Source organism: Sturnus vulgaris, chromosome 8 (assembly GCF_052056855.1).
Source record: "Sturnus vulgaris isolate bStuVul1 chromosome 8, bStuVul1.hap1, whole genome shotgun sequence".
In the NCBI taxonomy this organism is placed as follows: Eukaryota; Metazoa; Chordata; class Aves; order Passeriformes; family Sturnidae; genus Sturnus; species Sturnus vulgaris.
In genome coordinates, this window is record NC_142250.1 from 31,818,427 (window position 1) to 31,962,605 (window position 144,179).

Sequence of the window (144,179 nt, forward strand, 5' to 3'; positions counted from 1 at the left end):
AAATGGGATTTATGCCTTAAATCTGCATATAATTCTTGTGTGAAGCATCTGTAGTGCCTGGATTTGCCCCACTAGCTAGAGCCATTTCTGAAAAAGCAAAAACTGCTTTCTTCATGGAAGAATTTCCTTTAATAAAAACTAAAAAATTGTAGCCTGTAGTCCTGGGACTATTTATTATTCATAAAGCTATTCTTGTCCATATCTTCTCACATATGATGAAAGTCCCTAGAAGCTAAAAATCAAGAAACTGTGTGCAAATATTCACCAGCAGAGAATCATAAAACACAGCAAAGTTGAAGGGAAGAGGCTATGAACATGGTTCTCCCTTAATTTAGCTGAATGAAGCAAACAGACCTTTGGAAAATGAAAATGAAGAAATCAGATAATGAATAACTATAAAGGCTCATTAGAACTTAGACGTGCACCCCTCAAATATAATTACCTTTAATATGATTTCATCAAATGTCACTGAAGAGCTGGAAACTCATCATGATGAAACACTTTTCACCCTACAGTGAGGAGGTCTCATCGGGCTTTATAAATATTGACAATGACTGACTCTTCCTGCAGGGAAAATCTGCTGGCTGGAAAATGTGAATGTTTAATTTAATAGAGAGCCCAGGCAGCCTCACGGGGCTGGTGGAGGTCGAGCCCCTCTGGGCCCACTCAGCCCTGGTGTCCCAACACCTGCTCCAGGTCACCTCAAACCTCACACGTAGGGTGTTAACATTCATCACATCTGAATATCCAACCCTGGAACTTCCCTCCCCTAAAATGTTTAAACTTCACAAGGATTAACTAACCTGCCCTGGATCAGAATACCAGTTGTGGTGAGTTGGTGTGTGAAGCAGAGGAGCTGGAAGGATTTGTGACGGTGGAAAAGCTGTCCCTAAATATTTTGGGTGTGATTGGCTTTGTTTACACAAGAAAATAGAAGGAAAAATGGTATAAAACTTCATAGGTTTAAAAAAGTTACATAAAGACAGGATTGCATGACAAAGAAGAGACTCCATGTCATAGAATCCTGATTTTTCATAAGTTCTCTTTCCTTTTCAGAAAGGCAAAAATGCTTAAATAATGAAAATTTAGTACCTTTGATGTCATGCATAGAGGAATCCCCTCCCTCCCTTTGCAGAAATACTCTGCTGCTCAAGGGCTGGTTCCTGGATAAAGATGGGTGTTCTGAAGGGTTTTAAATACAGCAAATCACATTTTTCAATTTCATTGCTTCTGTGGTCTTACCCATTGTGGTGCATCCTGCTGTATTACAGAAAAAAAATCTCTTGTTGCCAAACTAAGCTTTTTTACTGCTTTCAGGGAAAGCTCTGTCTTCAGCTTAGTTTTTACAGTTCGTGGCTTCTTGATTGAGCACTGGCTGAATTATTTGAATTATTTGCAGTTTACTTTTCAACACCACAGGCCTGAATCCTCCCTGGACCCTGTGAGGAAGGTTGGTGCTATCAGTGGCTCTCAGTGACTGAGTCTCCCATCTCCAGGAGGGCCCTTCTCATCTCTTTCCTCCCCTGTGTGAAGGCTGATGATATTTTGCTCCTTGAGAGCCTGTGCTTCACACCTCCCTTTCCACATGCCAGGCACAGCCAGTCGAGGCTCCTTGCCATTGCACCTGTTCATTCCTGGCTTTTTAACCATCTGACACCAGGCCAGCTTTGCTCCTCTGTTGTGTTTTACTCGGGTAAAATGGCAAAAATCAAAGCATATGGGAAATTACAGGTGTAAAGAGGTATTCTATATTGAACTGCTTTCCCCTGGAAGATCCAAGGGAATCCTCTGTCCATGTACCACTGAGGGCTCATCTAGAACTCCTGTGGCTCTGAGAAGCTGTCACTGTCAGAAGCCCTAACACACCAGAAAATTTAGAGCCTTAAAAATAGAATTTCACATGAAAATATGCAGCAAGTTCACTGACAGCCAGAACTTTCTTCACTGCTTGGAGCCTTCTGGCTCATATTCCTCTTTTTCTGAATGCATTTAACACAGCTTCATGCTTTTACTCTCTGTGTTCCCTTGGACAGTGTCCATAAAGACACCAGGAAAAGCTCAGTCAAATATAAATGTCCAGTTGCAAAGCATACATTATATGTTTTGTTAAAGTAGGATTGAAAACAAAACTACAGAGCTCAGTTTATTAATATATTGTATCCACACCTACATATAAATACAAGAGTTCATATATCAATGTGATTATGTCTGTGCTCATGGACCCCTGCACATATGCAAAATTATCTATCACATTAAAACTACACAAGACTCACAAAAGCTTGAAACTCCGACAGAAAACAGAAAGAAATACAGCCAGTTTTGAGGGCATCTAACAATAAATAGTAACCTTTATTTTTCACTTACATAGCACAGAGCATACATCACATCTATGGACAAGACCTGCTATAGCTAATGGAAATATATCCATTAACAACAGTTAATTCTCCTTTCATTTCAGGGTTCTACAAAGCAAAATAAAATATGAAATAAAGCAGGCTTTATGCTAAGGGAAATGTGATTTTGAATTTGAATGCATTGATTAGGAAAGAATATTTTGCCCCATGTTTTGGGGTCATTAGTGTGGGAGATAATGCAGTGCAGTCCAGCAGAGTCTAAGTTTAGCAGTGATATTTCTCATGGAGCATGAAGCTAATTAGTCCCTCTGAAAATTCCTTCTCAGTCCCTCATGGATTTCTTTCTGAAAAACCTCAGAAAGTCAATACAGAAGTTCTTAATGCTATGCATCTCTAGTTGACTCTTTATTTTTCATTGTAGGACCAGGACAAGTGTGGCAGTCTTGAAGGTTGTTCACAGTTGGTACACTTAGAAATACACACACTTTTCTGGGCTTTAGTATTGCAACCATTAATAAAGAAAAAAAAGGGGGGTGGTTTGTCCTGATTTGATTTTCTGTTGCTAAAGCCAGTGCTGAAGAAAAGAGGGTGTGTAAGAACCCAGGATTTGCACCTTCAGGCCTGGGCTGCAGGCACCACAAGCACATGAGCCCTGGTGATAAACACACCATGGATTTCAGGGGATCCTCAGGGAAACCAACAGCTCCATTCACAAAAAAGGGAATGGTCGTGCACCAGAGTCCTGTTCTTTGCCGTTTCCTTCACTTGTGATTCTTCCCTTCCCCTGTTTGCCTTCTATCCCACCCTGCTTCCCATGTCCATCACTTACTTCTGCCACCTCAAAGGCTTTTGCAGAACAAGCATTATGGAGACGTTTCTGCCAAGGGCAGCCCAGACCAGGACTTACACTCCTGCTGTAAACTCCATTCCTCACAATGATTTCCTTTGCACTGACATGCTTTCCCTTCTTCTGAGCAGCTGCAAAAAATTACAGGCTCTGCAATCTCTGTGTATTGTTCCTTCTGAGTGGTAGGGATTTGTTGGAGCCAAGTTCCCTTCCATATGTGTAAACTGTTCTCCCCAGGAATACTCTTGCTAACTCTGCTCTAGCCAGCCACTGCCAGATTATTTCTAGGCATTAAAAAGATTTTCTTCAACCAAACACATTTAGGATTTTCTAATAGCAATTTAAACCTAATCTGAGAATGTCTGGAAGTGGAAAATGACTTCTACATGCTGGGGATAGTGTTCCATTACCAGTAATTTATTGTCTTTAAGAGCATCACTGGAACATTTATTGACACAACAAAACACAGACATTTCTGGTTTATTGTAAAATCTCATTGTGCTCAGCCATTTGTGACTAAGCACAGCACTACAATTTATACTCCCAGGCAGGGCTTCCTATTTTTCCAAGTGTGTTTAGACTCATATGAAGATTGTATGGTCCAAGGGACAAAAAAATCTCCTGTTGAAATCCAGTGTAAAACCACAGGCACTATTGGTGGAAGAAAATAAATTAAGATCTTTAGAAAGGAATTTGGCTGAAGAAATTTACTGCAGTTGTGTATGCTGGTATCTAAGGGATTATGGTTTGTTGAAGTAAAGGATCTCAGTCATTTTAGATTGTAAATCACGTTTCTCTGTGTTAAGAATTCAACAATCTCATCTAAGATATAAGCTTAGTATTTGTTTCTTCATTGGCTCTAGAACAGATATTTCAGAGAAATATAATTTCTAATTAAAAGTTATACAAAAAAGGCCTGTTGAAAAAGCTTTATTTTAATACTTAAATATTTATAACTATTGCTAAGACATTTTAGATCCAGTCCTGCAAAGTCATATCTTGAAGTCAGAGATTATACATGTGGGTAACTGTTAGGTATATTAGAGTACTAGAATAGAAATCCTCTTTGAATTTCGTCCATTAGCAGTGGGTGAGGGGGCGAGTCCATGGATGGTTCTGGGTGTCTGAGGAGATCCTGAGTGAGTCACACATGGCTGAGAGGTACAGCTCATGCACCCCACATTTCAATGATGTTCCACTGCATTACTCAGAACAATCTCAGAACTGAATTTTGCAAGGATTCAGAACTGTTCAATGCCAGTTTTAAACCTTCAGATATTTTAGAGGCTCTCGTGAATTTTTACTTTGAATATATTTATTTCGAATATATTTATTTCTTGGTATATGCCACCAATCAACTTGACTCAATCACCTACCAAAAGAAAAACCCATTGACTTCTTAGGTTTGTCTGGGATTGTTCCTCCTTGCAGAGGTAGGTAGGTGGCAGAAACCTCTTCTTTGCCTTCCCATCTTTCCTGTAAGACCAGGATATTTCATGGAAGCCTTGTCCTGTAAAACTAATGTGATTTTCTCCAGACCAGGCAGTTAACATTTCTCATTGACTGCACTTGTATCTAACATATTGCATAAAGGTCTGAAGAGATTTCATTTATGCCAGCAATATAAATAAGGCCATACAAAAGTTTTGTCCCCCAACTGATCTAGTACCTTTGTCCCTGCATTACAGTTGTTTGTTTTCTTTCATGCTCTGAATGTTTCTTTGTGCTCTTACCCCATATAATTATTTCATTAGGACCCATGAGGCTGCTGCATCAGCACAGCACATTCAGCCCAGGTGTTGCTAAAATTATAATCTATGGGAAGCAATCACAGTATTCAGCAGCCTGCAGGTCACACCTGCTCGGGGTGGTTGGCTTGTTTTTCATTATGAATTTTCCACAGGGTTTATTCCAGGATAATACATTTAGATGTAGGTCTGGCAGGCAATTCAAGGATTTTAGAGTGGATTCACTTTTCATGATGGATGGGATTTGCACTCAGATGTTAATTAAGTAAGGCAACTTTTTGAAGCTCCTTTCACTGATCCTTGTGTATTTAAGGGACTCTACTGTGACATCATAATACTTTAAAATGGCAGATGAACCTTGTTTCATTTTATTGACACTTAATTTGCCCTTTAAAAAGACAAAGTTACAGCTTGGTTTAACATTCTTAAAGCCAACTGCACTAAGACTGTGTTAAAGAACAAGGAATGACTCCACAAAAATTCCTAGGGTGAGTGGGTTGTGCACCATTACCTGAATAACTGATCTTAGACACACACATCCCTTCATGTACATATGCCTGTAAATACAAACTCATACTGTATTCTTATTGCTAAACATTTCTCTCAATAAAGGAGTTCACAGTTTGTGCCTGGAGGGGACTGTGTTTTCCTGCAGAGCCTACACCGGTTTCAAGAGATGTGTAAGCAGTCAATATAAACACAATTCACATGCAATGACTGAATTCCTCTGAGCTCCAGGGATAAGAAGGATTTTTTTTTCTCAGAGGCTTTTTAGTTTCAGACAGATTTCTGAAGAAAATAATTAGGTTTGTAAAACTGAGACTAGCATTTCTTCCCATTGATCACAGAGCTAAGAGTGGCCTCAGGGCTGTGTTCACTCCAGAAGGAAAACCAGCTTGGAAAGAACAGATACAACAAAGTATTATTTAGCCTAGTTATTTTCCAGATTTTTATGTGCTTGGCAGAGCCTCTTTTATTGTCCAATGAAACATGTCAGAGCCAGATCTCTCCATCACTAACCTGTGGTCAGTAATATCAGAGTACTCAGACAAAGTCTGCCATGGAAATGCTAAAAATAGCTTCCCTGGCCATCTTGCAGTGTGATAGTTCTCCTGGACAGCTCATGAGGACAGACACATGAAATCCTCAGCCCCATGCAGCTCTTGGTAGTGTTTGCTCTCAGGAATGAAAATATTCTGGGTACAAAAAAGCCAGCAGAGAAATGATGATGTTTTGGGGTGTGGGAGGGAGGAGCCTCTCCCTCCTCTCCTGTCTCCTGGTTCTTGAGGTTAAATTTTCAAGCAAGTCCAAAAGGTGAGGATATACCTGGCATGCCAGGAAAGCATTGCCACTGATGAACCATTCATGGTGGTTATCCTGTCATTACTTTGGCTACCATGTATATGTAGACAAATATTTCCCCATCTATACCTAAACACTCTTTTCATGCTGTAACTCGTTTAAGTATCCCAGGTGATGTGTTTTCTGCAGGGGTTTAGACAGGGAGCAGGGTTAAGTGGTTAAGTGGTGTTTTTCTACTCAAGCAATTCCCCAAGTCCAGAATTGTCAAATGCTTTTTTGTCTAACGTGGATAGCAAAACAGTTTAAAGAATTAATTTTAAAGACTTTTACTGTAGAATAGAATTTCTTAAATTTGAAATGCACTGAAAAATCGAGACCTTCATTGAAACCCTCACAATATTGTATTTTTTTATTTGTTTCCAATGTGAATTGTACCAAGCAAACCTGAAGAAACACCATCTCAGCTGCTACTACTATTTTGAGTCAAGATTATGTGTGAACAATATTTTAGAATAAGTGCCCTAACTTGAAAAACTTTGCTTTTTAACAGGTTATTTAGTGCACACAGAATGTCTATGCCATTATGTGTAAAATCCAGGATTTTATCCATGACACATATACACATGTATGGTCTTCCAAAGGCATCACAACAAAGCATTACCTATTTATATCTGTATTTTCATCTACTCTTCCACCACAGCTTTCCCACATCTCTAAGAACCTCCTGCATGGTTTCTTGGCAGATAGGGAAGTGTCTGCCCCATATTCTGACATTGAAATTAATGTTGTTGTTTCTATTCAAAGGAGGACAAGTAATATTTTGCTCCTTTTTAGCAGAGACACAGGAGCTATTCAGTCTCTCTTCTTGTCCCACATCCCCTTTTCTCCACCCTGAGCCTTTCCACTTTAAAAATTACCCCCTCGGAGAATGTCAAGCCTGGTTATCACACACAGCTGTTCAGCCAAATAAATGCTTAGCATTATTGATGAATTGGTCAGTGATTCTCTAAAAATCAAATTTTCTGCTTTTTTTCCTCTCTCCTCTGAACGTTACATGCCATAGTGAGTAGTTGTATATATAGAAATACACATTCACACATACACTTTCTGTGGGTTATAAATTCTGCAGATAAAAATATAATGCACACCCTCAGTGCCTGGAGAAGAGGAGATACATTATTCAGAGGAACTAACTACCACACAGCCTCACTGCAGAGTAATTAGCAGCATGACTGTCGGGCACAGAAGGGGAAAAAAGTCTGGAAAGAGCTACAAAGGATAAAAAAGCTGACTAAGTGTATTACTTGCTATTAGTAAAACATAAGCTTCCAGGTATGCCTTCCAACTTAAATTGTAAGAATTATTTATAGCAGGAATTTTCCCCAGCAGCAATAACTGCAAATGATTAATTCATACAGAAAGCTAAGTTAATTATGAAGTATTGCAAATTAAAACCCCAAGCACTAAAAAAAAAATGCAAATCTTAAAAAGAGACAGCTTTAAAAGGGATTACTTTTCCCAAAGAAGCCAGCAAGGTAGTGTTTTTCTCAGACTGGACTGTGAGAACCAGGAGTGTTTTTTTTTCTAAATTTCTACATTTAAGGAACCTGTAGGCAAATGAGCAAAATTCCACTTCTCCCTGGTGCTTGCAATGGGATCATAGAACGCTTTTGGTTGAAAAGGGTCTTAAAGAACATCTAATTCCAAAGTCTCTGCCATGGGCAGGGACACCTTCCACTTGACCAGGCTGCTTCAAACCCCATCCAACCCAGCCTCGAACACTCCCAGGGATGGGAAGTATTTATAAATCCTGAAAAATGTTATTTCTAAATAAATATTTGCTTTTGGAACTAATCTCAGAGTTCATTTATTTTAAAATTTTCTTATTAGAAGTTTATTTTACATTAATTTCTTATTACAATTAATAAAATGATCACATTATCACTGGGTCTAATAAGCATGTGTATATTTAAAGAAGTCAAAGCAAATAAAATGTGGAGACTTAGCAAAAGAGATGGAGCTGACCAGCATTTTTCAAAGCATGAAAGCATTATTGAGCATTTTTGCACCACTGTTCTGGTGAAACCTAAAATAACAACTTGAAGAAAAAAGTCCCTGGCTTTTCTACATTCTTTTCTGACCGATCTTAATTAAAAATTACAGAATAGTAGCAACTCAAAATCATCAACAGCTGATTTGGCTGTGGTCCTATTCCTTTTTTGTTTGTTCTTCAGTAGGCACAGAGATGACTGATTAAAGACAAATGGATATTAGTGAAGGAATCATCATTTTCCTGAGTACAGTCCACACCTGCAGAGCAGCAAACCTGGCAGCTCTGCCCTGCTCCCTGCCTGGGGATAACCACAATTCCATCAGCTAGATTGCTAAAGCAAGAGTATCCATGTACCAACAGAAATCTTGACATGCAAATTAATGTTTTTGAGTGCTTTTCTGTCTATGCTAATAGCACAGGAATGAGTCTGCGTTTATATTCCAGTATAATTTATCAAACAATCAATTAGCTGAAGGCAGAAGCCAGGACAGTAGGAAAGGGGAGTGATGTAAAACTCCAGCAAAGTGAGCAGATATTGTCAGAGTGTTGTAGCACCACAGCAAGAGACGGATGAGGAGGAAAAAAATGCCAGAAGAAAGGACTGAGAGAGGAGGCAGGAGGAAGGGAAGGTCCCCCCTGTCATGTCATTGATGCTGAGAGACAGAAACAAATTGCTTCTACAGTCATGTCCCTCTTCAGGAATGGTTAGAAAAACATCTTATTTCTCTCCACATCTGCTTTTTGACAGGTGACAAAACAACAGAATTGCTGTTGATTCACTCTCCTGTGAAGGGTTGGGAATAAAATATACCCAGGTCCACATTTTCCTGGTAAAATACTGCTATTGACATTCCGCTGACATGCATTCCATATTAATGCTGCTTCTGCTGCTGACCAGAGCTGGTGCCCCACTCCTCCTACCACAATCCATGCAAGTTGTCAACTAAATAATGTCATTTTTTTACTAAGTGCCTTCAGTATCTGACACTCAAAAGATGAAACATTTCTCCTCAGTTCAGTCCAGTCGATTGTATTTTTCTATTTCCTCTGAATACAGAAGTCCTGTTTTGGAAATTCAGCTTCCAACGTGAATGTGTCCAACTCCTGAAGCTGCTGGTTATGAAAGTTTAAAAACCCCAAACCAATTATAAGCTGTCATTCAAGAACAATATTTATCACTTGGGTGATACTTGTCATGTGCTGGCATAATAGGATCTGTGTAGGAATAATACATGGTGGACATGGCAAATAAAATCAAAGCTACCTGCATGCAAACAAAAGAGAGCTGAGCTGTCAGCAGAGCCTCTCCCGCTTTTCATTCTTTGTAGAAAAATCTGTGTATAGCAAATAACTCACTGTTCTGAAAACTTACTCCCATTCCCAAGATCTTTTAAACTTCACGCAGAGATGGGTTAAGACCTAAGAGAGCAATTTAGACCAGATACATTTATCTCCTATCACAACTGGCATTGGCAAAATTCCAGTGTAAATGTCTTTTGTTCTCAATCTGCGTGTCTAGAGCACAAAGGCTGCTGCCACAGAGGCACCAGCAGAAGTTTGAGCACTTTTCTAAGAAACCTGCATCAGCAGTGAAATCACATCACACCAAAGATGGAAACCACTAAACGGATTAAAATGCACTGCAGGCAATGTAGCTACAGAAATAAATGAGCTGCGTAGTGATGATGTCATTATGTTCAGCAGGACACTGGGATCTGGGGCTACTGAGCTCCTCAGGAGACTTCCCTCCCATTCAGTGGGTTTTTCCAAAAGTGAAGCAAAGAACAGTTCACAAAGTTCAGTATTTGGTGACTTTGTAAGAAAGTAGCGTTATGTGACATTGTCAAGATCTGCCAATGCAGGCGGGGGTCGTGATGGTTCATTTGATGTCAGGGATGCAAAACACACAGCAGGGGACAAATCAGTTTACACACAGCAATGCATTTTTATTGAATGCTAACAACTCAGCTGGGATAGAGGGGAGAGATAAAGGAAACAAAGTACAGAGAGTAAAAGAAGGGGAATGGGGTACCATGACAGCACAGTCCAGTGAGCACAACACACCTGCAAACAGTCCCTTGGCAAGCATCCACCTGGGCCAGGCCAGAAAACTCCTGTCCAAAGCCAACCAGGGTGGGGGTCCTCGGGGTCTTCTTGTTGTGAGGCAAAAATGAATGAAATTTCGGACTGTCTCTTACAGATATGAAAGACAAGTTTTACGAAAGTGGAAACCTTTTTGTTAGAATGTGTTTCTTGGCCAGTTCAATGTGGTTAATCTCTTTTTAAATATAAATTGAGAAGAAATTGATAAGACTGAGTCAAACACTTGGAATGCCATGAAGCGAAGAGAAGAGAAGAGAAGAGAAGAGAAGAGAAGAGAAGAGAAGAGAAGAGAAGAGAAGAGAAAAGGAAAATTGAGAGAAGACCTCATTGTGGTCTTTAACAACCTCATGAGGGGAAGCTGAGGGGCAAATACTGATCTCTTCCCTCTCATCATCAGTCACAGGACTCAAGGAAAGGCATGAAGCTGAGTTAAGGGAGGTTTAGGTTGGATATCTGGAGGAAGTTTTTCTCCAGTGGTTGGGCACTCAGGCTCCCCAGGACAGTGGGCACAGCACCAAGACTGCCTGAGCTCAAGAAATGCTTGGACAATGCTCTCGGGCACATGGTGCGATTCTTGGGGTGTCCTGCACTGGGCTGGGAGCTGGACTCGATGATCCTGGTGGGTCCCTTCCGATATTCTATGATCCTATGAGATTCCTCATTTTAGGCAGTTGTTCCTCGTGGCTCGCCAAAGACTGCAGTGATGTGTTCTGATGTCTGAGCAGCGACTTTTCCCCGCCCTGCCCCTGTTTTGGCACATCTCGGTGGGCACACAGAGGTTGTCTGGGCACGCAGAGATTCTGGCACATCCCCGCTGGGCACACAGAGGTTCTGGCACATCCCCCCGGGCACACAGAGATTCGCTGGGCTCACAGAGGTTCAGGCACATCCCACAGCCCGACCCGCCCCGGCTGTCCCGGAGCCTCCCTGCCTGGGGTGGGGGGACAGAGAGAGAGGAGGGCAGAGAGGGCAGAGGAGGGGAGTCCCCTCAGCGCTCCCCAGGCTCACACGGGGACAGAGGTGCCGCCCCCTCTCCTCTCCTCTCCTTTCCTTTCCTCTCCTCCTCCTGCCGCTCCTCCTCTCCCCGCTCCTGCCGAGCCTGGCAGCGAGCGCTGGCCGGGAGCGCAGCGCCGAGCGGGGCTGCAGGAGCGCGGTCCCCGTGCGTGTCCCCGTGTGTGTCCCCGCGGTCCCCGTGCGTGTCCCCGCGGTCCCCGTGTGCGTCCCTGCCCGTTTGTGTCCCTGCCCGTGTCCCTCCCGTGTCCCCGCCGGTCCCTCCCGTGTCTCTCCCGTGTCTCTCCCGTGTCCCTGCCCGTGTCCCCTTGTGTCCCTCCCGTGTCCCCGCCGGTCCCTGCCCGTGTGAGCGCAGCCGGGCCGGAGCATGGCTTGGGGCGAGCTGGGGCTGCTCCGCTGGCTGCGGGAGAGCCGCCAGTCCCGCAAACTCATCCTGCTCATCGTCTTCATCGCCCTGCTGCTGGACAACATGCTGCTCACCGTGGTCGGTAGGTTAAAATGGGCTTGGGCTTCTTTCCCTCTCCCCGTTCCTGCCGGGAATGATCTCCGGCGGCAGATGTGCTCCCTGAATGCCTGATTGATGCTCTCAAACTCAACGTTTTCAAATACTGATTAATTTATTTTTGTTTGTAACCATTAATTATATTCCAGGCATTGCGAACGCGCGACCGCGGACATCAAAGTCTTGCTTTATTTCCATGTTAATTGCAAGATAAGTAAGGAATAGTATAAAAAGGTCTTAATAACTCCTTTTTTCCCTCTTTTTCCTGCTAAACACCATTAATACTTCATAGAGCGACAGATAACAGTATTTTTAGCTCATCATCGTTTTTTCTCCTGTGGTCATGCAACTGAAACAACAGGCTAGATAACAATGGAGATGCCTGTTTCCTTGTGATAGGTCCTGTTTCCCCCCACATTGGTCTCAAAATGATAGGTTAATAAGAAAACTATCTAAAGTGACTTTTAAGAAAAGCACTTCCATCAGTTAGCTTAATAAAATAATACAAGTTTTGATCAAAGTCTAAGATCCAACTTTTAATGGCTTCAGTGGCACAGTGTCAAGATTCAGAAATCCACTCAAATGAAACAATTGAATATTTTTGACTGGTAGACTTAGAACTCATAATCAAATGTTTATATGAATTGAAAGAAAATGGTGAGGAGAAACCAGTGGCTCAGGAATGTGCACACGAACACACATGAATGCCCATGGTTCTCCTGGAAGTCACTCAATCTGTGCAGAGCCAGCTCTCAGGTGATGCTGCAGACTCAGACTCCTGAATTTCTTGTGCTTTCAGCTTAAAATTGATGCCACAAGGTAGACCTTGATTTAAAAAATATATTTTTGGAATTTGATTTCGGACTTTTTTCTTTATATTAATATACTTCCTTATAAAAATATTAATATTTAATAACTAGTTTATTAATATGTATCTTAGAAGCCCTAGAAATTATTATAGTTTACAGACTTGAAAGGCTGGGCGTTTTTAGGACTAAATGCAAGTTGGGAAGGGGTTATTCTGTCACTTGTATTAAAGTGCATGAACCTGACATCTGTTTTTACAAACTCTGAAATTCTAATGTCTGAGATACATATCAATGCAATTAAATTGCAACTAAGATACTAAAACATGTAAACATGGTTCCTTTTGGATGATCTTTTCAATGTAAATTTTAAAGTAATGAGACATGCAAATATCAACATATTAGTTTTGATTTCTTGATATGGTGTGTTACCTTTTTTCTTTCTTATGGCTGGCACCTATCAATATTTTTGTGCTTTATTTTAGGAATGTTTTTTATTCTATTTTTAAAATTTGGTTTAATAATCATTCCAATGCACTTCTCATTCATGCTTTTGCAGCCTAATAAAAAGACTTGTGCAGCCATGTGCAACAAAGAGGCTTCAGACATGGGTTTTGATACTTCGAATATTTTGCTTAATGATGTATGTATAGAAAACCTTTTGGAAATCTTATGAAAATTGGCATAAAATAAAGAATAATGTAAATGGAACTTTTTGTTTCAAGGTGCACTCCTGAGTTATGGGTGTGTTTTTTCCCATGAGCAATTTTCTCTTTCAGTTCTGTGTTTCTGCATGTGCCCTGTAGGAAAGCCTTGTATTTCCTGATCAATGGCAAAGCAAGCAAGACAACTTGGTGATTCCATTTACAAATAGCCTGATAGTAAGATGCCAATGTATTCTATTTGTTTTTCCAGTGCCAATAATTCCCAGTTACCTTTACAGCATCGAACACGAGAAAAATGCCACAGAAATCCAGACTACTAAGCCTAACCTACCCTCAGCAACGATGGACAATTTTCAGAGCATCTTCTCCTACTATGACAATTCCACCATGGTCACTGGGAATGAATCTGACCAGACACAGCCTGGAGAGCTGCACCAGACCCAGACTGAACAAATGGTTGTCACTGTGACTCCTTCCCCCTCTGACTGCCCCAAGGATGACAAGGAGCTGCTGAATGAAAATGTCCGTGTTGGTCTCTTGTTTGCTTCAAAGGCAACAGTGCAGCTGATGACCAACCCCTTCATAGGGCCCCTGACCAACAGGTATGTTATTGCTGCTGCCCCTTTCCCACTGATGGCTTAGCCCTGATTAGTATTTCAAACAGATTATTGTTAGTTCTCTCTTGGTCCTGGCTTACTCCCTTCTTGCTTTTTCTGGAGGAATGTTTTAGTGAAATACATTTGGTGAACACTTCTAAACACTTACACCCTTTCCAGTGATGATCAGCCATCAGTATCACACACTTTTCCCCCAGCTCCTGAGACCTTGGGTTTTTATAGAAACCTTTGCTGAGATGATGTTGAAATATCTCCCATATAGTCACAGGAGGCCAAAGGACACTGCAATGTCGTATTCACAAAGACTGTGAATTGTCAATATTCCTGTGACACCCACATTAGGTGAAGATGGTATTGGAGCTGTAGGCAGAGCTCAGATCCCTTCCCTGCTCTCACTGAGATGAGCAGCTCTTGGTGAGGTTTGGTGTGTGATGGTTTGGAGTTGTCTGAGGTGAGAATCAGTGGGAAATTTGTGTGGACTTCGGTGAAAAATGAACAAATGTCCAACTTTGCTGGTGCCATCACCAGGTTCAGTGGGTCCCACATTCCCATCAGTACATGACTCTGCCCAGCCTTCTAATTGCTCCTTCTAAATTCTTGCAAATATGTGATGTCTTGAACCAAATATGTTTAAATGGGACTTCACAGAAAATTTATTTGAGCCAGGATCAAGCTTATAAACACTGATATCAATGACTTAAATCTCCTCTCGAAATCCAGGTACTGATGATGTTTACATGAAGATTAAAACGTATATATAATATAATTTAAATTTTTGATGTTAATAATTAATTTCATTTTGTTGTTAGCATTTTGTGTAACTGCCCCCCACAAAAACAGCTTCAGTCCTTCCAAACAGACTATGAGATCAATCTCTGCAGGAAATGAACTCCAAACTGCATTTAGCCAGGTCACTGATCTGCATATTCCTTATGTAAGCTGTTTTCATAGAGAATTATTCCTTGCAGAAAATAACATGCAGCAGAAATTTGTACTTGTAGAACACTTTTGTTTAAGCAATGTCCATCATAGGTGACAATATTTAAGGCAACCAACACACTCCCATGCCAGATACTTCAGATTTTGAAGCCAAAACTACATATATATATATATATAGGGGGAGAGAGAGAGAGTCTGAGTGTTTCCTTTCAATCTAATAAAATGTATCCAGTATCCAGCTGAGGGCTAAGCAGCATTTGGACTCACAGTGTTATGTATTCAAAACCTGTGTTTGATCTGTGGAACTGATCTAACCACAAAAGCTTTAAATGAGAGAAACAGTTTCATTTCTCTCTCATTTCCCCTTATCACCAGTACATATCACCTACACAGATACAAGTACACCACCACAAAATTACTTTTGCACAAATATTGCTGCAAGTTGAGAAGGATTTTTCTTACCTGTATTGTTTAATGAGGATGTCATATCTCCTCTGCAGGTAAAGTAACATAACATCAAATAATGTTTTTATAATAGTTCTTTGGATGTGCTTCTAGATTTTCCTAACTGCCTAAACTGTTGCCCTATTGATATTTGCTTTTTTGCTGTTAGCACCACCATTTCCAGAGCCTGCCAAAACAGGAGGAAGGTCACACCTCTGCCCTGGAGCCAGCTCCTGGGACGTGCATGGTGCATCCCTGGGCTGGCAAGGAGGCAGGAGATGTTCTTGCAGCATCTCCCTTTCCTGTTAGGGGCACCAGTGTGAACTTTAGTGCTGGGAGCTGAGGTTTCCTCCTGGAAACATCCTACAGGTTTTTGCCTGGGGCAGGGTGTGTGACTGCAGGCACAGGGGCAGGTTTGCTCACATGCTCAATGAGTGTGAGAAGGAAAAACAAGGAGCTCATCATCCCATCATCCCACATGATAACTTCCCTCATACAGCTGAAGTCACTGCCTTAATGGCAAAATGGCCCTAAATTACATTTAGTGTTCATTGGTTTTCTTTCATGCATTATTTGTATCTTGGTACTGGTATCTGCCTTTCTCCTGAGAAATGTTTAGTAGGAAATATGAATTAACACATGTATCAATTAACTGTAGAAGTTATTGGATACCCTCTCCCTCTTAAGCTGACAATTTCTAATAACAATGTATATGATCAGCCAAAATTTATGATTGTATAAATTGAACAGAAAATATCTGGGTTATCAATAGTAAGACTCTACCACTGATAAGCTGTTTGTTTACTGTTAAGCTTTTCGCCTTAATTTTTTCTACAAAATTCCAGCAAAATATCAAAACTTAAGGAGAAATGGTTGCTTGTTTCAAGATCAGTGTCACAGTTTGTTAAGATGCCCAGTAAGTTTCCTTTTCAAATGAGTAGCACATTGTGGACAGTGATTTTTTTTTTCAATCACATACAGCTGTTCAAGAGTGGTTTAGAATTTTAGTCAAGTGCTGGTTTTCACCAGGCACTGGCTTTGAGTGCTTGGGTTTGTACAGCCAGTAACAGGATGTTCTACTCATACCAGTCTGTACAAATAATCATTATTTTTAAGTTTTCTGAAAGTTTTGGAAGCTTGTTTTCCCTTCTTTTGCAATTACTGAAGGTGTAGATTTTCCAAAACAAATTTCAGAATTGGTTTCATTCAAGGAGCATGTTCTGCAAAAAACATTTCTTATTTAAAGCCCAGCTCTTTTCATGGAACACCAGGCACACCTGGCTCAGAGAACAGGTTTGCAATTCCTGAAACAATGCAAGTTCCCTCTGCCCTATCAAAGTCCTAGCAGAGCAAACACCGGGGATGGCTTTGCCATAGGAAGTCAACAACACACTTCCCCCCCGTGGCACAGCTTCAGGGCAGAGCTGATAAGATTTCGTGGGTCAGAAGCACATTATGTTTTTCCTGGTAGTGAAATTTGTGAGAAACTATACACAAAGCACAGCATTTGACACGGGGCTCTTTGTGAGGAGGATGCTCTGGCAGGGGGAGAGTGAGGGCTCTGCCTAAAGCTGTCCAGTGAAGGGAGTGGGCAGGAGGATGTCCTTTATAACTAACTGGTTTATCCAAGTGCACTGGGATGGGTGCCCGGAGCAGCTGTGGCTGCCCCATCCCTTGATGTGCTCAAGGCCAGGTTGGATGGGGCTCTGAGCAACCTGGGACAGTGGAAAGTGTCCCTGTCCATAGCAGGGGGTTGGAAGGAGATGGGGGTCTAAGTTCCATTCCCACCCAAACCATTCTGTGATTGTCTGATTGACTCCACTGCTTTTTTCAAACTCTCACCAAGCTCTGGGCACCAGGCTGTGAGCCCACCAGAGCCAATCAATGCCTCTGCCCTCTGTGTCCCTTTCTTTTTTCCATCAGTCTGAAAAAAATTGTAGTTTTAGCCTTGTCCTTATTCATATCAGCCTCAAAACCCATTAAAAAACATTTAGCTATTTTCATCATCACCATAATTTTGACACCATCCTGGCTGCAGCTTTGAACTCCTTTGCACGGGAGCACAATGTGTTCATGCCCAAGACACACAGAAAGAAGCAAGCAGAGGAATAAATAACATTTTTAACTACATATTTACAGTTCAGTTCCTGTTTGAGCTTTTCTTTCAGGTTTTGGCAGGAGATTGAAGTGAGCAGTTCTGCAGGTCACCCTGTCCCTCTGACCACACTCCCTGTCCCTGCTGACCCTACAGGTTCTTTTGTAACTCCACACATATTCAATGGTTCACTGGCTCAGAACCTCAAGGAGCATATTTGTGCCATAAATCCTCCTCAGTCTTCACTGCCAGGGAAGAAGAGAGCCAGAGTGACAGCCAGGACAGAGCCAGCGAGAGGTGCTCACATGGAGCTGAGTAACAGCAAGGTTGGAATCAGTGGATTTGCAGCACTGTAATTGATAATTAGGCTCTAATAATCCACAGCTGCTCACCTGGTCAATGTAACCTTTATTGTGCTGTTGCACAGAACCAACAATCTGTTGTCTTATTCTAGAGTAATCTTGTTAATGGGTATAAATAATTTCCTGAGAGCCCTACAATCTGGAACCACAGTGGCTGAAGTGGAGTTCATTTGGGCATTCTCCATCAGTGGCAGCCTTTCCTTTCCTTCCTTCAAGTAGTGACTCAGACTTTTCCAGAGATCACAAATACTTGTAATAAGCACTTTTAGCTGCAAGTAGCCTTGGTGAGACATGTTGGACTCTGCTTCAGAATTGCTTGGAGGGTTTTGAAAGTGTCCAAGAAAATTATATGCTTGGCCATAGCAACAAGAAAAAATAAGAGTGAAGACAGGCTGTAATATTCTTTAGTGTTGCATTAATGCAGAGGAGCAAAATGCAGAGCTAATTGTGATGGAGGGTGCTATGTCATGGCTGAGGAAAAATTGCATATTCACTGTTTTCACATGGCAAGAACATGAATGGCCCAGGACCAAGGGACAGAATCCCCGAATTGGCTGTCACAGGAGGTGTCTCTACGTTTCATGATTATTTATGTTGTATAGTGCACTTGTTCAGCAAAACCTCCCAGTCTGGGCTCTCTAACATCTGTAGAACAGACCAGGCAATGCAGCTGCAGATCAGACATTTGTGGTAGCACAACTGCCAACTAATTAGTGCTGCTATTTCAGAAGGAGCAGGGTTTGCTAAGAGGCAGAGTTTGTTGAGATTGCCCAGGAAAGGACAATCTGCATTTCGAAGTAAATGTCAGCTGGATGTGGGTAAGACTGTCCCCTGAGAAAGCCCAACCACGGCTTCCAGAGGTTCAGCAAGCCCATGCAGGGGCAGCACTCCAGAACTGTGGGGGATGCTCTGGGCAATATTATCATTCCAGAGTATTATAAAGACTTGTTTAACTCCCACTCTCTGCTACGAGTCACTGTCCACCTTGCTGTGGCCCTGTTTGTCCAAGGAAAAGGAAGAATAATATCTACAACTGCAAAATTTAAGAACAATGCTTGAACAGCATTACACTGAGCATTAGAAGTGACTTCCAAAATGCTTGTGTTCTTTCTGCCTTCACCCACCAGAAAGTTCCCAGGTGTAGGAAGCCTATTGGAAGAGTTGAAATCTCTATATTCAGTATGATAGCACTGCTCTGTGTTTAACTCTTGAATGTTTATGGAAGATCTCACAGCTCATGTCCCTCATGTAATGATGGAAATGTGAATGTGGGAGCCAATTTGGATGGCGTTTCTCTTCGTGTAAATAACTGAATATTTCAATGTACTTGTACCAGAAGCAAATTGCTATCTCATAGGCCCTGTGTCAAGTCTATGAATTGCTTGATTTCTGTACTGAAAGCAGAATTCTCCCCCACAGTGCCCATCCCTGGCACGTCTGGGATGGATTTGACAGACCCAACCCTGCTTTACTTTACAATGGGAAAAGGCATAAGGACATTCACCTTCTGCTTTCATACCCCTGAAAAAGCTGATGATGCCCACCATCAGCAGTATCCATACCTGCGGGGTTTATTTTCTTTTTTTTTTTTTGTCTGTACTCCTATTACTACTTTCTTTAATTGAAAAACTCAAAATCAAAGCAATTATGATCAAACTCTCTGTGGCCTGTTCTACCTGAGCCCTCTGGGAAGTGCACACTTCAGCTTTGAGGCAGGAAAGAAGTTGGCAAGAGTTAATTTTTTTATTTCCTCATGTACATGGAAACACCAGTGGAGACCAGCATCCCATTGTGTAATACCTATTACAGACACAGCAAGGGAAGGGCTGGCTTGGAAAAAATCATTCACTTTAAATAAAGCAGACAAAAAAGTATTGCTCTTTCATATATAATGTATGAAGGTGCTGGGAGATTAAAGTTATTATCCTAAGGCCACAGGGGAAGTTTGTGACAGGGATTTTATTTGCTTTAGAGACACCAATTCAGGTAAGTGGCACATGAATAACCAAGCTCTTCTGGATATTTACAACACCCACTTACTGATTTCAACTAGGAGAATCTGTGCACTGTTTTTATCATATTTTAATGCAGTGATGATTTGAGGCAAAATACCACCTGAAAGCTTAATTCATTTCATTGACAAGAATGGGGCAAACAATGAACATTGAGCTCTGCACTTTAGGGAATTTTCCATTATTGAAGGTCTCTGATTGTATAAAAATATTAATACAAAAACAAAGCTCAGAATAATTATTTTGGTTTGCCTATGCCATGACTACTGTTATTGAAAGGGCCATTATTGACCCTTCCACTCTTTGATGGACCTGCTTTAGCCAATATTACCCATTTAAATGCACAGCACTGTCAAATAAATGGAAATTGAAATATTTTGAAAGTACTCCCCTGAAAAGCATGATCCATTGTTGAAGAATTTGGCCATTAAATAATGTCCTGGCAAATACAATTGAGATGCACAATGCTGCAAAAAAATGAAGCTGTGAACAAAGTGTGCTGGATAGAATATGCACACTGTCTTCAGAGCTACCTTGGTTTTGACTCTAGGGTAGATTTTTAATGGTGTGAAAAAAAAAAATGGTGTGATTTTTTTGTTGTTGTTGTTGAATTTTCAGTTTTATCTGCTCAAAAAATGTATTTGCTTCCCAGACAGGAAGTTCTTTATTTCCTGGAAACTAGAAAATACTTGGAGCAACCAGGCATTTCTACAGGCTGTTTGGAGTCCTAATGAGGAAATGGGCTGATGAAGAAAGCTTTGATCAGCTCCATTTCTACTCCTAAACCCATGGAAAGCAAAAGCATTATTCTCAGGCTCTTTGGGACTCTTCCAGTGCTCCTGAGGCAAAACTCCCAGAAAAGCTGATGACAAATTTTTCCAGTAAAAAAACCATTGGCTTGACTATGTCTCATTATAATCATTGTCTCCTGAGGATGGAAACAGATGAGCATTGAAACGTGACTGGGGTATTTAAAAGTTCAGTACACTCAGGGAAATCTTCCCTTGGCAAATCTTTGGCAACCTCTGGAGGCCCAGAGGGGTTTTATTGAGAACAATTGAGGCAGAATGAGAACAGGGCAATCAGGGCAGTCATGAAAAGGATTTCTTCCAGGGATTTCAGATACAAATTCTGCTGTGTCAGATGAAAAAGAATTTATAATGTGACAAATATGGCCATGTGGCCCACAATAAATAGTTCCAGGCTTACCAAGAAACTACATGTTGGGTTTTTGTGGTGTGTGAACTCATGGAAGACTAACTCAAAACCTCAGTGGGACGACCTCAGCAATGTGAATATTCCTTGTGTTTTCCAGAATAGGCTACCAGATTCCACTGTTTGCTGGCTTCTGCATCATGTTTGTTTCAACAATCAGTAAGTGTCCACATCTTATTTGGTCTGGCCCAGGCACAACTCTTAAATAAATGGTTCATAATGATTATCCCTAGGAATTCTTCTTGATGTATTTCCATGATGTATGGGGACTAATTTCTAAGGAAAATTTAAGGGAGTCAGCTCCATGTTGATGCTGGTACTGATGAGACTGAATGATGATGATTGCTCTCTGGGGAATGTGCTCTAAGGAATCACAACTCTTCATCCCACCTCAGCAGGTGCCTTAGCTGAATCTTTCGGGTTTTTCTGATCTGGAGCAGTGCTCAGACAGTTTTAAGTAGGCAGCCATGGGAGAGCTGTCTTGCAAGGCCCTGAACAAGCAGATATCATGGGGCTTTATCAGAAAGATTGTGAGGCTGCAGTGGCTCATGAGTAGAGTATGAGTCAACAGGATCACAGCGTTGCTAAACATCACTGTGGGATGTGCAAACAGGAGCACAGCCTGCAAGTCAGCTGAGATAATTTGCCTGCTCTAATAGCATTGATAAGGCTTCAGCTGCTGTTTTATGTTTGGTTTTGGCCTGACATTTAAAGCTGTGGCCCAGACAGAAAGAGTACAGAGAACATCAAGGTTCATTAGAAGCCTGTGACGATTGATGAAAGAACTGTTTTTGCCTCAGAAGGCAGATGTAAGATGTATTAGAGCCTATGACAAAAAAGGAAAGGGACAAACAGTTTTCCATGTCCACTGTACATAAAAGAAAGAATAATGAGAGATTTCCCAGAGGAGATATGGCTGCCCCATCCCTGGAAATGCTCAAGACCAGGCTGGACAGGGCTTGGAGCAACCTGGGATAGTGGAAAATGTCTCTGGCCATGGCAGGGGTTTGAGCCAGATGATCTTTAAGGTCTCTTCTAACCCAAAATTTTCTGTGATTCTATGATCTTAAAACTGGATCATCAGGGGGACTGAAGTACTAGAGACGACCTGGTCTTAGAGCCACCAACAACTCTGTGTTTTAGGACCATGTTAGATAAATTCTGGTTGGGATGTAGGTAAGAGTAGTGAGCCTAATCCATGGCAGAGGAGAGAACTGCTGATCTGATGAAATCCTTCTTTCCTCTATTTTTCTTGATTTTTAGGTGTCCAGGCAGTAGGGATTTTTGTAAAATGTGCTGAAAAGCCCCAAGATGTGCAATCCCACAGAGCAGGTGGGAGGAGTGCACGTGGATCCCACGTTTAGTTGGTGCATGGCACCTTCCTGCAGCTACAACCTTCCCAGCAAAATTCCTTAGGTGGCCAACAGATGGGAGCTGGAACAAAAGCTTTATAAACCCTCTGTAGATTTAATGACACTGACAATGCCATGGGCTCTACAAGCAGAGGTGTGGGTGGGTTTCTGGTATACTCCTATTTTCCAGTGCTGTGGATGGGGAACCCAGCCAGGCTGAGGGCAGCATCCAGGGGCTCTGTCCAAAAGGAGGGAATGGTTGAGGGTGAAGCCTGGGGTTAAATCTTTCAGGAAAAGAAAGATTGGCACATCCTCTGCTGCAGTTTCTCTGCTATTGGGAGGAGAAGGATCTTGCTGAAGGTTTTGAATGGGGGGACCTGGTTTCCCTGCACCTGCAGCCAGCTGTGCTCCACACATCTGGCACGGGGCTGGCAGCAGCAGGGGAAAACCTCTCCCCACCCACTCATTATTGGAGGAAACATTGGTGGGTGTGTGTTACATCCTGCCTTCTCCGAGTGCCTGGAGCTGCACACTGGGCAGCCTTAAATGAAGCAGCATAGAGAGGTGAGGCTGGGAAAAAAAAGTCTTATAACTCCTCCTGAGTGCAGCTGAACCAGAGCAGGTGTAATCAAATCCTAAGTAATTAGTTAAAACTGCTTGGGCTCTTGCATTCTGCGTTACCTGGAGGCTCAGACACCTGAGAGCAATTCAACACTGACACATCTAAATGCAATAAGAGAAAATAATGCAGTTAGCATTGAAAGTGGCACAAGTCACTGTAAACACTTGGCTAAATTGTAGGAAGTTTTTGTGATAGTTTCAAGAAATCTAACTTTTTAACCTAGTTAGAGTTAACCTAATTTTAAAAATTACTGCCGTTTTTTTTAGTGTTTTTTTCTTTTTTTCTCTGCAGTGTTTGCCTTCTCTGGAAGTTATGCACTACTATTCATTGCCAGGTCCCTTCAAGGAGTGGGTTCCTCATGTTCTTCTGTGGCAGGTAAGAGAAGAGATGATAGAGGAAAACACAGATCACTTTCAGTCCTTTTTAAAAATTGAATTTTGTCAGCATGCTCAATAATTAATACAAAAATATTCAATTGAATCAATTTCATATTTGGTTGGGTTTTTTTCTGTCTCTTTCATATAAAGTAGCTCAAAAGCAAATGTCTTTTAAGACTTCCTTGGTATTTGGGTTGCAGTAAGGTAGAGCACTAAATGAACTGCACTCTCCCTGGGATTTCTGCACCTGTGTCTTCAACATTTTAAATTCATTTTTAGCCATTTTAAAGGTCACCGGGAACTTATGTTGGTACAGTTAGAACAGCAGCTCTGTTACAGAAATTTCTGCTATAAAATATTGTTTTCAATGGCTTACCATGCTGGCTGCCAGTTTGGGCTCAGTATATCTGTGCCACATTTCCAAAAAAACTGTCTCATTTTTAAATGACTAGGTAAAATGGAGTATCGGTTTTTCAGCCCAAATTATTTCAGCATTCTTGAAGCTGAGGCTGAAGAAAACATGTTTTGTTCATGCTGAATATTTCAATCTTGGAAAAATTTCCTGCAATGGCAGGAACTGACATCGGTTAAGATTGCAAGTCAAGCTTTCCCAAGGGAAGACACGCCAGAATCAAAATTATTATTCAGCTGTAACTCAGCCCCTGTGCAAGGAGGCACCTTGAGCTACGGGCTCTTAGGTGAGCACAAGACTTTATATTTTTTCTCAGCCAATGTACATAAAAGAGCAGAAAAGGCCAAGGGACTATTTAGTCCACCCCCTTCCTGAAGGCAGGATCAACTTAATATCTGTCATTCCTCATGCACACTTGACAGGCAGGACCTCAGAAGCCTCCAGAACTGCCCCCAGCATCCAGCTCAGTGCTTAAGTACCTCTATGGTCAGGAAGGTTTTTTTTTTCCTGATGTCTCATCTAAAGGTTCTCTACTGCCATGTGAACTTATTTCTGCTTCCCATCCTTCAGAGAAAACAAAGAACAGTTTTTTTTATCTTCCTGGCTCTCTTTCATATTGCAAGGCTGTTATCACCTCTCACATCAGTTTTGTCCTCTCTGGTTTTAAATTGGAAGCCCTGCAGCTGTCCCTCAAGGATATTGTTGTGAGCCCTTGCTCACCCTCATTGCCATTCTCTGTAAGGTCTCCAGGCACCCCCAGATTTCTCCCTGTGCTGTACCAGAGCCAGACCCAGTTCTGGGAAGAAGCTCTGGCTCCTTACAGGGTCACCAGCAATGGGAGTCTCATCTGTATCCCCCAGGCAAAGGAAGTTTTGTGTACCATTGCTGCCAATCATTTACTCCCCTGCATTTCTGTGTGCAATCTTTCCTATCTGTGTGTACAATAACTTTGTGTTATTGTCTTTGCATTGTCCCCTCCTTTTTTTTCCAGAATATTTCCCCAAATCCCACATTCATTGAGAATTCTAATGCAGTTCTCTAATAGCTCTCCAGCTGTTCATGCAAACAATTTGATGTCATCTATTCTTTTCAATAAGCATGGTAATCCACACAGGACCTCTGCTCTTTTGATGTACATGATGGATGGTATTTACTGAATGATCAACCATGCAATGTATTGCTTTCCTTCTCTGTGTAGCTGGAGACCTTATTTACTGAGTTCTATGTAAATCTTGTTTTGAAAACAGAATTATTAATTTCTATAAGGACTCTTCTGCAGCATTTACGTCTGCAGTGTCTGAGTGTTCCACCAAAAGAAAAGCAAATTAGGCTTCATGTTTCCTTTTGTGAAATGAAGGTTCATAATCAAGTGCAGAAATAAGGCATGTGAATATAAAGGTCAAAAGGATCCTTCAATTTTTTGATGCTGAACTTGAAGTACTCATTTACAAAGCAATCAGTTCTGCATAATACTTTGTGTCCAGAGCGCTGTCCACAGTTGGAGCTAAGTGGTCACCAGACCTTTGTGCACTCAGAGTATAAATAAATGATGGTGAATACTTATCAAAGGCTTTGTTTCTCATTGGAAAGCATCATCTAAAAGCTCTGTGACAAAGAGATGAATAAAAAAAATCTAAAAAATAAGGGCACCACTAAATTACCTGACTAATACTGCACAATAGAACATGGACTTGGAGACCATGGACATTGCCAAAACCATTTTTGCTTGGAAGTTAATTCTATGGGGAGGGACTATATAAATATATATACACACACCCAAAACTACTTGGTCATTTCTGTATAATGTTTAGTAGGTGTGGCAAATGATGACCATAAACTGTATAGCACACAGATGCATAATTCTATGCTGTGCTTTTTTCTTTTCTTTTTTTTTCTTTTTTTTTTTGAATTGTAGGGATGGGTTTGCTTGCCACTGTTTATACGGATGATGAAGAGAGAGGCAACGCAATGGGAATTGCACTTGGAGGCCTGGCCATGGGAGTATTAGGTCAGTGAGTTGGAGGCTCTTCTGGCAGAAGAAATCATCCCCCAGCTATCCCAAAGCACATTCTTGGGACCTCTGGAAGCAGCAGAGGGGTCTCATTGGGTGTAATGGCATTGCAATCTCCAGACTGGATTTGTGGTGCATGTGAAGAACAGCTTTTCCCACAGCAGACATTCCCTATGTGGATACACGTGTCAAGCAGTAATCTCTGACACGTTTGGGTTTTGTTTACATTGCTGAGTGTTTTGGGGAATGAAGAATTATGGTTATTGCCATGATCAATGATCTTTGTGGGGATTTTCAGACTGCATTTTTGGTGTCTGTGTGGCAGTAGCGCAATGCCCGGATGCTCGCTGGAGGTTTGTTCAGAATCATCACAAGTGTGTCCTTTCCTTCCCTTGGCAGTGGGCCCCCCTTTTGGGAGTGTCATGTACGAGTTTGTGGGGAAGAGCTCTCCTTTCCTGGTGCTGGCAGCGCTGGCTCTGTTTGATGGAGGTCAGTAGATACCCAGTCAGTGTCACCCTGAAGCCCCTTTCCTGCTCCTGCCATCCATCCCCTCCCTGCAGGAGTGTCACAGCGTTGGTTTCTTTCCACAGCTGTTCAGTTACTCGTTCTGCAGCCCTCCAGAACACAGGCAGAAGTGAGTATTGAGGTAAAACACTGCAGGAATGGGTGTCACTTTGCCTTTCCTAATCCCAAACTTTTGTTTTGCAGAGTCAGAAGGGGACACCTTTACTGACACTTTTGAAGGACCCGTACATCATTATTGCAGCAGGTACCAGACCTTTTTTCCTTTTTTTTTCCTTCTATAAATGAGCCATTGATGGCATTCCTGGCGTCTTGGTATGCCATAAGCTGAGCTGCTTTAACAGCATTGTCTTTGCTGATTTACTTTACATAAAGATCAAAGAATGTGTTGGCAATACAGGATGAATGTACCAGTAGAAGCACAATAGACAGAAAAATTGAAATAAATGCATCTTTCCAACTGAGGCCACTAATGACTTGCAGGAGCCTGCTGAGGCAATGAGATGTGGCCAGGAAACTTCCTGTGAGGCAAGTGACTTGGGCCAGGGCTTTCAGAGTGAGGGATTGCCAGCACATCACAGGCAGGCACAGGGAATAACAGTGAACTTTTTTCTGTTTGAAGAAGGAGTGCGTTTGGTCTCTTGAGTGTGAATTGTATTTCAGAAAAGGTCTGAGTGGAGTGGTGAATGCTGTTTGGTATTACATGTATCATTTGTCTAATCAGCCTTTCTGTCTCAAGAGAAGTTTGCCTTTTTGCATTGCACATTGTTGTATGTTTATTCTGAAGTCTGTAAGGAAGCCTGGCCCTTTCTAATGTTGATAAAATACCTGGAAACAGATAATTATTTTCACAGTTCTGTTTTTTCATCCTAACTTGCTCATCCAACAGAGCAATTCTTCCAGGCATTTCTCTAAGTTTTCTGTTTCTTGCTATCTTAGGGAATTATCATAACCTTAATTCTGAGACTTGGTTGAGCTGTGACTTAAGTTATGCAAACCCTTTTTCTTGAGAAATTCTTGGAGCATGAAAAACCACTGAATAAAAGCATTTGAGGGAAAAGTATAGCAAAGACAATACTTGTCATAAGAGATCAGATTTGTCATTCAGCTGATTCAGTAACTTCTCTTACAGCAGTTAAAGCATATAAAGCATGAGAAAGTCCCTCTCATGAATTATCAATGAGATTAAGGGGAGCACCTGGGTCTCTGCTCCCAGGACAGAGGCTGCCCAGTGCTTTGACAGTACAGATGATGCTGATGTTTTCTAACCTCAGCCTCTCCTTGCTTTATTTCCCTTGAAGACCAAATTTGGTTTTGTCAGAGCTGAATGCCAAATGCCCTGGTTTGTGTCAGAGGTGATGCTTCACATCTGTGCCATCAGTACCCACAGACTAAGCAGAAGAAATGTCCCTGACATGTTTTGTCACTGCTGGTGGGAGTTCAGGGGGGTGAAATCAGTGTCATTCTTGAAGCCAAACCTCACTGACAGGGATTACAGGAAAATCAGTGCTGCTGCCCAACAAAGCAGCATGGACAGACAAGTTAATTTAAATGATCATATTCAAAAACCAGAGCTGAGACAGATATCATCATGAGCACACAGGTCCTCGAGAAGGTGTGGGACAGCTTTTCTCTGTGTGCCTGCTCTTCCACAGGAAAATGCCAGTGATGTCTGTGGCACTCTGCCAAGGGCTGAGGGGGTTCTTGGCTGTGGAGATGGCATTCAGCTGGATGGCTGCATTTTCACACCTGGCCAACACAGGACATTTAATCTAATTCAAGGGAGAAAAGATGTAGGATTCATACTCTTGACACATGGAACTTTAAAGAAAGGTCAGCTTCATGCAAGACCGAGGAAAAAAATAATTTACTTTATTTTGGGGAAGGTTTGCTGAGGTAGCAGAGAACTCGAGATTGCAGAGTACCAGCTCAGGCTCTCACTTTTCTCTTGGGGCACATTCCACAGACCTGAAGTACCTTTATCCCCATATCCCTGAGCATTTTGGTAAGCTCTGGTGATGCTTCCTGGCCTAAGGAGAAGTAGGTGCTACAACCATGTGCAAGCACACCTGTTTCTCCTTCCTTTGAGAGGTTTGTTCACAATAGAATAAATCCTTTGCCATTTAAGCCGTCTCAGTTAGAATGGTCCTGAAATGTTTTTTTCCAGCATCAAGGAAGCTGCTTGAGCACGGCTGATTTTTGGAAGAGCCCCAAGGTGTTTCGCTGGGGCTCCTCACAGACACACTCTGGGAGCTTGCACTCGAGTGGAAAGGTTGGCTTTTGTCTTTAGGGCAAAGCAGTGCTGAGCTGTTGCTCCTTGCCTGGGGAAGGGAGAGAGCCAGCAAGTTCATTTCAGGAACTGTGGATACACAGTCTAATGTATTCTGACGGGTTTGAGCAAAGAATGACATCAGTGCTTATTTGGTTTTGAACCTTATGATGAGGAACTCCTTCCAAGAGAAATAATATTTCTCTGACCTCTGAAAAATTTAGCTTAAAAAAAAATAGTAAAATTTTATAGTAAATGACTGGAAAAATCTAGAATATTTTCCTGAAATTCAGAGATTGTAAATATTAGGAAGAAAGATGGGAACACAAGTTTGAGGTTGTCACTTCCAGCAGTGACTTCCAAAAGCCATTTTGTAAGGGATTAGCAGAGGGGACATGTCCTGTTGCCTTGCATTAAGCTTTGAGTGCCTGAGGGTCTTTTGAGTAAGCACGAAAAGCATCTTGAATCCAAGGAAATGCCATGGGGTTTCTAATCCCTCCACTGAGCTGAAGTGCACCACTGAGGAGAGATGAACACCACACAAACCCACTGGAGCAGTGGTGTGGGGCAGAGCTGAGCTGGCAGGCAAGGCTGAATCAGCACTTCCATCACTTGTTATCCTTTGTGTCTGGGTTATTAAAGCTCCAGGAATTCTAAAGAGATTCGAAAGCATTTGAAATTCATAGGGCTGTGCAAGCTCAAAGCCAAACCCACGTTTGCTGCACAGCCTGGCTGGCTGTAGGATCTCGAGAGAAATTCCCATTTGTGGGGAACAGACATCCCTGTGGTTGTATTTGGTATTTTTAGGATCAAGACCTCCACATCGTGTCATGTGATGCAGGCATGATCTCTCAGATGACAGAGGCAGAGGGTCAGAGCCTGAGCCTCTTACACAACAGGGCTCTGGTATTGCCCCAGGAGACCAGGTAAAGACCAAGTGATTGTAGGTTTAGCTAATCATTTGTACAACAGACCTCATGAACTTTCCAAATGTCATCAAGCTCACTGCAAACTTTCACATTATGAAGTAGCTTAACCTTTATTGTGGAATTTCTAGGAGAATAGAAACATATAAAAAGTTAGTGTTCAGTGATTTTTTTACACTGTGTTCTATTTAATGTTAATCACCACCTTGCACATGACAAATAGGGCTGTAAAAAGTGCATTATTTTATGTAAAAGCATCCATGCTTTGCATGGGGTTTTGTTTATAGTCAAAAGAAATAATGACTACTATTTTTTCCCCTCCTTTCTTTAAGGATCAATCTGTTTTGCAAACATGGCTATTGCTATGCTTGAACCAGCTTTACCCATCTGGATGATGGAGACCATGTGCTCAAAAAAATGGCAGCTTGGTAAAGTACAGTACATTGTTTGCATCTCTACATTTTGTCTATTGAATGTGTGAATTCTGGTCCTGTTAAAGATTCTTTGCTTCAAGGGGATAATTTGATTTTTTACAATCTGTAAACTGTCAGTGTGAAACTTGCACAATTGCAAACACTGGTGTGTAAGAAAAATCAAGCAGAGTGATGTTATTGCAATAAGGCTCCTGTAATGGGCTACACTCACATTTAAAGGAAAAACAGTTGCAGGCAGCCTCAGGACTGGGTTGATCCAGCTCCATTGGGAATCCCAGCACTGCTTTTGGCAGTGAATGTTGCCCAGGGCAGCTGCAAGGAACCTGTTGAGCTACAGAGCCAGCCTTGCAGAGAAAAACCATTTTTGTGTTTTTCCTGTAGGGAATCCCTGCTCAGTTCCTGGTTTGCATTGCCCCAGGCAGGCAGGCACAGAGATGTGCAGCAGGTGCACTGTGCTTGGTGCAAAGCACGTTCAGGGCAGCACACCCTGCTCCCAGACTGCTCCTGGGGACATGTGGAGGAAAGATGGACTTCTGCTTAAAATGTGGCCACAAGTGTAGGAGGAGCACTTTCCCTTGGAAGTGAATATTTGGCATCTTTTAGTGGTTACTTAATCATCCCTTTCAACAGAAAGCAACAGGGAGCAACAGCACCTTGGACCTCGTTGTGACTTTTAGCAGGGACACAATTTTGGGAAGCCAAGTCCATAGGCAAGCATGGAATATGCCCCATGTATCCATTTGCACTCCAGAGTAAAGCTGGGGCAGTTGCTTTCTCTTTGGGGTGAACAAGAGCAGGAAAAAACCACCAGAAAGTGGATTAAATTCTAGTGAGTGACCGATGGTGTGAGAAGTTGACCTAAATCTTCTTAAGTAGGGAGTGTCCAGCCTTCTATCTCTGATTAATTTAGTGATGTGTTCATGAGGGTATTTCTTAATATCAGTGTATATTTTGAAAGAAAAAGAAAAATCCTTCATGAAAATGATGTTCAGATGATATCCTTGCTCTGTGTTAATGTAACTGTCCCTATACCCTAAAGAAAGCACAAATCTTGATTCTAATTAATGCAATTGAGATCTGAGTGGCCACAGATGCTGTTCTTAATGTACTTCTGAACCTGGCAATAACATCTAGCCTGTAACACAGCAGAATGAACTTGCAAACTTAGGTATTTTGAACCTCAAATAGGAAAAATAAATATTACTGATCTACCTCCTTCACCAGTTTTGTATTACTGGTGCAATAGAAATGAGTTTTTCAAATCTCTTCATTGAACAGAGGTTACTAGAAGGAAAATATCCATTTTAAATTAAGACTAATTTAACCTTTTAATGATACAAGTAATTGACTCCATTTCACTTTGTCTGATTTGAGAGCACTAATAAAAAATTTTAAGCCTCTTAAATTGTAAATTGAACTGCAGGGTTTTAAGCAAATTATTATCTTATGCAATTGGAAATACAGCTGTTTGAAGCATGATCTGAAGAAGGTATAAAGAACCTTGATTTGACCAATGAATATTACTGTGCATAAAGCCTATTTAGAAAATTATGGTTCTGTCTCAGTACACCACAGCTTACAGACCAACCTGTGCAAGTCTTATTTAACAGTATTATTTTTGCAGTATTTTTTCTCTTTCACAGCTGTTGAGGTCTGCTCTCTGTGACCCTTTGGTATAACCAGATAGCTCCGAGCAGTAGTGAAGTAGCTGTGGTTACACAGGCTAAAATTAAATCTTTCCCCAGCACCACCACTGTAACCCACTAGGTTTTTAATCACAGGATATTGCTGTGCTAAAAATTACCTCCTGATTTTTTTCTTATGAATATATCAGAGAGATGGGAAGGAAGATGGATAGGCAGGAAATGAGAACCTGTGTTGCCCTGGTGAAAGATGAGGAGCACATACACGTGAAGGCAATGGTTGGATTGTGTACCCTGGTGTCATGGCTGTTTCTACATCTCTGGCTGGGGCCTGTCTGGGACTTCTGTGTAAGGAGAGGATGAATCCTCCAGTACAGACTGTAATAACTGGTTTTTAAACCAGAGGTGTCACCAGACAACAGCATCTACTCCAGAGACAGCCACTGCTGTGGCAACCTCAGGGGTAGGAAAACATTGCTGGTGCCAACAATGTGCTTTTCCAAGTGGAGCTGGGAAATGAGAGAGACAGAATTTACTCAGGTGTCCTCATCTGCAAGCTAAGACAGTTTTTGCAATCTTATTTTATTTTAGCCAATACGTGATTTTTTTTTTTTTAATAAAAATATGCTGGCTAAATTGTTTTAATACAGTTTTTAAAGGTTTTTTTACCCTTGTATTATTGATACATGCTTGACTTCAGTCTGTGCTTGACCGAGGCACTACAGACTTGCCTGGAACAGGAACCTTCATGGCATTGCCAGGCTTAGAGGAGGATTGTCACTTGGAAAAGCCCCAGCAGCCCTGCTGTCCCCTCCTGCAGGGGAGGATTCACCCAGCCCCGAACACCCTGGGCTGGCTGCATGTGCTGAGCATATGCTCCCTAAACCCTGCAACTGCAGCAGGGCTGCTCTCCTTGACCTATCCCAAAGCTTACTGCAGTCAAATATAAACGTTTTGCTCTTTGTTGTTCTGTCCCTTCTCCCAGGCCAGTTCTTGTATCTAATGCAGAAAAACTCTTTTCAAAGGCATCATGTTGCTGCTGCATTTCACAGATGATGTCCTTAGATTTCATGGGAAGGCTGCAACAAACCGGATATTTGATTCCTTGGGCTCTATTAGATGTGTCCAGATCAAAATTGCAGTGTCTGGGATTTATTAGTTTCTTCTAACACTTCACTAGGATCCTTGCTGATAAAACATCTCATTCATATTTTTCAGGTGTCGCTTTTCTTCCAGCTAGCATCTCTTATCTCATTGGGACGAATCTTTTTGGGATACTTGCACACAAAATTGGAAGGTATGCTTAATTTAAAAATACTAATCATCTTCCAGTCTCTTCATGTACTGTTTCCAGCGTTTCCCAGGGCAGTTTATTGATAATGGAAATTATAAAAGCATGTTCTCTAGGAGCAAAATTATTTTTTTGGAACAAACACATTGCTACTTTTGCTGTTTAACTCAGTGCTTCAGACATGGCTTTGAAACATTCAGGATCAGCTCTAATATCTCATTATCACCCATCTCTGAGTGATGTTTCTTCTTTGATAGGTGGCTTTGTGCTTTGCTTGGGATGCTAATCGTGGGAATAAGTATTTTATGTGTAAGTAGACAATCATGCATCTTTTAAAACATGTGAATGTTTGTGTTCTCATCTTCAAATATGCACTTTTCCCATGAGAGTTTTATGACACGTTATTAAACAATGTGTGGTTAATAGGTTCCAGATCAGAGCCTTGAGTGCTTTCCAATTTCAGTGCTTCAATTATTTTTAGAAATGATGACTGTGAGAGGAGCATGCTCCTCTGTTGAGCTGTCACTCAGCAGTTTATAATTGTAAGTGTGTCAGTGGTTTAATGGCACAGTTGTCTGAAATGACAGCTCAGAACAAGGATCAGACTCTCAGATCTGTGGGCCATAAGTACTTGGAGAATTTATCCCAGAAAAAAGAAACTAACCTCATTAGCATGTGCAACATGACGTAATTAACTGCCCAAAATTTCCTTTCTAGGTACCGTTTGCTAAAAATATATATGGACTCATAGCACCAACTTTTGGAGTTGGATTTGCCATAGGTAAGAAAATTTGCAGTGAGTTCTTACAATCTGTTGTTTCTTTAAAAATGATTTTATATGAAATTACACAGAAAATCAGTTTTGTTGCCTGAGCTGTGGCCCAAACTGGCAGGCAGAGCAAGGATTAAGGGACAGTGCTTAGGGAGTTTGAACCAGGCTGCTTTAGACAAGCTGGACCCCCAAGCCTGTGCAGAATTGCTCCATCGACCTAAACAGATCTTTCAACCTGCCTACGAATGTAGAAATGAACAGAAATTAAACCATGCATTGCCCCAAACCCACATTCTTTCCTGTAGTGGAAAAGGATTTATATAGACATTTCCATGGGGAAAAAAGGCTTAAATTTTGTACATAAAGAGGAATTCCCAAGCTCTCACACATGTACTCTTCAAGTGAGGTGTGTGAACATTTCTGACACTGGGCCATGCAGGCAGGCTGCAGTGGGGACCCCGCCTTGCTTTGCAGTGCTCAGCAAATGCTCTGGGACATCCTCACACAAGGGATGTGCAGTGAGGAAACAAGATACAGAATCCAGATCCCAAGGGTCTCAGCAGTTTTGTGAGCTGTCTGTGCTTCTGTTTCTTGCCAGAAATGAGGGTGTGTATCAAAAGACATAATAAAAATGCTGTAAATAATTTTGATTGACTGGGGACTAATCGTCTTTTAGGCTTTCAGTCTGGATAAGCTCACACCAGATAACTTTCCCCTAATTACTTGGCAGGTGGTGTGAGGTGGGAGCTTTGCAGAGACAGTGTGGATACACCCTAAGCTCACATCTCACCTGTCCTCTGGCAGGTGCCACATGTACACAGGTCCAGACACACCAAAGACCATAAAAAGCAAAGCTGACACAGACTATTGGTACACAAATCTTTTGCTAAGTTATCAACAAGCATCCTTTTAGCTGCTTTTGCATCCCTTCTTAGCACACAGCTCACCAAGATGTTAAAAGAAGGGGAAGGAAAAGGCAGCATTTTCCTGAAATGTGTTTTGCAGGGATGGTGGACTCCTCCATGATGCCAATCATGGGGTACCTGGTGGATCTGCGCCACGTGTCAGTCTATGGCAGCGTGTATGCAATAGCTGATGTTGCCTTCTGCATGGGCTTTGCCATAGGTAAGTCCAGCCTTTCCCTGCCTGGAAAGCACAGTTAAAAAAAGGGGAATCTGCTACAATGTGTGAACCTCAGTGGTCCTTGCATATTTTATGAGAAGAGGTTGTTAGTTTCTGCAAGAAATCAGAGCAGGGGGAATTGTGTATAGCAGTGTTCACTCACTTCATGAGCTGTAGGAGGCTTGAAGGTGTCTGAAGGCACAAATGGGATATGCCAGGACAGAGACCTTGGGACATTTAAACTGACACCATAACTCTGTTCCAGGAGTCTGTGAGGGGAATTTCTCCCCACTGACCCCCTGCCTCCTTGAGAGCATGACACAGATGCCCTTAGGAACACCTCTAATCTCCTCAAGGAATGTGGGGTATGGAGCCAGGAAAGTTTTATGAGATAATTAAAAACATGGCTTTACATTCCTCAAATTCATTTGTAAGATGGGGGGTTTGTATACAAAATAACCATTGTTTAAAGTGACTGCTGCAAATTTTGAGTCTGAGCAATCTCCAGAAAAGCACTTTTCTTTGTACAAGGTCCCTCTGCTGGTGGTGCCATTGCCAAGGCTATTGGGTTCCCATGGCTCATGACAATTATAGGAATTGTGGATATCATCTTTGCTCCCCTGTGCTTTTTCCTTCGAAGTCCACCTGCCAAAGAGGAGAAAATGGTAAGTGTAACTTGGTTTCTTTTTTCTCTCTCTCTTTTTTTTTTTTTTTTTTTTAATTTTAATTTGGGTTTTTTCAGTGAAACAAATGATAACTTGCATTTGCATCTTTGCCTCTAACTTCCTCAAAACGGGAGCAGCACATTGTATTTCACCCTTAGGCATGAACTTTGAAATGAAGTCCCCCTTCTTTTTATGTCCAAGATGTATATAAAGGCAAACTGTTTATTAGTTAGATGTTACAAAGTCACAAATCTGATTTTCATGAAACAAGATCCTGCAGACATTCCTCTGCAACAGAACACGTGGTGGAGTCAGTGTAGAATTAATTTCTCTTTTCCTTGAAGAGCCAGAACTCTATTGGCCAATTGACCAAATTATTCCTTGGTGTGCCTCAACCTGCTTTTCCCCATGGTTCTCAACAATTTATTTTGAATAATCTTTTTTCATCCTCCTCCTTCCTTCGCACAGTTCACCTGTGCTTACAAACTAGTGGTTTCTCTTGCCCAATCTATACCACAGGGCTTCTGTTTTTCTTTCTTTTTTTTTTTTTTTAAATACATTTTCCAAAGAGTTAATGTTCTAGAGCACTCAGTGCTCCCCCACCACTGCAGGGTGTGTAAGAACAGTGTCACCATCTGTAGGTTTAGCCCACCCAACACTCCATCCTTGCTCTTCCTGAAAAAAAGACTGACCTGGGCCAAAAATGTACTTGCTGGTTCTTTATTTGGGTGAAAAGAAACTAATTTTGCATGGTCATGGTCGTATTCTGCCATGGATAATCTCTGCAAGGCAAGGACAGCACCTGCTGCCTATGCTGCTCACTTTGTACTGGCAGAAGGTGGAAAATTGAATCTTGCTGAAATAATGGTGCATGTGAGGCCAGAGACCTTCTGTTTTGTTTGTATTTGAACTGCAGAATCCCAGAGATCCCAGTTAATTCCTTGTCATGACCTTTGCTGACTGTACTGGTTTAGTTTGTTTTGGTTTTCTTATATTAAATAAGGCTGAAGAACAGAAAGGAAAAAAAATATCAGCTGCTCTTTCCTGGCAATATAAAATTTATCATGTACTTCCATGGTCCCTGACAGTTTCATTTGTAACATCACAACCCCTGGAGGGATAGGATGTCTCCCCATGGCTCCAACACCTTCCAGCATCTGCTGCCTCTAATGTACCTTTAAATGCAAACCAGCTCCTGTTCCCAAAGTGGCTCATGGCTGTAAAATGATGTACCAGGTTTCTTTCAGGTTGGAGGAGAGTCAAAAAGAGGGTCACAAATCTGTGGTCTTGGCATAATTATAAACCCCCAAACTTAATTACACTCAGCATAAAGAAGACTATGCAGCTGCTCTAAAACTCCTTGGGAAATTTCAACCCAGAGAATTTAGTACTTTATCTGGGCCTCACCATGATTACTACTTTTATCTTGCTGTGGGTGTCAAGGCACAGTATTGGGACCGCCATTAGCCTCAGTTATGCTGTTCTGGATCTCCATGGAAAGAGAGAATTGGCTTGAAGCAGTAGGACTCCTCTTGACCATGAATCCAGGTTTAAATAGATGGAAATTAATTATGGGAGGGGTAAATGACTGTATCTGGAGAGCAGGTAGATGTATTATAATAATAACTGGGCTGAAACACTGGAAATAGAAATTTTCCAGAGATGTCTTTAGCACCAAGCTCCCCCCTCATGCAGACCTGTGGGCTCAATTTACCCCAATTGCAATCAGTTTGGGCTCTGCCTCAAGGGAGGAGAGGTGAATCCCTGAGTGCTGCATGCAGTGTGCTGGCTGTGTGGTGGATCAGCCCCAGCCTCAGCTGGATGCTAAGCAGAAATACTCACACTCTGTTTTCTTCCAGGCAATACTCATGGATCACAACTGCCCCGTGAAAACAAAAATGTACACCCAGAACAACATCCAATCCTACCCCATAGGTGAAGAAGAGGAGGAATATGAAAGTGATGAATAACAGAAAAGCCATATAACATATTTAGGTGTACAAAATGCTGTGGTTCATGTGAAACATCTCATCCGGAAATAGGTTTTAGTTGTACTGTATATTTAATAGTGAAATGGTCAGAAAAACCAAAGGTATATTATTTATTGCCCGTGACTATAAAGCAGACTGCAAACCGCCTTACAGGGGGGAAAGAGCTTTTATAGAACATTTGTATAGTGTTACTCTTTGTGTATTTAATTTTATTGAATATTACACTCTATTTTTTATTAAATGTGTAGTATAAATCTGTATAAAATGTGAATTTTAACTATTTGGTTTTTAAATCCACCTCCTTGACCGTATTTCATATTTTATTTGAAGTCATAGGTTACTGTCAAACTTGAGTCTTTCTTAATTGATTAGAAATGTAAAAAAGCAACTCTCAAAGAAAACCTATCCAATTTGCATCCGTTTAAGTGACACCCTTGTAAGTGCATTCAGAGGAGCTGGAATTCAGAGTGTGGACAGCACTATCACTTTTTTCATCAACTTCAGATCATAATAATATAGATAAAAAACTAAGTAAGAGGCACAACTTCTCTGCCAGTTTAAATAGTGAGTTCTCCCTGAACTACCAATGTTGAGGAAAACGTGTGTGTAAACAGATGTGTATTGCTATTACTGAAATTTATCAAAGTTTTAATCAAGCAGTTGTGCAATATGAAGCCCCTAAACACCACCAGGTAAACAAGTCAGTATGAACATGCACTGTTCCTTGCCCTTAGCAGGGAATGTAACAGCATGAGGATGCTTTTTATATTTCTATCTTTTGAATATCTTTTAACATATTTCACTTTATTTCAGTTGCATCTTGAGTGACTGGTTAGGAAAAGCTGCAGTATTACAGTATTTAGTCTTAGCATGTACTGAAAGTGAGCTGCTAACTGGAGCAATTCAAACTCTTTTACGTGCATTTACAGATACATCTAAAAATTCAATGTGTATTTATTTTTTAAAATAAGTTAAAATATACTCTTTGCTTAAAAAAAATGGAAGAAAGCCAGTTTGTTGCCAATCTCTCTTAACTTTTGGGGGGACAGCCCAATACAGGTGAAGTATTGTATTAAGCAGTTCCTGTCTGCACTTAGAAAAAAACAAGACTTGGAAAGAAAGCATTTTAAAAACAATCCCAATGTCCTTCTCAACCATGGTGTATTATTTCATTTGTAAAATGAAAATCTTTATGTGCCTTCTCTCATGTAATTGCAGATGTTTTATGTACTACAGCATAGATACTATGTTTACATATAGTTTTGTAAAGCGTATATACTATGGTCAAAAAAATATGAAAAATATAGTGGATCAAACTTCAAGTATTGCTCTGTCAATAATTATGCATTCAGAACGCATCAAAATAAAGTTATCTGACAGAAGTTCATGATCTATTGTAATAAAGTGAAAAGAAGAATTAAAAAAGAGCGACCTCCCCTCATGCTTTGCCTTATGCAGTGTGCTTTACCCATGTGGGGACAGCTGTCAGGTGTCTCAGGTGGTGGGAAAGCATTCCTCAGAGCTCCTGCAGAAACCAAGGTTCTGTCGTATGATGAATTCCTCACTGTCATCAGGTAAGTAACAATTGTGCAGATCAGTGACTATTTACATTAGGCTCAGATTTTACTGTGATTTGCACACTTGAAACTTTGCCCCAAGAGATGTTATTCTACTTCACTGAAGTCTTTTGGTCAACATCAAATTGTTAATCTGATCAAATGTGAGACTGAAATGCAAGAATTCTAAATTATTAGAGGATGTGTTCATCTTATTGCCCAACCACTGTATTTCTTGAATTCACAAGTATATAATTCAAACACAGCAACTCACATTTTTAAAAAAGTACAGAAAGGCTCTCTCCAGGGCTCGGTTTTGTATTTTTGAGCACATCAAAACTAAGGCGGAGTTTGTATTAATCTGCAACGTGAGTATGAGACCCAAGGAGAGATGAATGGATCACATTCCTCTTCTGCAGGTGGAGCCAGGTTTGTGCTGGGCCTTAGGGAGCAGCATCTTCCTGAGCAGATCAACACAGTACAGTGCATCCCCTTCTCTTGCTCCACCGGATGAGGAAGATTAAATTAAAATCCACACACACTCATATTTGGAATCTCTGTGCTACCCCTCCCCCGACTCCCAAATAAAAACTTAGCAGTTGTTTTGGATTTTTTGAGTAATGAGTAACCAAACCTTTTTTGGAGACAGGAAGAAATTTTACTCAGAAAATACAAAAAAATCCCTTTTGTCCTGGAAACATGTGGATTTTTCCTATTTTGTATATTTTGATCTGTATCACTTCAAGTGATAAGGACACTTTATTTATTCCCTCCCAGTCCTTATTCCTCCTCTGCAGCTGTAAACTTCTACAGATGCATTATTTCAAATTTCTCAGCCCAATTAATCCAGTTATCAGTAGTTTTATATAATACAAAATGTGCTTTTCCCCTGACAATCCTTCCTTTACATGGTGGCTTTAGATGATAAACTACTGTAATAGAAGCGTTTAAAAAAACATTGACACAATGCAAGAAAGTTGATAATTTAGCAAAACTATTTTATTAAAGCTTATTCTCATGATAAAATAATAGCCAACAAAATCATATTAGGCAGGTCTTCTGCAAATGTGTGTAGCTGCCACCTATTCAGATATCATTAAGTCAAGATATTCTTGTTTTCTGTGGTATTCTTTATTTTCAGCTATTTACAGTCAAGCATGAAGCAAAGATTACATCAGGAATGTAGTATTACAATTACCCCCTCGAGATTCACTGCTTATTGTAAATAATGCCAGATAGGAATTCATGTTTTCCTTCTTATCACTAAAATACAACTATTTTGCCCTTTTTCATTCAGTATATTTAAAAATATTGCACTACATTTAATTTACCTCTTACAATCATCATCATTAGCAACACTATGCGAGGAAAACGATATCCAGCTTTTCTTACCCACTGTGTTACACGAGTCAATTTAAAACCATGAATCTGTTTTTGAAATCAGTATTTGCATTGTTTTCACAGCTCCTTCATGTGCACCAGGGCTTAAATGAAGCACTTGGATATATTTGAAAACCTCTGTAGTAGTCTGTAAGAGCAAACACTGATGGGATTGAATGCAGATCACCACCAATGGTAAGCCGCTGAGAAAATGGAGTGGGGAAGTCTTAATATGCATCTCAAGCAAGTATAGGTTAAATAACTTTTAGACAAGAAGGGAAGCTAGTTTTGTGCGATTATTTGCTGAAGCTTAATTTCAGAAGTGTGTCACATGCCTGTTTTAGCATGGATAGTGTTTTCCATACATCAGCTAAGTAGTATCAACTGCCCAGAACTCACAAAAAAGTGCAAGTAGTTGCATGACTGGCAGTAACCATTTTGTTTAGAAGCACAAGCACGCTGTTCCATGGTGAAAACCACTGCTTCTTAATTTTGCCCATCATAAACTAAATCAAGAAGCAAATTTAAAGGAGAGGTACATTATAAATGACCTCAAAAACTAAAGGAGTTATTCTACCATCTCAAGCTCCACTCCCACAAAGGCATTTTTTTCTACTACCAGCAATACCAGTGATAATGATACGAGTACCTAGCACAGTACCTAAAATAAAGATGATATTTTATACAAAATTTCTATACATAGAGGATGAAACAAAGACATGTCTCCAGGAAATAAATAAGATCAATGGCCTTAGCTAGGTGATGCTAAGATCCATAGTTTACACATAGCACAAGACCAGACAGTTCTTTTCAAAAGCAGCTGGTTGAATTTCTTCCTCATCTCTACTGGACTCACAAATTGACTCAAATAAAACATGTTATATACACTATAGGACATTTTGCTGACAAAGGTGATCCTTCTTCTCAGATCTTCTGTCTGAGAAGCTGAATGCAACTTACCACTCTATGATTACTCAAAAGTGTTGAGAGAACATTAGTTACTTTGTATTTTGCACCTTAAGCTTTCCAAAATGATAGTCTGCAGCAAAATATTTATTTCTTTATATTACTTACACCATCATTACATGCTTTTTCACAGAAGGCAATGAAACCTCCAACTCTTGTGAAGAACAGCTTTATCAGGCTATCAGATAATACAACATCACAAACATATGATTTTGTTCTGGAAGGCAATGAGCCTCTTACCTTGAAAATATTCCCAATTAAATTATTATGAGATACCAGTTTATACTTTGATATCTAACAATAGTCTGAAGTTCGAAGGAGGATTTTTTTTTTAGCATAGCATTACTATATTTGGTGTTAAATACAAACTACAAAAAAGTTCTTGTATTTAACAAGAACATGGAAAACAAATGATATGCAATGGTAATTTCAGTAAGTATCAATAACAGACAAAATGAAAGACCTTTTGTTTGCTTTCATGATATGTTTGGCAAAAAATACACAACTATCTAGAAGACATATACTAAAACTGTGATCAACACTTAAAAGCCTGGCCCCTCGGTGACTTCTGTGTCAGCCATCAGCTTAGGCATGCAACAAGCTTATAATATTTTCATCATACAATGGAAACTAAACATTTTGAAAACCCTGCCTGTTTCCCATTGAAAACACTAGCTAAAAAAAAAAAAAATAATACAGAGAGGGGAAGTGGGGGCAAATAATACATTAAGGAAACCACATACGCTGATGTGAAATGGTAACGTTACATAATTAGAAAAAATAAAAATAATTTATTAAAAATAAATTTCCAATATAAACCCCAAAGTGTAGTTTTGACCAGCTAGTTTAACAAAATGATGGTGCTCTAGCTGGAGAAAAACCACTGTTAGCAATTAACTGTGGAGAAGCAGGACACGCACATTATACCAGTGTTTTAATTTAATTTCTGTGTGTTTGGAGTTAAGTGCAAAGTATTCTTTTAGTCCATTCCTTCAAAGACTAAATATGTAAATATCAGTCTACTGATTGAGGTGGATCATCTGGTTCTTCTGATATGATGTTCAATGTTGGAGCCTCTGTCAGACTGCCATCTTCACTATCCACTTCTTCTGCTATACTGGGCTCCTCAAACTCTTTAGTCACTTTTTTGGATTGCCTCTCTAAGAACATGTTCTCCAGGGACTCTATATCCTCAATGCCTGCCCTGTAGTGGATCATCAGCAGCGTGAGAGCCTGCAGTCTCTCACCTGACTTAGCCAGTGCAGCAGAAATCAGGGCTTTTTTCCTCGCCTCGGTTGTCTCCTTTTCTTCTTTAACGAGCGAATTATTATTTTCCAGCTCTTGGTCTATTTCATTCTGCAGCTTATCCAACATAAACTCCAGTTTCTGGAAACGCTCCTCTGTGGGTAAACTCCTGTAGAGGTCCCTCCCGATTTCTTTAACAGCAATGAAGACGCTGTCATCCAGGCCGCCCTCCTTGCGCACCAGCTTGATGCCGGAGCCCGCGGCGCGCTTGGAGGGGCTGCTGGGCCCGCTGAGCTCGGTGTCGCTGCTCTCGTTGTCAGACGTGTTCGGGGTGTGCTTCGGGGAAGGCTCGGCCACGTCCGGCCCCGGCTCGGCCAGGCGGGTTTTGGGCACTTGCCGGAGGTTCAGCAGGCGGGTGCTCGTGTTGATGATGTGCCTGGTCAGCCCTGTAGTTCTGTTCGCGGACTTGGCCTCGGAATCGACCCGAGAGGATGCGGCTGCAGGAGCCTCCTGTCCCTCCGCTCTGCTGCTGCCCACAGTTCGATCGAGCCGCTTTTCAGCTCCTACACAAAAGGGCATCTCGGTTAAACACTTTTCTTGACATTTTTTATGGCAAACGTAAGCACAGAGCATGCACTGCGAAGCTGCTTTAGTCCATACTTTCTTTTTGCAGTAATCACACCAAGTTGGATTCTGAAACTGAGTATCTTGAAAGTTATGCCTGTTGTCTGTGAGAACCTGTCCTGAGAAAGGATCCTCTTTCTGAAGGGCACGAGCTTCTTCTTCTAAGTGACTCTCTCTCTCTTTCTCCAGATATATGCTTAAATCATCAATTTCACCTTCTTTTAAATATTTGAATTGTAAAGTTACATCACCATAACAAAACTTTTCATTGAAACCTTTATGAGTTGTCAAAGTCCGCAATGCTGTTCTGGTGACTGCTGCTTTAGGGGTAGGAGCATCCAGTTTAAATTTTCTAACAAATTCCATCGAGGACGTAGCTAGACAATCTAAAGCAATTTCTTCAAGTTTTATGCTTGCATATCCTAAGCAGATAAAACCACCTGCTTTGAAAGGGTCTCTGCACCACAGTGCAACATTAAGGTACTTATGGTATTTTTCTACTTCAAATAGACAGGAGGATGTTCTTGTCATTGGCCATCGGCCCTGACGGATTTTATAAGGAATTTCTGGTGACTCCCATGTTCGATGATCATCACTATCTTTGCAACTACGTGCATTTTCTGTAAGTCCATCTTTTAATGTATCTTGCTTTGGTGCTGTTACTACTTTTGATACTGCTGGCTCTTCTATCTGATCACTAATTTTAATTACCTTCTCTGTAGATTTTTCTCCGTTATTTGCAGGTGGAGGTGGCCTCTCTGGTTTATCCGAACATACACTTCCAGTTTCTGACACATTTTGGCTATCATTAGACAGAACAGGCTTTATTTGTGGCCTAGGTGGGACAGGAGGCTTAGTACTAGATCCTTGTGACTGTTTACCCAACGGCTGTGATGCATCTGAAACCTCAACAGTTTTAGGTGTTGCCACTTTAGCCCCATCTTTTAGTTGTGTTTTTGATGCTGTCTGGTGACCACCTAAGTGCAGTTTTCGATTCAGGATGGGTGATATAGTTCCAAGAGGTTTAGCAGCAGCAAGAATTACCACCGACCGTTTGGGACTCGGAGTTGTTGGCAGATCTTCTTTTTGGTCAGGTGAATCACAAGCTAAATCTTCAAACTCTGAATCAAAATCTCTGCTATCAGTATCAGCTGATAAACTATTCTGGTCATCTTCTGCCTGTGCCAAGAAAGCTGTGTCCTCCAATTGTCCAAATCCATCCTGCAGTGCTGAGCCATGCTGATTATACCCAACAGGCCTTTCATAAAAGACTAAAACTCTGTCCCCAGCTTGTCTAATAAGCTTCAACACTTGGACAGTTGATGTGATTTTAACACCTATTAAAAAAAAAGACAAACATTATTAAGTTCTAATTATGATAATAATCTAAGTGACCAAAAATAGTCAACAAACACATTGTTGCTCAGTAACAAAGGAAGTCAATTATAACAGAAGAGCTTAATTGAAATGTAACAGATGGATTCTCTCCATTTTAGTCATACAAATATGGAGCTGGAAAAAATAATTACATAAATACTCCAGTTTGCTGCTCATAATAATACTGTAATCTTACATAGTAATGTTGATTTGATATGGAAACAATTTTAACCTTGCTCTTACTGTAAATTTGGACTTTTCAGCAGTAGAGATTTAACAAAGGATTCAAAAAAGATGGGTATCTTTAAACATAGCTATAACAGAAGCAGGCTAAAATGAAAATAGCTCCATTATGTTAACGAAATATGGGCATAATGCTACATTAGCAGTGTGGCTGGAGGGAGCTGAACCATCTTCCTGAGCAGAATTTTCAGAGCCATTTGATGTATCTCCAAATTACATGCAAGCCAAAATATCTTAATGAGTACACAGTCCAAACAGAGTCATGCAGGGGATCACATAAATATGACTCTTCCTTTGTTCTAAAGCAACCATCAGTTATCTGCTCAAAGGAACTGAAAAGTCTTCTAAATTACTGGAGTATTGCAATGGGGATTTATTTAGGCAGTACCTAAGCAAGAGAACTCATTGTAGATTTTAGGCTCTAGTGTGTAAAATCTCTGTAAAAGGTTAAACTTCCTGCCAGCCCAGTCACACTAATGTTTTGGCTGGGGCTATTGTTGTTTTGTTTTGCTGTTTGTTTGTTCTGTTTTTCATGTTGTTGCCAAATGTTTATTCAAGCTTATTTAGCCTTTTACCTAAGAAGGAGTAAATAAATATGCAAGAAAATAAATCAAGCAAACAAAGACCTTAAGTGACCATAAATACATAAATGTTAGTTTTTGAGTGCCAAGCACAACTGTAATTATTAAGAAAGGGAGATTAGCTCAACTGCATACAACAAGATGACCCTCATAGTGAAAGCTGACATATCACTCACTGCCAATGGCCAGCAGTCTGTCTCCTCTCTGCAGATCAGCAGCTGCAGCAGGTGAGTTTGGAGTCACAGTTTCGATGACAACGTGCCCTGCATCCTCCTCCTTGGACTGCACAAGGCGCAGCGTGAGCCCAACGCTTTGCAGATTCCCTTTCACAAGTTCTGCCTGCAGAGAAAGAAGTCAGAAGTATCTCAGTAAAGCTGACAGCAAGGATTCGTGGCTACTAACAATAATTTAAATAAAAATTAAATAAAATTATACCATTTTAATATTAAGAACAAATTATTATTTAGAAAATGCATTAGGACATCCATTGACTTCACCTAATTGATTAACTGTCTGCCAACTAAGTTTACTCCTTTGGAGATATTCACAAAAAGTCCCAGTCCTAAATAAAATACTACTATTAAACACAACCTCATCGTCCATTTTATTAGGAGCACTGTACCATCAATCACTTTGAATGTAGCCCATTTGTATTATAAAATCTAATACTATGAGAAGCTCTCCAGCAGTCTGTACAAAAGGGTGTTTGGAGTGACAATTACACATTGCTTAAAGTGTATTTAGAACAAATCTCAATTAACAACAGCCTAAAAAGTTTCTTCAAAGATGCAAACCCTTTCCTCACACTTATCTTGCAAAATAAATACAATTTAAACGCAAATAACCTCAAATACCTTTAAACAAACAAACAAACAGACAGAACGACACCAAAAACCCCACCAAAAACCAAAATAAACAAACAAAAGGACAACTGAGGTGCAATCTCTGTAGCTGACTTTTATATGACAGACCTAGGTAGTGATCAATTATTTACAGACCTTTGGCAGCTTTTTTCCTAATAAAAGCAGTCCTTAATGAATTTAATAATATAATTTTTCCCTCTAAAGCACATTCCTTTTAGACTATTTCAAATGACTGTCTACTATCATTCCATCAACAGATATTCTATTTGAAAGGAGAACTCGTATGTTTCAGCTTCAAGCAGAGAAATTTAATTTGCTTTTTTGATTCCCAAGAAGAGATGGACAGACAGTGCAGAAACCTCCACAGGAAATTTTATATTTGGTTTCAATTTACTGAGTTCAGGTAGACAGCCTTCTCCTCCAGCCTTCTGCATTTACTTTGTTGCTATTCAATTGTGGATATTTGAACTGTCTGGAGTTGAGCCTCCTCTTTGGAGGATGTGTTCGTTTACTCAGTTTGTGCAATGGCTTTCCACACATGGAAATGGATCACTTAGCTCAGCCCATGGCTCTCCCCTTGGCTGCCTGGCTTCACTCCTTTCTCATAATCTTGATAGCACTGCATCTTGTTTTCTTTTTAATTATAGTTCAGTTCTTTATAGAAATAAAAATACTGTACTGCTTGGCTTTTGCTACAGAACAGCACCGAGTTTGAAGAAGCAGACTTGTATTAACTTTCTAAGCTTTGTCACTATTTTCTGCACTTCCCACAGGCACCTACTCTTTTTTCTCAAATTTCTATTGTTAATACCCAGTATTGAATGTAAGAATAACAAGACCAATATAAGCTTAATTGCAGTCCCAAGACTTAAAGGTTATTCCAGAATGGAAGAAGTAAATAGTTGCCTACAGAAACAACACTGATGGAGTTTTTGGGTTGATTTTTGTTCATTTGTTTGTTTAAATGCCATCCTCATTTACACCAAAACTACTGTTACATAATTAAATTTCAAAAAATCTAAATAATAAACTACTAAGAGTTCAGAAACAAAGAAGTATTAGAAATGTCTGTGGAAGAAAACAAACTTTTTTTAAAAAGAAAGAATTGCTCTTCTGCTTTAGCCCTTTATTTATATGCAATATAGCTTTAAGCTAGCAATTCACAAATGTTGCAATGTGCTGTAAGGAAACAACATGAACAATTACTGCAATTTCAAACAACACTAGTTGAATATTTTAACTGTCAAAAACACAAATGACATGAATTTGCTTTGGCAGCACACAAAGCTGCAACAAAAACAACATCCAAAGATCACAATAATATAACTGCACATTCTTATCAAACAATGAGGAAACCATTATTTCTGAGCTTTGCTCGGAGTCCAAGTACTCAAATCTCAGTTTTCCTACGATGGTTCCTTTGTAAGTCTTGCTCTAAGTGATTAAGCTCAAAAAAAAATTTCCAAACCATTGTGTTTGAATAGAAGAGGAACTATCATAATGAAGATCAGGAAGTAAACTCGCATTTAAGGAATGCTGACAAACATGAAAATTACAAAGGGCTGAAAAACAAATTATAACCACTTTCCCTCCTAATTTCTTTTAGTGCACTGAAGTAGAAAGCTGTTTAGTGAGAGAATTCCAGGAAAGAAATGGATGCTTAGAACAGTGAAGGGAAAAAAAAAAACAACAAAAACCTCAAGATGGTTTTCCTTTTAACACCCTGTTATTCTGGCCATTTAATTATACTCCTTTAGGAAGTCAGCTATTTTGACTGTATATAGTTTCTTCTGAAATCTTACATTAGTTCTGTATCTCAAAGCCCAGAACTGGAGTTTGTTAGTAAGATAAGATGTTTGACAGGCATGGCCTGTCCAGGGTGGAATCCTGTTAGCTCTGCATGGCAGCAGAACAGACACTGCTGTGAATTTGTTCACAACACGAGACAACTCTTGTCCACTCAGTCTCTGAGCAGAGCAGAAAAACTCCCAACTACTGAAGGAAGGTGGCCACCACAACCCTGTCACAAGGTACCTCAGGAAAACCTGTTCCTTTCTTTTACAGTTGGTATTTTCTCACGCATTCAGAGAATGGCCCAAAGTAATAAGATTTCTCCAGAAAGTCACAAGTCTTGTCTCAAAGAGAATGCCAGGAGGAAGAGCTGGTGTTGCAACATCTGGCTTTTTGAAGAGAGGCAGCAATGATTTCTAACCCACTGTTGGCATTTTGCAATCGTGGCAAAGTGTATGACGAGCAGATATGGAGGAAGGGCATAATTAGACAGTAAAAATGAAAAAAAGTTACCAAAAGTTTTTTTTTAAATCATTTGTTGGTACAGACTCTGATGCTCTTGAGTTTCCTTTGAATCCAAGGACTCCTTTGAGCAGAACTACACAGTGGATGATTTAACAGTGAAAATATTCTGTAGTGCAAAGACTAGAAACCCCTGAGGTGATCCCCAGCATTTCACCCTTCCCTCCTCCTCCAGGGAGAGACCACATGAAAGAAATGAGGGACAGCTGGGACCCAAGATATGTAGGTATCTATAACATTTGGCTCCCATGCAGGGAGGGACACAGCCTGCAGATTACAACACGTATGACTCACTGATGGCAAGGAGACTTCCAATATTCCAGCAGTATCTGATGGAAAGCTGTTTTTGGAAGAAGAGTGCTTTGAACGTAACAAGCAAAGTTCATCTCAACTTTTTATTAACTTTGGCACAGTCACAAGCTTTCTCATGAAGTAAAGTGGTTTTATTTATCAACCCAAACCAGATGAATAGTTTCCTTGATTATTTCTTCTGGCAACTGCAAGAAACACCAAGCTATCTCAGGCTAAGATGAATGCAGGTGAAGGCCATTTGGAGCTCTCAAACACCCCCCATCCCAACAAGTTCACTCACAAACCCAGCACAGCTACTTTATACCTTTCAGTCCCCCCTCAAATTATGACTTGATAATAAATGTGAAGAGCCAAAGATCTACTGGAACACGAGCAGAATGAAAATCAGCTAAATGACACAGAGGTTAGAAGAAAATTGCTGATAATGAAAGGACATTTATTATCAAGAAACCTTGCTGCAGGGGAGAAAAACTAACAGCTGCACCCAGGAGAAAGCAAAATTTTAACCAATTAGCTATATCATATTAAAGCAAGTTTATTTTAATTTGATCTAATTAATAGCTCTGTTTTACTAGTTCCTGCAAACCTTAGTAGTTATTTAAATAAGAAGCAAGACGAAGCAGATATTAGTACTTCATTGTCAGTAACATGCATACATTCAGTGTATTTTATATTGAAACACTTAGAGCTAAACTGTATCACAGAGCATAGAAAATGTACCTTAAAAAAAAAAAAGGCATGCAATTCCCAGACTATTTATTAAATACTTGTTGATATTAGGATGCAACAAAATAGGAATGACTATCCTGGAAAGAAAAAAAAAAAAAAAAAAAAAAGTAATTTCCTTAGTGTTTTATTATTAAAAACACCCAAAACTCAACAATAAAACAAGAGGGCACAAGCTGTCTATTAACTTTCAAATTAACAGAACATTTTGATGTGGAGCTGTGAACGCTTGACTTTTACAAAGTCCATAAGCATTGATTCCACAGCACAGGCTTAGTTCGTTTATAAGCACCAGTGTATGAGGCTCTGCAGAGCACAGTCCCAACGCTACTTTCAGTTCAATATTGGATGTATGCTCTGGAAACACAACGCAGGAGAAAATCATCTTGTGTCTCACAGCCTTTCCTTGCCTCGGCCTTGCTGTTCTGAAAGCCCAGCAGTTGAATGTCAGTGAAAATCAAGTTTTCCAAACCTTTTCAAACATACCAGTACCAAACTCCACATTGATTAATCAGAAGTTTATAGCTTGCTAGTATCATTTAAATGGCCAAATACTTTAATGAGTGTCAAAACCAAATGCAAATGTCAAATGCTTCATGAAATTATCAGTCTGAAATAATTTACAAATACAATGGGATGATAAATAAACATCCCTTTTACAGGCAATAGACAAATGTGAAGCCATCATTTACTATTTATTCCAAAACTGTATATATGAAGTTAGATTATTATTTGATTCAGAGGTAAGAATGCCATCAGTAATACTGTAGTCTCATAAGCAGAATCTAAGTTAACATTAGATACAGCACTTCCATTCAGAACTTCTAACACAAAACACAATAAATAATGTCCCTTAATAAATAAAGAGATTACAACATCTAGGAAAGTGTGCGTGACAATCTCTTACCAGCACTGCAAGATCACTCAGCTAAACTTTTAAAACTATTAGGTGCACATAAAAATAGAAAATCACAAAATTAAGCCATAGCAGGATAATTAGAGCATAATACTTTTGCTTTTAAACCAAACTGCTTATTTTCAGGAATTAAAAAGGAAATTGTTAGTTTTGTAAGCTTAATTTTACACTGCAAAATAATTTCTAATAGTCTAAATTTGCTTAACTATTTGTAAGCATCAACGTCATAAATCTTCACTAGACTTTAGTAAGCATGTCATATTCTTTTGAATAAATGCTATGAAAAGCTTGATCACCCAAGCACAAATAAGAAATCTTATTTTACTGACTTTACATCAACTAGAAGAACACTATTTTTTCCAAACTTCCTGTTCCCCATCAGGGGTACGTAACATACTCTATGTAGCAGAAACAGAACCCATGTCAGTGCTGTACGACAGATGAAAATATTTTTTTTGCTAAACCATTGGACTTGCCAAAGGAGATCTTAGTATTCTTGCAAGGTATAGTCTAATGTGTTTTGAGGAAAAAGAAGTGAAAATATCTGTGAGTATGTCTGTAAAGTATTACATTCTCCCACACAACTTTGCATGCTGAGAGGAGAGGAAGGAATATTTCATGTCAAAACCCCCCAAAACATTAAAGTCCAAAAACTGGGAAGCAGTTTTTTCTCTTCGGAAGACTCAGTTATTTGTATTATTGAAAAAAGGTTTTTGGCAAACACCCTTAAATCACTGACTTTAGTATTATTGCTTTTTTCAACCCTATTACTGAATACTGTTATTATATACGACCTGCATAGAAAAGAGGCTGCAAGATTATTTACAGGGAACAGAAAGGAAGCAGGTATCGCCAAACTCATGATTTGCTCCTTAGAAACAATTGATACAAAGGAAATAAAATAATTTTCTTTTAATGTTCTGGGAGGATTTCAATCTATGCTTTAGAAAAGGAGTAGATGTTTTTTTCTTCTCCTTGTGACACAGTCCTGAAGCCTAAAAAGAGAGCTTGTGCCAGTGTAGCACAAGTCTTGTCCAAACCTCTTCTTCAGCCCTTCTGTCCAAGGGGCAGGATAACCCCAGACGTGTTCTGATGTAAACCTTGACTAAGGAATCCATGATGACAGAAACACTTTCACCCAGGCATAGAGAAAACTCCCAATTACAGAAAGAGAAACCTTTTCTGAGCATTCAACAGCTAACCCTGCTCTCGGGATGCTTAAATAGCTCAGTAGTCAATAAAGTATTTCCTAATTATCAGTTGTAAACTGTGTTCACTGTTATGTCTTACACATGAATAGGTGTAATGATGCAGATATGTGGATGTGACTCCATCTACAGATTTAACCTGTGTATTTCCTTTAACAGGTTCAGAAATGTTGAAACACACTGACAGAAGGTTTAAATAAAATAAAAAGCTGTAGTAATATTTACAGAATTACTAAACTATACCGTACAAAAAACAATGAAAAGGAAGGAAATAATCTCTGCAATCAAATGAAATCTACATAGAAAACTGACTTAAGTTATTTTCCTCTCCACTAGAACGAGGCATTAATTACAAATCACTCATTAGAAAAAGACTGATGGTAATGTACTGTAAAAGATACACTGGCTACTTACTGCTAGAAGCAATACATCATTCTGACAAACCAATATGCACTAGAAAACACATTTACAAACTTGGAAATTATCTTACTGATTTGTGAAATTATTTTTTTCAAATAATTAATAAAAGACTGATTGAATAAAAATCTGATTTAATTTTTCCATAACTGAATCTAAATCTTAAATCTAGAATTGCTACTGTTCCACAATTTGTATCAAGACTTCTATGACAATAACTAACATACTCTTCCTTGCTATGTGATCCTTCCTCCATACCAAAGATATGTATATCTTTAGTATCATTCAAGTGGAAATTTTAATGTATTTTTCCACCATTCCCAGGTTTACATTGATTTAGTTCATCATTTCAACAAACATTTTGATTTGTCCCCTCCATTTTAAAAATATTTTGATAATACATATCAGACAAATATGTTGAATGAATATGTATTTCTTCTAGATTTACAGAATGGTAGGTAAAGGGGGGGGTGTGCGATTTTTTTCCCAAAATAACTAAATTTATTAATACATTTAAACATTTAAATAAATATATGTGTGAATAGAACTTTCAATAAGAAATCAAAAGGAAACTATCTGCTGCTTATAAAAAAATCCTGTTGAACAGCAATCCCTATTATTGTTTTTGCATAATTCCTTTTACAGTCATAACTGAGCAATTACCAAAAAGATATTCTTATGCCTGTTTTGCCTGATAGAAAAAAAAATGATGATACTATTAAAAATTTAACATGCAAAACCAAAATAAGTTTGGGAAAGCTACTAAAACGGACTTCTTCTGTGAGAAGATATCATCAATAAAAATAAAAATTTCAACCACATTTTCTTAATTTCTCTCTCTGTTTTGTACCACATATTTGATAGTTAAACCACTCTTTACTTCTACCCAATGTTCATTGTAGTGTTTGTAGTGGATTTCTGGACCAGACTGATCCTTTAAATTTTAGATAGTTTTGATTAATTGTTTTTTGCTTAACCTGGTATTCTGCTTTCCTCCACTGTAGCTCTTACTCTGTGCTGAAACCCCGTGAGTCAAGAAGGTTTTCCTGTACTCACAGCTGTCCTGAGCAGAAATCCATTTATTTAATCCCCTACAAAAAGTCAACTTTCCACACTGTTCACCTTTCTCTCCAAAACCTCTGAACAGCACACCCTGTCCTGAAAACAATTTTCAGCAGCAAAGCAAAGGAATCAGCCAACACTCAAAATCATCTTGAGACCAATTATACACACAATTTTTCTGGTACAAATATCAGTTCTTTGGCTTCTTTTCTTTGATTCAACATTGCCCCTTTTGAAATATCTTCATTTTTGACATACATTTGCATTCCATATCCCATCAGCTGGAGCAACTTTATAGCACTGGCTACACTTTGGTGTCTCGTTGAGTGTCACTGAATGAATAGCCACCAGCTGTTTTGTGGAATACCACAAAAAACCCAGATTTTTATGACTACAAAACAGTGAAAAAAACCAAATGGGATGCTCTACCTTTTGCTGTTAATCTTTGCAGCCATGTGAATTGTAGTCTGTGCATGGGGAGACACAACAGTCTCAGAGGAACACTGCATTTTTTCCATTTGGTTTGTTTTACTTTTAGGAAGAAGTGTACTTATGGACAAAGGCCTTGATATTTTCTTACTAGTCATCTTAAATAGCAAGCCAGTGGGACTCAATTTTCTGTTCTACATGATAACTTGTAAAATCAAAAAAAAAATACAAGTTACAAAATACAACTGTAATTTCATTCTGAAATGAGTTACACATTGGACCAAGACCATATTTAAAACAGCAATTCATTAAGGCCACAATATGGCAAATGTTATGCACATGTCTAACTTCACCATCATAAACTATTTGTCTGAAAATAAATGTGACAATTCATCGTAGGAAAATTAAACATCTGCATGTCTGCCTGATGAGCACTGAAGGCTTTTGACATCAGCAAAATCCAGAACAGGCTTGTTACTGAACAGAATGAGGAGCTGTATCTTATTTTCCCAAATACTTCTGACACATTGCAGGTACTCTTGGGCTAAGCTACTCCTAAAAAACTGCACCTTCCAATTGCATGGTGAAGCACTGTTACATGCAAAAAGCAAACAGTTTAGCAATTATCATGAATTGCTGGGGCATTCTTACAGCAATTACAGGACTTGAATGGAGGAGTTAAAGACAGACAAGGCAGCAGAAAACCTGCATTTAACTTTGAAGTGTCAAAAGCAGGTAAAATAAAGACCTCCAGTTTTAGGTGGAGCTCTTCTTTGCAGAGCAATTTAGCACAAACACCAACATAGCTCTTCTTTAAGTGCTCTTACTCACTGATATCCTTTTAGTCTTTATTAAACCAAACTTTGACGTTTTCCTTTGGCCCTGAAGAAATAGAAAAGATCATTTTTTCCCCCTCATGTTATATCACTATATAAGCCTTTGTTTGGAAAAAGGCTTCCTCCAATACTGCTTAAGCATTACTTGGTCATCATTTAAATATTTTGTGCAAAACTCAGGCAGTCTAGTAAAAAATACTGAAATAATTAATAATATTAATTAATTACTGAAATAATTAATGCCATGTGTGACATTAAACCAATAAAAACTTTACCTTCTTATGAATAACTGCATTGCAAATTACAGACAAAGAAGATGGATGAGAACCTGTGAGTAAATGCACTGTGAATATCTGCACATGAGAGAGGTCAACCGAGGGGTTTGTTCATCTCTGAGATGGAAGCAAAAAAACTGGAAACGTTCAAGTGTATGCATTAAAAGTAAACCACCTAAAACAGTAATTACTTATAGGTTCCTTGGAAGTATCTCATCAATAGTGGTAAGACAGCTACTATTAATCTTCCTGCAATAAACTCATAATATTGGGCTAACAGGTAAAGTTCTTTATAATGGAAATAATAGACACAGTGAAGATTTTCTCCACACAGAAAAACTGCTTGGCAATTTTGAGTATCAGAGCCAGCAGCCTTAACTACCTGAATACTGACATGGATATTGCCATCAAAACTAAAAATATGAAAAGTTACTATCCACTGGGATCACAATAATATGTATCACAGATGCTAGTCTCCATGGAAATAAGACATACAATATCATTTATAAACACTAAAAAGTAGTAACTCTTAAAAGTCCTAAGCCTTAAGTCTAAGCCCTTTTAAAGGTCTTAGAAGTTACTTTTCTGCCAGAAAAGCTACACTCTCACAAACAAAGCATTAAGACAGCAGATAATACAAATTGCACTCTTATCAATAACACAGCCAAAGCAACAGGGACCTCACATGCACCTAGAACCTCTGTAATCAGACAAATTGAAATAGAACTTAAGAGCATTTTGTTATTTCTGCACTGCAGAAACGCTATTTTCTTGGCAACTGGTACATTTCTCATCAACACTAATGGCTAGATAGCTATTAAAGCAAAGCACAAGCCTGAATAATATCCTGTGTGACCCACTGAGTGTTCAGACTCCCACATTCCCACTGAACTAGCTAAGCCCAAAGGAACTAAAGCAGATGTAGCAAAATGATCCGTGATCTTAACAGTTCTTCAGAGATTAAACAGAAGACCCATCTGTATGAAAATGAAGTTCCTGTGGCATACAAGCCCCAGCCCCATCCTTTGCCCAGTAAAACCAGAGCAATACTTTTCTGAAATTCTATGTTACCATGGCCAGAAGAAATGAGGACTTATATTTAACTTATTCCAAATAATTGCTGCAAGAAGGCCAAAGTTTTGTATATAATAATCTTTCTGTACCTAGAAATGCAGCCAAACCACACTGAGTTGTTTTCAATTAAATTCTGGACAAAACGCTGCAGTATAAACAGACAACTATACAACAGCAAAGGTTTCCACGACCATACATCTATTTCTGGTTATTTTGTTGAACACATCACATCAAATCAATTTATTTATGGTTATAGGGCACAAGTCGCTGGCAGGCAGTGAAACAGCAGCTCAGTGTCACATCTAATTAGTAGCACCAAGACAACAGCACACCTAGAAACCAGATTTTCATTCTGTTACTCATGATCATAACTTATAAAAATTGCCACAACTATTAAACTGAAAATATCTTTACATCAACTCAAATACTGACAATTCACTTTGCAAAAGAAATCAATATCCAGCTCTATCTCCTCTGCACTTGAAAAATAATCCAGATTATTTTTTAATACACAGAAAGATCAATTCCAAATAGACCCAAAGAATGATTTAGAAACAGAACGTTAGCTGTAAATTGGAATCCACATACCAGCCAGCTTTGCCACCGAGCTTCTAAAAACGATTCATGAAAACCCAAACATCTAAACATTTCATAGAAGGGATCTTTGCCTGCAGCGTTCTCTCCACGCAATCAGCATGACCATAACTGCCTAATAAAAAGTAGGATTTCCTTTCCCCATAGGCAGCTATCTGAATGACAAGAAAACAATTTGTGCAACTACGTCTTCTCCGGAAATCAATTTTACATCTCAAACCACTAACACTTAAGCATGTAAAAGAGCTGAAAAGAAATACTCTTCCAGAAACAGCTTATTAGGAGTAAACCCAAAAAAAGTTACAAGAGAAGCAGAACACTACCCATAGTGGAAGTAAAAGTTCATTCCTTTTGACCTTTTTTTTTCAGTATCTTTTGGCTCAGGAAAGTAATAGATACCATTTCCACATTTCCCTTTTGTAAGGTAAGTGAAAGAATGAATAGGAAATTATGTCAAGCTTAAAAACTTCTTTTACTTCAGCACTCACTATAACTTCATACACTCTGGTTTTATGCTCTATTATTTTTAAATTAACAACGTATTTTATTGATAACTGGTGAAATATATATGAAAAATACCCAAGGGGTTTCATAAAGCAACGTCTTTCTATTTCCCTTTTCCCCTTCTCTCTTTCTGGTTTCACCAAAAACCCAGCTTGCTTGGGACTGTGACCAATTACCTCTTCCAAAGAATTCAGAAATCACTCATTAAATTGAAAATTGAACAAAGGATTAGTCAATATCGTACAAGGCTTTAAAAAAAGTCATACTAGGAATAATTCAGCTTATTTAATAATTTCAATGACCTTTATTATAAAAGAAAAAGAAAATTGCATCCAAGAAGTTGATGAAAACTTGTGAAGTAATTTGAATACTTGGTTCAGACCATGGTACTATACTTTTTTGATCATCATTGTAAGGGCATTGGTGAAACAGCCCAAAAAAGGCATCGTTCATAAATGGCACATTCAATACTAAGCATTCAAAAGTCTGAGGTTTCTCTTTTAAAGTGATAATTTAAAAAATATTTCATTTGAAAACCTCCAAGCTTAAGATATTAGGATAGAAAAAAACAATGTGCAAAGTGATGAATGATGAAATACCTCACAGTAAAAGGAAGAGTAAACCCAACAAAATTCCTGATAGCAAAGCTTCAGGATACAAAATCACAAATTTAGTCATCAGCTTGCTCCCAATGTTATATAGCCACTTTCCTCCCACTGAAGTTCAATATTTTTTATTACCTCTACAGCACACTAAAAAAACCTACCAGAAAAATTATATTCAGTCAAGGTTCGGGGGAAAAAAATAAAGGGGTAAAAAGACTGTGTATATAGAGATGGGGAGAGAAAGGAAATTGGAGGTGGAAAAGAAACCGATCTGGACAGGAAAATTGGAGTTTGTAAATCCATGGCTGCACTATGACAGCAAAACACTTCTAATTTTCCCATTCCCACGGCCTATGATTAATAAAACTTAATTAATTCACATCAAGTACCAGAAACCAATGGATTTAGATTAAAATTGATATTTTTCAATTACTTGTGTACAGTGTTACATTTCAGTAGAGACATCCATGCATATATTACAATATATTAAAAAACGAATTGCCTTTTTTGCATGAAAAAGGAAAAAGAAAGACAATTTGGGAGCTAAGAAAGCAAAACTATCAATGCTTTACTTTTTTACTTAGGAGTTATACCAAAATAAAATAATAATGAATAAACATGTGTGTTCATCATGCACAGCTTGCAGTTCTTTATGAACTGAAGTTCACAAAAGCAGCCAGTGACTTACAGACTTTCATACCATCTGATCAAGAGCATTGCAAAGTAATTAAATCTCAAGTAAATCTACACTATTAAGTCAGACAGACATAAAAATTAACTGTGATTTAGATGCTTTCAGCAGAAGTATCATTGTTTTTTTTGCCATTTTCATACAAGGACACATTTCTAAGTTGAAACAGCATTTTGCATGGAAAGCAGTCTAAGGTTAAAAGTGGCATGCAAGGATCATAATCTGAATATAATGATAACATCAACTAATGAGTTGTTAATAATTAATGAGAGCTATGGTTTTATTACACAGAGAGTGAAGAATATCAGCATTTTTTGCAGGCCCTCCTTCAGTGCAGCTGCCAGAGCTGTGGTCACAGGGGTAAACCCAGCCCTGATGGGGACAAGTGGCAATAGTGGCCACCCACCCGTGCCCAAAGGTGAGTGCAGAGGGACAGGGTGGTCCCACAGCAGCAGGACCCTCCTGGCAGCCAGGCTGCTCTGCTGTGGGGGGACCTGACAGCCAACTCACCCCACAGAAACCCCACAGAAAGCCATCTGGGCTTGCTGCAGCTCTCTGCAAAGCACCCACCACGTTTCGTAACACAACATCTTTTTATTTCCCTTTCCCGCTTCTCTCCTCCGCCACCAGAAACCCAGCTTGTGTGGGACCTTGGCCAGTTACCTTCCCCAAAGAATTCACAACTCACTCATTTAATTGAAAACTGAACAAAGAATTGTTCAGCACCAAACAATGCCTGAGAAATAAATACAACTTTAAAAACCTCGCACAAATAGTGAAGCTCTGAGGACACAGGGTGAAGGAGACTAACGAGGACTCGAGCCAAGCTAGGCCACCTTCTTGGTTTAAGTCTCTGCCTGGGTAAACACCTTTTTTTCCAATAGAAGTTCAAACTCTATTTTACATACAACTGTGCTTTCTTAAAAAAAAAAAAAAAAGAAGAAAAAAAAAGAAAACCATTGTACAGGTATACAGACACTCAGAAGTATCAAAAAAAGAGACATAGCTAAATGAATACAAAGATGAGACTTTTCCAGTGAGCAATGAGACACTTTGAAATGGATATCGAAGTTATGCCTCCAGATTTAAGTGACAGTCACTCAGTTGACATACCAACCTTAAAGCAGCGTGCCTGAAATATGATTTTCTGAAATCCTTAAATAACAAAAAATTGCACTACTAACAATACCCAATCAAAAATAAATCTATACACTAGATAAGATCCCAAGCCAACATTCACATTGCAGAGTATTCAAGATAAATGGGAGCAATACTCAAAAAATGGAACTAAAGATATGCTGGGGAAGAGGTGAAGTGATAGTAACTCAAAAAAAGCTTGTCTGCATCTACAGTGCACTTCTACACATTTTGCATATCAGCCACACTCTCTCTTACAGAAGACATTGCTTTAAAGTATTTCTGACCGACTCATAGTTATTGGCTGCCTGCTCATTCAGCACTCTCAACTGCTATTCCTTCCTTAATAAATGCTATGTAGAAATGCATGACACCTACAGATACATAAAAAGATGTACACTTCGAAGTTCATGACTTATTTGCAAAGTTTTCACTTTTCAGTAATAATAAATTAATCACTGCTCTCCTATTCTGGGTTTATGCTGCTGCCTCAAGAGAAATTCCACTTAAAAAAATTCAATCTGTTCTATTGACAGTAGAAATTTATACTCCTGCACTTTGCATTTGTCAATACATAACACTTAAAGCTTACCTAGTAATCTGCAGAACTGCTAGACACCAGTCATCAGGAAAGCACATAGCAAGAAAAAAGAATCTAGCTTCCAAAAGGAAGAAGAATCTCTTTCAGAAACTGGTTAGTAAAGTTACTCCCCAGTAAAATGCAAAAATAAAAAAATAAGAAAGAGTGTCAAGTTTCAATGTCAAAGGTTTATTTCTGATATAGACAGAAGAGAAGAAAGAATTTGCTTGCACCTCTCCCACACTACTTTGCTGAAAAGGAGGCCCAGGATAAAAATCTGTCAAGACCCACACAGCATCTTTCCCTACACTGCTCTTCCTGCAGCTACAGCAGCATTCCTTGAGTCTTTTTTATTGTAGATTTAAAATATGTACGTCAGCATTTGAAGAGTTATACACCAGGTTGAGGATTTGGCAAAATCAAAAAAGAACCTTTTGCTCCACTAAATTACTTCTGAATGTGCAGAAAAGTATGTATTGTGTCCAGGACACATTTCCAGTGCCTTTATAAGTTACTACTTCCATCTGTTAAAACAAATTCAGAAATAAAACTAATCTCTGTAGAAGTAAATTTTTTCATCTTAGTGAGAATCAGGTTCTTAATTTTCTGGTAAATCCCATTTATTTTCATTACTGTTACTAGATGTGAGGGAATATTGCTTTAATGACCTATCATAAAATCTGTTCCTTCTAGCAGCTATTTTTAAAGCTCAAGAATTAATTTTTGGTTACCTCAATCATATGCAACCAAGACTTTCGGTTCCTCATCCATTTTTACACATCAGTTGGCAAGAATCTGAATGACTCTGCTCACAACAGCAGCCAAGAGTTTGCTCCTAGTTATTACAAACATTTTTAGAATACTTCCTATTTCTTCCAATAGCGAAAGCTTCAAGAACTCCAGCGGAAATAGTAACGTTTATCAAGATTGGCAAAAAACTTGTTTAAAAAACTGAATTCTTTTCTCAAATATTGTTTTGCAAGGAGTAAAAATCCATCATAGATGTTCCCATGTTTTGGCAAAACACCCACTGTAGCCAAAATGAAGACGTTTAATATTACTTTCTCTCTCCAGCAGGTCTGTACTTCAGATGTAATCTTGATGCAATTTAAGAGTTTTTAGGCTAAAACTGCCTCCAGCCTTGACTGTCTGCTACACAAAAAAAGTTTATTCCATCTGAAGCCATCCCTACAGATAAATTCTTAGGCTAGTCTGAAAACTAAATTTTGTGAATTATTTTTTTTAACTAGTTGAAATCAGATAGCTCTGCTGCCCTCCTCTCCCTGTGTAACAGCGTAGTCTGTCACGTACTATCGAGCAAAAGTGAAAATACAATTTGAAGAAAAAAGACTTTTTATCAACGAGCACTGCCTGGCTGTGTTCAGGAAGAGAGGAAGAGGATCTGAGCCAGCTTGGCACTGACCTGGCTGGAGCTGGGACCAGATTACTTCCAGAGATCCCTTTCATTCTAAATTACTGACTTGACTCAGATACGTTGTCCAAATACTATGTTAATCTTGTTTTGGACTATATATAAAGAAATGCTTGGAATCAAGCCAATTTTTCTGCTGAATGTTTCTGACAGTATAACCACATATTTCCTGGGAGTTTCTCAAACCTGTAAATAACATACATTAATCGGGCACTTTAAAGATTCCACACTAGCCAAATATTCACAGCTTCTCTACTCACATGAACTGACTTTGCTGGTATTGTCCTACTTCCTCTGCTTTCTGTTTCTGCAGCAGAACCGGTGCAGGTATTTATCACTGCACATGGTCTCCTGCACCGAGCTGACAGTGACTACTGTTATCTCTTCCTTACTGCTGTGCACAGGCACAGCTTTTTGGTTCAGGCCAGCCGTGTGCTCTGAAGGCAGAACTGCCCATGGTCCCCACCTCATGCTTTGGTTTGCATTAGAAAGTGCTCCTGCTCCTGGAACACACCAAGTGCATTCCCTGCAGAGCAAGCTGCACCAGTGCCAGCAGTGGTACTCCTAATGCTAATGCTGACTTAGTATTCCAGGGGGACAGAGCAGAAGCAGAGCCCAGCCTCCAGGATTGTGTGGAAGTGCTGCCCTCAGTCCCAAAGCTGTACCGGCTCTAATAGGGGCAGCCTAAGCACCCTGCTGTCCACTTTGCTTGCAAAATCCGTTTTCCAGACTTTCTCTCATTTATTTAAATGTACATGTCCATAGAAAGAAACTTGAGGTACAGTCTGTAGCAAGTCTGGAATCCAGAAATATTGTAATTGCCATATTGGTGAACAGACCATACAGCTCAAACAGAATTAGACTCCACATTTCACAGAAACACCATGTGACTGAACAGTAGTTTGTGACTTAAGCAAGTTACTTGCTGTACACTTAACGAGTCCAACAAAATCCTACTGTAAATGTGCATCTGATTTAAACCAGTGGAAATCACTGGTTTGAAAGGGGGAGATTTACAGTGGAGATCAACCACATTTGTTTGCATTAGAAGTTCTGAACACAGTAATCCTATGCTCCCTTTACATGTAGCTCACATTGTTATGTAAAATGGTAGTTTTTAGTTTACAAGCTGCTGTACAGACTATTCCTGATGTATTCCCACAGATGTGTGATTTAACTACTGTGGAACCTAGAAACAGATTTCTGCAACTGCTCTCTAAACATCAACTTTGTTATTTCTTGACTCCGCTGATAACTTCATGTGAGTCAATTGCAGTTTCTCAAGTGTCATTTACTGTATTTGCAAGTATCTACATTTTTTTAATACATGGCCAACTTGTTATCCATCAGACTTCCATATATATGCTTTACTGAAGTAAAGGAACTGATGTTTCTCATATATATTTATTAAGTTCATCTACTTATATATATGCACAGCTTGTACATAAAAAGTGCATATGCATAATTATAATATATATGTTTTTACATGGCTTTTATAATTAAAAAAACACAACAAAGAAAACACACAAAAAATATTTCTCTATATCTGCCTCAAATTTCTAAGGAATTAGGTTTCTTTTCTTTCCTTCAGTCAAGGAAAATCTAAAGTTTCAATTAACATCAAATGGATCTGAAAGTGCACAGATATGAAATTTGTTCCAAACTAAGCATCTAAAAATGGAAAGGGATGACATAAGTATAGATCTGAATATACTGACTTTTGGTTAAAGTACCTGTGAAGACACTCACAGTTCATAAATTCTATTTATCCAGTATCTATTTACCCAAACTCTGACAGAGACAGCCTTTTTCCAGATTGCATTAAGGGAAATGCTCCATTTTCTAAGGATGATTTACTCCTGATCACTTCTGATCTGCAGGTGGCCTTTGCAGAGCATCACTCTGTTCCCTCTAACCTTAATACACCAGGTGACCTTTCAGTCATTTCATTTGTATGACGGGAATCAGCAATTCCAGGTTTGATCCCCAAGGCTTTTCCAGGACAATTGCTGCACTGCCCACTCACATTATTCTTTTATTGCTCTCTGCCATCATTACAGAGCTCTGGGAGAACATGCACTGTACTTGTCTACTATTTTTTTAAATTATAGAAACCTTTAAGATGTTTGGTCACCATTAAGAAACTTATCTTGCACTGATAATTACCTTACTATTCATTTTTGCTTACAAAGTGAGATTCCACTTCTGCTATTCTACCGACATAGAACAGCCACAGTAATGCAGTAACCAGTGAAAATTGAAACAACAATATAAATACACCACTGTTCTCATTCACTCTGTTTGGCCTCCATGTGTTGTAGCATATAACTTGTAAAACTGAGACAAGCACCTAATTTCTGGTTCAGCTTGTGACTGAAGAAGGAGAAAGAAAGAAAAAAGATAAACAGTCAATTTGAGATAATATTCAGTTAAATAATTGCATTCTAGGAAAGCAAGACGTGACACATGTAACAACACTGCATAACCTTGAGTCCAAGAATCTGAACTACTTAAAGCATTTGACTACATAAAAATAGTTACAATACATTAGAGTGTACTCAGAATAAGGAATTCCTCCCACAAAATTAAAGGCTTTCTTTGCAGTCACTCAGTACACTTATGTCTGTATTTTGACACTTGAACCAGAAAATTTAAAATGACTAGACATCAACCAACTACTTGTGGTATAGGAAATTTCATTTCTATCTCCCTGAAGGGCATCAGATACCTGTGTTAAAGAATGGTAGGTTTATTAGTTAAGTAATTAATATAAGTAATTACAGTTATTAATTAAGGATATTTTTTAAAAAATCACCATTCCAAACTTCTTCCTGGTATACAACCTGATGATGCTTTTGTTTAAGCTAATGTAATTGATAATGTAGTCAGTATAAACAAAAAAATAGGAAGCAGAGTCAAGCAGCTGAGATTTCTTGTATGGTCTTCTCAGTAGTTATTAAAGCACTCCGAAGTCTATAAGCAGGTGAGATGTTCATACTCAGAAGCAAGGATGATATCAGATTCCTGAAGGGCAGAAGTTAAGCCTCAGCTGTTCTGTGACATCTACAAGCACTTGCCTATCCTTTGACAATCTGCAGAAACTCCAATGTAATTTTCTCTTCCTTAACTGCAAGATGAACTTCCAGAGGATGAACTGCTTGTGGCAGTAACGCTCAGACAAGTTCCCACTGAGGAACTCACAGTCAGAAAAGAACAACTCTGCAACACTGTCATGTAAACCCACACACATCTCACACAGATTTTGGAAAGTGACTGGTTTTAGGGGAGTTTGTGAGCACCAAGTGCCAATCCCTTACTATCTCTTAACAAATATTTTTACTCACAGCCATGGGCCTCTTTTCCACAACTTTTTACCCACTCCTGGGCTTTCTCTCTGGAAAATGTTTCTGTTCAGTAATTTCATATTCAAGCACAGACTCTCCTTTCTTCATTATTTTGGGAGACATAACTGTTCACCAATGGAAGGAAAGCAGCTGTCAACCTGCCCGACTTGATGAGGTTCTGATTTGGTAGGGAAACATTGCAACATCACTAAAATCCATACAGATGAGTAAATTAGCTCCAATCCAGTTACTACCTCCTTAGCAAGAACAGATCCCAGCCTCTCAATCTGAAAAGAAAAAACCTATGTTAGGAAAAGGCTGACTATGATAAGATTATCAGAGAAAATGTATTTTAAAAGTAAGCTGGAGAGTTGAAGAGGAAAACAAGCTACAAACCAATGAGAATAGAGCCATCTTATTTTTCCAAAGGTGGCTGTAGATATCTGTGTTTAGGTAAGTCCCTCCCCTTCAGTCATGTGAGGCAGCCTCCAAGCCAAGCTGCCAGCTCATCTGGCCGTGCAACTTTGCAATGGATGGAGCAAAATAATTGAGAAAGTCATTCCAGAAATACTGAATTACCCAGGAACCACTTTGTGTACTCTGGTCAATAAAACACTGTTATCTCTCTTACAATAAGCCATACTGTTTATACAAACAAAGTTAGCTTTCATGCATTAGCCATCTATTTATTTAGCAAGATCAGCTATCACTGTAAATCAATTTCTTTGCAAATGAGAAAGACAGCTGCTGTAAAACCTACTTAAAACTCTTTACTGTATTCAGTATTTGGACATGTTGCAGAACAGGCAACAAGAATAGAGGGAAAAAAAAAAGCAAGTCACCAAGATCACGTCTGGTGACACTCTGAAACAGTCTTCACTTTTACAGGCACTTCTAAGGAAAAGGTATAATTTAATGTTTACTTAAAAGTTACATATCTTTAAATATGAACCAGTACATTAAAAAGTATGACAAGAAAAACTTACAACTGACAGTCAAACTGGGTACTATCAGGATGATACATAAAATAGTCAACTGAATGGTAACTCACAAAATCTGTACTACAGGTTGGCTACTCCATGAATAAAAACACAGCAAAAATTAGTATTCTTTTCATATCAGCTCCATAAAAAGTACTAAAAGAACAGAACTAATCCCTGAGCAGGCCTGAAATTTCATGTAACTTTTGTTCTGGAACAGTCATACAGAAAAGTCTTACTAAGGACAATTCACCTAACATAACCACCTAAAAGGCTGGAGCCTCTTTCATGACTGTGATGAACAAGGAGGTCCCTGCCATGTTTTCAGAGGTCAACACTTTACAAAACATCAGCTTGGAAGACATCAGCAGGATGGACAGTATTCACCAATGGCATCTGCAATACAGCTTGGCTACAAAATCTAATAGAGATTTCAACTGGAATTAGATGGCTTCAAATCAAACTTATTTCACTATACAAGACAAGCATCTGGTTGCAGAAGAACTCCTCCTAAATCCAAGGACCATGAATTAGCCTTGTTGGCAGCTCTCAGTAAGAACTGGGTATGGGGAAGTGCAAGAATACAGAGAGCACTAAGCACTGCTCAGCACAGCTTCTCCTACTCAAGTTAGAAACAACTGGAGTGAGATCCATTAACCTTTTAATTCACCATTTTAAATTTGACACTCAGCGAGCCAGATTCATTGCAAGCATCAATGTCTGCAGCACTCCAGGGAAAATCACAATGTCAGATTTGGACAAAAGGAGAAAAAGGGGCAGGGAAGGGAAGCCCCAGAGTTGGATGCACATGCTACATTTAGTACTGTCTGCTGCCAAATGCCAGAGTGTGGCAAGTTCCACTTTCTGCCTGTCCTAACAAGGGTGTCCATGCCCACAATGCAGCACAGGACAGATTCAGGTAAGAAAAGCAGCTGCTCATCAGAACCACCAGGTCAGACTGAGACTGGAATGATTACATAGGGTTCTAAAGAGCTATCTGAATAGACACTGAAATAACCCCTCTGTCAGTGGGGTTTTGGTGGGGAATTTTTAATGTTCATATTTAACAGTCTCTAAGCAATAAAGAACTACAGTGCATTTTCACAGAAGGTTGTTCATTAAATCACAGTAAAACTTTCTGAAGCCTCAAGTCAAAAAGCTTAAATGTTTAGGATGAGACTAAAAAAATCCTGATGGCCTTCAAGTTTATTTGAAAGACAGATTACAGAATATTATGTAAGGCACAAATCTCAGAACTATTCCCCATTGTATTTACAAATATTACCAAGTTTTACAAGATCATGAATTTTCATAAAAAGTGACATTTTCAAAAAGCTTTTCTTGCTTTAATCCTCCTTCTTTCTTTTGATAGGATTAAATGCTGAAATGGCAGGCTGTTAAATAAGCACAGTGAAATGCCAACTGTGAGGCATTTAACTCCATGTATTCACAAATTAACATTTCACAGTTGCTTTAAATTTTGACATTATAGTTAGTACCTTCAGGCAACTCATTTCAGAAGGTGCTGGGTTTGATTTACATTATTTTTCATTTTAGATTCATGTGTTATGGTACTGGAATACCTTGAAGTTTCCCTTAATCCCTGATAAAGGAAATTTAGTTTTATGAAAAGCTGAGAAATATTGCTCTTTTTTTTATAGTGCAAGATTGAAAGATGGTGTTATAGGTCCTCCCCTTGAGTTACTCCAGTGCTGACCACAATGTTCAGAATGCACTGGAGAAAACATCAAGCAGTATTCATAAAAAAGCACTGTGATGCTTATCTTAATTCTTTAATTCTTTCTATTATTAGATTACTTCAGGAGATATTTGTGTGCTTGTGAGACAACTGCTGCAAGAATGAATCCTATGGGCTACCAGATGTGGCATTTTAGATGGAAATTTTTACTTTGCAGAATATGAAATGCAGTTTCAGTATCGCTAAAATTAGTATTTATAGAAAGGATTTTTTAAAAATCGTAATGAAAAACCCTATCAACAATAAAAAAGCCCCAATACTTACTCCCTGTAGAAATGAGAAACTGTGGAGAAATAAGGACCTGTGGCTATTCTTACAATTCCACTTCAGACAACATAGTCGATACCAGAGTTTAAAGGTGTTCCCTCATATTTTTCTTGGGTTATGTAACTTATTTCATGCTCAGTATTGGTTCTCTTGTGCTCTGGAATTTCTATAGAAAAGACTTTAAGAAAAAACTTGGAACAGATACATTTTTGGGTGTGCAGCTGAGAACTTTACTTCATATTACTACAACCAGTAAAAAGCACAAACCATTTACAGTTCACATATGTTTTCTGGGTGTAAGACTATCAGAAGATACCAATCTCTTTGCAATAGTTTCTACAATTTCTAGAAAACTACCTAATCTTTATCAGGAAAATCAGTATGTAGATAAAAGAAACATAACTACAAAGATTTGCAAAGCAGCTCATAAGAAACAAGATTCTCACTTCAACACAACTGCACTTTTGAGTAATTCTTCTCTACAGAGGTGGATCCAGAGCAAACCACAGCATCTACAGAGCAGTCCAGGTACTGCAGTCAATGCACAGGGTACTCACAAAGCTGCCTCAGGAGTCTGCTACTCATACTTCAAGTTCATCTCCATGTCCATTCTTCTGCCAGTTCTAAAGAAAGTAGACTATACTTTCCTTTTAGACATAAAGAGACTTTGTTTTTTGCTGAAGAATCATGCTGTTCTTTCATAACACTACACAGGAAGTGCTGGCACTGGTAAAGTCACAGCAAGAGTGACACCGAGGGTAGAGAGAGCCCAGGGTTCACTCTGAACAGATGTGCTCCAAGGGAAAAGAGAACAATTCTTTTTGTTTGTAGAAGTAAACCTGACACTGCTGACTGGCAGTCCAGTGGACATAACCACTCACATTTATGATATATCCTCCACTTCAGCTCTACAAGCATGCATCTCATTGTTTAGAGATACCTCATTATTTAACCACAGAACACCTGTCTGGTAATCCTGTGCTGCTAATGCCGATTACTGCATCCTAGCCATACACCATTTTTGCATAGCAATGCACTGATTAATGTTAATTCCAGCAGCATGTACTGGTAATTAAGGCATTTCAGGATGTTTATATGTTTCACATGGGAATGTGCCAAATCACTCTCTGAAGTCTTACTCGTGTTTCAGATTTGACAAATGTAAGCCTGAGACACCTTTGTATTGTAACAGACACTTCAATAATGCTCCAGTTATATTCAATAACAGAGCATCTTTTTTCAAAATCAATTGTGACATCTACTAATGTTCCATAAATTCTGGGATCAGATTAAAGTCTTGCCAAAATTCATTACAAAGTATTAAACCTGTCTAATCTTTTATCACTACTACTAACACAATAAAAAGAATGAAAATGTCAGGAAGTATAGAAAGTTATGAGAATTTTCCTCAGGAACATTGTAGAACATAACTGAGTCAGGGGATGTATGGTCATGCCTTTTTGAGGCTTGTGTAAATTAGACCCTGTTAAACCAGAATGTATCTTTTAACTTTTCACTTCAACTTTGTCTGCTATTTCACCTTCACAGTTTCTGAAGTTATTCATTCTAACTTCATCTCAAGTATATATTGCACATATGAGCATTAAAGTAAGGATTTAATATTAGAAAGATATTAAGTATTGCCATCAGCTGCCTTATGGTTAATATTGCATTAGGGCTAATAATCACAGCTAAGGATAGAAGTAAACGTTTTGTTTGGAGAAATAACACATTTTTTTCGTTATAAGTTACTCTTTAACTATTTGCACAGTTAATATTTCTGAAAAGAATAAATTAAGTTCCAGTGCTAAATGTGTAAGCAACACTTCCTGTTTTGTTGAGGACCTTTGAAAATAGTCTTACCACTCAGTGTGAAGTCCTAACATTTTGTAACTTAGCTTGCAAATTTAACCGTATTTCCTGAGGAAAAGAGATTTCCATGATTTCATTACATCTGTTCAATATAAATTGAGAACCAAAAAGCAGTTCTGCAAATTGCTAATTTTCAGTTTCCATATTGTCCCATATTGAGACTTTCCAAAGCAAGATCTTTAAACCAGGCCACCATTCCATGGGCCTCAAGTTCAAGGCTGTTGAGCACAGTGAATTCCCCAGTGCCAGCTGAGCTCGAGATGCAGCAACCCAACCTACGGAGTCTCTGCTCTCTGGCTGTGTCTGAACACACTTAATGAAGGAGTTCAGATGCACAGAAAACCCTCTGCTCATCACAGGCCAGACTTCCAAAAACTTGGGATATTTTCAAAAACTGTCATTTCATTTAAAAACCTTCCATTTCACTTTAGGTACTGACACAGAAGATGAATTGTTGAGAATCTCTCTCTGAGTACTTTTCCTTGGTTTTCATAGAAGCCATTCCACCCTCACTCGTTTACTCCTACTGCCATCTGCTGTCACAAACACATCAGTGTCACAGTGTCTGCAGTTAGAGCGTAAAAGAATGTGTTCTAACATTGCTACTCAACCTCTAAAAATAATCACATGCTAATTTGTTTAGGAGTGTACTGGTAAATCAATGCATTGCCACCTTCACTGCCAGAGCATCAACCCTGCAGATCCAGGCATGTTTTCATACACAGCTGTTGCTCAGCCATACACCCTTTTTGGCAAAACATTATGTACAGTAAGCTGAAAACAGCATTTGTTACAAGGATTTTAGACACAATGCAAAGTGGAATTTAATGGTGGAAAACTGAATGAGATGTTGAAATTCTGGATTCTTCCAGCTCCAGTGCTTGATGCTGGTCTCTAAACACAGCTCCAGTCAGATGTAACAAAGGCTTAAGTTAGTGGCACTCAGCAGAGGGTAAAATGTAGGACAGGGATTTTTGTTCCACTGATTTCTTTACATGAAACCAACTGTTAACATGAAGTCTCTTTAAAGCTTTGGGGGGTTTTCTTCAATAAGCACACTACTTATTGCTCAGCACAAGCCAAATTCAATTTGATTACTAACACAATATCCTTCTAATGTAAAACTGAAAGGCTCTTTCATACATCACACTTTTTCTTTGAAGAAATAGAAAAAGATCATTCTCACCCTCACACAAAAAAAAGGCAGGCAATCTGCAGGCTGCTAAACTCCTGTTACCAAGTGCAATAATTAGTAAAACACTACCTTACAATACTTACAGGCAAAGACAGGTGAATCTTACTCACTGCTCTCTAAACACTGCCCCACCCAAATATAACAGGACTATAAAATGCATATTTCCACTATTTGTTTTAATGCAGCTGGACAGCTGACAGTATATTCAAACCAGATACAGTTTCAAGCACAGTTGTGAGAACTGAACATGGTAATATCCATCCATGACAATTTGACAGTGGACTAAAAAGTAAATAACTGGTCTGTTATGTTTTGGGTTTGTTTTTTTCTGTAATATCACCCATTTGATTGCCCAAAGACACCTTCTAGATAATGTATCACGAGCATTAGACAAACTGCAATATGCAAAAATGACACCCTTTTGTTCTTTTTACCGTTTTAATAGAACTTCTTGATTTTTCTTCCCAAACATTACTGCTCAGCTCCATTGTGCAATGAACATTTGCTTCTCTTTCATAGGATCCAAACATCAGTAACCTGAAATAGAAAGGTAAAAACTGTAATACCATTTCACATATCCCAGATATCACATTAAATTCCCTAATTTTCATCTATACACTATTATTACCAATGTACATAGGTGGAAGTCCAGAGAGAACAGATTGTACGGGCATAGCCTTACACCAAAGGAAAGACACTGCCACCCTCTAGTGGAAGAACTCCAAAAATATAAAATACAACAGAATGTTTAGCTAAAGGGTTTCTTGAGTTGACTTTTTTCCCTACAGCGTTTTCCCTTTTTTTTTTTTTTCTTTTGGTTAGTTGTTGTTTTTTTTTTTTAATGAAGTGCTCAACCGGCACTCTTCCATAAAAGGTTGGTTTTTTTTTTATTTTAAGAAGAGAAAGAATAGGCACCAGAGCCTTCCACTTTAGTCCTAAACATCACAATGTGAAGCTCTTGTTGGTTTAACAGGGTGCTACTGCAGATTGAAGTCAGCTTACTACTGCTTATATTTGTATTTTACTAAACTGGGATCCTCTTGTCCATGATTTTTGTAACATTTATAACAAAGAGTCACGACGATTCATGCATTATACCCTATTCCAGAAGGCTACAAAGCTTTTCAGATATTAGTACTAGAAAAGAAAAAACCTTCAGATTATAAACTTCAAGCAATCAAGTTGTTCACAGCTTATCTCACAGTAGCTGGAAGCAGATAAATATTTTGGAATAAAAACTTCAAACAAACCTTACTCATTCAAAAGAGCTGTTAGATTTTAATTTCCCCCTAACCTTTCTATATACATCAGACAAGAACAGTTTCCAAGTTTTAATCCCAAGTATCTTATTTGTGATTGTGATGTGTTATACAGCTCTTTAGATGATACAGACAAAAGCTGTCAGAAAAACATGTCAATTTTCTCTGTTTATCTTGACATGGTTAAATGATGTTTCTAGGTTAAATAATTATAATCAAAAAGTGCCTCATCTTTCAGATGTGGAGATTTGTAGTAAACATACTTTGAAAATTAAGTAAAGCTATTGAAGACAATTTTCACCAATAATTAGAACTGGTAAAATTAAGACAATCCAAGGGTCAACACCTCTCTGACTGTGACAGCTCTCAAGCTTGCTTCTGCTCACTTAGACACACTCTTAGGGAATTTTTCAGGGGTACTTCATGGCCCTCTAAAATATCAGAACAGGATCTATTTTGCTGTAATAGATAGAGAAACAAGCACGAGATAGCTCAAAACAGGAATAGAACAATTTTTAGCCAGAACAACATAAGTCACAAGAAAACAAAGAGCCATATTGAGATTTCACCTTCCAGCAGGTTAACAGCACCTGCTAACGTGGTGTGAGGTGAACAAACACATCACAAAACAGTCAAACTACACATTTCAGTTTTAAAGAGCTCTTCACGATGGAATTTGTAGCTCAATTTCCAATTTCAGACAGACAAAGGTGGAAATTTTAATTTCTGCTACACTAAGAAAACTTTTGTTTGAACAGTATCTCCATTAATATGTAAACAAAGGTGCTGTACCCTGTAAGACAGCTGCACATAGAGACTGACATTATTATATATGACTATATATTAAAGATATATCTACATCCTACAGATTGAAAGTACCCACTTTATAGCACAGTTTTAGAAGTGTATTCTTGCCTAATAAAATCAGAATTTATGAGCTTTGTTACTTTCTTCATAGTGTTTATTTTAAAAAAAAAGCAACAAAACCAAAATTTAACAGAATGTGGCTTTGTTTTTCCCTTTTCCTTAGAAGTTTTAAGATAATGACAGAGAACAGCATTTTTGCAACAATTAACTTATTTGACGGCATCACACTTTTTGAAAACTTGAGTTTTTTGTACAGGTTAGATAAAGATTTGCAAGATATATTCCATATTATTTCTTTACACCAAAGTTCCCATTCTTTCATTAATTTATGAGCAAATTTCATTTTTCTTTCAACAGCATGACAGCAGAAAATTGCTATGGTTAAGTCTGCAATTAGAAAAGAAGTGCAAAAAGTGCAAGTATTTGGTCATGTGAAGAGAATAATTTAATTAAACAAGCCATTTTTAACATAGAAAAAGTTTGCTAAACATTTTACCACGATAGTTTCACCACTAATGTCCAGACTTAAATGGGAGAAGCAGCAGAACTCTATTACCTTACTAGATGGAAAAATTCTACTTCCAAATTCTCTAAGTCAAAGATCATCTACTGTACTGAGAAAATATAAAACCTTCTGGGGCAATGAGCAAAACTGAAAACTACACAGAAATTAAAGTGATCTCTCATTCTGGAATGAGAACGAGAGAATGAAAAAATGTTCAGGTCCCTCTGGTTGATATAAGTGCAAAAGCCCTGGATGTCAGCACACAGCCAACCTTCACACCACTCACAGAGGGCTGGGGAAAAAGAGAAATTTGATCACTGATACTTTTGTGTATATAGTTTATGTTTCTTCTTTCACTACCAAAATATTTCTACCTCATCAAGATCTTTGGATGCCAATTAAACAAGAATATTTACTCACTGAGGGACTTTATGGACAGCAGTTGTAGCTGTTTAGTTCAAGAAAAGAATGGGACAACTGGAAGATCTGAGGAATTACTGTGGGTCCAACAGTCAGATATCTTGGCTGAGAAGTGTCTGTTGAGACAATTTTTAAGTGTGTGTTGAAAAATCCCAAGCTGCATAAAACACTTAGATTATGTCACACCTGACAAATCAGCAACTGCATCCTCTCCCAGCCATCTGATAAACATCTGTGACAGCTGAAAATACTGAGAGGTCCGATGATGATGTCACACTGAGCAATATGAGTTCTCAGTGCAAAGAAACTCAAGAGTTGATGCTGCACAATGTTTCAGACTCAGGAAAAACAACATTTAAAAGATTACTTTCCAAACCAAGAACGACTGCACAGAGTGCTAGGTGGTCGTTTTGGCCCTCATAATAAAAACAAATGCATCCCTGGGCTGAAATTGAAAAATTGCTATGAAGAGAGATCAGAGTTCCCTTACTCAGTACAGTCAAAGGGGAAATGTTTCTGGTGGCCAAGGAATGCAGACAGTTATTCAATATCCTTGAATCATCCACAGAAAACACTACAAAGATAGGGAGACAGGTAAGCAGGAATTTTACCACAAAAATATAACCTCTGCAGCCACCACAGATGCCTTAGAAGCAGAAGAATACCTTCAGGAAATCCTCACCACTGATAAACCACATTAGTACAGCAAATACAGCTCACATGCTTGTACAGTGCTACAGCAAGAAAGTGCAAAGAGGAGCTGATATGGGAATACAAGCAATGAAAAGAACAGGTTAAAAGAAGAGTATTTTTGCAAAGCAGTTTAGTTCAGAAAGACTAGAACTGCACATGACTAGATCAAAGCCTCAGCACTACTTGGATAAGATCTAACATAATCCAAGAGGCCTGACAAAAACCTCCCAACAAACCAAGAGCCCACACACCTTTTCTCCAGCTTTGAAGAGAATAATATTCTCTTCAATGAATGAAGGAAATAGATTTTATTTCTTTCTGTTATTTTATTCAAGACCAAGACAATAAATAATGCCTTATAAAAGTGATTTGGATTTATGTAAGTAAGACTGAGTGAAACCATTATTTCCCTTTGCTTACATAATACAGCAATATAATTACAACACTTATATTGTCCTGGAAAGACACTCATAATTTGGTGTGGCAGAAAAGCAAACCAAGCAAATTAGAGGAGGCACAGATTAACTTGTAACCAGGCAAAATTCAGAAAGGCAAAGGCTTGCCCCCACACAAACCGGAAGTGCCTGAGAAAGTAACTGCAACATTCATTTGTTCATTTTTACTTCAAGAAAAGTACATTTCTTGGTTAGAGTGCAATCTTAACACCAAAGCTGCCACTTTGTGAATCAGAACTGGCCTACAACTATAATTACTACAAACTGAGGAACCATGGGTGCTTGACTAGTCAAGAATGAGCAAAAGTGCACAAAAATATACCTTGTACATTCAATTAATGTGACCTTCAGTCGACCTTCTGTCAATAGAAAATCCTGTATACAGAGGTCTCGATCTTCATATTCATCAGATGGCAATACTTGAAATGGAAAAAATGGCTTGAACCTGAAAAATAGATAAGAAACTTCTCTTAATTCAAATTACTCAACATGAGCACACAAAAATATAAAAAAGTTAACAGGAAGATAATGAATCTTTAACATTCTTTAAAAAGATAAATACTGCCATTCCTATGTATTCATTGGTCAAAAGGAATGAGTAGGAGCTACTAAAACTTTTTGAATGCAGCAGACTGGACAATACAAACAAAAATTACTTCACAGGAATAGATTTAGTTACATTTACTAACACAGATAATTTTTAGGAAATGGGAAGCTGGTAAAAATAACACAGTATTTTTATGATTGCAAACATGATTTAACACAAGACTCCTATTGCAGTAAATATCTTACCAGGTCTTTATCTGTATAAACATCACATCATAGAAAGATGAAAACATGCTATGACCCTAGAGCTTAAACTTTTTATGACAGTACTCTTGGTGCACTCTAATGAACAGTTCACTTTAGTTACACGGATTGATTCTTCTCTCACTTTGTAAAAAACTTTAAGTTGCTCTTCTTGAATAAAGAGAGAGGTATTCTAAACATTTGCCCTTGAGCTTTATTTCCCTCACTGCAGCATGTGATTCACAGGAAAAGCAGTTCATGTTCAAGATAATGCGTGTAAAACACCGACTATCTCACCACATAATTCTCTCTCTTTGATTAGAAAATGCTGAGTTATAAATACCAATCCGGTTTTTAAGTGATAGTGCTCTGGTGTCGGACACAGCCCGGATCTGAGAGGGGAGGAGGGGGAGAGGCTGCACAGCTGCAGCCCCATCACATGGCTGACACACACAGGCAATCCCACCAGCCAGGGCCACAACCCTGCACAAAGAACACACGTATCACAGCATCTGAAATAAAGTTTTTGGGAAAAAAAACCAAAAAAACCTCTTACAGGGTATTCCTCCTTTCTGTCTTTATTTATTGCTCTCATTTCCTAGCACTGCCTCGTGCTTTGGTTTCTATCCTCTGTCACTGATGCAGCCTCCCAGCAATTATTTGAGTGGAGACTTAGAAGTAGCAGGAGAGGAGCAGCACAGCCTGCAGGATGTCTCTGCCATTTCAGGAGAAAGAAGTCTTTCATAAGTACAGTTTGCTCAACCATCAGAGGCATCTGCTTGTCACATTCAGAGATCACAATATGTTCAGGAAACAGTCACATGGAGCTGAACTGAAGAGTTTCAGAAACTCAAATAAATAATTAAGCATCCTTTAACTGTCAGCACACACTTTGGGAGGGAGCTCCATGCTCTGATTCAAGACACTTTGGTTCTGTACGAGCAACAGCCTCATACAGAGCCATGAGAAAGACATTTCTTTTGTTCTCTTTGTGAATAAACACAACTCAACACTCCAGCTATTTTCCTGAAATCCAATTCAACTTCTAACTTTAATTTGGTTCCAAGTTTCTCCCTCATTAACTCCTTCATGAAGAAAACCATTTTGAAATAGGTCACATAAAAATATTCAGTTTTAAATACCTTTTTTTTTAAGTCTTGTGCATGAAAAATATGAGGCTATTAAATCACTCTGGCTACAGTTTAGGTTTATGAGTATACCACAAACAATTCAAAATATGCCTTGTTCAAGTACTGACTGATCTAGTATTTTACCCATAATTTTCCTTTATAGATCTTGAATTACTAAAGTAATAGCAAGCATCACAAGGGTAGGGTATAAAACCGCCAAGATGACCCCATTGTTTTGATTCTACAAAACTTTGTATCACTTCAGGGCCTGGTCATCTCCCCACTCAGATCCACTCACGTTCCTGTTAGGAACGATTTTGCCCCCTCAAAATACAGACTTAGCTCAGAATTTGCTAGCAGAAAAGGAAGAGTTAGGCAAGCACAAGGGAAATAATGCCAAGTTTTGAGTGAATAGGTACTTGTAGGTTTGAGGATTTTTAAGCACTAATAAACTACTTTTCAATTAGTACCAGCCAATATGCCTTCTCCCAAACCTATTATAAAGACAGTTTTCCATGGGAGCAAACTAACAACAACCATTCTGAGCTTCAGTGACTTACTGAAACAAGATTTTTGGCAGGGAAAAAAGTCAAAGGAACAGGATTCAGTAGTTTAACATTAGCCCTCCCAGTTTCTGCAAATTCTTCTGCTTAAAAGTGTTGGCATTTTGCTTATGGATGCACATATCCTGCAGGCCATTTACAAGAATACAAACTTGGACAAAGCTATTTTAAATGCTAAAAGAAGAATAAACCAGAAAAGCAAAATAACAGACTGAAATATTCCAGTAAGGATGCAGACATATCCATCTACACATTCAAAGCAAAAACATCATCTTCAAGTGACTTTAGAACAAAGAGTTAGTATAATACACACTGCAAGCCGTTGCTGCAGCACAGAATAATGAAACAATTCCTAGAAAAAAGCATTTTCCATGCTAGATTAAGACAATGTCTACTGTAATTTTGAGTTCTATTTTCAAAATCTTTTAAAAATAATTTATACAACAATGAATTAAGGAGGAATTGATTCTAAAATACCAACACATTTATATACAATTATATATAAAACACTTAGCAGTGTATGGGGGACTTTGTGCAGCACTACTTAAATCTTCTACACATATGGGACTAAAATGCAGTCTCAACATCACATTCAATTTACATCAAGCACTTATGCTCACATTCTTACCACCACAACTAATTTGCAAAATCATCAGCAAAAAAAAGGAACACGTCGCCTATTTCAATTGGCACTAGCAATGTATAAAGAGCTGAATATCCCACATTAAATGCATTTTTAATATTTCAGTACTGCTCTGAAGCCCTCCAAACCTATATCATAGCACTTATCTATTTAATTTACAGAGTTTGTGCATTTCCAAAATTACACATTGGACAAATTACTATTTCCTGTAGATTTCAATTACATACTAGAGAACTGGACTGCTGTCAGAATATTTAAGTGCAAGACAACACTATTTATTTGGAAATACTTTCCTACTGGGAGTTGGTGAACTAATACAGACCCAGATGGGGACTGCTGGTAACTGGTGGGACCATTCCTTGTCTTGTAAAACCACACACAGGAAATCCATGCTCCCAACAGGGTCAGGCATCACAGGCTCTCCCATCTTTGTCCCCATCCTTTAAAAGCAGGGCACCCGTTCTTACAGAGCCATCATCCCTCTCCTTCTGTTTGGCAGGACTGCAGCAGGCCAGCAATGGATGCTCTCTCTGCAGAAAATCTTTAAAAGTGCCTTATATGAAGTGCTTGTAGTGTCTTTTCAACTTGTTTTTAAATTACCAGAGTCCCTTCACAAACTCCTCTCATTTGTCCAAATGTCTGAAATTCAGGAAGCACACTATTAAGAAAATGCTAGCTAAAACCTAGCATTAATATGAATATCCATCAATCAAATTTCATGTGACATTTTAACAAATGAAAAGAAAAAAAAAAAACCTACAGAAACAATATTTAAAAGAAGCCGTAGCATAGTGAGTGTTTCTAACACATATTGCAAGATACAAAAATTCCTCCTTCACATGAGAAATTAGATGATTTTACTGAAATTAACTAAGATAAAGTTAATGAATTAATATCTAGGATTAAAGGTAGACACTAAAATAGCACAGTACTAAGCTGTTCCACACACAAAGCATAGCAAAAATGTTTCCAGCCACTGATGGCAGAGTGTCCCTGATGTGAAGGATTTCTACACTCCATTCATGCCAGACTTCAGAGTCACTCCAGTGGCTCATTCCCTCTCAACACCACCTCCCTCCAAGTCCAGAAAAACCCCAAGCACATCAAACTTACTCCCTTCATTTTGAGTGCTTGCAGCCCCTGAATGGGGAGAATTCTCTCAGTTGCCAGTTCTGGGAGGCAGAACTCATCTACTTGGAGAAAGTCTGGATTTGGTGATTTAATTTTAAAGATGTCTGACCTATATTCAGTTTAATTTAAATTTACTGTTCTGTGATGATTGTTTTGTGGTACTTTAGCCAACTTGTAACAGAAAAGAGGACAGAAGTCTTTTATACCTTAGTTTAATTAACCTAATCCCCAAATTAACTGCTCCCCTCAAGTACTACTTAACAATATTTTTAGTTGCATGAGGAAAAATATTGAGAACTAAAAAAAAAATATTGATTTATCTGGTAGGATAACCATATGTTTCAGTGTCTGCTCATTGCATCAGTTAAGAATATCCAGAATCACAGTAAAAAACGCAACAATAAATTTTTCAGAGCTAAACAGAGACAGGAACAAAATTCAAAAGCTCTCAGTATTCTATCTCCTACCTGAAGAAGCAGAAAGTCTTAGTTTCGTTTCTGAATGCAGGAGGAAATGGGATTTTATAGAGCTTTTCCTGAGAAGTGAGAACATTTTTCTAGAATAAGCTATAGGAAAAGTTTTAAGTTATTCTCTGATTTTATAAAGGAAGTTTGGTGTCTAAAACAGTGTTTAAAATTACTGAATATCAGTTTAAGACCACATTAAACACTTGTATGATATGAATATTAGCACTACTCTATTGATGTAAAGATTAAATGTTTTCAGTTTTGGGTACTTTTAAGCTACCTTAACCAAACATTTGAATTTTAATAAAAACCAAAACATTTTAAACCTCAGAAGAATCAATCAACCAAAAGTGCAAGCATCTTCAGCATAAAACTACTTTGAATACATTGTGAGTCTTAATTTTCATCCAGAATTTTAAGCAAAATTCTATCACAATCTAAAGAGAGATTGTGTTTAGTAGATTTCAGTTCTGCAAGGGCTACTGTATGTGAAGATTCTAGTATCTAAAACACTGTTGAGAGAATAACCGCTGGATGCATTTTCAGTTTGGGAATTAATCAAAACGTTTCTTTAACTACACGTCAGAATTGAGCCATTTTTAGATTGTGCTTTTCACCCGAGTCACAGAAACACATCAGGCATTTGTGTGTAAAATTTAAAGAGTGATTGAGATACACTGCATGTAATTCAAGATGAAGTTTTACTTCTACAAAAATTCTAAAATATTACAAAATATTATAAAAAGACATGATCAGCTTAATAAGATTTTAAAAGTGCTTATCAGCTAACATTTACACTTGTCAGGTACTATAATGTAAACAGGTTATATTTCTTCACACTGAAGATCTAAAAATGAAGTTTATCCTTATTTTGAACCAAAAAAGGTAGTGGTGCTTGTTTCTCTATAGATTTTGTTAGAGATTTTACAAAAGCAATTCTCCAGCTTCCACTAATTTCTCAAGGAATAATGCTGCTGAACTGTATCAGTATTCACACTCAGGGGACTTCAAGAATTCAAATTACAGGAGATTTCTATAATGAGTAAGACTTAATTTCAGCTTTACTCATAGCCATGAAAATCTGACTTACAAGCAGCATGAAAAAACATTGCAATAAGATAGTGTTTATTTTCTAGGAAGTTTTTTGGTAAACTGCAAATCAGTTCTAGTAATCCACCCACTGTCTTACAGGATATTCTGCCACACACATGTAGGAGGCTCATACACGCAAGGTCTCAATATATGAACAGTCCTTTTTTTTTTAAACCAAGACCTCAAAAAAAAAAAAAAAAAGGCAAGGATTTCACTGGTTTTTTTTTCTTCAGAAAAGTTTCACACATTTACAGATTCTTAGAATAGTCGTCTTTCTTCTCAGTAATTCTGACATATATCTTGAATCATATACTTGAGACAAGACACTTCTCAAACTTCAATTTGTTCTCAACTCCCAAAAGAACAAATAAAAGGATAAATGCAAACAGTCTAATAGCCTCTTCAAAAAAGATTATAGATTGTTTCCTGCTTATATGACAGAAATTGCAAATGGGACATGGACAGTCTTAAGGATATGGTTTTACTGCCTATATTGGAATAGCCATGGGTAAAGAATCTTACCAAAACTACTTTCTTATCAGCACAAACCAGATCAACTTGACCATACTTTTCTGCATTTCAGGAACACTAGCCTCCCAAATTCTAAATTCCCAAAATACCAAAACAGCTTTGATAATTCAATGTCTGTTTGATCCCTGGGTTTTCAGGTTCTTTTGATTCAAATTAAAGGATGAAAATCCTGCTGTAATTCAGACAGGATAAAGACAAAATTTCCCTGTATGAATTGTTGCAGCTTTGCTCCAAATGGGACAGAAAATATAGAATGTGCTTATGTTCACTTAGAGCTCAAAGAGAAGTAGGTGTGGTTCAGCAACCAGCTTCTAGGTGTTCAAGGAAAACACCAGCAGGAAAAAAAACAAATAACAAAAAATAAAAAGCACACACACAAGAAAGCAAATAAAACTCACACCACCCCAAAACTCTACCATCAGCCAGCTGGGTTAGAGATTGGTCTCGGTGACTGATGGTAGGTAAACATTAGCTTTTGCTCCCTTCAGCAGAATGTTCTCTGATAAGGAATTCCTGAGTGTACAAACATCACCTGTCTGCAACCCTGGTTAGAGCAAAAAGATGATTATGTTCTATGAGAAGTCTAAGCTCTGAACACAACTCTGTTGTTGAGCTGAAGAGTTTTAATCCTCTGCTCTAAATCCTAGCCTATGCCCCTGTGAAAAAAGTGCCATCTCTTAGGCTGCTTAGCCAGAAAACAATTGTCTCACTGCTGAAAGCACTCTCTGACAGCTGTAAACCAAAAGTGAAAAAATATTTCTATCTGTTGTGAATTCTAGGCAAGAGAGCTTCCCAAGGTTGATCTTCACCCCTCCAGTTACTTTTAAAAATGCTCAAACTGCAGAAGCTTCTCATCAATCTACATGTATCCTGTCACTTCTGACTATAGAAGATGTTCCAATTCACAGCCTGGGAGCTCAGGCTTGGTAGTAGCATTTTCAAAGCTGAAATGAGTGACAGCTCACCCTGAAGCTGTCATTATGGGCCTGGTTTGCAGAGATCTCAGGACTGCAGTGGTGGGGAAGGCACAAACGGACCCAGGGACACACCATGGCCCTGTACTTGCCAGCTGCACCCCAAGCAAAGATGACACCACAGGCAAGGCACAGCATTTTATTAATAGACCCACAATGTAAACAGGATCAAGTAACACAGAAGCTCAGTCTGGACGTGACCTGTGGCACCAGTGTTGACAATCAAACACAGGAAGGGTTTGTGAGGTCAATTAACAGGAAGGATTCGCTCATGGCAAGGTACACAGAGGACTTGTAATTACATTTGATAGAAGCAGCTGCTCAAATTATGAATTTGAATGTTACTTTCTCTAATTTGTCCTTCATTCAGAAGAACAGACAAAAAGAAAAAACCATCTGAGTTTTTTGTAGTATTGTTTTAGAACAATACCACTGCCTAACAATGCTGTTCCCACCCCACCTCCCTTTGTAATTCACTGGGCTCTTTGCTTGGAAACATTAGGCTTGTTTAGTTTCTTCTAACGTATTGCATCAAGTTTTGCTAGCAAGTATGCAGTTATTCTTAAAAAAAAAAACAAACCAACAAAACCCACACAACTGTTGAAGCTTTTGGAATCATTTCCCTTGGTTAATTACTTGGGAACTATTCACCAAGCCAGATCAACCAGAGGTGATCCAAACATCACAAGAAACTCAGTGCCATGGCACCACAAGACTGGGACCTTCCATTCCTACTCTTCCTATTTGAGCTCGGGCAAACAACAAAAATAGTTTAATAATGGTTTAAACCATTTAATACGTAAATGACATTCATGAAAAAGTCCATTTTAATTTTTATTACTCAATGGGTTTCCTTTAAGATACTACATATAACCCATGTGACAGGATATTGTTCACAGGTTTAAGCATAATTTCAAGTATTTTATATATGTGGTAGTAGTTACTACCAGTATTACTATCTTCATTTCACTGGCAAACATCCCATAATCTTGTAGTTAATGCTATTACAAAAGTAAATTTCAGTATTTGTACATATTTCCTTCTGAGTGAGCATTTTTCATAGCAATGTTGCCATTAACACTGATGCAGGAAAATATTCTGCTTATCATTAGGTCTCAGTTAGGAAAGTCAGCAACAAAGTATATAAGTGTTATGATTTCCATTAGATACCATCAGGTAATTTTTAAAAGAAAGTAAGAAATAATATCTTTGAATTTACATCTCAAAGTGTCCCTGTAAATTTTCCAGCCAGAGCAACAAAAAACTGCCAAAAAATTAATTCCCAAATGATTATCCTAATTTAATTTTATGCTAGTCATATCTGGCAATTAATTACTGTCTTTGAATGTGTGTAATAGTCTGATTAACTATCATCAGCTGATCACTGTAATACACTCTATTTCAGACAAAGCTTTATGACATCTGGTAACTCTTCAAAAATGTGTGAGCTGCATTGCTGTAATAGAATTCCTCATGAAACAGCTTTAGTGAGAGGGCTGGGGACACTGCTCCTCACAGACCATTCTGCTGAACTCCAGCAGCACTGGACAGAGGAATTAAGATGTTAAGAAGGGAAAGTTGTACCCAATAGTTTTAAGGCTAAAATTAATTAGAGCAGCTAGTAGGGGGAAAAAAAATACCAAAGCAAGCAGCTCTCCAGAGCCCAACTCGGGGTTGAATACAGTATCTGTGGGTTTTTTTTACCTCACAAAATTTAAGGTTTTCCCTCTCTTTCTTTTATTCTCTGCTATGCCCAGCATCTTCTGGCAGTTTGCAGAACTGGGTTTGGCTACGGCCAGGTCTAGAACACTGCCAGCCTCCAGCTGGGTTCTACAGCAAACAGTCCTGAGAGGACTTAATAACTCAGGCAGGGCTCCACAAGGGTAGGAGTTCTACCAGAAGGAAGGGTGCTTAGGGAAGCAGATGAACCCAAATGGGTTTGGGCAGGTGTGGGACTCCTCATCATCACATTGGATCATTGCTTCTTTCTGGATGAAAGGATGATTTGAGACAATCACGCAAAGTTTTTTGTAGTTCCAGAACTCAGGGATTTTAACAGACTGGAGTGACACAAATTATCTATTAATGTAACCTACCTATGTGGGTTGCTAATTTTTCTATTTTTTCTCTATATAAAATAAAGCTTATTAATCCTAGAAGAAATGTTAAAGTCTTTTACTACACTCTCAAAAAGAAATAATATCAAGACTACTCAAATGTTGAAACAGTTTTAAATCAAACAAGTGTGAGCATGAACTGTAAAACACAGGAGCATATTGGGTGACTTTAGGCCATCTCTGCAGGAATGCAGAACAAGCAGTTTCCCACAGAAAGCCAGAACATGAAAGGATTCAATGGTGAATCCAGCAGCTTGAGGCTGAGCTTGCCCAGCACTGCACTGCTCTGCGCCACTAAAACCTACTGTCCTTACCCAGGCTGCTTTAAGAGCTTGCTGATCAAGTGTCATTTTGCAATAAAAGATTAACTGGTTTATGCATTTAATATACATAAATAGGTTTGACAAAAAAGACTCCTACATTTTTACATCCAATGAGCTACCAAGAACTACACAACTTAACAGGAAAGTCCAGTGTTCATGTGACAAGTGGGGAACATTAATCATTATCTATGCACAGAGTGCAAAAATCATAATACAGCCTGTAGAAGGTGTTCAGAATGGCCCAATTCCAGAGCCTGAACACACCTCCCTGCTCCAGCAGACAGGCTCAGAACCAAATCCAGACACTTCTTAGGTGCCTACAGTTCAGTAAAGTGATTAACTCCTATATGAGCTATACTTTGAAATAAGTTACCTTTAAAGAAATAAAAACTACTACTGCTTATTTCATATTTTATTTAAATGCATTGAAAGCAACACAAATTAGGACAATTGAATAAAAAGATCCATATTTGTGTTCACTGAGCAGCATGATCAGTTCAAGATCAGAGTCCAGAAGAACAGAAGTGTGGTCTCAGTGCTGGTGCATGCAAAACACCATCAAGTACTAAATAAATCATAGCAGATTTTTCAGTGTCTTTATTCACTATCCACATGAAAGTTCATTGCAGGACTAAGATCAAGTAACTTCTAATACAAACCAGCAAGGAATTAAATGAGGTAATTTTCTTTACATTATTATTGTACAGTGTTTTATAGACTGTTGCAAGAGGCCCTATTTTCATGTCAGACCAATTATGCCTGTTGGATTTCTATCTGCAGCAAAGGCAGATACTAATCACCAAAACGTATTACTTTATCCTGTATTTTCATCCATCTCTCCCTCCAACTGAGATTTTCTCTTTGTCCCATACCTCTGGTCTCCCAATATTTTCACTAATCCATCTCAGGTCAGTGATGTGTCAGTTCCTCACCCTTATAGGTAAGAACAGAAAATGTAAGAGTTGTTGACTAAGCACAGAAAAAAACTCAGCCTTAAGCTGAAAACAATGCCACCTGTATATTGGGAAATGTCTGGTATGTAGCTGGCCACTCATTAAATCTGACTTTACTATGAACAAGTTTCAAATTGGCATTCTTTCAGGATTCCATCTTTCCCGTGTGAAAACTCATGAAGTGCTGGAGCTGAGGAAGATGACTTAAAAATGTTTCAAAACACTTAGAACCAATGGATTTGAACTTTCTAGCTACATAAGATTTACATACAGACATTGTAGCATGTAATTTCATACAATCTGAAGAAACTGCTGACTACAGACAGATGCACTAAATGAAATTATTACCACTTTGCCATTAGCAGAGTAGTCTGTGCTGGCATCCTTCAGGGCAGTATCTCTGGCACAGTCTGAAAATCACAGTGCTGCTTTGCCATCAAATTTTGTAGAGCAGAAAAGGACTCTGATCGTGGAGGCTTTTTTAATGCTTTTGTACAACAGATGATTTTTATACCTAAAATAGGCATCATGTTAAAAAATCCAATAAATAGAACCAACAAACGAGTCACCCTTCTTTCCTTTCAGCAGCAGTAGGAATGAAAACGTCAAACAGGAGTGTCTTACAGATTTAACTAGTGAGAGATTCATATCAACTGCAGTAGAAATCCACTCAAAAAGAAAAACCGTCCCTTTGCAGCAGCTACAGAGAAAGGGCTCTGAAGCAAAGACATGATCACAGTCCCAAGATCTGATTATTTCTGGTACTCCTGCCTCATCATATGAATAATACACACATTTGAAAAACTTATAGTTTTTCCAATACCTCCATTTCCTCATTATGAAGTAATTTCTATTGTAAAACACATTTCAAATCAATAGCTATTTACGTAACTTCTAGGCTTAAGTTTTCCCAAAAATAGGAAACTACTATGTAACTCTCAAATTGCATTCTATTATGGTAAATAAAAATAGGCTTGTCTAATTGTTCTTCCCAGAGAAATTCAATACAGTCCCAGCTTCCAAGTAAAGAATAAAACTATTTAACATGACTAAATATATTGCAAATGATCAGTTCTAAGGATAATTCATGTTGGAAGCAGCCACATGAGGTCATCTAAACACTCAGTACAGGAATGGTAGAAGCAATGCTTTGTGAGAATACTTATAAAGACAAGAGAGTTATTCCCCTTTGTGGCAGCATGCATTAAAATACAACAGTGTTTCTCAAAGCAGGTGAGTATCAATACAAAATATCTGTGTTTTTTAATGCAACAAACTAAGAAACAAAGTGATCCTAAAATATACAGAACTGACCCACTGCCTAGGCAACACCTGGTCTGCTTAGAATCTGAAGGGAAGAACGTGTGAGATATTTTATTAAAGAGAAAATAAAAAAAAAGGCAGCTGTCAGGATTTTTTACATCATTGCTTAAGAAACACCAAGAAGTTAAATTTTGGCAGAAAAAGGACTTTACATACACACAACAAGCTCTGTATCTTCATTATGGCAAAGTGTATTTTTATTGCCTAGAAGGGACCCAAAACCCAAACACCTCTCCAAAATCAAAATGCAAGATCAGGAGCTGTACAAAAGAGCAAAAATACACCCAGCTACTAGGAACAGGCTGGACACAGCATAATCAGTGTACTGATAAACCTGAGATGAGGTTTAGCAGCAAGGCTGTCACCACAAGCAACTTAATGAAAAGTTAATGAGCAAGGTAAAGCTCATTAGAGAACTAACACAGATGAACCCACGACTACTGCAACAAGCAAGGAGACAGACACCTGAAATAGTCTTTACTCTGTGCCTCCAAATCCTATACATGCTATGACAATGCAAGGAACTGCAGCTTTGTGTTAACCACTTTATAGCCACTATTAAAAGGAGATGATAAAGTTTAAACCAACATGAACAGTGTCTATAGCATTAAAGAACTGTTTGAGTGTATAAAATGAAAAACCAAAGGCAGGACTCAGGTCACAAGACAGGATAAACTGCACTTTGTGCTTACAGTGTTCACTGCCCTGGTCTATTAAAAGAAACCTACATGAAAACAAGGTTATATTAGATCTTCCCCACATCTGAACAAGGCACTGCTCTGACATAGTAAAATGTTTGCAGAAAAGCTATTTGCATTTCTATTATAAAGCAAGAAATACCTTAATATTAACTACAAAACTTTAACTACTGTTATTACCAATTGAATTGCATAAATCCTTTATCAATCATGGAAAAAACCCAACAAACTCCACCCTACATTCACTGGATTTTACCAGCAGCCTTACATCCAGGAATTTACTCAAATTGTACTACACAAGATAGCAATTCCCATTCAATGGCAGAACAGCTACAAAACAGGGTGCTTTGCCAGACACAAACACATTTATTAAAGAGACAGAAGAGTGATTATATGCTATTAGAGTAAAACACAAATTACTACTTAATAGTTTAGACATAAAGTGCAGCCCTTCTTTTTCAATTAGTAGACAATGGCTTCTGTGGAGAAAAATGTGTATAAAATGCTAGACAAACTTTAAATGCACTTACTAAGCTACTCTGCCTTTCCCTACAGACTCCTAGGAGTGCAGCAGGAATGCAAGATGCCTTTTCCTACTTTCAAGGTACAGTTATTCAGACCACACAAAGTCTGTAGAAATGGATGATACAAAATATTCATCACTGTTGTGCTGCATAAATTTTGTATCTGACTGGAAAGCATACAAAGTACTTGTGTAGTAATTTAGCTGTAGCAACTGACAGTACACATATGAATATACTTTTTTTTAGATACAGTATATTATAACTAAATAACAAGAGAAGGCCAAGATCTGTAACATAAACTTAGTTACAGGATGTTCAAAATCAACTACTGGTAGAAGTTCTCTCCATATGCCATTCACCACCCAGTAATAACTTCTAGAAGTTGCCTAATACAAAAGACAAAGAAAATGGCATATTTTATATGCTAATTAACACCTTGAAACAAGATAAAACTATTTTGTGGGCTTCAATGTAGAAGCCAAGAAAGTAGCAAAGCACCCACTCCCAAACACTTTTGTTTACAACATTGTAAATAAAACATTGTAAATATAAACTTGAGTAGCCGTGGTTACAAAGTTACTTGAGCAAGAGTAGGGAGACATCAAAACAGTTTTTAACTACACATGGAAGCAAATACTATGTACTTAAGGACATATAGGCAACAGCAAAAAAATTGGGAGAGAATAATCACATTCCATGTAGATGAGAAACTTTTAAGCCTTAAGTAAGGTAAGAGGTTATTAAGCAGTTGTGAAACTTCTGACTTTCTCCAATATATTCTTTGCTAAGAAATATATTAGCACGCCATAATCCCAGATCCAATTTAATCTTACAATTTTGTTTAAAGCCCTGCTTTTGCATCTTATCAGCAAGGGACTTGATTTTCCAAACCAGCTTTCAGTGCCACCTGAACTCTCAGCTCTGCCACCACCTAAGAGTGTATTGTTACTACTCAGCTGTTACCAAGTTTAGGGATTCACCTGCCTAAACTCAGCAGGGACATGCTGGGGAAGAATTTGTAGTTTTATTCTGTGTTCCACAAAACCTTGAGTCACTGTGGACAGCTCAAGGTTCCCACCTGAAGCTTTAAAGGCCATGCTATGGACAGCTGGAACACCAATGACCCAACCTTCCTTCCTTAGTAATGTCCATTGAGCTTTTGTGTCCTGCCTTAGTGGCCCCTTCACAACACGGGGGGTTGGAATGATACCTCCAGTACACGGCATAAAATGTAAAGGTCAAAAGCACCATGTCAGAGTTGGATACTGTTTCACTAAACACAGCAGGCTACCAGCCCACTATCTAGGGTGAAAATCGCCTATGATACCGCATTTTCCTCTGAAGCATTCAAAGATTCCCAACCCCTTTAACCAAAGAGAACATTTTAAGTTAACTGTTAATTCTTCTTAGTTTCATAATTATTTGTGCGTCATGTATCATTCTTAGTGTCAGTTACCTTCTATCACCACACTTCTCCTTTCTGTCTCAGGCTCTGCCTTCTTTCCTTATTTGCCCTTCCAGTCCCTCACACGTTCCTCATTCATTCTTTATGGTGGCAGAAAGTCATTTTTCCACGTGTTTCTCAAACTATCTCCAACTAAATGATGAGAACACCTCATTGTCCACGTGCATCTCTCAGAAGCAAAGTGAAGATGTCTGTCTTCATCGGCTAAAGGGGAGGAGCATATCATCACAGGTAGCACAGGAACCCTAAAAACTCATCTAGGGAGTGCACAGTTCATTTGCTCTTTCTAGGTGTGCTGGGAGTGCTGACGCTGCACCACGACTCTGCCATCCCAACCTCTCCTTCGGGCTCCTCTCCATAGTTTACAGCCTCACTCTTTCCAAAACAGTAAGAGAATGGAAGCAAACTTGCTGTGACAGCTTCTCTGCTGTCCAGGGATTGCTCCCTTCGGGAGAGCACTTCATTACCTCAAAATTTGAAAGAACCACTACATTAGTCAAAAAAACTACTTATTGTCCTGTCAGGGCTATCCAAATCTCGGATATTTTAAAAATCCGCTTTCATGAGAGTACTTAAAAATTCAATTGCAGGGGAATCAGCTGAAAAGGGTTCAAAAATTACACCACTACAAAGCCAATTACACTTCAAAATTCAAATAGGCATTTTCAGTTACTCATCTCTCATGAATTTCAGGGAAAAGTCTTATTGCAGAAGAATGCGATAAACAAACCTAAAATCCTTACTTAACACATAACAAAAGCTACAAAGAACAAACAAAAGAGAAAGAAAACATAGTCTCCTAAGAGTGGTATGACAATAGAAAGGAAACACAGTACCTGAGCAGTGGCAAGACATTCAATATCAGTATCAGAGGATAGAAACAAAGCGAATATGCCTCCTGCCACTTCTGCTACAGAAGTACCAGTGCACATTTAATATATTCACTATATAATGCAGTCTGTGCTGCATTTATAAGAGAGAGGAAAAAAAAAACCTAATCAAAAAACCCTCAAAAAGTCCCTCAGTTTTACTTACCACAGCAGTGGCGATAGTTCTCTTATCAACTTTCAGACTTCCCCCAAAATTACTGAGGGAATTAAGTAGACCAGAAAAGAAGCAGACTGCCTGTATCCTGGGATCTCAAAAACATTCCTTGGACAGCGAACTCTACCTTTTCTTACATTAAGTAATAACCACCTCACCTCTAGAGGTAAGCATCGGCCACAAGTCTTGCCCTGGTGGCTCACCAGAAGCTTGGGAGGACACCCCAAATGCACACACTCTCCATGGAGCCATCCTCCTACCTCTTCCAAAGAGGGATAGCATGGTCCTATTGTCACACACCTAACAAGATCCTCAAACTTTTCATACGTATTAATTCTGCCACTTAGTTACACCCAGATGAGTGCTTGTAACAACTTCATTGTGCAATGGCTTCGTCACCTGTTATAAACGGAAAACGATCCTTCCTGTCACAGAAAGCTTCTGCCAGCAGACAAGCAATGTATTATGCTAAATACCCATTAAGAGCAAAACAGTAATTCTGCTGCACACCACCCAAAGCAACGCTGAGAACGCAGGACAACTCACCTGATTTTATAATTGGGTAAGGTGTGCTTGCGTTTAATTACTTTCTTGAACTGGTTCACTATGATGGAAGTGAGCTGAGGCATGGGCCTCCCTTCAAACTGAGACTTCACCTCAAAGAGTATCACGGGGTCGTCCATGAAAGAGAAGAACCAGTGCGTGAAGGGCAGGCGTGTGAAGACCAGCTTCAGCTTCCCCATCACCCGGGAGATCTTCACGAACAGGTAGGCTGACTTGCCGAACACCAGGTCGGCATCGATGGCCAGGTGGAAGCCACCATTGTACTCCAGGTCTACCTCAAAGCCCAGCTCCTCGGGGCAGCCCTCCTCATTGCAGGCCACCGGCCGGATGAGCTTCACGGACTTGAAGACAGGCAGGACATCGCCGAGAGAGACCTCCCTGAGGCTGAGCCCCTCCAGCACCTTCCCTGTCATCTTGGCCTGGAGCAGCTCCTCGAACTCCACCTTGATCTTCTTGATGACCCAGTCCCTGACCAGGGCAGTGTCCCTGAGCTCCCTGAAGAGGAAGAGGAAGATGGCATTGAGGAAGTGGCACGTCTCCTCGCGGGAGGAGGGGGCTGGAGGGGGCTCCGGTTGCTGCTGCGGCGGCGGCTGCTGCTGCTGCTGCTTGGGGCCAGGCTCGGAGCCCGGAGCGGCGGCGGGCGCAGAGGCCGGGGCCGGGCTGGGGGCTGGCTCCGCGGACGCCGGGCCGCCGGCCGGCTCCGGGCCCTGCAGATATTCCCTGAGGCCGTGCTCGGGCGCCACGCGGGCGTAGACGATGCCGCCGTAGGCTCCGTTCGCCCCGGGCGGCTCGGGCTTCCGCCTGTAGACGAGCAGGAGCTGCAGTAGGAGCGTGAGGCAGCAGCCGGCCAGCGCCGAGAGCAGGATCACGTACAGCAGCGGCATCCTCGGGCCTCCACGCTGCCCCAGGCGCGCCGCCCTCACCGCGCCGCCGCCATCGCGGGGGTCGCGCCCGCGCCCCACCGGCGTTTAACGGCCGCGGCCGCCAGGGGCCGCCTCATCCGGGTCCCCCCCGCCGCCGGCCGCGGGGAGAGGCGGGGCAGCGGCGGCAGCCAACCAGCGGCGCCGGCCCCGCCAGCCTCGCGCTTCGATTGGCGAGGCCGGCGGGTTACGTCATGGCGCCGCGCGCAGCCGTGGCGTCACAGCGCGGCGGGCGCGTGCGCGCGGGGGGAGCGGCGTGGGCGGGGCGCGGGCGGGGCGCGGTGCGCGGAGGGGTCACCCGCGGCCGTGAGGGGCGGCGCGCGCTCCCGACAGCGAGCCCGGGGCGCGCTCCCCGAACTCGCTCCCGAGACCCGTTCCCAGGGCGCGCTCTCGGAGGCCCTCTCCCGGGGCGCGCTCCTCGTACCAAGGCGCGCTCCCGAGACCGCCCCCCGGTACCCGCTGCCCTGATTTGCTCCCGGGGCGCAGTCCCGACTCCCAGGCGCGCTCCCGAGGCGGCCGAGTCCCGGCGGGCTGTGCCCGGTGTGCGGGGCAGGGGATGCGGTCTGGGCACGGCCCGGGGACGCACCGACCCTGGGAAGGGGACCGCTGTCCGTGGCACTTGGTGGCCCGAGGAGGCGGTGGCAGGAAAAGGACATTGAGCATCTGCAGAAATCGGCTGGTGGATGGGGATGGCTTCGGTGAAATTGCTCCGGAGAGGGGCGATGAGATAAAGTCTGTTTTCGTGGGCGTTGTGTGACTTCCTAGAAACCTCCTCGTTTCCTCTGATGAGAGATGCTTTTAGCACATTAAAAAAAAAAAAAATAACAGGAACCCTGCCTAGATGACATTTTATCCAGCTCTGGTATTATTGGTGATAAGATATAAATCTGTTTCCGTCCCCTTCAGCTATCTACTTGTGCTTAAAAGTCATCATTGAACACATGAGGTAAAAAAAAAAAAAAACCAACCAAACCGGTGGAGAAAAGGAAGGTGAAGAAAAGAAAGCTGAGAGCTTTGCATGGTATTTCAGCCTCTGATGTGTATGAGACCACTGCTGTCCTGTGCGTAGGACAACCAAGGACAGAAGTTTCTTTTAGGACAAGCTGTGGCTTCGATGAGATCACGGAGGAAAGGAGAGGAGAGGAATCTCACTGCCCAGGCTGCTCAGAACCCTTCCAGGCAAGTGACAGATGTGACACATCCCAGCAAAGTGGGCACCAGGAAGGATGGACACTACACCATTGCTTTAAAATCATGGAGCGAGGATAGAAAGAGGAAACGTGGCATGAGGAAGGACTACAGCATGCAGGAAAAACGTGTGACTCTTCAGAAAGAGTAATTCTGAACATTTTGAGAGGTTAACTTCATTCAAATTCGGCTTACAGAATTGTCATAGAAAATAACCATATTTTTACTAGAAAATATAAACATATATCCAAAAGAAACTCCTGTTGTTCTAATCCAGCAAACTCATTTAAAGGCCAGATCAAAGCTGTATATACTGCTGGAGAATGTACTATGTCAGCTGTACAATGTTTTTCCAGGTGCTTCCCTTTGTCAGGGGTAGTATTTTCTTTCAGTCTTGAAACAGAAGTTTTATGATTTCTGAAAAGCAACTACAATTGAGGCAAAAGTTACTTAAATGATTAAGCTTGTTTTTCACACTGTTTTTTATGTTTAGCTAAATATCTAGCTAAAAGTTCTTCAATTATGTTATGTTTTAATAAAATAAAAGAAAACTCATGCTTACATTGTTGGTTGTTTTTTTCCCCCAGCCTTCAGAACTGCTTAAAAATGCAAACAAGAGGAGAAGAAAAAGTGAAATTTTATTACCAAGAAGATAAAAGCTCTCTTCCCCATCCCCCTTTGTAAAGTGTGTGGGGTGGGAGGATTGAAAAGCTCTTAATGATGTAGTGCTGTGGTTTGAAACTAGAGATTCAGAGTATGAATTTTTTATAGGTCTTGTGACTGAAAGTTGAAATGCCTGGGTGTTTAACAGAGCACTTCTATAGAAATACCAGAGAGGTCATTAGTCCAACATTTGAGCTGCTCTGTTACGGGCCTTTACCGTGGCTAATACGGGGATACACGGTAATAAAGGAAAGGTTTGGGATTTGCAACTAAATGGCTTTTCAGATAAGGGACTAATCTATTCAAAAAGGAGATAGCAGCCTTGCTTTTGGGTCAGGAGGAACAGCAGGAGTATATAAAAAAAAAGTCATATTGCAGATGTCTCAATTGAGTATTTTCTTCTGTTAGACAAGCAGAATAGAGAATTTGGCACATTCTGTGCACCTGATGGCAGCTTAAGAGCCTCTGAAATGTTCACCTCAGTAATCGCTTTTCTTCTTCACCGGGAACATTTTCAACAGGAGCTGTGTTATCTTAAAAGACACGTTATGAAGCAAGAATCGGGTGTGTTTTAGCATTTTCCATGAGAATGAGAGAATGGAAGGAAATAGCAAATGTGTTAATGTGAATACAAAATGATTGTGCAAAAATGTTACATAACATAGGATTGAAATAAGAGAAAAAATATTTAAATTTGTCAGGTAGAGGAGAAAAAGAAGATTCATGTTAATGCCATCTAAAAAGGGCCTTTAAGAACATATTTTACTTTGGCTTCCGTTTGGAAGGTCTTATTTGCACTTTCTGGAAGTCTAGATAAATAGAAAGGTTTATGTAGTCTCACCAGTTTCACCCTGGTTACACAGAGCTTTGTAAAGCTGTAGAATGTACTCAATTGTTTACTCTTTGAATAGCTGGAAATTATTAAATGAGACTCAAGACTTGCAAAATAAAAAGGCCCATATTTATACTGATCTTTTTAAAAAGTAATGGGAAATATTTTATTGAAAGGGATATTTTACCTGTATTTAAACAAGGAAAATACTCTTTTCATTTGTAAATCAGTTTAGTACCTGATGGCAACAAATTGCTAAGTGTAGAGCTTCAAAATTAGTTTCAACATTTTGTGGGAGATTTCAACAATGATGGTGCACAAAGATTGCAAAATATGTAGAGTTCTATAATTGATAATAGAGAGCAAGTAGCAAAAATTCACAGAAGGGGTGTGTTTGAGGCAATTGTCCTGTTCTAAGCAGAGTGGTGCCTTGGGAACATTTGTCTCAATTCATCTCACTCATGCCTGATCCAAGGATCTCGGGGCTTTAGGAGCATTTTCAGTAACCCCAGGCAGCAGGACCAGGCAAAGTTGCACATTTTAAAATTCATGTTGTGGCACCAAGGAAATAAACATCCACATCACAGTCTTGGAAAGGCAATTACAGATGGGGTGGGTTTTATTTTTTTCAGAACTGCAAAGTAGTCTAAATAGATTGTTTTTCAAAGCAGGATGTTTTGTAATGAGTGGTTTTAGTAATTTTCTTCATCACTGGACTGGAATTGTTGCCTTCTTTTGTAATATCGTTGGCAAAATGATTTCATTCTATCCTAGGCCTCCTATTGTTTTTATATTACATCTCTTAGAGACCAAAACTAGATTATCATTTTCATGGTGCTGCATGAAACAGGATTTATAAAATGATTAGGTAAATTCATGAAGAAAAAACCAATCCATTGAAGGCTATTAAACACAAAGATTGCTGGAAGTTATGCTGTGACAGCTGGCGGGTGTCTTTTCCTTTTGACTGTCCTCAGGCATCTACAAATTCAGACAGGATATGCTGCACAGAGAGCAGCTGGTCTGCTCCAGTGCTGAAGATGTGTTTAAAAAATAGGAAACTCAGTGCTCAGTGATCAGTTCTGCTTCCAATTCTTCTCTCAAGTTCTGAACTCTGCCTGCACAGTGTTACATTAATATCACACCATTCTGCATTTTATTGGTATAAACCTCTTTAAAAACACTGGAACTTCAGATCAAGTGAGATTTTCTTGCATTTATTTATTTATTTATTTTTATTCTGCCTTTGAAGAGGCAGGTTGCACTGTGAGTCTGCTCCCAGAGCTGGCAGGAAGAGCTCACCCTGTTTCTAGCTGGTCCCTGGGGAGATTTGTTCAATTCACCTGGAGGAATTTGTCTCATGCTCCCTCTGAGCTCATTTCTTGTCCAGAGGAGAATCCATTGTTTGGAGCTCCATATTAATTTCCAAATCTCTCAAGTACATTTCACTATTATAACCTAAATTCCCCCACTCAGAATTTTGGGGGAAAAAAGTATAGTTTGGGTGACTCAATCATATTTAGGCTGTGTTAGTGCTACAGAGAACCTTGAGTATTTCATCAGCTGGAATAAATCATGGGCTCTATTGCGTTAATGCATCCACTTATCCTACTAAAAAATATGACACATGCATCCCCCAACTTCTAGTTATTTTTAAGAATGGCAACTGAGAATTTTAGGAGGTTTTATCCCTATCCTGGAAATGTCTTGCTAGAAGACTTATTTCTTCAAAATGGCAGTGCATATTACATATTGCTTTTTGGTGGATTCTACCTGAGATATTCAACCCTCGGTTTTCAGAAATAATGAGAAACTACAGAATTTACTTTGTAATTGTGAATAGTGTGTGTAGCAGGAGGAAAAAACCAAAACAACCACGTTGTCTGAGTAAAGATGTGGATGCCCCAAATTAACACTTCCTTCTGAAAAAGAAAAGGTTTTTAACTCTATGTCTAAATTTGCATATCTGGTATAATGTCTAACAACAGGGATGCTGTCATTTAGGAACAGCTTTGCAATCTTACCTGCACAAGTACAGCACATTTGTTGTTTGGTAAGAGTGGCTTAGAGCCCAAACACTTTGGATCAGAACATGTTAAAAAAAGGCAGTGAGGGTTTGCATCCAAGATTTAGTTTGGCCCAAATACAAACCCAGTATTTTCACTGAAGCTCATCTTTAATTATCTTTTAAAGTATGTTCTACTTGTTTAATCAAGAGCTTAACATTTTGAATGTAAAGATGCTTGGAGACTTACTTCAAGAGGCTCATCATACTCAAGCTTAAAGTATCGTGGTTCTTAATTAGGGATTCTCTTACAATCTTACACAGTCTCTGGTCTTTATTATATCATGAGAAGGATACTCCACTTAGGAACTGTAGCTCTCAGATAAGTTTTCCAAGATTGAAAAAAAAATTAAAAATAGCTATTTTAATTGTAAATATAACAAATTCGGGTTTTTAATATTACCAGTATGCAAGGCAAACTGAAGATTTCCTTTATTCCCTGTCTGCTGTTACATCTTAAGTCCAGAAACTGTAACTTAATTCGCAGATGCGAGTGAGACTTGTCACACGTATTTCACTTTTTCCTGCATTTACGTTGCTGACTTGTGGTATTCATGTAAATGCCAGCTTGCTTAAGCTTTAGAAAGTGATACGTTTGGGACAGTGATTATCACATTTGTCATTTAGTGTTCACTCCAGTACCTTTTCCTTACATGCTCTGAAGCACATTCAGCATCCCTACTCAGAATTGCAGGTACCCTCCCCAAGGCCCTGTTGCAAGCTCCCAAATTATCTTTTTCAGAGTGGAGATTGTTTTAGCTACTTCCTCTAATCCATTTCAAGTATAATTACACTATGGTCAATATGTTTTTGATGTTCCATAACCTCACATTATTTTTTTTTAATGCATGGCTCATTTCCTGGATTAGTCCAAAGCAGCCTCTGGCTGATGGAGAGGCCTCAGGAAACTGCATTAAAAAGCAATTTTGGTTTGCACGGGGATTCACTGGCTAAAGGGTTAATACACACTTCAGGAATGAATGTGGGGTTTGAGATGAGGCTCCCTGTGAGGCTTTGTGCCTCACTTGCCCTTCATTAAAAGTGTAATTCCCTGCATCAGTCCACAGGTAGTTGGTCGTGTCTGGCAGCCGCCGGTCGTGGAGCATCTGCTGTGTCTTGTTAGCCTCCAGATAAACTCAGCCAAACCAGGCCACGGTGAGAAAGCTTCTTCCCTCCTTCCTTCCCTCCCTCCTTCCCTCCCTGCTGCTGGAGGTGATCACCCCTGCAGAAAGGTCAAAGCTGCACACGTGGCCAGGCTGCAGCCACTGCTGCACAGGGGCTCTTCATCAGCTTCTGTGTCCGACCCTTTATCAGCTTCTATAGCTGACCCTTTATCCCTTTATCAGCCTCCGTGTCCGACTCTTTATTAACCTCTATGTTCACATCTTCATCAGCCTCTATGCCCAACTGTGCATCAGCCCCTGTATCTGACCCTTTATCAGCCTCTGTATCTGACCCTTTATCAGCCTCTGTATCTGACCCTTTATCTCTTTAACAGCCGCTGTGACCAACCCTTCATCAGCCTCTGTGTCTGACCCTTTATAAGCCTCTATACCTGACCCTTTATCCCTTTATCAATCTCTATGTCCGACCCTTTATCAGTTTGTATCTGACCCTTAATCCCTTTATCAGCTTCTCTGTCTGACCCTTTATCAGCCTCTCTGTCCTGCAGCAGGGAGGGCTAAAGGGCTGCACTGGGGGCAGTGGGAAAGAACCACCTGGCACTGCCACAATCCCAGCCTGAGTTCATGTCCTGGTCTCGGGAGAGCGATTACTCCTGTAAATACTCAGTAATCCAATTTCAGCAGCTCCAGCCCTGGGCTCAGGGACATGCCGTGGCAAGTCCTGGATTCCTGTAGCTGCTCACACCCCCATGGATCCTGACACTGGCTCAGATGGAAAGAGAAGTGCAGTAAGGGAACAGGAGATTTGAGGAACCTGCTCCAGTCCAGTCCTCCAAGCTGGAGGGAGTATCTCAGAAATTTTAGCTCAGATTGGATTTTTCTCAGAAAAGCAAGATTCTGTGATTTTTCTCCTATCCACCTTAGTGTCTCTGTTTGCTTCTAAGTTTCATACAAGGTCTTGAGCCATTAAACCAAAAAAAAATTAGGAAAATACTGCTCAGCTCACATGCTTTATGGAGATGGTGTGTTTGGTGGAAGTGCAGTGGGCAGACATGACTGTGTCCTGTCCCCCTGGCATTCCTTGGCCTTCTCAGGCCCCTTCACAGGGCTGGACATAAAGCTGTCCATCTCAGCATCTGTAAACATGTTTGTGGAGCTGAACTGGTCACTACTGCCTGAGGAGATCCTTTCATCTTCCCTTCTGTTTGGTCAGCCCTTCCTCCCCGCAGCCCAGCAGTTTAAACTAAAATTAATATAACTTGTTCCAAGCACTGAAAGGTAGACCAGGCATTTTGATGTAAATAAATCTGGTGGGCAACTTCCTTTTGTATTGGCAGGAAGCTCAGGGAAGGTAAATGGAAACATTTATTTACATATTCTCATTTCTGTTTCTTCCTACTAACACGTTTTCACAACGGTCTTCTCTGCCGGTATTGATGCTTCTATATTCAGAAAGTAAAAATATGCATGTGGGCTCCCAAAGCTAATCTATACACATATAGTTTTTTTTCTCTTTACAACATATTTCTTCACAAACTCAGGTAGATTTTCTTCAGCTCTCCGAGACTATGTTTTAACTAATAATCACTGAAACCATATCTGAACTATAATTCTAGTTTATGTACATATGTTTGTATTTTAATACATACACATATCCATTTGGGCTACATATTTGTAATAACATGAGTTACTTTGTTTAACTCTGTAAGACAAATAGCTATATTATTGAAATCTCTGTAAATACCATTAGTAACACGTTTCAGCTGAGAAAGCATAACATTACAATTCCTGCCATTCTCCCTTTAGACTTTATTTAATAGTCTGGTTTCATACTATTCTGTCTGCGCTGCTACTGTTCAAAGCAAGACAAACATTGGCCAAATTTAAATTCACCCAGAAACACAACCTCACGTTTCACACTCAAGAAGTGATACATTTGAGAGGACAGTAGCCATTCCTAATGTCACAAACATTTTGCAAGTTGGAAAACTGTATTATCTCTGTAGGAACAGCTAGTCCTTTGACATGGAGTCCTGGCCATAAGTTTTTAACACATTTTTAAACACTTTTTTTGTGCATAAGGCATTGCAGAGGAATGGGCTAAGTGAACCGCCTACAAAAAGAAAGTAAGAAAAATAAGTAAGAAAAACAGTAAGGAAAATCAGCAGATTGGGGAGGTTGTTTTAAAATTTGGATTATCAGTAAAAATAGCTCTACATCTCTGGCAGAAATGCAATTTGAATCAAGGATCTTCATGTTCACTTCCAAACTTCTGACAAGGCAAAAATTCCAAATCCTTCTAATCTGAAAAACGATTTCCCCTTTTTTGGACAAACTATACTGCTGTAGCATCATTAGGCCAGAAGGCAAAGCTCATGGATGTTTGTACAGTTTTGGATCTGTTCAACTTCCACTCTCTTTTCCTGGGCACTCCGTGATGTTGAGGATGCTGAATTGAGTGAGAAGGTGAAATTCCAATCTCCAGGCTAAAATAGTGAGGAACCTGCTTGTTGTCCTCAGCATCACAGCAGATTAACATTTCCTCCCACTACCAGCCTACAGCTTTTCAATTGTTCTCCTAAATTAAGAAGCACGGCTGCCTGAAATGCAGCCTATACACTTCTATTTGAATTTACTTACTGAGGTCTACATCTAACAAGTGGAAAAATTGAAGCAAATATTTTCAATATGAAATTTAAAACTTCTCTGAAATAAGCCTTAAAGAAGCTTGGGTTCCTGAATAATTTCTGCTAAAATTTGTCATCTGCACAAGGTTATTTAATCCAAATCAATATTAAAATTTTAAAAAGCCAGGAAGATGAAAACTGTCATCTAAAAAGTAAAACTGAAGTTCTGTGAGGGCTATATTTCCAAATAATGTTATTTTTATTGGAATGGGTAAAGCTTAGAATATGGTAATAAAAACCTGGGGGGGGGGGGTGGTTTGCCAAGATTTTGACTTAACTGCTTTTGATCAGCAATATTTTCTCAAAAGATTTTGAAAAGAGCAGCCCATGTAACTACATGAATACCAGCAATACATTTTCTGCCATTGGTACTGTGACCCAATCAGCTCAGCTTAAAGACAAATAAAATCTTTAATTCAGTCAATGCAGTTTTTATTTGAATGCCTTGTGTTGGAACTAGTCAGATTTTACTGAGGGAGCTCCAAGGGCATGCACCTCCAGCCAAATGAATGATAACCCTTATTTTTATAATAGGATTGCTGCGTTTATCACCCCAATTACAATGATCCTAAGCACTGATCCTAAGCCCTTCTGCTTTAAAAAAAGGCAGAATGTATTAAACAAGGGATATCTGCAAAGGCCAGAAACTGTTAATGGAGTGCTGAAACTGTACATCTACAATTTTTTAAGGGTTGAGAAACTGAGTAAAGCTCCTCTCAAGTGCTGTTTAGTTCCACAGCCTGGGTACTCCCACCACCTGTACAAGTGGGAGTATTCTCAGTTTCTAGTAGTCTGAGAAATGTTACCTCTGAGGAATATAATCAATGCACGTACAGTGGCTACAATAAAGATCTCCGTAGCAACATTAAGAACAGATATTTTTAAATGCTCTTAGTCTTATGTTCATGGGTTTTTTAAAATACAACTCTTAACTGCTTCCACTGCAGATGCTGCTGTGAGCTAATCATCCACCCAAACTCCTTTGCTGAGGCTTGAAAGGATGATTCCTGCCTTGTTTTTCTGCAGATCAGCACAGGCTTGCTTTCCCCTGCAATCAGTTAATACCCACTAAATATTTCATCATTATTTATCAACAGGCAGCTGGTCTGAAAAAATCAACCTGTCAGAGCTTTCTCTCCTCTGAGAGGAGTCAGAAGAGCTGTGGGAGTAGAAAGAATTTTAAAAGGAAAATTTGAGCAGGTTATGGCAAACAATCCACCAAAATGGTAGAAAATAAAAGACTGGGGAGGCTCATCGTGCCTGGGAGTGGGGCTGAGGAAAGCAGAGTTAGAAGGTGAGGTGATGAGGAGGAGGAAGAGGAGGAGGAAGCTGGAAAGCTCCTCAAAGCTGTGTGAACTGCTGCAGGTGCTGCACTGGGGGATCTGCTGTGGGAGCAGAGCTTGATAAAGACAGGAAGAACAACAGAAAACAGTTGGGCTTGTCTCAGGGACCTGAAATGGCTGTTTCTGGGGGAGGAATAGGAAAAATGATAATATTTTTCTGAAAAACGAAGCAGTGTGTGAATTTTTCTTGCTCCTTTGGACCCACAGCTTCACCTCTGCTGAGTCCAGCATGAAGACAGAGCTAAGGCAGGCCTGGGCTTCCTGACCTCCTTGTAAACAGCATTTTTCTTTATTATCTCAGAGTAATCCTATTGCTTTCCCCTAATTCCTCAACCCTGCAGACATCAAACAGCTTGGAATGTAGATTTCAGGCAGGTAAAACAGGTGGAAAAAGGCTGAGCTCAGCCCTGTGCTAAGAGTGGTACTAGGGTTTCATTTCTGAAAAGAACAGAAAGCTCTTCCTTTTCACTGTTAGCTTCTTTAGAGACAAATAGCAAAGACCAATAATAGCAATAATTTATAAACTGCTGTACACAGGAGTGATACAGGAGTGATAGAGGCATGTACTGCAAGCCTTGGACTTCATTAATTATATATAAACACGCCTACTGGGTAAAAAAACAACCCTCCTAAGTTTGTTAATAGACTTCTGAGATGCTAATCTTTGCTTCATCGGCTTAAATGCTTAAAACAGTCTGGCAATTCTGTTTGTACCATGCAGAAATGATCTGCTTTGGAGGGAGCACAAACCAGGGAGCATGAGAATATAGTCATCCATTATCCACTCTGTTATGTACACAGGGTTCCAGTCCATCTCTGGAGCAGCTTGGGCACAAAGGATGTCAAAGGCAGGGGAAGGGAATCACAGGTAAACATGCAAAAATTGCATGTTGAGAAGGATGGCAGGAAAAAAAAGGAGTGGGGATTTAACAGCAGGCCTTGTCAAGAACAGGGTGTGCGGAGGGGTAGGTAAAGACATTGAATTCTGCCCCATTCTAAAGCTCTTCAAGGGACACCACAAGTCTTTAACAGAGATTCACAAATATGCATTTATGTAACAGAATTGGCTGGGCTGGGCAGAGCTGGTTTATTTGAGTGTTCCTCTCTCTTTGATCAGGATGGAAACAGATTTCTTCAGCTAATTCAGCCCTGTTCCTAATGGTGATTGTCTGGGATATTCTCCTCCTTCAGGACTGTATCCCCCCCCTCAACTCCTCTGTTTTGCTGGGAAAGCCTGGGAGAGAGCCTGTCCATGGCAATTTGGCTGAGCTACGCCTATCTCCAGGAAAAGGGCAGCCATCAGCAGATCTGTGACTGCTTCATGCAATCAGTGCAGCTCCTGGCTGGGAAGTAGCTGAAGATTTAGGACCAACTGCAAGGTCTGGTCAGGATCTGTGCCAAGGAGCAGCTGGACAGGCTGCTGGCTGAAGCCTGTTACACCACCATGGTTCATAACCGAGATAATTGTCTGTGTTTGATTTTACACAGGAGATTTGTGGGCATCAATACTTCCTCCACACCAGTTGCTCAGCATATCTGATGCTGTAATGTGAGCTCCTCTGCTTTCTCGTTGTCCGAAGGGCACCATCAAGGACATTTTCAAAGTGTATGCCAAGTTATTTGTGTGACCCTCTCAGAACAATGAAAATATTGCTTTTCCACAAGGCCAAGTTCTTATTTGATTCCTAAGTTACCCTCATCGGCATTACTCTTTCCACAGTAACTTTCTTTTTCATGTCTTCTCTTCATTTTCTGGGGGGAAATTTTTCATTTGACACAAGATAGGTGCCATTAAGAGTAAGCATAGGTTCAAATTTAGGTAAAGAGGAGGTCACACAGATGCAATGAAGATTCAAAAGCAAGTCATTGCTGTCCTTCTCACACCATTGATTTTCCCCTTTTGCTTTCCCCACTTTCTACATTTAGTAGAGTTTGCAGTAACAATCTGTAGTTGGTTTACATTTTGTATTTAATTTCATTGTTGTTTTTGTTATTTTTTTTACACCAGCGTTACCTACAGAAACAGGTTTTAGTCAGAATTCATCAGCACAGTCTTGTCTTCCCTCCTTGCTCATAATTCTACCTCAAGTCTGTTTCTGCATTATTCTGTACCTGGGCTTAATATGCCCAGCTTTAAGGGTGGTTTTGCTTTGAATCTGCCCGATCCCAACATTTAAGGAGGGTATTTTAATTATTTGGAGACCAGACCTGGAGAGAATAGCCCTGTAAGACAGCAATGCCAGGATTCCTGCAGGAATTTTCACCACAGACATCAGACAAGTTGCTTTATATTTTCAGAAGGTATTTAGTCACCTGAATCCTATGAGAAGGAGCTTAGGTCTTCAAGCCCTGAAGTCACATGTGTAAGATCAGGATGAATGTGCTTACTAAAATTACAGGCTGGTTAGAGAAGTGGTACATGTAGACACATCTGGGGCAGCTGGAATAAATATCCCTAACCATTATCCACACTAGTGAGCTAATTTAGCTCCTGCTGGAGGCCAGGGCTACAGGAAACTGCATTAGGTGCTGTGGAAGGAGCACAGGGGCAGTGAGGGTGCTTGGTTGCTCTCACTACATTTTCTCTCTCTGTGGCTTGTGACTCATTTCACACTTCCTCATTTTCCCCTTTACCAACAACACAAAGTACCCTTTTCTAACAAAGAAGTATTTAGAAACACTGGGTTTGGGTAAACAGTGTAAGAATGATTCTTGGTAGCTGTGAAGAGTTCTGGCTCACAGCTTTCCTGAGGAGAGCTTGTCTTCATGCAAACACACCTCTTTTCCACAGCCCATAGCCCATTGCTCATAGTTTGAGCAATACCCGCGATGTACCCAGTGCTTCTCTAGTCCAGAATTCATGATGGATGATAAGAATTTGCAATATCTGATCCTCTTCATCTGGGGATTTCATGCTCAATAAATCACGTGCATTTCTTTTTCCTTATTTTCATCTGGGAGGAAAGCTTTCAGTGCCTTTTCTGCATTTGCCTTTTTCACTCTGCTTTAGCTACATTTGTTTCCTGATTTAGCTCATCCAAGGAAACGAGGTCCTGCATGGGTCTGGCAAACAGTGCATATGTTCCTTTGTGCTATGATGAACTTGAACTTGTGGAGAACTTGAAAAACAAGTTATTTGGAAATGCAATCAAGATGCCAAGGAGTAACCTGCAAGACTTTGCTGGACATGTAGACCCAAACAGGCTATTGCTAAGTAGGTGCTGTACACTAACACAGCTGAGTGGAAGGAAAAGCAAATACAGAATGGTCATAGTAAAATTAAGTAGATTTTCATGTAGGAAAGAAAGGGGATCCTCTGTCTTATAGTACATATACTAGAGGTTTGTGATTTTCTTTTTTTAATTTTCTTTGGTATGTTTGTTAATTGGGTTGGGTTTTTTTTTCACTAAGTGTGAAATATAATATTTCAGGACATTAAATGCTTCAGGACTTAACTACACAGAGACTCATAGCTGCACCCCTCAGATTTCCTGAGGCATTAAAAGCCTAACCAGCACAATAAAAATAGATTATCCTTTGAACAGTTTCTCCTGAAGATACTCTTGGCTTGAAGAGACAAAATATGGTCCAAAACTTCATTCTCATAGGTCTTCTGGGACATGGAGCTCTGAAACTTTGTTCTTTTTGAATAGCAAAAGATGCAGAGCCAGCCTATGCTTTCTCCAAAACAGACCAGCATCTGCACATCAGCATGTAAAACAGAACAGCAAAGAGTATGAGATCATTAGATCTTGCCAAGGTTTGTCTAGTCAGGCTTCCTGTAACGTGATACTAAATCCAGGAATACTGGGAAACCGAAGTGCAGTGCCTTCCTTTGCAGGCAATAATTTGCCATTATATCTGGTCAGTTCTACTTATTGATGTTAAGACCTTTGCAGTTGTGTAGACATACTCAAGCAATCATTACAATTAAGATTTTCAGTTTCTTCCCTTTTTGCCCTCAGACTGAGCCCCCATTGAGGTAGAATCAGCATAAGGAGGCCTGAACTCATGCATAAAAATTTGCAGCATTGATGGCTTTTTTTTCATCTCTAGCTAATGATAAAACTGCTACTTCCACCAGGAAGAACAAACTCATTTCTTAACAAATTGTGAAGACCATAAGTACATTTCTCACCATGCAGTTGTGGTACCTCACCTATAGATAATCCACAATCTAGAAGAGAGGTCCAAAGAAAACAGTTGAGAGAAGATAAAAGACAGCCAGCAAACATCACAATTATATGCATTCAGAAGATCCCGAGGGAGGCCCACTTAAAACCAACATTGATTCCAGTCATTGAATCCACTCCCCTTGGGGCATCCACTTTTCTGTGGTGCCACCACAGAAGTAATGGACTTCCTGGTTGTGCCAATGCTGAGACTTCTCTGGACACATGCACGATATTTTTGAGCATAACTTAACCAAGATTTTTGTACCTCTCTCTGTCTCTTATGCCTTCACTGGGAGCTGGGCTGGTTCCTTTCCATGGGATGCAGGACAGCTTTAGGGTCAGTGCAGGATCTGCTCCACAAGCTGTATCCTCATACATTGTTTGCATTTCCACAGTGTAAAGTGAGAGACCATTCCAGCTCAAGGATGAAGAAATACTGTAGGGGAAAAAAAGAAGAAGAGGCCTTGTTAATGGACTTGGACAATGCTATAACATTCTTTATTTTGGGGAGGCAGGAGAGGGAGCGGGATGGGGTGAGGGAAGTAGTTAAGAAAGTTTTTGTCTAGCAAAACTTACTTTCCAGGAAGCTCGAGGAATTCCACCTTTATTTCTTGCTACAATAATTAATTTTTTTTTTAAATTGAGACACAGCCAGTCCTTGTTGTCTATGCAAATGGAACTGCTCCCTTTTCCACACATAGTAAGGATTAAACCTTTATGCTCACTATCTCCAGCAGCAGGTAGCTGTCATGAATCCCTCACCATGGTAGTGGTGGTGATCTCAAGTCTTGGAGAGAGCCCAGGGCAGCCCAGCAGGACCACACCACACTCCATGTAGGGCAGCACTACATGACCAGTCAGTCCACAGCTGTTTTTCCTTTCACCCTCCATGCATATCCCTCTTCTGCAGGTGGGTCGCCTAAGGACCTAGTACCTGCCAGGGATTTTTGAAAATATTAATAATAATAATAATAATAGTGATTAAATATATTCCAACCACCTCTTTTAAGGTTTTATTTCTTACTGAACTGCCAAACTGCCAAATCTCAAACTTCTGAGAAAGCAAATCTTACTATTTGCTCTGAATTCAGCCAAGTTTAATCCTATTACATTCTGTTAACTCCTGCTAGACTTACACTGCCTCATAAAGACTCTGCTGGAGACCAATACTGTCACTTACTCACTTCTTCCTATTTTACAACCACTCTGCTCTGTCACCCACCTGGCAACAATGATATAAAGCTTTCCATTTTAAACTCCTGCAGCCTGATATTTTTTTTAGACATGATTCTGATATCTCATAATCTGTTCACTCTTTCCTAGCTTAGGGGATGTTTCCATCCCATGCCAGGGGGTTACTCAAGGTGTAGCTCAGATCTCCTGTGGATTCAGGCACTGCTTACTTTCCCCTTCTGTTTCCTCAGCAGGAATCAAAGTTCTCAGTACTGATGGACTTGTTCTGTTCACAAGGTTGAGCAGAGGTGCTAATTGTACTGATGAGGTATTAGTAAGTTCCTTGGATATGGTTTGGAAAGTCATCCCAAAATTTTCTTAAAGGGGCAGAATCTGAAGTTACTATGAATGATTTTAAGTACAAGCAGGGTATGAATAGTTGTAGGTGAATAATAGGAGCCTGCTGCCATCTGGGTCCTATTTGGAGCCTTAGCATCTTTTAGGCAAAACCAAATAGGTAGAAAAACTTTAAAAGAAATGGAAGCAGGACAGAAGTGAGAGTCATCCTGACAAGGGTGAAACAAAAAGTGACATGACAGAAATGTCAGTCATCATCATGATGCCCTTAAGCAACCACCCTGAACAGACAAGTCAGATGTTTTATCAGGCTGCTATCTCAGATAAAGCATCAGCAGGATCTGAAAGGCTGGCTTATGTGCCTCTGCTTTTTAGTTTCAGTACATGTGTTTTTAGACTCAGTTGTCATTCCTTGAAGCATCTGTATTCTAAATGCAAGCAATGAATAGTGAGCAGGGTTTTTTTACTCCAGCCCTTCTCACAACTGTGAATTAAAGATTTGGATCTCTGTGCAAAACTTGTTGCTCAAGTGCCTAAATATAAAACCCTGGCTCAAGCACAAATCAAGTACACCCGAGCCATAAACCAGGCAAGAACTTTACCAAAGCCCAGGGCTCAAAAATGAGTGAGCTCCTGCAGTGTAATGAGTTACTTACTGAGCATCAGTGGAGCCAGATGTTCTTGGCCTGTCTCATATTTGAAGAAAAATGTGTTCATTTAAATGTCAGCAAAAGAAGATTTAAGATAATGCATTTTTGCTGCGTGTTTGTGAGAGTCTAGAAGAATGCATGTGGTGGAACCCCCAGCCTCGAGGAACACACAGTCATTCTGCAGCCAACAGTAACTTGATTATCTCCCCCAGCCCTGAACTGAACCACAGCAGTCGCTTCAGATTAGAGCTGAGAAAGAGGCACAGGGCTGCCAGAGAAGGTGTAAATTTAATGTCTTAAATTGCAAGTCTGGTCAAGTAAGAAACAGTGTTTTACTGAGGATTTCCTTTATGGAGTCACAGCATCAGCACTTCACTAAAGAAAAGCCTATTGTCTCTGAGGGGGAGTTGAGCATTTCCTAGTGCACAGTTAGTAAAATATAGTCTGTGTCTGGCTCACACTGGGCTGGTCAGTATTTTTCTAGCACACTAAGAAAGAGAATCAAGGTCTTCTCAAGTTCCCCAACTCATCCAAACCAGCTGATGCACTCCTTGGTGGCCTGGTTCATATCCCCCATGAGGAGTCACTGTGCAATCCTGGCTCAGCAAGAAGTGAAGCAGAGTGGCTGCAATCCAAGACAGTCTCTGTGTCTGCTTGTTCAAGGTCAGGGAGCCATTTGGATGCTCGAAGTATTCCCTTTGCTGTATTTAACACATTGTGGGTTGGAACATGATAACATAAGGAAAAAAAGTAATCATGATGTAGAAAAAAATCACTCATGATGTAGGATTGCCAAGTTGGACTTGGAGTTCCTGGATCTAGTGGCCATCTAAATCTTGGGAAATAGGGCTGTGAAAGTTTTAATGGGGGTCTGCACTGTATTTTATACACATTTCCTTTTAAAAAAGCACTGATAGCAGATCCTTCACTCATCATACAGAAACCACGACATCTGTATGACTCTGCCAAGTGCAGAAAAGCCCCTTTGTTTAGACGGCATTGCCAGAAAATGCCTAAGAAGACAAGGAAATGAATAGAAACCATGTGAGAGCCAAAAAGCCCTTCGAAAAAGCTGATTAAACAAGCTGCCAACCTGCACAGACAGCCCGAGTTCATCCATACTTTAACTCCAAAATGCTTTATTGAGTGAATTAAGCTTATTCTCAAGGCCATCTATGGAGGGAAGGTTGTGTGGGTCAGAGCAGAAGAGTGGTTCCTTGTACAAGAAGATTTTGCATGAGATCTTGAAAAAATGATCTGGGTGGATATATATATATATATATATATATATATATATATATATATATATGTACATTTTCTTAATTCCCTGGATGGTGGCACTTATAAGTCTACATACTTTTTTTTTTTTTGGCATCCACAACATTTTAGGTCACATGCAATTAGTGGTAAATTCAGCCCAAGCTGTTACATCCTGAAATTACTGTGGCTGTCTCAGTTTATGGCCGCTGGATGTCACTACTGATCCATTTCAGAGGACCAGCAGATTTTTTTTTTTTATGAGTGCAAAACAAATATCCTCCTAATTTGGAGAAAATGAAACATTATTTTACTTCTTATTATTGTTTATAAGAACTTGACAGACCATTTTCCTAAGTCAGCATAGCATGCCTGTCTCTTTGTAACTGTGAAGGAGCACAGGCACAGACTGTTTCCTTGCATTGCCAGACTTCTTCTAATCAGGGAAGAGATCTTGGGATCCAGGGGGAAATCTGCAGATTTGCAGTGATGGTGCCATGTCAAGGCTTCTTGGAGCAGGAGCAGCTCCATTCAACCCGGGCTCATGAGCTGGGGGATGCCAGGAGCCTGGCAGGGGAGGGTGCTGGGACCCTGCTCCACACTTTCCTGGAGCTGGTGCTGATTGCCAGCTCATTACCACCCTCCTTCCCTGCCTCTTCTGTGGAAACAGGGCAGATTTGCTTATTTTCTTGGGGATAAAAGATTGATCCCATGTATTTACATTTTCATAAACAGCAGTGACAAAACACCTGCCAGGTCACTTGAGTTCTCTATAGATCCACCCCGGTGTGTTGGACACTTGCATGGACATTAAGTGAGAGCTGGATCTGCTTCTGAAGCCTTGCAGTAAAGGATGTAGCAGAGATCAGAGGACAAAGATATTCTGTTCTGTGATATCTTTGCTCTGCTCTTCTGGCATCCCCACAGAGCAGAGGAAAGGCAATCTGATAGGAGCAGATGAAATAGGGCTCTGGGGAGGGACAAGAGAAGATGACATCAAGATTTGGATGAGAAGATAGAGTTTTATGGCAATGAAAGACAATATTCTAGAACAATCCCATCAAAAACATCATGAAACCAGGACTTAGCCTTGCTTCCCTGAGACCTCTGGGCAGACCATGTACATTCACCCACTCAGTGCAGTGCTCTGTGGGTCTGGCACAACCACTGGAGTGCTCTTCTAAACATTCTGTGAGTCCACCCTGCTCTGCCTGAGTCCTATCTCATGCCAAGGTTGCTGAGAACTTCCCAGAAAAAGGTCTTATTTGCCGTTCAGTATAGCCCCACGAAACTTTTATCATTCAAGCTGAAAACTCCTGTAAAATTTTTCTGCCTCAAGGTGAAAAACAAGGGAATAAAACTATCCATCTATTTCTAAGAAAGAAAATGGAAACAGAAATCATATACTCAGTAGAGACTTCTAGAGATTAATAATTGGACTCCTCCAAGATTTATCCCCTTTAGGCAGGCAAGGATCCCCAAGCCACTTAAAAACCAGGTGACAGCCTGGGAGGAGAAAGGAGAACAGGACCAGATAGCCAAAGGGATGGAGATTTTATAGACAGGGTAAATTAAGTTGATATAGGCAACCCAAAATTACTGCCTTTGAGCTCTTCCTTACCACCTGGAAGTGTTTTGAATGCATTTTTGGAGTACCTTTCCCTTGTGAGCCAGTTTGTGGTTGGGTGTTGTTTGGGGTGATTCAGGTATTTCCAAAAGCATAGATTTTGGAGCTGCAGGGATCCCAAACCCCATCACAAGCTCTTGAGGAGCAGAGCATGGCCTTGCTTGTAGCTTCATCACCCAAGCCACAAGCTTGGTCCAATGTGAATTACATCAGCTCGCTGAATTCCTGCAGTGACATAACCAGATAAAGGTCGTGGTGACCAACACCCAGTTATCTCATGGAGCTGTGGCTCTAACGGGGCTGAGCCAGGGCTCTCCCCATCACCAGCACACTGACCTCATTGGAAACCTGAGGAACTCCTCACATTTATGCTGGGAGGCTCATTTCGATTTAATCAGTCTGGCATTTTGCCAGCATAAAAATTTCCTGTCTGAGATTTTCCAGCCTGTTTCAGTGAGAGCTACAGGATAAGCCAAGGAGGTCTTTAGGAGCTCCTCTTTTTCTTCCTATTTCCTTATGCAGACCCCTAATAATGCCATGGGGAAACAGCACCACGTGCAGAGTTGTATTAATGTCATGGGAAATTAAAGAAATAAGTGTATCAACACAGAGGGGGCACAGGGCAGGTTCTTTTCCTAATCAGCTGACTGTTCAAGAAAAGAAGCAGCAGGACTATGCCCATGGATCCACTCTTTTCTTCTGCTAGTGAAAAAGCTAATTTTTTTAAGTCAAGGTGTCCAGGGAAATACACTCACTCTACCAGTGTGACTGAAAATTTGGCTGGAGAGAGGAGGAAAAGCATAGAAAAAAAAAATCAAAAAACACAGAAGAAATGAAATTACTTTTTGGACAAATTTGCTCCATCTTTTCTGACCCTGGATTTCTGTATGTATGCTGGGAGAGCTAAGCAGGCAGCAAAGCTCAGCCATGGCATCTCAGTCCCAAAATACTGCAATGCCTGTAGGGCATTTAAAGCTTTTTATTACATAAGTAAATAAGGTGAATGGATGTTTGGAATCAAAGCTAGTGGCCTCTACACCATGCCAGGACATCTTTCAACTCCATTGCACTACCACTGGTTTCGGCACAATTACTTGCAGAGTAAGAATCTGCTCAGCCTGTGGGAGAGAACCTGATCCCTTGTTTTCATCTGAAAATGTAAACTTTGGGACAAGGATCATTTCCATTTTGCAGAGGCTCAGTTTGGCTCACTTTGACCATTCTGTAAAGCAGCATATTACAGGAAAGCCATTTATTAATCCAAGCCAGGATACTGAATATCAACATTAAATCATATTTTAGAATCATAGAATTACAGAATTGCTTAGGTTGGAAGGACCTTTAAGATCCCTGTGTCCAACCATTAACCCAGCACTTCCAAAGCCACCATGAAAACCAGTCTCTAAGCACCACATCTATTGGACTTTAAAATATCTCCAAGGTTGGTGACTCCTTGTCATCTCTCCATATCTCTAGTTGGTGACTGCTTCCCTGGGCAGCCTGTGCCAGTGTTTCCCCACCAGCACATCTTTGAGCACATGGGAACAACCTGCTCCTCAGCCTTGAAGATTTCCTTCCTGGAGCATGTCCAGCCTTCCTGAACTCCTTTGCCTTTCAGCTCTTCTTCCAAGGGACTCCATGAATCAGTTTCCTGAAGAGGCCAAAGTCTTCCCTCCAGATGACCAACACAACAGTTCTGTGGATCCTTCTCCTTACTCCTCTGGGAATCAAAATCTCTATTATTCCATGATCCCTGTGCCCCAGGCAGCCTCCAGCCATGAAGTTGTCTCCTGCACACTCCTCTCACCTTTTCCAAGAAGTCCTAATTCTTGCCTGACTATTCTCAGGTACTTCCATGGTTTCTAACATATCAATTACCCTCTTATCTCTGCTGCTGCACAAATGTCCATCCCTTCTTCCACTGAGAGAACAAGACCAAAGGACCTCACTGGCACCCTGTCCCTCAAATTTTGGGGTGCTGGCCTCAGGCTTGTCTCTAGCAAGCCTGGGTTTATCCCTTCCTCCTTCAAATCCATTTTAAAGCTGTCTCAGTGAGCCCTGCTAATTTCTGTGATGCTTTTCCTGCCAGCTATTGATCTGCTGGCTCTTCCCTCATCATTCCCTGCAACTGGAGAGATAGAGGAGAACACTGCCTGTGCTCCTGGTCCCTTCTCCTGTTGTCCCAAGCCCCTGAAGCCTCTCTTGATTGCACTTGAAATTCTTGTCACAAATTTGTCACTTCCTACCTGAAAAATCAGTAATGGATAGAGATCCAACACCCATACCAGGGCAGAAAGCTTTCTGTTCACATCTTTAATCTGAACTCTAGGAAGGCAGCAGACTTCCCTAAGAAATGAGTCTGATTGGCATATTAGGCCTTCTGAGCCCTTCAGAATGGAGTCTCCATTGACACTGACCCATTTTCATTTCACAGTCACACTATATATTAGGCTAGAAAACTTGAATTTTCCCAACAAGAAAGCAAAGAGGGAAGGAGCTGGCCAGAGCTTTCTGAGACACTTTGGCAGGATCCTTCCTTCCCCACTCCACTGCCTGGCACACAACTCCCTGGATGCCTTAGCACTCACTGCACGCTCTTCCCTCCTTTCCTGGAAGTGTTGCTTTGTCCTGTGGAAACTCAAATACATATGATAATATGTAAGGAGTTCTTACTAGCTCTTTTTATGAGCACTGTGAAAGATGTCAGATGATTATCTGAGGCCTCCCTGCCAAGCCCATTGCTTCAGGGGCACACATGGAGGCTGGAAAGAAAGGGAAATCCTGTGGCCAAAAGCTCTTGGAGAGAGCAGTTTCTCCTCCCACTTGCAGAGACCATACTTAAATATTTGTGGTATCATAAATATGCTCTTTAGCTTGTGCACTAATAGATCTCTGGAACACAGCTGGGTTTGGACTCTTGGGCTTGTGAAAAGCAAGGTAAGAAGTGTCCAGTGTGTGTGAGGGGGTGCTGGGTGAGTGTCTACTGGGCTCAGGGTCATTCTGTTTGACCCCATCCTGGTACTAAAGCAACCTGCCACCATTGCAGCTGTGAGATTTTGAAAATAAAAGTTTTTTTATCACTAACCTGGATGACTATACCATAAACATTACATATACAGAGGAAAAGTTACTACCATGGGGTGAAAACTTGGCCAAACAAACCTGTAGTGCCTTATAGGTTATATAGCCACTCATGCATGCATGAAATTAATATAAGAGCATATAAAGTTTATTATATAAACATAGCTGATAATATTCTGCTTACTCTCCATACAGTGATTTTATGCTAAAGGGTGTCACTTACCAAACATGGTGCTAAAGCCTTGATCCAAAGTCTTAATTCCCTTCTTCAGTAATGTTAAAACCCCCACTTTGGGAAAGAACTCTTTTCCCCCTGCTGTCTGCTCATGGCTTCAGAGAAGTCTCTTTGGTTTCAGAAGCTGAGGTCCTTCCTATGAAAAGCAGTGTTTAAGACTGAATGCTGAAGGCCTTACCTGTAGTGGTTTGGTGTGTAACAAGACAGCAATCCCTCAGGGGCAGAGGGGTTGAGGTTGTTAAAAAGAAAGTTTAAATAGATTTCTGTGCCCTGAACATGAGACTAGTAAGAAGTGATTTCCATTTAAGTAGGTGTTAGGAGGTAAGAAAGATGTTATAATAACAACCTGTCTCATAAGCCAAGGAAGCGAGATGTTGAATCTGTACCCAAACAAAGAGTGAACCTGAGTCACAAGAACACTTTGTATTCCTAGGGCAGCTTTCACTGGAGAATTTCAGCCTGCTCCAGAGGGTTTTACCTACCTGGAGAGCCGGGGTTACCACGTGAACTTACACCAAGTGCAGCTTTCCTTGGTGATGTCATGGAGCCAAACAGTCAAAGAACACAGAGCCTGGGACTGGTTTAGTATGAGTAAGAGGACAGGATTTGGCTCCTTATGCCTTCCTTTCACATCTCTTTTCCCTTGTAAATTAAGCTTTCATTCCACTTTATTGATGGGTAACTGATGTACAGGGATCCCAGGGAGTTTGTCTAAAGTCACAAATTGAGGAAGGTAATGAAAAAGGACCCAGAAGTTTTGGCTTTGTGCTCTAACCCCAAGGAAAACTTAATTTGGCAGCTGCTTGATCTTTAGGGCTTCTGCATGAACAGGGAGTAGTTTGGTTAATGAAATAATATCCCAGGCACATATGAAGAGCAATTACTTGCTCTCATATAAACTCTCATGTATTCATCTAGAAAAAATGTTCATGACTCAGTCATCTGGGATGGTTCAGGCTACTCACCCTCCAGCATGAGGCGTGGGCATTGCAGTGGTGAAGTTAAAAAGGAAGACACGTGACCCCAATTACTCACAAGGAGAGGAATTATGATCTCAGATACAGTGGTATAAATCCAAAGTCATTCCCCCCTGAAGTAATTGGCATCATACTGTATTTTCTCTAACATACAGGAAATCAGAATGCAGTCTGTAATTCCAGTTTGTCTGCAGAGCTTTGCTCAGGGTGAGGCTTTGCTCTCCTGCAATGGATGTTAAGTGATGGAGAAAAATAAGGCTGAAAAATGTACAAGAAAAAAAAATGTGCCAGGCTTCCCTGTAGCAAGAGCAACAAATTACTACCTAGTTTTAACAGTGTGCTTAATAATGATTTCACTTTTTAAATTAAATTTTCTCCATTTTTAATAAACAATAAAAATGAACCAATACACAGAAAAACTGTCTAGTTGACCTGTATCTCAATTGCCTATTTTTTCCTCTGGAAATCACAAACACTGAGGAAGGAAGGTGTTGACTGTCAGGAAAGGTGAAGAAAATTATGAACTTACTAATTTACTGATGGGCTTTGACATCAAATACAGATCTAATATTAGGGACATTGCAAGTTCAGAGAAAAGATTAATTAATGTAATGACCACAGTGAACTGTTCCTGTGGGACATGGGGTATGAAAATATTTCCATTAATGCAGAACAAAAGACTTAGGGCTTGAAGAGTGTGGGTACTGGATTCAGCACAGCAGGAGATCACACAGAAAAGTATTCTAAATAAACCCTCTATTTATCATTTCTGAGATTTTGATAATTGTAATATTCTCAACTTTATGGTTTCAGTAATTTGGAACTGACAGATGAGAACTTTACCCCTTGGGACTACGGAAAACTTGGCAAGAAATGAACAGGGAAAGGATTCAGTTTGAAACATTATAGGCACCTAGCAAGCTTCCAGCACATCAGGCAACCCAGAGCTTTCAATGTATGTGCTTTTAACGTTTTCTAAGACCACAGAAGCAGTTCAAACATATGTAAAATTATATTATTGGCAAATTGTACCAGCACTGTACAGAGTGACACACAGGAGTTATTCCTTAAAAACTCTGGATGTGCAGGAGGATGGATGAGGTGCCACCACAAAGCATCCTGCCTGCCCCTGCTGCTGGCACTGGGAGGAACACAACATGCAGCTCCAGTGCATGTTGCTTTGTGGGCACATGTTGAAATTTCTGGCTGGTCACCCGGTTCAGATTCCTCCCTGAAAAGTCTTGGCACACACATCTTGTTGATATAATTTCTGAGTATGCAGAGGACATGCTTGTGCACCAGTAAAGCTACAGATCTTGTGGACTTAGGAAAGCTGATACCTGTACTACATGCATGAATGCAAAGCATGTATATTTACACATGCATAAAAGGTAGATGTATTTTACATATGTGGCAGCATGTGTGTAATGGAGTGTAACACAAGGTCCAGGGGTATCATTAGGAGACACTTAAATGAAGGTGGTGAGGAAATTGTTTGCACTGGCACAGCTGAAATACTGGAGCCTTCTGCCTTTTTGCAGAGAGAGATTTGAAATGTTTCTGTGGCAGATCCAAGAATAGTAAAGCCTTTCCCAGCATCAAGTACAGTCAAAGTGATGGTTTGCAGTCGCTTGCTGTGTGTAATTAACAACTCTCCATATCTGCATCAGTCAAAACTCCTGCTGTGGAACTACACGTGTCTGGTAAGCCTGGCAGAGAAGTGGCCCCAAATATCCCCCAGCCCAGTGCAGCTGAGTGGGGCCAGCTGCTCTGTGATGCTTCATAATCACAACTGTGTCCTGGTCTGGTTTGGGCACCCTGTATGTGCAAAAGTATAGACCAAAAAATGAAGTATTTTAATTAAATATCCTTTATTACTAAAGTAATGAGTGCTTTTGGAGCAGTTTTATACAATTTCAGTTCAGGGGTGATTTTTTAATGAAATGGTTGCCCATCTCTGCACATCTGCAGCGTGTCCAGTGTGAACAGCACAGAAGGTGCTGTACACCAGAGCAGCAACATCCACCTCCCACAATAAGCTCATCTTCCCTCTGAAGAGGCAGTTCTGCTTTTCTCATGGAGAGAGACTTACAAGAGCTGCCCCTCAAAGTGCTGCTCTTCCCCCAGGACCCCAATGGGAAGTGGTCACTGATCCTTTCTTTGGCTAAGCAGCAGCATCCAGATCTCTAATCCAGGGAGAAGAGGCTGGACATGTGGCACATTTATGAGATGAAGGAGAATGTGAGGGGGAAACATCTAAAGCACTCTGAGAAATTAAAAGGTATCCTGTCAACACCAAGAATGTGCTGAGAGTTGTGTTTTGGCAGCTGGGAAAAATATAGGACCACACACAATATAGGACCAGTCTTCACAAACATAAGAGGTTCTGGTCCTTGAGAAGCTTTAAAGAAAAGAGAAAAGGATTCTAGCCAATGTTGCAGGAAAATGGAGCATTGTCTCCAAAGGTGACACACCTCACTTACTTTTGTTTAGAGACCCTGAGTCTCCTCATCATAGATCCAATCCCTTACAGGCTCTGATGGGAGCACAGGACTATTTCCAGCAGCACCATCCCAGACCCCAGCCAGGACCAACTCTGCAAGGCTCTGGGAAAGCTAAATCTCTAAAATTGCATAAAGATTGCTCTACAGCCCTAAAGTGTTGATACTGATCTAGCTCCTCTCTTCTGAAAGCTAGCTAAAACGCTTCAGTGAGGGTTGCAGGGCTGCAGCAGAACACTTTGAACTGCATTGTCCTCACTCTTGGTGAATAGAGGAATCTTTAATGGGGTATTTATTTGGTGTGCCAGAGCCAACAGGTGTAGGTAATTTGGAACTGCCAAGGACAAATCACCACGTGTAATGTTAAGACAGTTACTCCAGGGAGGAGAGAGGGAGGGGGGAAGTGCTGTATATTAGCATAACTATCTCCTCACACATCCTCTCTCTTCTTTGCATAATATCCCAGTCTTGTGGGCCCCTGCCAGCAAAATAAAACAATGATCCCAGCCCAGTGGGCCTGTCACTGTTGATTTATGAAATACTTACAGATAGTCGTGTTAAACATGTCCTTCCATTGCAAGAAGGAATTACTGGGCATACAGTGGTGTAAGACTGCAGAGTCATTATCATGCTGTAGGAGTTACATATAAAGACATCTTCAAAATGCCTTTTTTTAGGCATTTTGACCATTTATGGAAACCCATCTGGAAATAAACGTAGCTGGCCTAATGTATGCAATGAATCTAATGTGCCGTTCTTCCACATTAAGGATAAATCTAATAGGATGATTGAGTGGGGCCAAACTTCTCCAGGAAATTCCTTTATAATACATGATTGAATTATTGTTTTTCTATTAGGGCAGCCAAAACATTCAGTGTTCTTGACAATGCAGGATGTGTGCCGTAACTTTTTTGCCACTAAGCTAGGCATACTGTATCTGGACATGTGCCCAGCTTTTTGAGTATTTCCAGTTGAATGATTTATTTATTTTCCAAAGAAAGGCTACATAAGTTATACAGAACTCAGTAGATTTCTTTTCGGGTCAGACGACAGAACTTGGTGCCTGGCTGCCAAATGAATGAAATCTCAGGAATCCAGGGGTGTTCACAGCAAAGCTGAGATTTTCCTAATGGGTACCTAAAAGTTGTGCTGATGAAACTGCTAAACCCTTTCTCAATAGAAATTGTGCACCTAACTCCCTTTGCAAATCTCTGTTTCAGGTCTGCATTCAAGCCCCTAATTATCCTGATTTTCAAAAATGTTGGCCTTCCAGCTGCAACTGTGTAATATAAGAGAAGCTGAATGTAGCATATGCGAAAATTTGATTATTTATTTATTAGCCTAAATATGATTCTAGAAGCCTGACTTCAAATGCCTTTGAAAACCTAAGACCAGATTCAATGATCTTAAGGGTCTCTTTTAACCTAAATAACTCTATAATTCTGTAATTTGAATGTGGATTTTGATGTGACACCCACTTGCACTCCCAGGGGTGAGAGCCATAAAATGTGTATCATTATTAGTGCATGTGAAGAGAATGTACTGTGACTCTAAGACATCCTGAAACCCCAAACATAAGTGTATGGCTATATACAAAAGGAGACAGGGAGAAGAACTCTGTATTTTTTCAAACTACAGCTTGGGAAAAGGTGGTGTTTATTAGTGTAGCCTCCTAACCTTGTCTAAAAGATCTCATTGCTCATTTCCTGTAGCAACAGAGCTTCTTCCTTTCTGTCTTCTTAATAGGGGAGGGCAATTATTTTTCTTCTGTGAATAAAATACTTGACACCCACCCCCCCCCCCACCAAGTAGTCTCAGGTCAAATCAGTCATATAGTTGCAGCTGGAAACTATTTTTGGCCTAGGTTTACAGCTCTGTAGAGGATATCCAGATACTTTACCAAATATTTAAGGCACTCAGCCAGGGTGTGGGAGATGGCAGGTTCAAATCTCTCTGGAGAAGTGGATTTGAATCCATCCCCCAGGAGGTAACAATCATCAGCATCTTGCTGTGTAGGGAATGATGAGTGAGGGGGGAATGATTCAAGCAGCCTGAGGTTTGACCAGCTAAGCCTCTCACTTGAGGCTTTCCTCACTTCTTGGGCTGCAGAGAAGGTGGGATGGACTACCAAACCAAGCAGGGGCCTCGGTTTTACCTTGCAGACTAAACCAAACCAAAACCACTTTTACATTCAACCATCATCTGTCTCAGTCATGCAGAGGTGAGGCTGGGCTCGCTTTCACCCCTTCCCATCTCCCAGAGAAACCAGTGTTTGATTGCTGTGTTTGATTTCTTTTTAATCCTCCTTAAACTGAAACTCAGAGGTTATCTGCCACTGAGCCAGGATCCTTACTCATCCTGGCAGAGATCAGGTTCTGACCCCTGGGACATCAAATAAAAGCAAGGAGAGGAGGAATGTTGTTAGTAACAGAGAGTAAAAGACACCCAAGTGGGTAAAACTGGAGTGACCCAGTACCTGCTCTGTGCTGGACATCTCCTGCTGATATTTCTCTTCGTTTGCCCCACAGCCTTGCTCCTCAAGTGTATCTTGAGTTAAGCAGCTCTCCAGGTTAACCCATACTTTCTGTGCAGGATTCCTAAGCTAGCCGAGTGTTTTTCATCCTTGAGGAATCTCGCCTGTGGAGGTTTGATTAATTTTTTTCATACACATATAAACAGATTCAAGATGTTCTTGCTCAGCCAGAGGATAAAGGTTTCTCCTGCTATCTCAGTTCTCCATCAGAAAAACAGTCAGTCCCAATGTGCCAAGATTCTCCCAAAGGCATTATTGCCGTCATCTGCGTTCACTAACGCAGCCTTGCAGGCATCCTGGAAAACAAGGACAGTGTCCTTTCCCAGCATGAACTCTGAATTCTGGAAAGTCCCAGGTTTGAACTGCTTCTTACATGTACCTAGAGCCAGGAGAGCTCTCTGAGAAGACCTGGAGATCCCATCCACACTGAAGAAGTAACAGTGGTCAGCTTTGAACAGTGTCCCAGCCTCTCCAAAGCAGAAGTGTTAAACCTGTGATTCCAGTTTGGACAAGTGCAGAGCGTGACCTAAACCTTCTTAGTTCACTCAAGAGTCTTCCCTGTCCCTCCTAAGTTGCCAAATCACACTGCCAGATATTGCTCAACAGATATTGCTGATATTGCCAGATATTGCTGATGTGGGTTTGCAGTGCCTGTGCCACGTGTGAGTGAATGTTAAAGAGAGTCATGATCGTTAGAGAATCCACATTTGCCATAAAAAATCACTACAAAATCACTGAAACCTCATCAGAGGATTGAGCCACATACATCCACAGAGAGCTCCCTAGGATGCTCCAGACCTACTTGTCCTTTCCTCCAAGGTAGAGGGCAGGCTGTGTGTCCAGCACAAGTCCAACCAAACTCTAAGCAGTCTCTAAGTGATTTCACTCATGTTAAATGAAGAAAAGATTATTTCATTTGGGATTCAAAAAGTGAAAAATTTCCACCATCCCACCCTGTCTTGCCAAACCCCAAATATTTAAATTGAATGCAACTGGACCAAAACAACCCAATCAAAACTGAGTATTTTGATTATTTGGGATCTCAGCCTTCTTACTGAGAAATAAGGTAACAGAAAGTGGAAAAGAAAGTACATTTTAGAAAATTCTTGACCCCAGTGCTACAGCCTTGCCCTTGTGTCAGTGTCCTAACAGGGTGAAAGGCTCTTCTGACAAATTCTGTTTAATTCTTTGTGGGAGATGCCTGCCTATTCAGTCTCATATTCAGTATAATCTGCCTTTTCTATCTCATTTATAGTCTAATCATCAGCGCAGCTGTATTCCAAGCTGGCAGCACAAACATCCAGGTTCATGATCTCTGCTTTCTTCTCCCCTTTTATTTTTCCTTCTAATTTGCATGTATGCACATCCACATTTCAGATATACCCAATGATAACAAGTTTTGAATTCCCCCCCCATTTTCTATCTCAGACAACTGTGCAAACTAGAATTCTTAGTTCTGAAAGACCAGAGCTTGTCAAAGCTCTCCTCTGCACCACTTTCTACTGACATGTTTTCATGTTAACAAAATGAAATGCCAGGGATTCTCTGTAGCATGTTTCCAGCTTTCCAGAGAAGTCTGGGGAAGGTGCTTGTTCACTGATTGCTACAGCTACACAATGTCATAAAATGTTATTAATAATATATTTGCTTTATTAGGCAGAATAATATGAATTATTCCCTCATAAATTTTTACAGTAACTCCTCCCTACACAGGGCTCTGGTTGACAAGAATTGTAGGTCTAATTATTGGAACATGTGCTTTAATGTGTTTTAATGTCATGTTTTCCTTTAATTGTATTATATTGTAAGCCTGCTCTAGAAATAACACTATTAAAGTTCCCTTTCAAAACAAAGATCAATCAAAGAGACAAGCAATTATTTCATTATCCTTAAGAAGCTCATAACATAATGAAAGGAATGTTAAAAATAAACTAAAGGGGTGTGCTTGATTGAAAGAATAGATCAGTCCCAGTGACTTTTCTCAGAGAGTAAAAAATTATCCAGGATTACATTTTCACAGCTTTGAGTAAATTAAGGATTCTCTGTTTCTAATAATTAAATAGGGAAGACTTTCTTCGATAATAAACTAAGAATGAAATTAGCGCCAGCTGTATCTGAGGAGAAGCAAAGACTCAGGATGAAAAGCCAAAACTGCACTTCTGAGGACAGGTGGGATTAGGTGAAGTTTGGGTTGACTGAGTCCTCTCCAGCCTGGCTTGGAGGAGACTCCACATGTGACTCCACACCTTCCCTGCTGGTGAGCCCTGGAACACTCTTGAAGGGAATTTTCAAAGCTTTATGGGCCTTCTTTGATGTTTTTTTTTTAGCTTTTTCTAATATTGGAGCCTTTCAGGAGCTCAGATACTGAAGGTAAAAGCAATGTAGAGAGAGAAAAGCTTTTTGTAACAGAAAAGTTTTCCCAAGAAACTGTAAGAAGAAAAAGCTGGGCAGGTAGGATATGGGTTAAGGGAGGAGCTTGTCTCTGTTCTCTATCCAAATCTGACTCCTCTGGCCTTTAGTCTAAAATAGGCAGCAGCTGGTACCCCCGAGTCAGCCTGGCTGCAGAAGGTGAAGGCAGCTTGGGGACATTTGTCATGTGTAGCACTAGGACCAGATGGACTCTGCAGCATGGAAGACAAAGCTTGAAAAACCCAGAAAGAGCAAATTTCTCCTTTCACAGGCAGAGCAAAATGCCTTTCTTCATGTCTGCTTTCCTCAGTGGAAGGGGAAAACCAGAGGGAGGACAAGGGATCTCAATTCAGCACCACTGGGCAGGCCAGGTGGGCATCCCTGCACTGCCCTGGGCTCCCTGCCCTGCAGCCCTCCAGGACAGGAGACATCAGAGCTGTTTTCATGGATCACTGAGCAAGCTGTGCTGGGAGCAGCTCTTTGGACATCAGCTCTTCCTACACAGCCATTTTCACCAACATCACTCTCCCAGGGGATGTGGTTTTACTCCTTGCAGCAGAACTGGGCTGGCAGTGCCTTCCTGTTGTTGGTTGGAGCTGAGCTTGAAGCTGGAGACAGTCCAGCCAATGCTGCTTACACTGAAGAGTATTAACTAAATTCCTGCTCAGAGATCTTTTAGCTTTCATTGTTCCCTTTTCCTGAGTGAGGAGAGGAGTGAGAGCAGCTGCAGGTGGCCGTGGCACCAGGTGTGGGAACAGGTGATATCCCAGGATCCAGGGCTTTGTTTGTCACACTGACAGCAATGATGAGGGCTTCAGCATGACTAAACTGGGTCCTGACTTCCAGAAAGAAAATCCCTCTTGGCATCACTTCATCCCAGCATGGCACCATGGTTGGTTTAACCAGTTTCTCAATCTATATAACCAGTTCATCCTGCCTGAGGTGTGTGCACCAGTATTTATTAGAGTATACTCTCATGTTTTGTGCTTGCTGAAGAAAAGTCTCTGCCTAACACATTTCATCCTTTCTTTTGCTGTTTATTTCTCTGTGGGGGGAGGCCTTGCTATGGCAATTTCTTTCACATGTTGAGACTGTTGTTTTTCTAACACAAAACACTATACATTTCAAAAGCCTAGTAGGAAAGAGATATTTCTAAGTCATGTTTCTTGCCAGAGGAGTAGTGAACACTAAATGTTGGCTGTAGAGAGTGGTAGACTTGGGATTTGGTAGTTAACCAGTAAAAATATTAAAACAGGCAAAGTCTGTCATCATGTAAGAGACAGCTTTCAACTTTACTAAATGTCTTTCTACTTACAAAGTTAATAGAAACCAGTCACGATGATAAAATCTGTGATTGTCTTAAATAGAAAGAATTCTAGGTTCCTTGTGGTAGAAAGAAGATTGGAATTTAAATTCTTGGGCTTTCCCTCCTCATTTTTAGTTCCTTTCATTTGATTAAAAGAAAGTTTTTTAAATGAACAGGCCAATGCAGGAAGAAAAGAGAAACATACATCTTAGCAAGATAAAACCCCAACCCTTTTAAAAAAATACCCAAACCGTGCAATTATGAGAAATCCAACAGCCCCAAAACATGTGGACCCAGAGCAGATAGAGAAGGTAAACAAAACCTTGGGCAAAAATAGGCAAAATGCAGGAATGTTAGTGGAGAATGCCTGATAAAAACATGACAGGAGAAACCACCATGCAAACCACTTGTAGCCTGGGAAAAGAAACAGCAACGAGGCAGAGATGGGAGCTGCAGATAACAACGTGTGGAAAATTTCTGAGAGAAATCAGGGAGGAAAATAAGGACAAAGAGAAATCTAAGAGATTCAGATATGCTGAAATGCCAACAGAGTAGAGAAAATCATGAGGGAAAGAAACAGTGAGAACATGGAGTTGAGAAACTGTGGTAGCTCTGGAGAACCTCCCCAGCCACTGAACATTATGAAAGGAGGAAAATCACCCCAGATCTTCTGCCTCACCTTGAGCATCTCTGCCTGAAGGAGGAGGTTCTACTATGACATAATGCAGGTGCTGCAGCCCTGCTACAGGTCAGGTCTGGAAGAAAACCCCATCTCCTGCTCTCACTTTGTGAGACAAGCTGCTCTTTCAGCTCTTGTAGCCTGGTGCAGCACAATCCAGGCTTAGACCCCTGCTCGGGCTCTGAGACAGCAGCAATGGCCCAAATAACAAATAGCAGAGTGTAGTCTCAGCCTCACAGCATCAAAACTGACTGGACTGACTGCTGTTAGCCTAGGAATGATAATATTGGCCCCTGCATGGAAGCCAAAATGCAAAGTCAGCTGGTGCTCACTGCAGATTTTTTGTCTGTCCTCTGGAACAGTCTTTTAGAGTGATGAAAGGGGAAGTAATATTTTCTAGCCTATGAAAACTTCTATTGTAAAAATGGTCTAATCTGGTCTGTGCTAGAATGAAGCCATGACTCCCTGATGTTTTGCATTAACGGAGAGAGGCTCTCATCACAGCACACATTACCCCAGAGACACCTGCCTGTTCAGTCCCACTGCTGAGGTCAGCTCTCCCATATCTCGACTGGGTCACCACAAGGTTCTGCTGTCTTAATTTGATGTACTGGAGCCTTTTTGTAGTGGAACTTGAAGGATCTGGAGTCTGACCCAAGTCAGTGACAAAGCAGGCTGGAATTAATCTCTGAGAGCTTTACCCGTGTGATTTAACAACAAGGAAACTCACAGGTTATCAACTAGGAACATGTTTTCATTCGTGGAGAAATACAGTCTCCAGTGAGTGAGACTGTGAGGAACTCCAGGGGATGATCATGCCACCCTGGAGCAGGTACCTACAACAGGTGAGTCAGGGTGCATGGTTGCTTCTCTCCTGCTCCATGGACCAGAGCAGCAGCCTCAAGATTTGTTTAGCTTTAAATATCCAGCTCACACATGGCTCATGTTCAATTAGAAGAATCCACCCAGAGGACTTTGACATGTTTGGGTCAGGCCCTACAAGGACATGTGCATTTAGAAATAAAATTTGTTGGGGAAAAAAAAAATCAGTTAAACCCTTTTATTTGGAGGAATGTCTATATTGCTGCTTGTCCAAATTAAAAACTTTTTATCTCAGTCAGGTTAAGGGAACCATGTTGGTTCTCACAGTACCTGGGGAAGATTTCTCAGTCCAGGTTAGAATTGTTGTCAAAATGAAGAAAACACCCCAACCACAAGAACTGAAAGGTGCTGCAGTGATAATTGCTCCTGTTGGAAGAATCTGAGCTTCATTTGGGAGGCCAAAAGAAGATCTGAAAGCCACAGACACAAACCTGTCAAAATGGTATTCACCAAACCTGCAACTCCTCTTCCTGATGCTGTCCTGCATTGAACTGGGATTTATCTTAGCAATGTTAATGTTAAAATATGTTGGTTACCTGTGCAAAAGTTTAATTTTATTTTTATAAATACCTCAGCAAGTGGTCAAGTGTAGCTGGCACACATTTATGCTGCAACATAGCTCTTAGATGATTCCTCGTAAATGTTTAAATTTAGTAATTCCAGGCAATTTTGAGAAATATTGATAGTTTTACTAGTTTTTAATAGTAATGGACAGTACATAATTACTAAAAATGTAATATTTTTACACCTGTGTTCTTTCATGATAGTGTTACTCCTGTGCAAAATTAAATGTCAGCAAGAGAAGAGTTATTCTAAAATGCAATTTAAAATAAATGTATTATTACACTGAGGAGGTAATATGGTGATTTAATGTGGTGACTAATCACACCTGAATAACTAAAGAGTTTGTTTTTACAGGAAAGCACTAAGTTTACTAAAGCAAGGGAAAAGTATTTTATTACAAATAGATTATCTTGGTGCTTTCACTCAGTTTGGTGAAAAACTTCATGTAGAAGCTGGGATTTGACAGAAGTGTAGCTGGGGGAAAAAAGTTCGTTAAAAAAGGAAAACCAAGTAAAAGTTATCAAAGCAAGGTCACTAAACACAAGGTGCTGTGGAAGAGAGAAGCCAAGGACCTTCCTCCACAGGTGAGGGTCCATGCTCTGCACTAAAACCCCACTGCAGTTACTGCAGCAGCAGGACCGGGGCACCCCACCCTCTCTGGGGTGAGACAGGCAGCTCTGCAGGGCCAGAGCATCCCCACCACTGCCAGTAGTCACTGGCTAAAAGCCATTCTCCACCCACTGTCATTTATAGGGCTGGAGAATTTATAGCAGCTCATCTTTTAAATTCTGTTCAACCCAGGAACACCAGGTGCTGAATGAATGCAAAAAAGAATGTTATATTTTTTTCATCTAGAAATGTCTTGGAGGAACCTAATTTGCTGACACTGTAAATTTAAAAAATCTGTTTGGTGAGTACGTGGTTAATTGGAGTTAATTGCAATGCTGAAGTTCTTCTGACTAGGAAAGGTTCTGTTTTACTTGTGGGTCTTTTTAGGGCTGAAAATCAAGTTTGTCCACAAATATGTCCACTGTGCCCTCTGTATGAGGAGAGAGGTGTGAGAGGCTGCACGACTGAACCACAGATTAGAATGTGTCGTTTATGTCATCCCCCATTTTTTCTTGTTTGTCCTACTTCAACAACATGAAAACTATGTAGGAGGTTTTGGGGAACCTCAGCCCAATAACAGCAGAAAAATTCTGGGTCTTTCAGGGTAAAACAACAGTGTGCATCTTCATTCTACAGAAAATTGTTCTGCTTTCTCCTGAAATGGCCTCTCTAATTTTTTTATAACTTCCTTATTTTCCATCAGTGCAATTTTCCTTTGCTGATTTCTTGCATCAGACTATTCACTAGATAGGAGGATATAAAAGAGAATTAAAAAATAAAGAAAAATAAGGATCTGTTCCCAAAGACAGTGAAAACAATGGGAGTCAAAGAAACTGGCACTGACAAAAGATTTTATTTCCCTCAGGAGGGTAAGAATGATCTTAGCCAAAAGTTTATAAAACAAAGATTCCAGTAATAAGTCCAGCACAGCAGAACATAAACTGGCATCACATTTAGGTTCTTCCATCCTTGCTAACAGTGGCACACACCTCAGGTTATGCTTAATGAGTGAAGTAAAACTTGTCATTATTGTAATAACTGCATACAACATGATCTTTAATCTTGCTATGGGATTTTAGGCTGGCTACTGTACATATTGCTTCTGACTGCTAAAAGCTGAGGGTAACCCCTAAAAAAGATAAAATCTCTCTCTTATTTTAACTTTGGAAATTACAAACAGAAGAGCCTGTGATGTAGAGACACACACAGAGGGAAATGATCTGAGACAGGCTTTAATAAGCTAAATAGGTTCATCCTAATGTAGATTCATGCCTTCATTAATTTAGTGGATGATTTTCAGAAGAGTGACTTCCTCTGGAGTAGGCAAAACGCAGCTAAACTCACCCCCTGCTGATTTGCTATGGGTAAAATCATCTAGAAATCACTTAATCTGAAAGCAAAAATCCTCTTAGGTATTTTTCCAAATACTTCCTTGAGTAGGCTAAGCGTAGTCAATCGTGTATGGGAGATGATGGTTTAGCTGAAGATTTTCCTGCAGTCCCAGCCCTGCTCCTCTGCCCTCAGCTGCACACCAGGGCTCTCCCTCCCCTGGCTTTGGCTGTGTGTGCTCCAAGGAACTTACAGCTGGAGCTCAGATCCAACAAATCAAGTTAGAGCTGCTGAGGGGCTTGGAACACAAACCCTGTGAGGAACGGCTGAGGGAGCTGGGGGTGTTCAGCCTGGAGAAAAGGAAGCTCAGGGGTGACTTTGTCACTCTGTACAGATCCCTGAAAAGTGGTTATAAAAAGGGGAGTTGATCTCTTTCTCCAGGCAGCACTGACAGAAGGAGAGGACACAGTCTCAAGCTGCACCAAGGGAGATATAGGTTGGATATTAGGAAAAAAAAAATTACTGAAAGAGTGATCAAGTACTGGAATTATCTGCCCGGGGACATGGTGGAGTCACCACCCTTGGCTGTGTTATAAAAAAGATTGGATGTGGCACTGGGTGCCATGGTCTGGTTGAGGTGTTAGGACATGGGTTGGACTCGATGATCTTGGAGGTCTCTTCCAGCTGAGTGATTCTGTGAATTCTGTGAAATCTCATGAGAGGGAGCTGTCACACGGGGTCACATAAAAGGAAAAGCAGCACTCCAGAAGCAGGTGTGTCTCAGGCACCAAAGCACTGCTCCTGAGGAGCTGACTGAATGGTAAGAGCACCCCTGTTTCCATCCTAGCTGCTCCACAGTGCCCATTCAGCAATAGCAAACCCCCACGTGCCAGCTGCTCCTGTGGCATGCAGAACAAGGCAGACAGGCAGGGAACAAGAGCTCCAGCCCAATCCATCACCCCAGTATCCTGTGTGCAGTGCAGGGTGTGCTGCAGCTGTGGATGGAGATTCAGAGTTGTACAAAACTGGTTAAAAAAACTCCAAAATGTAGTCTAGTATGGCAATAATACACATTGGTTAAGGGAAATTTAATGCAAAATTACAGTTGGCTTGGATGTTTTTATCTCCTCTGGAACTATACAAACTTTGGGAAATGGCTGCCTCTGCATTGTAATAGGTTTAGGGTGGCTGTTGGGTTTGTTGAGAGTTTGTGGTCAGGAGGTTTTGTTTGCAGGTGCTGTGCCATAGGTCTGAATGGAATTCTCTGAATGGAGTACTTCATTCTTCATATTGCACTTGGAGCACAGAAAGTGCACTAAACCACATGAATTCACTTAAATAAACAGGTCCTGTATCTCAGTGGTAATCTAAGTGCTACAAACTCCGTTGCTTAAAAGCAGCCTAACTCTGACATACTTGCTTTTGGGGAGCTGAATTTCAGAAATTTATTTCAACTTCCCAAGTACCAAATATTGCTCTTGCAATTAAACACTCTTCTTTCTTTCCTTTCTTTTTTTTTCTTCTCCCAAGGCTTTTTAAAATATCCCCTCATTAAAAGGTGCCACATTGCAGTATTGATTACCCATGAAGATTGTAACTGATATTTTTATTATTTTGCTTCATGGTTTTAACAGGATGCTGGATATCTACATTTGGACGCTCACTAAAAACCTTCGATTTTCTATTGGATTGCCAGGATCTTTTTTTCTGATATCTTATTCACTGAAAATGACTAAAAATAATTTATCTGCAGTACCTGCCTACAGGGAGATAAAGATATTTTTCTGTGCAATGCATACTCATATGATGGTCTTTGCTACATGACAGTAAGGCAAAGGTCTTTGCTGGGATCTGATATGGGAATCTACATGAGATGATTTATGCTTTGTTCTCATTTGATCAGGTTAAAGACTTTTTATCCTTTAGTAGCTCATTTTTGTCTGGAATCCCTGCACCTGTTGGCAGCAAAGTTGGTGCCATGGATTAACTGGTGAATTAGTATCAGGCTATAGTAGTGAAGAATGAGACTTTCTTTCTCCCTGCACAGTCTTTAAATGGTGTTGCTGGTCCAAATCCATTAATGGTTTTGCTACCATCCTCCAGCAACGTGGGAAAAGAAAGACAAAGGCTATTCATGTCAACAAGAGATCGGGAGGGGGGAACAAAACAAAACCAAACCAGGCTTTCATAATCAAAGAAATGTCTCTGTCCTTATACAGTGTAAACCAGGATAAAAAAAATGAAACGTATTTAGGATTCCCCAATAATAAATATGCCTATAGTGTGAAAAACAGCATCAACAACACAGAGATAACTGGCATGCTATTTTAACTGCATATTTGAGTTGAAAAATTTTGAGAACTCACCAAAAAACCTCCCAGTCTGAGGCATACAGAGCTTGTGTTCACACTGCCGCATGATGGATGCCTAATGGTTTGCTCCAGACAATCAACCTTCAAATATCTTAGACCTTATTGTGTTGTTGATGTTTATAGTTTCTACTGTAGTCAAGCCTAAGAGCTGAGGGCCACAACGGTGCTGGGAATGGCAGAAAGAGAGAAAAAACAGTGATAAAAACCCTCAGATCCTGCAGTGTTAGCAAAACCTCTTCTGTCACCTGTTCTTTCCTCTAGCTGATGGTTTGTGTTTGCTCCAGCCTGACTCTTCAGTGAAACCTCTCTGAGATAAGAACAACTTGTTGCTAACACATCTGTGTGTCACTGGCTTTTGATGGGTTGTGGAATGAATAAACAACAATACACTGAGTAGAGTTTTATATGTGCCTGTTTGGGTTTTGGGGGTTTTGGGGATTTTGAGTGTTGTTTTTTTTATTCTCAGAGAAGGAATGGACTCCAATGGCTTTTGGAATATTTACACTCAGCTGAGTTTTTTTGGAATCCACAAAATACAAGCCATAATAACCAATAAATTATATCTTCTGTGCTGTTGTGTAATTCCATTGTAATTCTCTGGAATTCTATTGAAATTCTTCTTGGAGATGCCTCTGTCCTTTGCTGGATCTGGCCAAGGAATTGAATGTGGGCTAGTGAGGAGCTAGGATGGAACATGTCCATTCACTCTATTGTGATTCCAGGCAGCCAACTTCTTTTTCAATGTCTCTCTTAAAGGCTGTGGCTCTTGAATGAACCAGCACCAGAGTCAAGTGGGGCACTAGAAGCCAATTCACCTTCTGCTGCCTGACTTGTGAAAAATATTTACACAGAACCATAGGATCATCATGGTTGGAAGGGACCTTCAAATCATCCAGTGTCCAACCATCCACCCAGCACTGCCACTGCATCCCCTAAACCACAAAACCTCTCCTGGAGCTGCTGGCTATGAGTAAGAGGTTGAGCCTCATGTGGAAGTGGATGTGTTTGTTCACTCTGCTCCCACCACCCTGCTTTCATCTGGCTACTCCAGGCAGTGGCTGCTTTACCCACAAACTTTCCACTGCTCCCTGAGCAACACTGACAACCCCAGTGCCAGGGTTAGGAACGCCAGCACCACTCTTCCCTCAGCACAGCTGCAGTGAAATACACTCCTTTAAAAACATGATGCAGGCACATCTCAACCCAGTACTTGAAAATCCAAGGCAGAGAAATCCCTTTGCTGACTCTAACCTGAGGCCAGTGCTTGCTTTTGGTGCTGTGAGTTGTGTGGCACATCAGTCCCTTGGGATGATGTCTTGCACGAAGCCCCATCCCTGCTCCTGGCATGGCCAGCCCCACCTCCTGAGCTCTCCTCTCTGACTCATGTGGCAAACTTCAGCCTCAGTTGCTCCCTGCAGATTTTTGCTGCCTGATTCTGCCCCTGCCCGTCCTGTCTTTTACTGAAACTGCCTGTGAGTCGCTCAAACCCACAGAGTCTGTTTCATTTCTCCACTCAACCCTGTCATGATCAATTGTTTCAGCTACTTTGAGTTTTCTGTGGAACGTGTGCCAGTTTTACTTCCAAGAATGCAACATCACCAACATTTTTCAATTATTCAGATAGGTTTTAGGCTGTCATCGTCTCCACCTCCCTGGGAGGAACTACTCACACTTGCCCTACCTCTGGTCCTGCTGACACTAATGTGATGACATTGACTCTGCAGAGGTTACTTCCAATTTCAGCAGAAAGGAGAGAGCAGGATCCATCCCTGCTATGCTGCCTCTCCTGCCATGTGGAGCAATGCTGAGCTGCTCAGTGCATCTGGTTTCAAAATAAAACCCTCTACAACAGACAAATATGTTAAACCTTTGAAAGTCTTTTTTCCAGGTTTCAACAACATTCTCTTCAGAAACGAGCACTTAATGGAGTTCATTTAAGGTTGTAGAAGCCACAACTTGCTGTCAGCACTATTTACCACTTCAGTGGCTCAGCTAGAGCCTCAGCTGTTGTGAGCCAGTTCAGTGCTAATAACGGAGCCCTCCTGATTTACATCAGCTGAAAATCTGACCGAGCTTCTGCCAGGCTGACAGCCTTCCTCTGCTGGGTTCCAGTAGCTGTTTACACGCTCACTCAGTGCAGACAGTAGTAAAAGCAGTTTTTCTTCTGACACTCCTGCCTGTGCCCTATTTTTAATGTAGAACCAAACACGGGTGGCAGATGCTGCAGTGTGGTGTCCTCTATTGACTGGGCACTTCAGCTGGGCAGACACCAGGACTGGCTTTCACGGCCCTGGAATGCAGCTGGAGCAGTTCATCAGTGCTGCCTTGTATTCCTCTCTCAAGGGCTGCATTCAGGGTCTCTTCTGCCCAGTCCTTTGGGAACTGATCAAGCAAATCTCCATCTCTCACTGCAATCCCCACTCCTGCACTCCTTGGCTTTGCTCGTCTGTGCTGAGAGGAGGGACCTTCATTTTTTCAATCATTACTATTTTCCAGGAAGAACAGCTCAGTTCCTTTACATCCATTTGGCTTCTTTCTCACTGCTGCTGTAATTTCCACTCCTGCTCCCAAATTAAAGAGCCACAGATCTTGCCAAAGCCATGGCACTGGCCCATTTCCAGCTATGCAGGTTGAAATTACCAATATTTTTTTTTTTCTCCAAGCCTTTTATCATCTTCCAGGGTTCTGCCCTGGCTAACGCTGTGTCTGAAGCCTGTTAAAAAACTGTATCATCAACTTACAGAGCCAAAGCCCTGCAAAATGGCAGCCATCTGCTCCATGGCAAACTGGCAGTGCCCAGTAAGCTGAGAAGAAGATGATTTTAGGGAATAAAACCACAATGCCTTCTGTCATTTATTTCAATAGTAACATTAATTTTATTCTCTTTCCCCCCACAGAAATTTGCTGAGAGCCATCATGGGAGGTTTTGACCCTCTGAGTTGTTAGGTTGATAAAATGTCAGTTTACAGCTCCTGCAGAAGCCCAGTTTTTTTAACAGCAGGGAATGACTGCTTGCAGGCAGATCCAGACATCCTCTCTTGGAAGGTACCGAGGGAATGTTAATTTCCTGTTAGCTCATCCCCATTATTTAGTAGGTGGAGAATGGTGGCATCACCCAGGGTGTTGTGCAGAGGGACTGGGCTGGAGCAGAGGGCACTGAGCTCAGGGACAGCACACCAGGGGACCTCTGAGCTGTCATCTGGAGGGAGAGCTAAACACTGGCCTGGGGGCCAACTCAGCTCTTGGGGTGGAGAAACCAGGATGCAAAGGGGTGGGGAGATTTGTTAATCCACCACATGGCCCCAAATCAAAAAAGCTGAGAGGCAATTTTTTCAGACTGCCAATACCAAAATGTTTTAAAGAGAAAAGAGTGAAATCCACAAACAAGTGTGATTAGCTTAATAATTAGAGCACTGCATTTGTGGCTCTGCCTTAATTTCCCTTCTGAAGGGTGCATTTTTTACCATTTTGAAAGATACCTCTCTCTCAAAAAAAAAACAGAACTCCTTTAAAAACAAAAATCTAAGACATTCTTTTGATTGCATGCTTCCCTCAGATGGAGCTTTAAAGAGAAATGTTGTATATGACATAAACAAACTCTGAGAGCCGAGAACAATAAATCTTGCTCAGAAGAGCTGCTACCACCACAACATTTGTGATTTCTGAATTTAATTTTAATGTATAGATCTCACGTTTTTGTGTCAGTTTTTAAGGGCATATCGGGATATTGTGCTCCAGCACTGTATGCTAATGCATTCCTGCCTCCCTCCAGGAAAAGTGGAATATTTCTTCTTTGAGCTTCCATGCACTTCTCTGCCAAGTCAAAGCAGAAAGGAAAAACTGTGTACAATGTTTTATTAGGCCAAATGTCAATTTGTTTTTCTGAAATCTTTACCAATCTCCTTGGCATTTAATATTCAAACCAAAAAAAAGGAAGAAAAATAATAAAGCTTTCCTTTCAGTCCACAGTGACTGAGACATCCAACAGGCCATGGTGCATGGAGCTACATTTCTCTCTTTTAGAGAAAGGGGGGCAGTGAAAGATGCTTGAGAAGGTGGATAACATCTAGGTAAAAAGGAAAGGTATAGAATCACACTGGAGTTTCGAACCTTTAAAGCCAGCTTTCATTAATTTCTGCTGAATCTGGCTAAAGACAATGCACCTCCCATTTGCTCAGATCTTGGTCTTTCCCTCAAAAGATGAGTTTTTTCCATGTATAAAATATTTCAATTTCTACCTCATTTGGAAACCTTCCCACATTTCCAGCTCACTAGACAACACAGCATGAATGTAAGCTGAAACTTTTTACATATTAACATTGTTTGGTACTTGATATTTGAAACAAATCAGCACAAGCACCTTGGCCAGCTAAGAAAGCCCAGCTGAGTCAGGTTATTTCATCTGACATAAGAGCTCAAGAGATGGTAAACTTCATTTCCAACGCAGGGGCCACTGCTTGATCATCCTACTGAGAGATGCCTCCCTCTCTTGAGCCCCTGGCTGTCCAGGTAGTCCCTTTGATAAAAGAGACACAGAAACATGTTTGCTTTTTTGCTTCCCAAGGGCTGTGGAGAGACTTGGATAAGCAATGCTCCTAAGTATTTAACACAAGAACTAGTATCTAATCCAGATTTGGTTTAGAGAGGGACAGCTCTGTGCTCACAGTTACCTGTCAGCAGGATTTGTGTCATATTAAGAGATGCCCAGCAGGGCTCAGAAGTATCAGCTGCAGATTTAAGTGACTTCTATGAGTTGTAACTCTTTTATATTTTCAGTTAGACCGTTTTTGAGCAGGAAAAGGAGCCTGGATTTTAGTTAGAAGGTCTTTACTGCAGAGGCTCAGTGTGTCAGCAGCCTCTGGGATCGCCTTTGTCCACTGGGTATTACAAAGGGATTCAGTTTGGGACCTTAGCCCATGCCAGGGTGTGTGGGAAACAGAATTCATCCGGTTTCACCACGAGCATGACACAGACTTTTTGCATTAATGCCATGCCCAGATAGTGGATTCTCCCCAAAACACCACTGGGCATGAGGTATTCTGAAAATACCCAGACCTGAGTGCTGCATTCCTGTTGGGACTGTGAATTTCTGCTGCTGGAACATTTCTTTCCTCTGCTCCTAGAAAATGGGGTGTTGACTTCCCCTGCTATCAAGGGGGCACTGAGGCATCTCAGTGGCAGCACAACAGAACAGGACTGAAAATATTATAAAATAGTGAGTCTATTCACTTGCCCAAGAGTTATTCTTCCTGGTGCATAGGAACGTTTTTTTCCATTGAGCTCCAGTTAAAAGTCTACAGGACTCTTGCACTGAAATCCCAAAGAAACCTGATGTCATGGATCATCTAATTAATTCTTTTCCAGGGCTGTAAAAGCAATAACTCATCAGAGGGAGGTTAGAGGTACTTGAAAGTAAGATTCTCCCTGTTTCTCCATCTCTGCTGCCTCCCCCTTCCTCCTGCCCATCTCAATGTGAGAAAGGTGCCAGGTGCCTACAGACCTGGTCTAAAATCAGCCTGCAGGGAGGGCAGGGGCAGACACCTCTCTGCAGCTGAGGAACTTCCCTTCATAGCACAGACCCAGCCTCACTGGAGAAGGAAGATTTCAGAGAGTTAGAAGGAATATTCATCCATATCAACACAAGCAAGAATTCACAACTTTTCCTTTGAAACAGCACAAAAATGTGTCCAAAGGATGGAGGTGCTCCTTTCTGAAATTATTTCACCCAAAAGTACAACTCCCAACAAAGAGCTTTTTGCCCATTTCAGATCTTTTCCATCTGCTGTGGTCTGTGCAGGATCCATTCACGTTTGAGCCTTCCTGGCTATTAGCCCAATGAAGTGATCTGGCTAGGATAAAAGAAAATGGTGAATTTACATTTCCCCCTTCTGGCATTCTCGCTCTCTTCTATATTTTTAGTAATAATCCTGTTTACAGAAGAGAGGTTCCTAAGGAGTATGTTAGACAAAAAGAATAGCCATAGGCAAAAAGTTGACTTGAAATATATTTCAGCAGATATTTATATTCTAGTTAGCTCAAAATTTTCTTATAAAATATCTGCTTTTCTCTATGCAGGGGAGGAAGGGATCATTTGAGGAACAAAATAATTTAATAATTTCAGCCTTTTATTTTTCTGCTAAAAATACCCCTGGATTTGGCCAAAAGAAAAATATATTTTCAACAGAACATCAGTGACCTCTCCAATACATGGATAAGTAATAAAAGGATGGCATATGGCCCAAACAGTGTGCAGTCAAAGAGATCTTTAGGCATTTTTAAAGCCCTGGCTATCACAGGAGATAGTGTTGATTCAAGTTCCCTTTCATCTTTTTTTTTTCCTTATGTTTTCAGAACCCAGCTAAAGCATTATCACAGATGATTCAGGGAAGATGGAAAGGTGCATTTCCTTGGGTTCTGGCAATGAACCCTTTATCACCCCAAGAAGAGCTTTTCTGGAATGTCACATTCCTACAGGAGATTAAGAACCACCAGGCAGGACATGGGGTTAAGCCCCTGTCTTCTCCTTGAGACTTCAAGGCTTGCACAGAGACTTGTGGTTTTCATTCTTCTTTCTGCAACAACGGCAGCTTTGGGTCTGAGTTCAGCACATGGACCTCTTCAAGGTCTGGGAACGTGAGGATCCCGTGTTTGGGTTGGGTCTCCTCCTGTTGAAAACATGTCATTGCCTTGGGTGAATTGTGATCAATGTGTATTTAATAAACCACAGGGAGGCGTGCAGCTATTCAGTACCTTTCACCAAAGGCTCTGAAAGTACTTCACAAATAAATGGGCAAGTTTTATAACAATTTCTCATTCCAGGTTTTCTAGATAGTAGGAAAGCTGACATCCAAGTGGCTTTCCCATAATCACACATCAAAACTTCACCAACTTGTGAACAGAACTAATTCATCCCAATTCCAGCTCTAGTTTCATTCTCAAACAAGATTTGTTATTTCTGCAATTCTTAGTTATCCAAAGTTGCCATTACTGCTGGCCAGAAATAGACATGAGCATTTACACCAATGTACCATTCTTTTAGCTTGAAACTTCTTCCCCTCTTCAACGTGAATAAATGAAATGGATGAACTTGAGTAATCAGAAGAGAATGTGTGCAAGGAAAAGGAGCCACAGGTTCAGACACCAAGTGCATGTCCCAAACCAGTGCTGGCTGCTCCTAACCTGGAGCATCACTTTTGGAGGTGATGGCTATTGCCATGCTGATCATAAAGCTGAGAAGAGGGGCAGGAAGGGTGGAATGCAAGATGCTGTGTCTGGAAAAACTGGAGACAAATCCAGTCCTGGTCAAAGCAGATGTAATTTGTGATGGGAGAAGCAAAGCTGAGCACATTCACAGGAAAAGTACTTTTGTTGTTGTTCTCTGAGTCCTGAATTCCTGCCCTGCTGTGTAAGAATGATGTCCAAGGCCAAATAGTTATTAATAATACTCATTAATTAATAACAACAGTAGTGCTATTGGAAAATTTCAGGTCTCATACTCACAACTTGCTGCCAAGATAGTCACTTCCCAAACTGACTTCTAAAATTAGAAACAAACAGGCCCCTTCTAAAGTCAATAAACAGCATTTTAATTGGACTAAAACCTATAAATCTGTCAGCAGCTAGTTACCCTGGCTCCCCTGTGTGATCAGCAGCTCTGAATGCTCTCCTGGGTCTTTTCCAGGGGTCTATGATGGGATCTGATGTCATCACAACAAAGGTGTGATGGAACAAGGCAGCGTGCCCTGCTGGCTCAGCACTGGGCTCTGGGGAGGACATGCCCAGGGTGTGCTGGACAGGGGTGTCACCTTCAGCAGGCAGAGGGACAGCCTTGTGCTGCACTGCTCTGGGGGCTGGGAATACACGGACATGGACATGGACATGGACAAACACCTTGGGTAACTCTCACATCATATTACAATTCATTTTCCTTAGCTGAACCAGTATATTTTCATCTATTTGTTCTGTGATGGAAGACTTTTAAAGGAATTCTCACACATCTCAAATAGATGCCAAATGTCAGCCTTGTGATGCAGAAGATCCCATTGAGAGAAGTGATATCCTGGTAACATCTCCCCTGACAAGAACATATTTATAGGAAAAAAACCAAAAACAAATAAATACATAAATCTGATGGGATGAGGAAACAAGCCTTTTCTGAATGAGCAATACTGTAAAAAAAAAATTATGATACAGTCTCCAGAACACTAGAAATAATCAGCAGTAGCTGCAGATCTATGCTCCTGTTTACACTCTGCTTACTTTTTATTGCTATAATTTTCATTCTTGAAAGAAAAATAAAATATTTCACCAAACACACTCTAAAATTGCAAAAAAAAAAAAAATTACATTGGTCTGAGGCCCTCATAGAGTGCAGAAGGCAGCCCTTTCCGTGCTTCCCAGCAGACACACAGCATCACCTGTCACAAGGCTGTCACCTGGCTGTGGCTGGGTGACCTCCACCAAGCTGTGGCCATTTACACCATCCTCAGCTGCAGATGTGCTCAATGCCAGGCTCCAAAGGAAAATAATAATAAATTTCAGCAGTGTGCCTATGAAAACAACTGATTCTCTGGGCCCTTGAAATACCCTGTATTTATAAACAAAAGAGGGGTTTAGTTTTTCTTGTCCTAGCAAAACACACTGGAACATTTCACCACCGTTTTCTTTCACTTTAATTAGCAAGCAAAGAGGGAATGTCAAAGAGCAATTATACAAAATATATACTGTGCTGATTAGGGATTTCTTTTCTGTAGCATGGAGAAGGCAGCTTGAAGTTCACATTAAAGCTCTCTCTCCCCCTCTAATGAGATATGCCTTATCCTACCCAGAAAGATACAATTAACTCAGTAAAGAATGCAGACACTTTCTCAAGGGGGAAAAAAACAGAAGGGAGGAAAGGAAGGATTCATGTTAAAAGGTGAAGCATCAAAGGCTGATCCTGCAGATCCTGAGTGTGTATCTGACTGAAAAGAAACATCCTGAGCAGCTCCAGACATTTAAATAAGGCCACAGTTTAACAAGGCCCAGTCCTGATCCTAAACACTTGTGGATTCCAGCCTAAATCACCTCTCTTTCTGCCTAGAAGTGCTGGGACCGTTTGCTTCCCCTTGCCCAGGCAATGATTGTTTGGGGACCAGGAAATCAAAGAATTAGGAGACTTAGCAGGGGCTTAGAGGGACCCTAAAGGCCACCACTAGTGCAGGCTGTGCTCTCTGGGGACTGTAAAGATTGCGTGGGTCCTGGCTGAGCTAAAGCAGCTCTGGGAAAGCTGAGCAGGCACTCTATGCAGTGATGGGACAAGGGGGAATGGCTTGATGCTGAAGGAGGGTAGATTTAGATTAGATATCAGGAAGAAATTCTTTACTGTGAGAGTGGGGCCCTGGCACAAGTTACCCAGAGAAGATTTTGACAACACATCCCTGGAAATGTTCCAGGCTGGGCTGGATGGGGCTTGGAGATACCTGGTCTAGTGGAAGATGTCCCTACCCATGGCAGGGGGACTTGGAACCAAGGGATTTTTAGTGTCCCTTCAACCCAAATCAGTTTGTGACTCTGGGATTCTATGATTCTATGGCCAGCCAGCCCCAGCTGTGCCTTGGCTTCAATCTTGACTTCCCACAGGGAATGGATGCTCCTGGGGGCTGCCCACCTCGCCCCTCAACTCAACCTTACTGCTCGTTTATATTACTTCAGGGTGTTTTGGGGGTTTTTTTTGTTTCTTTTTTCCATGACATTTGTTATTATTTTCACTTGAAGAGGCACGACATCCCTCTCATCCCTCTCTCCCCTTGCCCCTGGCGATGGGCAGAGTGTCCCGGTGCCAGAATGGGACTGGAGCGCATCCTCCTCCAAATCCCTCCTCAACGGAGAGCGGGGTCACAGGAAAAAAAAAAAAAAAAATACCCAAAAACCAGCAACAACCCAGGAGCATAAATTGGACCCAGAAGGGCAGATGCAGACCGAGCAGGAAGCGCTGGCCCGAGGCGAAATGAAACAGCTGTTGCCATTGTTCTGTCTCTGCGCGCTCCGGGCCGGGCCGCGGCGGCAGCTGCTCGCAATTACCGCACATGAAAGGGGGGCACGGGATTAGGCGAGTGACGAAAAAGCGAGGGGACCGAGAGATTTATCACCGAGCATCGGGGCCGAGCAGCCCCGCTCCGGCAGCCCCGGGACCCGCCCGGGCCGCGCCAGCGCCGGGGATGCTGCACCCAGGATGCTCGGACCGGAGAGCGGCAAATCTTTAATTGCCGGGGATTTACAGCCGGGATGTGCCCTCGGGACACCGGAGCCGCTGCTCGGGGTCTGCTCGTGTCCGCAGAGCCCCAGCAGATCCTTGATTCTCGGCGTGATCCTCCCCGAGGGATCCCCCCGGAACTGGGGAGTAACCGGGCAGATTCCATCACCTCTCCCCGTACCAGCAGGAAAACAACAAGCGAACGGGAATACAAGTTTAACATTCCTTGTGAAATCACTTCAGCTCTCCCACGCAATCAGAGCTGTAAAATAAAAATAAAATAAATAAAACAAAACAAACCCTCACACACAGCTTTCTTTCTGCAAGGAGTGATGAGCATAAGAAAGGTTTTTTGGAAGGTGGAGCATGTGTTTGCCATCTTCGCTCCTGATATGGAAACCATATGCTTAAATACCCCACCAAACATGCGCAATATAACACTCTTTTTTATTAAAGGTGGTTTTATAAAAGCTATCCACCTTCCATCCACTGGTGACTCCCAAAGAGGTCACATATTCCTCATTGCAACTATCAATACGTATTTGGGATAAATTAAGCTCCGAATAGACTGTTTCTGATTATTACTGCCAAGGGAGCAAGAGGCCGCCTTATTTTCCCTCACTGATAAATTAAAAGAACTGTAATGGGTGATTTCTGTAACCTGTAAAAGGGCAACACCATCTGTGACTCATTTAATGTCGCTTTAAAGAAAATTTATTTTATTAATTTGGGCAGAGTATAAAGAGAATATACTTTTTTAAAAAACAACTCTACCGCTAAAGAGAAAGAAGCAGCAGCAGATTTGCCCCATCCCTACAAGTGTTTGCCCCATCCCTGGAAGTGTTCAAAGTCAGGCTGGATGGAGCTCTGAGCAACAAGATCTAGTGAAAGATGTCCCTGTCGACGTGATGGGGGGGTAGAACTAAGCAATCTGTAAGGTTGCTTCCAGCCCAGGCTATTCTATGATTCTGGAAGAAAACCCTGACTCAGAAAAAATATTTTTCACATTAAAATTGCCTAAAGTGTTACTAGAAGTGCAGAAGCTCCTGCCTCCCTCTTAACTTTGATGTTTTTTCCCTGGCAAATAGAAGATCTCAACATGAGATGGTTTTAACTAAGTTCCATATCACTGATGAAGGAATAAGTGAGAAGCAAAACATGAAAAAAGCAGAACTGAGATTGAGGCTGTTCCATTGCTCCTCTCTTTTGGAGTCGAAAGGACCCAACCAGCCATCCCCTGGTGTGATCCTCACAAAGACTCATATAAGATTATTTCCTTCAGGTTGTGCAGCCAGGTGCAGCACCATTTTGTCAAATGGGATTTTAGTTTATGCAGCACCCAAAAACACCAACAAAGAAGAGTAGGGAGAATGTAGAGTGAGAGGGGATGGCAATTTCCCACCCTTCAAACCAGAGGTAAGGGTAGCAACCACGATGTGACCACCTTTGGACTGACAAGCAGGAAGTGGAGAAAAGATCAAAAGCAAGTGGAAATCAAAAGGATTAAGATATTGAAATTCTTCTGTTTTGCCACAGGCTGTCACCCTAGCTCCACATATCACTCAGACAGACAGGAATACAGTGCAAAGCAAAGAGAAATAGTTCTAGAAGTCTGGAAGCTTGCTCCTCTTGAAATTTAATTGGCCTGCAGATTGCCCACAATCTCAACTCCCCTGCTTCAGAGATAATACTGAATAGTAATTATAATAAATAATTATTAAATAATACATTAATTTTTCTAAGTGATGGCAAATTCTGTGGGGCCTGGCTTGTCAAGAGGGGTCTGCCTCATCTCTGGAGTGCCAAATAGCATCTTTTCTGCTACAAGTTTTGCACATGGACAAAGTTATTGTTTGCTCTTTGACCAGGCTAAGTTGCTTTAAACTGCTTAACCCCTCTGAAAAGATTGAGCATTTCACACCTGTACTGCTCCAAGGATCAGGGCCCAGCACAGTTTTGTACCTCTGAACATCTTGATCTTCCTTACAACCCATGACTCATCCAATTACATTTTTTGTCACCACTAACATCAGCCCTGAGAGAGTTCCACAGGAAGTTGTCTATCTTGCACACCCAGCCTGTGTCACCTGCTCCTCTGCTAAACACTTTGTGAGTCAGTAGGGTTGGATCCCTGAAGGTACTCAGGTTGCTCACTGCTCTTTCTACATTTTGGGCAAACCCCTCTTTCCTGGTGGAGAGATTATAAGGGTAGTGCTATTTTAATGGCTTGCTGTGGAAAACATGGATGGACCTCCAAGTTGTAAATGAGAAAAGAGGAAAATGTGTGAGGTTTTTCAGGGCATCTGAGAAACCTGACAGGAGGTTGGAGCTGGGTGGGGGTTGGCCTCTCCTTCCAGGCAACCAGGAACAGGACAAAAGGACACTGCCTTAAGGTGTGCCTGGAGAAGTTTGAGTTGGACATTAGAAAGAATTCCATCTCAGAAAAAGTGATTAGACATTGGAGTGGGCTGCCCAGAGAGGTGATGGAGTCTCCATCCCTGGGGGTGTTTAAGGAAAGCCTGGACATGGCTCTCAGTGCCATGGTATGGTTGGCACACTGTGGTATTGGGGCATAAGCTGCACTCAATGATCTCAAAGGTCTTTTCCAGCCTAAATGATTCTGTGGTTTCTAAAACACAATAATGCCACGTTTGCTCTTCTGAAAAAAAGAGCAAAAACCTGTGAAATATTCATCAGGATATTTAATTGTTGAAAATCCATTTTGTTAAAATATTGCTCATCAAATATGTTGATTTTTCTCATTAGTAGTATTTTAATTTGTGCCTAGTTTACTAACAGCTAGAACCATCATAACTTATCCAAATATTATTGTTTCACTTAGTGATCAAATTTTCACAAGTCTCTGGCCTAGCTGTGACATCTGCAAAGACAGATTTGATGATCCCATCGTGTCCTTTCTTTCCTTTTGCCATAGAGGAGCTGCAATGTCGGCTCTGGAGCTGCTCAAACCATTCAGTTTCGGTTTTCATACACAAACTCTTCGGATTTGGTTTGTTTCTGTAAGTGGCT

The 144,179-nt window shown here is 40.4% G+C and overlaps 2 protein-coding genes across 3 annotated transcripts; one reads left to right on the forward strand and one right to left on the reverse strand.

The window, feature by feature from the left end:
- The first annotated feature begins 11,701 nt into the window (after nucleotides 1-11,701).
- Nucleotides 11,702-38,867, forward strand: SLC18A2 (solute carrier family 18 member A2). 2 transcript variants are annotated; one of them, XM_014872554.2, is made up of 15 exons: nucleotides 11,702-11,906; nucleotides 13,642-13,993; nucleotides 21,176-21,234; nucleotides 23,341-23,424; nucleotides 25,754-25,846; nucleotides 26,249-26,338; nucleotides 26,440-26,483; nucleotides 26,558-26,618; nucleotides 29,899-29,994; nucleotides 32,862-32,940; nucleotides 33,192-33,243; nucleotides 33,652-33,715; nucleotides 34,712-34,831; nucleotides 35,360-35,493; nucleotides 37,353-38,867. In XM_014872554.2, exons 1-15 carry the CDS (start codon nucleotides 11,786-11,788, stop codon nucleotides 37,461-37,463), a joined length of 1,560 nt encoding a protein of 519 aa, XP_014728040.1. In that variant the 5' UTR covers nucleotides 11,702-11,785; the 3' UTR covers nucleotides 37,464-38,867. The 2 variants fall into 2 exon arrangements, with proteins under 2 accessions (XP_014728040.1, XP_088025507.1); XM_088169381.1 differs by lacking the exon at nucleotides 11,702-11,906 and adding an exon at nucleotides 12,715-12,739.
- A 1,154-nt stretch (nucleotides 38,868-40,021) lies between these two features.
- Nucleotides 40,022-92,308, reverse strand: PDZD8 (PDZ domain containing 8). Its single transcript, XM_014872555.2, has 5 exons — nucleotides 91,360-92,308; nucleotides 75,369-75,491; nucleotides 71,282-71,384; nucleotides 45,633-45,795; nucleotides 40,022-44,592 (listed from the first exon to the last, which is right to left on the reverse strand). The coding sequence occupies exons 1-5, from the start codon at nucleotides 92,259-92,261 to the stop codon at nucleotides 42,401-42,403; spliced, it is 3,483 nt and encodes a 1,160-aa protein (XP_014728041.2). The 5' UTR covers nucleotides 92,262-92,308; the 3' UTR covers nucleotides 40,022-42,400.
- Nucleotides 92,309-144,179: the final 51,871 nt, after the last annotated feature.

Bases quoted from the DNA above. Each gene is read 5' to 3' on its own strand.
- SLC18A2 (XM_014872554.2), top strand. From the start codon at position 11,786: ATGGCTTGGGGCGAGCTGGGGCTGCTCCGCTGGCTGCGGGAGAGCCGC. The intron at 33,244-33,651 runs GTAAGTAGACAA...TTTCCTTTCTAG, and splicing joins TGGGAATAAGTATTTTATGT to GTACCGTTTGCTAAAAATAT. The intron at 35,494-37,352 runs GTAAGTGTAACT...GTTTTCTTCCAG, and splicing joins CTGCCAAAGAGGAGAAAATG to GCAATACTCATGGATCACAA.
- PDZD8 (XM_014872555.2), bottom strand. From the start codon at position 92,261: ATGCCGCTGCTGTACGTGATCCTGCTCTCGGCGCTGGCCGGCTGCTGC. The intron at 75,492-91,359 runs GTGAGTTGTCCT...TCTATTTTTCAG, and splicing joins TTACCCAATTATAAAATCAG to GTTCAAGCCATTTTTTCCAT. The intron at 45,796-71,281 runs GTAAAAAGAACA...CTTTCTCTGCAG, and splicing joins CAAGAAGTTCTATTAAAACG to GCAGAACTTGTGAAAGGGAA.